Genomic DNA, 130,301 nt, shown 5'->3' with positions numbered 1-130,301 from the left:
ACTCATATCAGAGAACGGGAAACTCAGGAGTGTGGGATCACAAACAGCCAACCGGACTTTCCCAAATAAGGCAACTGCTTATGCTACAGCCAATCACGTAATTTCCTGGGGACATGTCTACATCTTCCCGGTCAAAACCTCTCCCCGACCCCCATTCCAGGGGCACTTCTGACCGCTTGGTTTGGCGCTGCTGATGTGAATGCATGCTCAAAAAACTCTTGGAAATTTTAATGTGCCTCAGTTCGTCTTTTACCATGCCCTGGAGTTCTCACCACGGACCAAGGTGGTAGTAAGTGAGGCACTTAGGTCAGAGGAGAGTTTCAGTGCAAAACCAGGCCCGTCCTGGGCAAGCAAGGCGGCTGGCTGCCTATCACGTTCTCCCCCGAGCAGCTTATATTTTGAGCCATGGCTGCTTTGTGGTGGGAAGGACCCCATTTAGGAAGCCTCCTTGCTGCCGGGGTGCCAAGAAACGTGGGATCAGCCACCCAACCCAGTAGTAATGCTGGATGGGAAGGGAGGGGCGCTCATCCCATCTGTTTCGGGAAAAGCAGCGCTGACTTTAACTTGCGAATCACAGAGCGGAAGCCAGACCGATGGGAGCTGAGGGGAAGGGGAGCCGAGCTTTAAAAAGGGAGAGGGATTTCTCGCTGAATCTCTTAATCGGTTTCCTGAAGAGGCTCATAAACCCTTAATATAGCCCTGGGGCTGTCGTGTTTATAGACATGGCATCGGCAGTGCCTGGAGCGTGACCAGAGAATTTGCAGAAACGCACGAGGCGGGACCTGGATTAAAGCGACAGCGCCTTCTCCAAGCGGGGTGCAGCGGGACCGCTGGGGCGTCTCGGTCTGGCCCCCGCCGTGCGGAGGAGGCCGGGCCACAGTCTCGTCCGAGGCTCCAAGCCGCTCACTTTCGTCTAAGAGCTGGGTCAGCCCAGCCCTGCCCAGGTCCTGGGGAGCAGAATGCGTGTCTAGGCCTGGGTCGTCCCCCACCCACCCCAGCCCCCCATTTCCCCCAGGGGATTGCGCTCGTCTAGAGGAAGGAAAACTGCCATGTCTGTGACAGCTGCATGACACGGACGTTAGCCTTGGTGCAGTGAACACACGGATGGATCCGAGAACGGCCGGCGGCAGCTGAGACGTCCGTGAGGCTGGCTGAGGGGACAGGAAGGTTCCCGCGGCTTCCTGCGATGGACCGCGCCTGGGCTCCAAGGCCTTGGGACGACAGGAGGGGAGGGACTTGCCGGCAGGGGAAGAGGCACGAGGGAGGACGAGGAGGCGGGGCGAGCCTGCTGCCGGGAGGGCAGGGAGCGGCGGGCACCTCCATGAAGCAGAAGCCTTCTGTGCAGGGGGGTGAGAGGTGAGCTTCAGCCTGCTCCCGGCCTTGGAGGCAGGAAGAAGAAAACTGAACCCGAAAACCCATCGTTCGCAAAGAGCTGAGAGGCTGGACTCTGCCTGGAACAGAAGCGCGTGGAAACAAGGGTGCCGGCGCGGTGCCTGCAGGCCCAGGGGCCGGTCTGGGCCCATGAGCCAAATGTCGCACGGCCACGTCCGAGGGCAGACCTGCCGAGCCCGGCCCTCCTCCCTTATCTCCGTGTGGCCCCCTCCACCGCCCAAAGGATCTGGGAATCGGAATGACTCTGTGATAACATAACGGCTTTTTAATTTTTTCCCGTTATGTGCCTTAAAGAAGTGATTTCCAAACATTGGTCTATGTGGAAGAGATAAAGAAAGAAGCAAGTGTTCCCTGGTCTAAGGCAAACGTAACAACAAAAACGTAATGAGTTTTTCATAAAGCTAAGTTTATTCGACTAAGAGAATACCCTTCACACTAAGAGCATGCTGTTTCTCTTTTTTTGCTGGCGTTTTTTCTTTCTTTCTTTCTTTTTTAATGGTGCCATTGGTTAATGAAATTCAATAAGTTTCAAGTGTACAATTGCAAGGCATATAAGGGGTGTGTGTGTGTGTGTGTGTGTGTGTGTGTGTGTGGCATGGCCAAGGGGAGCTATTTGCAAGGTGGGGCTTGGCCATATGTGTTCATGAGAGGGGAGGCCAGGAAGGGGAGGCTATGGTCACACTGTACCTTCCAGTGCGGAACTCCAAGGAGAATTCGTGGAGATTAGAAATGTGAGAAGCATGGGTTTAGGAAATCGACAGATGAGTCAGAAGAAATTAGGAGACAAGAAAAAAGTAAAATAAGAGAGAAAAGATAAGAAAATCAGAAATTCTAACACCTTCAGAAGAAAGCCAGAAAGAGAAAAGGAAAGAAAATGGAAAGAAGAAAATTATCAGAGGAATAATTCTTAAATTCAACCGTGACGGCGACACCTTCTTGAAGCGCAAAGTAAGTGTGACAAGTCAGTGGGCCGAACGGCATCCCGAACCGTCCCGCAGGCCCGCTGTGGCGGCCTCCCCTGCTGTCCCGACTCAGGGACACCCGGCTGGGACCCCGGGACCTGGAGCCAGAGGAGGACGCAGCGGCTGGCTTGCCATTTTGTCCCTGTGGCCACCCTTCCACTCCTCCTGGGCCGCAGATCTGGGGGGAGTCATGGGCCCAAGGAAAAGCTGGGCTCGATTAGATGATTTTTATGACTTTCGCACCTGCCCACCCTATTTTTCTTAGCCAGTAGCCGAGTCCACTTAAACTGAGTGATAAACAGAAAGGAACCAGAGTAAAACCTACACGTAGGTACAGCCTGAAAGCAAACGAAGAGGAAAGGGATCTAAGGAGAAGTCAGATGAACGAGCCGCCTCTAAAAGCAGATTGCTCAGGAAAGGAGAGGGAAAGAGCAGCCGAGCTCCCCAGGATCCAAAGAAACCAGACACAACGGACTGGAAAAGCTGAGCTCAGCCGGCATCCATCTCGGTTTCAAGGAAGAGGCCCTGCGACAACAGAGAGAGATGAAAGGCAAGTCGACAGGGCTCAGGGACGAGCGGAAGAGAAAAATAACAGATCACAGAGGCGGAAACCACATTTGAAGCAACGGAAACCTAAAAACACGAGTTTGACAAAATCGTGCCAAACAAACCTGCACGAACAAAGACGCAGAAAGGCTGCTGAGGAAGATGATTCCCACGCAAGGCGGAGGGGAGGAGCGGTTCCCGAAGACGGGACCGAGGAACGGAACGAAGAGGTCGTTCCAGGAAACGCGAGAAGTAAACTTCCCAGAGAAAGGACTCAAGTCTTCTATCCAACAAAGTACACTGTATCCCAGAAAACAAACAAACCAAACAAAAAGAAAACACAGAGAGCGGTCGGTGCTGAAACATAACCATGTTTAGCTACGGAAACATTGCGGCAATGTTTACAGGTGGAGCCCTGTAAACAACAAGGCCCAACAAGACAAAACGGGACCAGAAGAGCCCACGAGCGTCCCACGCCTGGGGGTGGCGGCCCGGTCTACCGTAAGGAAATGCGACCCAGCGGTCCCCGGGGTATAAAAGTGAACAGATGTCTGCGAGCACGTGGCAGGCAGATCCTACAAGCCCGTTTCGACAGAATGTGGAGGAATCTGACCGCAGACCCCAGAGAGCAGGATGGAGCTGAGAGAGCTGGTGGTGAGCGCAGAGCCCGTTCTCTTCTGGGATCAAGACTCGACCTCTCTTGGTGTGACGATTCGGACCAGCGGGGAGGTACGGTAGACCCGGCCCGTGAGAGTAAGGTGCCAGCAACCAGCTCTGCAGGGGAGGGGAGGGGAGGCGGCGTTTCCCCCACCTTTCATCACAGAGGCAAACTTCACACATGTAGCACAGGCGCATCAAAACAGTAACCTCAAGTTCTCGTTGTTTTTACGCCCTTTTCCTCCTGCAACTTTGAAAGGATCTTCTGTCCTTTTTATATTGCTTTTTTTTTTTTAATGAGCCTGAATTTTTTTTAAACCAAAAAAAGAGTCATTATTTTTCAAACATTTTTTTTTGGGGTTTTCTCTTTTTCATCTGTTTTGTTTCATTAAAAAAAGAACAAGGCATTTCCATGCCTTTGAGAGGCAGCTGTCCTAATTCAACAGCCTCAGGGCAAGAAAGGAGCCTGGGCCTGGGGGTGGGTCTCCCTGCTTACTGCCGAGTGGGGCTCAGGAGCCTGGGCCAGGCCGAGGGGCTCTGTGAGCACCTGGCTTTGGGAGAAAGTGTCGATGGCCAGCGGAGGGCCCTGTCCGGGGCCCATGGCTTGCTTTGTTGGGCAGAACCCTAGGAGGTAGGCAAAGGAGATGATCGCTCAAATCTCTTCTGAAGGGATATTGCTGGGGCCCCCTCCTCCCGCTCCTCCCCAATTTCCACGTCAGTGGTCCACCCCGTGTCCGGGGCCAGGTGTGTGGTTTGGGGGGTCAGACTTTCTCAGAGCAGCCATCCTGCCTGCTGCCCTCCCTTTCTCCAATCTGGACCTCGCCCCTCTCAAACTGGAGCTCGAACAGAGTGGAACTGGGAGGGGGGAGTGTGGCCACTATTTATTTAGTCATTCATCGGTACACTGAGTGGCCCTCGTGTATAGGCTTGTGTAGCCTCTGGGGACACAGAGATGGGTCTGACCCTCAAGCCTCTTTGCATCTCTGCTGGGTGTGAGGGGACCATCAGAAAAAAGCCCTCTGGTCCTTCCAGAAGCCTTCTGTGGGGCGTGGGAGCGAAGTTTATTCCCTATCCTTATAGGTTCTTTAGGTTGGTCTAATTATTCGAATGACATAAGACAGATTAACAGGGGAAATGCAAACGTAATTACATACATATGGGAACCCCGTAAAATATGAGACCCAAAGGCAGTCAGGAAGTTGAGGCTTAGATCCCATCCCAAGCTAAGGAATGGGACAGGGGCCTGGGGCTTCCCAGGCGAGGGGGGAGGTGATTCGAAGGACAGTTGGAAGAGCAGATGTTTGCTCTGCCGCACAGATAGGTCTTTCGGATAAAAGTCACCCGGGAATGGCTCTCTTTCTCAGCCAGGCCCTCTACCTAAATCCTTTCAGGCAGTTAAGGGAGAAAGACAAGTTTTTCTTGAGTCCACTGGGTCTCAATTGCTTTTGGCTCAAAGTAATCGACATGCCAAAGTGTCACACTCTGGGGAGGCTTATTCCGAATCCCTTCACTGCCCACAGGTGAGTAACCAAGGACCAGCAGGGAAGAACCCGTGAGCTCACACGGGAAGGAGAGCAGGCAGGGAGGCGAGGGGCGTGCGGCGAGGCCTCTGCCAGAGCCTTTTCTCTTGCCTGAGAAAGCGTTTGGGAAACGCTCCCCTTCTGCATCATGAAAGACTGTGGGAGCGGCTTATGTTAAGGGACCGCGAGCTAATGCATGTGCGTGCGGCTCTGATGCACACGCTCGTGTTACACGCGGCTCTGATGCACACGCTCGTGTTACGTCGTCTGCCTTTTCATTTGTTTTCTCCGGGTGTGTCTGCGTTTAACCGACATAACAAAATGCCTCCTTCATGGTGTGTTTCTCATTTGTGGGGGAAAAAAAAAACCCACCAAGATTTAGAAATCCGGTATAGAACCAAAAGCTCTTAACTCAGCCATTTCGTTAAAACCATAAAATAAAAATAAAATAGTGCCTGACTTCCTAAGGAAGAGGTTGTTGCTGTTTTGGGGGGCCCTCTCTGCATACCCTCCGCCCCACGCACCCACACCCGGGATGCTGCGACCCGCCCCGCAGGGCCTTCCAGGCCTGACTCTCAAGGTGGGTGCTTGCTGTGTAGACACGGAGAGAAAGAGTTCTCCCTTAGAGAGAATGCAATCACCTGACCTTTTGTTTGTGCGGAAGATCCATTTGGAGGATTTTCATCATTCCAGTGGAAGATTTGGTGGCTCTGGCTGACCTCTGCGACTGCATTTTAACCTCCACGATTATGTGGTTTCATGATCTCTCGTAGGTAAACTAGGACACTCTCTCCCTACGGGTCAGGCACTCCATGGTTTTAGGAGAGATTGTTGTGTCTCCCACTGAGGTGGGGTCCTGCACCTCATTTCAGGGGCGTTAAACTGCATGGGCACCTTGGTTCTTTTGGCCCTGTTAATGTTGCTTTGTATTATAATGGCCTCGCTGGGCGAGATCCCAGGCCTGCAGCGTCTCCCGCTGGCCTCCGCTCCGTCTGCACTGACTTGTCCAGATTCCCCTTTGCCGCCCCGCCCGCCCCTCCCAGGGCACTTTTCCCGGGGTGTGTTGCTGGTCCTGGGTGACCAGGGGTAGGTGGTCGCGCCCTGGAAAGGCTGGGATGGAGAGGAGGACGGGAAGCAGGGAGCGGAAGGGGACGGTGAATATCTTCATCCTTCAGTTTCCCGGTGCTGACCTCGGCTCTCGGTCTGTCTGCCCCAAGGCCCTTGTCCTGGCCTCAGTGTCCTTCTGGCTTTGCTCAGCATTGCCCTCTCCGCCGTCCTCCTGGATGAGGGAGAACCGCCTGTGATTTGGCTTCTGGCTCTGCCAGGACCCCCCGAGCCTCACCTCACATCTCCTGAAGCATCTCACAAGGCGACAGTGCAGGGCAGGCCTGTGCCTTGATATGAATATTGGAGAAACAGCAGCGACGTGGGGTGAGGGAGGAGGGGAGAGGATGGGGCGAGGCGGACGGGGGCCGGGGAATACCTGGGAAGGGAGGGGGAGGGGCGCCGGGCTGAAGGAACAGAAGGCGGAGAGGTCTGGAGGCACATGGTCTCATGACTGGGGGCTCTAAGTGGTTAGACCGAAAGGACCTATCGAAGATGCTGACAGCTGAGGCCAGAGAGCTGGGATTTGAAGACCTTGAGGGTCTCTCCACGTTACTCTTAGGACTGTGGGATGCAGGTGCGTGGGCTGAGTGCGCCCCTAACCTGTGCAGTGTGCAACCCAGACGACCGGACGGAGTGACCCTGCCTCACTAAGGTGAATGAGCTTCATCCTGGTGGCAAGCGTGGTAGGGAGAGCAACGTGGTCGTCAACGTGGTCGTCACGTCGGCTGTGAGGAGCGCGTTGGAGGAGGGGTGAGGGGGCAGGACGAGCCGCCCAGAGGCAGCCGCGGCGATCCAGGGGGGCTGGCGAGGGCGGCTCCACGGCATCCGGGGGGCTGGCGAGGGCAGCTCCACGGCATCCGGGGGGACTGGCGCGGGCGGCTCCACGGCATCCGGGGGGCTGGCGAGGGCGGCTCCACGGCACCAGGGGGGCTGGCGAGGGCGGCTCCACGGCATCCGGGGGGCTGGCGAGGGCGGCTCCACGGCATCCGGGGGGCTGGCGAGGGCGGCTCCATGGCCGCGGGGCGCGCTGTTTGCAGGGGTGGGCTCTGCAGGGTTCGGGGCCTGACCGTGGCAGCGCAACCCACCGAGTAACGGAAGTGCCCAAACCGTTGTGAACACCTGCCGTGAATAACAATGGGACTTGTCAGATCAGCTTCCATTTGTCATCGCTCGTGCCCCGGAAACTTTCCAGGATTTTCCTCCTCCACAGTTTCAGCGATGCCTGAAAAATAATTTTGCTTGTCGTAGGTGATATGCACACTTCAAAACATTTCTTTGTTTTGGTGGCTCTTTCCTGCTAACATTCAATACCTTTTTCCTTTTATGATTCAAAGAATGTTCTTGAGTCCTACTGCCTCGTGGCACCTTGGTTCTAGAAAAGTGGAAAAACTTGGATGCTCGGGATAGAAAAGGCGCGCCCAGGCCCAGTCCGCTCGCATCCCTCCCCCGGGCCGTGCCGGGGGCGGAGTGTCCTCAGCTCCACGTGGACAGCTCCAGCAGAGGCTGATAGAGCCTGACACCAGGACCTTCCCCCCCCCCTTCACCCCACAGCTTAGCACCGCCCCCCCCCCCCCCCCGCAAAGCTCACGATTCCCTCACCTCCTTTCTCGCTCCCATGGCGACCCTGAAAACAACCTGTCCGCGCTTGGTCTCCGCTGACAGCTATGTTATGCATAATAGAGAAGAATCTGGAATTCTTCAGGACAACGCGAAAGGTAGGGGTGAGACAGAGGGAAAGAGGCTGGAGAGGAAAAGAGCACCCGCTCAGGTGCGGGGAGATGAAAGCGCTTCCGGCCAAGGAACACGATCCTCGGGGCGGCGAGGATCCCACTGGCAACTCACGGGGTGGCCCTGGGACGAGCGGCGCCCGTCCGTGGTCCGGTGGCTGTAACGCGGGGCCGATCATTTCTCACTCCTAGAACAGGCCGGAGGCCGGCTCTGCTCCATGCAGTCACTCGGGGGCCCAGGGTCCTTCCGCCGCATCTCCTTCGCCGTTCGCCTCGGTCAGCACGGGGGAAAGCGCCTGGAGGAGTGTGTGTGTGTGGGGGGGGGGGGGAGGGGGGGGTTCACAGAGTGGTCCCGGGAACGGCGCACTCACCTCTTTTTTTTAAACAACTCTGTTAAGACATGTTTCAAATATAAAGTGTATCCATTTCAGGGGCAGGATTCAATGATTTTCATCAACTTGAGAACATTTTCCTCCTCCGAGTAAGAGTCCTTGCGTCCCTTTACTGTTAACTCCTGTTCCTAGCCCCTGGGTAATCACCAATCGATTTTCCACCTCCATAGATTTGCCTGTTTTAGACAGCTCGAGTGAGTGAGATCGTACAGGATGTGCTCTCGTGTGTCTGACTTCTGTCACTGAGCATCACGTTTTTGAGGTTCGCGGTGATGTAACACGGCTCAGTAGTTTGTTCCTTTTCATTGCTGAAGAATATTCTGTTATACGCATAGAATGTGCCAATTTACTCCTGTTCCCCTTCCATTGGCTAGAACTTGTCATGTGGCCACACCCAACCACCGGGGCAGCTGGGAATGTAGTCTGTGTGCCCAGAGGAAGGGAGCCTGTCGTGGCAAACAGGTACAATCTCTGCCTAGGCCTCCCCTGACCCGCCTCCCGTTACCCCATAAAAGCCTACGAACACGCAGATGCCACATGCGAGTAGTATGTGTGTGCGTGTATGTGTGTGCCTGTGTGCCTGTGTGCATGCGTGCGTGTGTGTGTAGAAACCGCAGAGTCTGAGTGTGACTTGGCTCCGTGAGCAAGGGGGCGTGTGTAGGAGGAGGGGGGAGGGGCACAGGAACAGGGTCAGGGGCGACCCCGAGGGCATCAGCATAATCCCCCTGCTCTCCCAGAGCCGTGGACTTCTACCGACCTCAGAGGAAGGTCGGTGCCGATCTTCCCCTGCTCCTCAGAGGCAGGGAGACATGCGGGTTACAGCTGATGAAATGATTTCTAACGTGCTCGAAACGGCTCTGGACAGGGGCCTTCTCGGGAGAAGGCGACTTTACAAACATCCTTTTCGTGCTTCAGGTTGTCACGCCGGGAGCTCACTGACGAGTCCTCCTTGCTGTCGACGCGTGCGCGTCAGCACCGTTCAGTCCGCAGGCGTAAGTTTCTGAACTCTCCTTGCATTCTTGGAATAGTCATCAAGGGGGAAGATGTTTTCCAAGAAAAAGTGTGGTCTTCGTAGGGGAGGAAAAGAAATCCCTCCCCAGGGTCGTTCCCGAAGTTGATGCTGCTACCAGAAGTTCAGGGTGAACGAGTCACTGGAGGTACGGTTATTTAAGGGGTTATTTAAGGACACATTTGCCCCCAGCTCCCCTTGATTCCCAGCCCTGTTTTTCACTAAATAGTTTCATCACTTGGACACGGGGAGGCTGATTCCTTCACGGACACAGTGAGCTCTCCAGGCCAGAGAATTCCATCACCTTGAAGAACAGGCCAGCTGCCCATGCCGACCTGCGACTGGCCAGCCCCTCAGGGACAGCTGAGCCTCTGTTCCTGCTCCGGGGAGCCCAGGCTCTGGCCTCGGATGCCTGAGACTGGCCGAGCATCACAACAAGGAACAGAAGGGTGGTCGCTTCTCCTTTCTCTGGCAGTGTGTTGGAAACGCGGCAGAGATGTCTGGTTTCCAAAGAGCTGTGGGGGTTACAGAAGATTCTGCAAATAACTATGAGGAGCCATCCTTAGATTTGTTCTGTCCCATCCAGAAATTCTTGTCGAGCCGAAAGGCATCTGTCTGGTGCGCGTCAAGGGCAAGAGAGCGGAAGAAGAGTGTTTTGCTGAAATTTTGCAGCCATGTCTTAGGAAAGCAACTCAGTTTTCCCGGGTCCTGAAATGTGGCAGCGCCAAATGCGTGGGCCTCATGCCTGGTTCGCGTTTCCTTATTTTAAAGACCCAGAGAGCAGAAATGAGCGAGTCCGTGTCGGAGCTGGAATCGAATCGTAACATAATCTCGTCCAGTGCAGTGAGAGCCTATGTCAGACCTTCTGCTTCTGCTCTACAGAAGGAGCAGGCGGGGAGCCCATATTTAGGTGATGTCTGTCTGTACTAGGCGCCGTTTCCAGCATGTTTCCTATGTTCCCAGGGACACCCCACCTCCCACCAGGTACACGCTACTGTTATTCCCATTTTACGCTCCATGGACACTGAATCGAGCGCCTGCTTTGAGGTCACATAGCAGGCAAGTAAGAGAGTTGGGATTTGGGCCCAGGTCAGCCTCACACCCAAGCCTGGGTTCTTTGCACACGCTCATGGCCGAAGAGCTCCTGACATTAACCTCACAGGGCTGGCACACCCTGTCCCGAGCTGCGGAGCATTACAAGATGGCCCCAGGAAGAAGTGGCAGCAGGTGACCAAGACGATGGGCTTCTTTCATCAGAATTCTACAAAGGACCTGCCCCAGCCTCTGCTCCAGAGACAGAAACACCTTTTTTCAGCCATCAATGCACAGACTCTCCTACTCTGTGGGGCAGCAGGGGGTCTGTCTCCCCCAACTAGGAAGAGAGGACGAGGGTGGAATCCCTCCAGGCCTGAGGCGGGCTGCTCCTGTCTGTGGAGATGGACGCATCATGCTGGACAGTCTCTGTGCGGACACAGCCCGGGACCTCCACCCACCGGGCTGTCAGCAACATCTCAGCAAAACTGGCTCCAGCCCATGAGCACGCACGTGGCTCGGCCACACGGCCCGTGGTGATGCTTTTATGATCCTGTTTGTTATTTTTCAGACCTAACCTCATCACTCTGTCCTTTTTGGAGCTGAAACGCAGCCCTCTGTCTGGACTTCCTGCAGCCTGCTGGCCACCTGAGGATTCGCCTCTTGCTGATCACGTCCTGAAGAGGCAAATCCCTTCTGAGGCTGCGTTGGAGTGACAAGGATCCCTGGAATGTCACATCATGATATTATCATTATTAATTATTACTACAGTCATTTACGAGCAGACATTTCTCAACTGTGCAGGAATTGCACGTTCGAATGCCCCGTTAATATGATTTCATGAAGGTTAAAACCATGACTCTCAGAAAATATGAAATGAACACATGTCAAGTCTATCTTACTCATCATTTAACGAGGAAACCAATAGTATGTTACCACCAGCTCAAAGGACAATTCGAAGAACACACGTAGAGGCCAACAGGGACGCTGAGAAGAACTCGGAGACAGATGCGAAACTGGCCAATGGCCACAGGGCACAGTCGGTGGCATCCTCCCAACGAAATTCACTTGCACGGCCATGGATGGGCACCATTTGCATTTTTATAAGTTATTTACAACTTACGGACTTGTCAGACAGCTCAAAGACTATGAGAGGTACAGGCCGCTAGGAAATCAGGCGCCCTGGGTGTGCTGGGCTGAACACCCAGGGGTCTTGTCTGCCTATTTCAAATTCTTTCACGTTTTTTTCCAGACACCCTCACGAGGGTCTTAGCACATGTGAGCTTGTGAGCCATCGTGTGTATCGATTCCAGGTTTACACAATCTGCCTGCTTTTATTCTCATCCTGGATAAGGCTCAGAGGCTAAGCCGCCCGCCCAAGATGAGTGACTTACAAGGCGAAGAGAAGAGACCCAGAAACGTAGACACATGGTTGGAGAGGGGCACGTGATGAGGGATGCAGAGACCGAGGCGCCACAGCTGCACGCGCAGGAACCAACGCCAAGGATTACGGCAACCGCCAGACGGCGAGCAGGCCGGGGCGATCCTCCCCCGGGGCCTGCGGGGGAGCGCGGCCCTGCCCGCACCCCGCTTCTGGACTTCCGTCCTGCAGAACTGCGACACAACCCGGTTCTGCTGTTTTAAGTCCCCCGGGGGGTGGTACTTAGGTTTGGCAGAGCTGACAAACAAAGACACCCATCATGGCTCCCCATGGAAGAACCGGGCTCATCCCACGGCTTTGAGGAGACCCCCGCCCCCCATGCTGTGCCCACCAGTGTGGGCACCTCAGTCTGATCCATCACCCTGGAGCCGTGTGTGCGGCTGCTCCCCCGCCCCACCCCCCTCCAAAAATTCGGTGTTGGCTCTAAGTGCTGGAAGTTAAGGAAGAAAAGCTTGTGACGCACAAGGCAGATGTTGAGGTTCCCCCCAAACTTGGAAACGGGGGACTCAGCCTGTCCACTGGGCGCTGCCATTAAAACAGCACCCATAGCATTTAGCTCAGAGACGGGCGAACTTAATGCGAGGTGCTTCTCAGGTGTGGAAGCTCCTTTGCCAGCGACTTCCTGGGGACCCAGGTCTGACTGCAAAGTGGGGCCCTGCCACATTGCCTCACCGGGGGCCTCCATGTGACCCCAAAGGTCCAAACCCCCCCAGGACATCAGTAAGAGAGACCTTCTGAACCCGCCTGTCCGCGTGTAGTGGGGCCCCGCTCCGCGCTCTGCTTTGAGGGCTTGGCTGAAACCGCGGGGTCCTGTTTCTAACCTTACCCGGGAGGCAGACCCAGGTAGAAAATGTCACCATGGTAACCTTTTTTTTTTTTTTTTTTTTTTCTGAAGGGCAGCATATTGCTCCTGGAAAAAGTGATCCCTTGGTCCCCAGCACTTAGCGCTCTGCAGGGCCGTGGACGAGTTTCGCTGGCCCCGCTCACCGCTGGCTCAGCTTTGCGTCCCGGCGTGGTATCCAGGAGACCAAGAAACGCGATGCGTTTGCGCCCGCGCAGGAGGGAGAGGGCAGTCGGGCGTGTCGTTGGCGCTGGCCCCAGGCTGCCTGATGACAGGGCCTGGCAGGGCTGGTGCTTGGGCCGGGCTGCGGGGGCACCTGGGCCGCGACCCACCCGAGTCCCAGACGAGACCCCGGGTGGCCGCCCACTGCCACCACTGTTCCGGCTGGAAAGCCAGCACGATCGCCGTCTCCTTCCACTGGCCCCGGCACACGGGGAATAGGGGGCGGCCTCGAGCGTTTGAACGATGGCCGTGGCAGCCTTTGCCGGCCAGTCGTTCAGCAGCTGTTCCCTTTTCTTGCTTGCCGCGAGCGTCCGCCGTGGTCGCCCCATTCCCTGTGACCAGACGCTCACCTCCCAGGCCCCTTTGCAGCCCGTGTGGCCACGAGACAGAGTGCTGGCCAGCGAGCTATTAGGAGACATCGCGTAGGTGGCTTCTGAGGACATAGTTCCCTTCCTAGTAAAAAGAGCAGGCACGGGGCAAAGCCGCCTTCTGCCTCCCGTCAGGAATCCCTCACGCGAGGAGCAGCTGCTCCCAGGAGAATCGCAGACGCCGATGAGGCACGCGGGCGCAAACCGCCCCGAGTTCGCAAACCGCCCCGAGTCCGCGCGCCTCGGGACACAGGCCGCCGGGTGACGTGGTGAAACGCCCCAGGTCGCCAGAGCCCGTGCCCCTCTCAGCGTGACCCCAGCAGCCCCGGGGTCACCCAGAAGCTTGTTAGAAAACCCTCAGGCCCCGCCCCAAATCTCCTAGCTCAAAATACAGGTGGAAAAAAGATGTCCACGCCATCGGCGTGCACATAAACGGCCAGAAACAGCGACCGCTGTGCGAGGGAGAATGACAAGCCCCCGCAAGAACTGGAGATTCTCCTGGAGATTCATTTTCCGGGTGGTATTTGTGCTTTTGTGCCTCTTCGAGCTGGGAGCAATGGAACCTTAGTTTTATTTAAAAGGGAGGCGAAGCTTTCCACGCCCCACAACCTCCTCCTTCCTTCTCCCCATCCTGCTGCAGACACACATAGTGGGGGTTTTTAACGGGTTCGCGGCTGGGTTCATCGCTGTGGGAACGTGGCTCGTCGTTCTTAGGGTTAGATCTTCCCTGCTCTTCTCTGGGTTCTGGGCTTTAGGTTTGGAAAGATTAAAACCTCCATGTTCAAACAGAGCCCTGAAAAATAAAAAAATGTTGCCTGAGGCTTTTTCTTTCTAAAAACTTGTTTTCTTCTCAGGCAAGATGTCAGGACGCGTGGAGGAGAAAGCTCGTTGTGAATTTTAGCTTCAAGGAACTGTCAGGAGACTGTCTGGAAAAGGAATTCGTTCTTAAGGAAGGGCGTTTGGCTTCTGGATATACACAAGATGCTCAAATCCTGTGCTGTTTTCTTCCCACAGTAGCGGGATTTTAACTTTTTTTTTTTCTTTCTAACAGGGCAGAAAGCAGGAGAAACACATTAGCCACTAGAAGTTTGGGGATAGAGGGACCTCAGAGTTGTAGGACAACAGCATTAGAGCAGGAAGGCACCCCAGCTTCTAGTTAAAGGCTTCTGCCCCAACATCCTCAGGGCAGAAGGGAAGTCCGAGGCTCTGGGGGGAACCCTGGCTCTCCTGAGCTGCCATAGCTGGTGAGCGGTGGGGTCAGGTTCTCGCAAGTCCAGGCGCCTGTCTCCACACGCTAACACCTCCCCCACAGCAAAGGAGCGCTGGGGTCGCCTGGACTCGCCTTTACTTTGTCAGGGGGCTGAGGCCCAGAGAGGGGGAACCGCTCCCTTTGCCTCCTTCTTTCCGGCTGTGGCGGACCTCTCTGAGCCACTGTTCTCTGATCTGATTGAGGTGGAGATATGGGGGATGTGATCCTTACACCCTTCCCACCCCGCCTTTGTCTGTGGCGCCTGAATGCCTGGGCTTCTCCCTGGGGAGCGAGGCGGAGGACCCAGAAGTCACAGGGAAGAAGCCAAGGGAAGAGAGTGGATCACTACCCGCAGAGGAAGAGGGACGATCAGGCGGGCAGGAGGCCACGGACCCGAGAACGGGCGGTGGGAGTATGGAGAGAGGGGGAGGAGGGGAGACCGGAGAACGGGTTCTGCTGTGTGAGTGGTTTGAGGAAAGAATAGAGAATGTTTTAGAGAAATCCCGAGTGTCCTCTGATGGAAGTTCCCCCTTCAGGCAAGACATCCATTCAAGACCTTCATTCCTTTTCCAGGTTTATTGGAGGTGCATTTCTTTTTGTTCGGGTGTATTTTAGTGCTGAGATGGAGCTCAAAATGAATTCATTTTACATGAGAAATATGTAAAATGTGAGTATTATTATCTCTTCCGCATGACTGTTGTTCAGAGACAGGATCCCTGTAGCAGTCTGACCCGCCTATACTGCAGAAAGTCCGCATGTGGCCAAGAAGACCACAGAGACTTCTGGAATCTTCTGGGTAATCACTCAGCTCCTGGCCCATCTGCTCCCATAATTACTGATGGACCTTGAGGAGGCAGTAAGGCATAATGGTTCAGACCATATGCTCTGGAGTCAGGCAAAGCTGGCTTGGAGTCCTGGACTACCCACTGCCTGGTGGCTCTGGGAAGTTGATTTACTATCTTTTTGAGTATTAGTTTCCTCATCTATAAAATGGCAGTGATAATGCTGACCTCACAGGGTAGTTTTGGAGATTAAATTAAACAATGTCGTTAAAGCACGGTGCCTCATTCCTGATAAAAATTCAACGATCATAGATAATGGTGATGGTAATGATAACGATGGATGATGATGGTGATGAGGATGATGATGGTGGTGGTGATAATGGTGATGGTGATGGTGATGGTGATGATTATCTGATGATGCTTATTTCCCTGTTTAGATCTTTGCTCCAAGTCTCTCTCTCTGACTCCATCTTTCATCTTGGCTCTTTTTCTTCTCAACTGCCTTGGGTGGTTCCAGGCATGGGCTCCTACCCTCGCACCAGACTATAAGCGTCTGGAACCAAACATACCAGCCATGGGGTGGGAGGAGCAGTTAGGCCATGGGGTGGGGAGAGGGGACTTCTAGCTCCCTGCTGGAGCTGTTGAGGCCCCCCATGGGCTCTCCCCCCAGGTTCTGGGCCCTCCTGGGGAGGCCAGAGTTTGTACCAGCAGCCTCGCACCTGCAGAAGTGGGGCTTCGAGCTACGGATGCTGTCACGCCCTGCGCTCTGAGTGCCGAGCTGAACCGGGCAGGCACTGCCTGGTCTCTGAGGCCCAGCCTGGCAGTCCCTGCTCAGGATGGCTTCGTTTGGGGACAGCCCCTCAGTTCCCTGTTTCCAACCACAGGGCTGCTGCCTCTGCAACTGGAAATGTCACCAATCCAAGGCCTTCTTCATTTAACATGCAACTCTTCCCGGGGCGGGTTGCGCTTGAAGCCGGGCACTGTCGACCCTGTCGTGAATTATGGCTTCCTTCTGCGCCCCGTCTCCGTGCAGCAGAATGACTAGTTGGCAGTTCCTGGGAGTGAGTTTTTATACGCTAGGCTCTGTAGCAGGCCGTTTACACACCCCTTTCCCTTTATAGAGACAGAGATAGAGGACGCGAAGTTAAGTGACTTACGAATGCTGGAGCCGGGCGGAGACGGGAGACCGTGTACCGAGCAGAACGGCTGAGACCCGCCCGCTGGACTGCGCCCACCGTGCAATTTTGCCTCAAGGTGGCTTCAGCTGCTTCTTCCAATTTTAGGTGGTGAGGGGTTCACCTCACGGCAGCCTGTGGGATGTGCAGGCTGAGCACAAAAACCGGAGCTTGAAACAAGCCCGCCCGACGCGGAGCTGACGGCCCGGTTGCCACCATCACAGAGTCAGGTTAGGCAGTGGGCGAAACCGGAAGCACGGCTCGAAGAAACAGGGAGAGGGGAGAAGGGGTCCTGCACCCCTCGCCGCCGGGTGGCGGGGGTGGGCACGGAGCGGGGCACCCTCGTGGTGTGTTCCCAGATGGGGCCTCGCCCACGAGAACAGGGCCCGGGCCTGCTTTTTGGCTTCCCCGAAACAGCCCTGACTAGAAACCAGGCCTGCTCTCCGTGAGTGGTTCGTAGGGTCTACTTTTTCACTTGAGGTTTGTAGTGGATCAAATAGTGGCTCCCCCACCCCCAAATTCATGTCCACCCAGAACCTGTGACTATGACCTTATTTGGAAATGGGGTCTTTGCAGTTGTAACCAAGTTTGAGATGAGGCCAATCAGGATCAGGGCGGGCCTTAAACCTAGGCTGGCCAGGTCCTCTAAGAGGAGGGACCGTGTGAACACAGAGACGCGGACACACGGAGGAGAAGGCCAGGCGGAGGTGGAGGCAGAGATGGGGGGGCGCAGCTACATGCCCAGCGCCACCCGCCACCCCAGGGGCTGGGGGAGGCGGGAAGGGGGCGTGGCGCCGCCCACACGGCGATTCTGGACTTTCGGCCTCCAGAACCGTGAGAGAATACACTTCGCTTGTTGTAAGCCGCCAGTTTGTGGCCCATTGTTCCCGCCGCCCAGGGAGGCCCCTTTCTTCCTGCATGTTGCTCTCAGGGGCGCAAGGGCCTCGCACGGCCTGGCTGGGCGGCGGGCGGTGGGGCCACGTGGGTGGGATGGGGGGTCCGATTTTGTAGGATGATGACTCAGTATCACGTAAGCCGGTGTGACTTGGGGTTTCTGGTTGTGCAGCCCATTGCGCCCTTTACCGACACCCCGGGACTGGGGGCAGAGGAAGGCAGGCGAGATCAGACCCCACGGCCAAACAGCCGAAAGCATAAGTGGCCGTTGGGCCAGTCGCCCAGACAGCTGCTGCCCAGATTGGGGTGAGCTTCCTTCCTTGATTTCTGAAGTACCAATGTGGTGACATCATTTTTGGTTTTCCCCTCGATCCCGTACTAGCACATCCATCTTGAGGCGGCCCCCGCCCCTCGCAGGATAGGGCACCTGGAACTTATTTAATCCAAAGGCAGCTGGTCCCGGGTCAACGTGGACGAGGGGACCTGGGCGTCAGGTGCGCAGGTGACCACTGCTGCTGCCTCTGGCTGCCACGTCGCTTTTGGAGACCGTCCTGCCCGTTTATCCTTGTGATATCCTTGCTGTCCATGTCCTGCCCAGGTCACAGAGGGGCCCCCTACTGGGTTCCAAGGTCACATCCAAGGGGTTACCTGTGGTCAAGTTGTCCTCGTGGACACCGTTGGACCCTCCGAAGCCTGGGCTGTGAACAGGGGTGTTATGGCAACCTCGGTGTGGGTGAGTGCCCCGCCCGCACTGAGATCGGCCTCATTACCAAGTTCTGGGAGCTCCTGGGGCCACTCTTTTTCTATGGCTGTGAACGGACTGTGATAATCCAACAGTAATCTGTCCCATTAAAGCCGATGCCAGGAAAGGCCACCGTGAACTGTTTGGGTAGCATTTCTTCAGGGATTCATTGATCCATGCTTTGGATGTCTTTTTTTTTCTTTCTTTCTTCCTGTTTTTACCGTAACAGGGAAATTAAAAGCACATGGCAGCTCTCAGGCATGTTTTGAATTTTCAGATCCCAGCCCTGCAAGCGGAGGTCTGAATGGCTCCTCAACCTACTTCTGGGCTCGCTGGCGCCTGTGCGGGTGGGTGCGCCTCGTGGGTCCGATGGCAGCGGAGGGCCAGGGCTGCTCTGAAGGAGCGTCTTCGGCCCGAGTGGGCTCCACACGGCCCGCGAGGGGACCGGCAGGAAGGGCATGCCGGCCAGCGCTGCTCCAGGCCGGTCCCTGGCAAAGTGAGGCCCGCGTTCCTTTGCGATGTTTCAGGCCCAAGATAAACTACGCTGGGGCCACGGGGCTGCTGGAAGCGGCAGGCCCCGGTCTGTTTTCATTCCTCGGCCCCGTGTTCGCATGGTGCTGCAGAGAGCAAACCGAACGCCTTGGGTCGGCAACCGAGAAGCAGGCCTGGGGGTGAGTGAAGGCCTTGGGGGGAGAGTCATGGTGGACTTATGGGCGGTCCCCCGTGTGCCCTTGGGCACGGGGTTTCCCGAGAACGTTGATAAAGCCATTGAGGTGTCTGGTTGCAAGCTGGCCTGTAGGGCTGGTGTGCTGTATCTACCTGGGTGAGAAGGAGCAGATATCAGAAAATAAGAGAGGCGTCGTCCCCTGACTTCTTAGATTCCTGGCCCATAGAATCCGTGAGCTCAAAAAAGTAGGAGGGCGTTTTCACATTACACGATAGTGATAACTAGAGGGTGGGGCCTGGGAAGCCACCCATGGCCCCGTGGCCCGAGTGGAGCGAGGGACATTCCTTCAGGCAGCCTGTAGCTGATCCCTCTACTGGACAGGAGGCTGGGCCAGTGAATCCTCGAGAAGCCAGCAGGCTTGAAGCCACAAACCGTCTTGAGGTCCTTGTCAAAAGAGTTCTGAGAAAGGGGGTTGTTGCCAGCAATGGGGGGGGGGGGGCGGGTAGGCAATGTCAGGACAGTCGGTGGCTCAGAATGCAAGCTGGACTGGCTTTGGGATAGCCCCAGTGAGGGCTGTGAGAAGCCAATGGGCGGGGACGGGGGCAGGGGGAGATGGGCATGTGAGCAGATGGTTTCGGTAAACTCTGATTGGAAGCTAAGGCTCTGGGGGACCCAGTCAGAGGCACCCGGACAGTGAGGGTGCCTCAGAGGGGCGGCATCTGGGTTAAATCTTAGGAACAGCAGGTATAGGACGAGGAAGAAGGGAAGAGGCAGAGGGAACAGCACCCCCACTGCAGGATTGGTCATCGGCGGCTGGGTTTATAGTTCTAGCCTCTCACTTTGGGGACTCCATTTGGGGATTGGCTGGGACTTGCTTTGACCAATGGAACTTAAGAAACATGGCCCAGGCATTGCTGGCCTTGCCCCCTGGCCCTCTCGTGATCCCCCACGAGAAGGACACGTACTGGGTAGTTTCTGGAAAAGGGAGTGGGCCTGGGGCACACGATCTCTGGGGCCCCTCTAGCCCTGAAGTCCTGCTGTGCTTTTAAAGCATTACATGGGTACACAAATCACTGGGGCTTCACTGGGAGCCGATGAAAATAGGACTTGTTTATGCAGATCCTGGAGCCTAGTTCTGACTTTGCTGTTATTGCAATTTGTTATGGTTACATCTCCCAGCACCGCGAGTTTTGTTCATCACTATATCTCTAGTCCCTAGATCAGAGCCTTGACACTTACGGGTTGTCGGTCCGTGTTTGATGCATGCGTGAACAGATGAACGACTCTTACAGTCTAGGGGAAGGGCTGACAGGTAAACCGAGGACGGAAACATGCTGTGGGCAGTGAGGTGGATGGGGAGACGCACGATGTTCATTGCAGGAGCCGCAAGTTCTCGTGAAACACGCAAGAATCCGGGAGATGCCAATTTCGTTGGATGTGTACAACTTACAAATATTTTGGCACAGGCGTTAGATTTCCAAGAGGATGTTTGCAAATTAGAGTGTTTCTTAAAATTTATGCATTTCAACTAAATTCATTCCATTATGTGAAATTTTGTTGAAGCTACTCTCTCTCTCTCTGTATAGCAATTAGCAATCGAAATGCCGACGTGTTTTGCAGATTTAGCAAAGCCTGGCAAAGATGATCTTTGATTCACTGGAAAACAAAATAAGCATGTGAGATTCTTTCTAATAATCTCCACTGCTTAATGAGCTCTGGAGACTTGCCGAAGAACGAGGCAGGCATTCAAGCCTCATGTCTCCAATTCCTTTTCGGTGATGCAGTTTTTATGTTTTAGAGAGTATGCTGAATTGAGAAAAATAGCCCGTGGGTAGCACCGCACAAGTCTCCGCCTGCTAGAAGCGTGTGCGTGAAGCAGTGGAAAAGCATTAGATCGGGGCTTTACTTGGTCACGTCTTTCCCCCGCCCCTCTGCGGGGGGCGGGCTTCCTACTATCAGGGGCCCTGCCTGGCTGGGCTTGAAGTTACCAGCTTAAGTGCAGTGCCGGGTTGTATGCAGCAGGTGCTCATTGTTGTGCGTTGAATGAATATGCTAATGAATTGCTATGGGAACTGGAACCACTAACCTTTAGTATAATCGGTCAAACGTAGAGAAAAGTTGAAAACTTGTACCCTTCGCCAAGACTCAATCTAACATTGTGCCATATTTGATTCCTCTCTCTGTGCGACTGTATCTCTATCTGCCTATCTGCCGTAAACACACACATGTGTCATTCGAAAGTAAGTTTCAACTATTCCGGCATTTCACGAAGTCCCGATTAACAATGACTTTAACTATATAATATCCAGTCTAAGGTCATATTTCCTCGACTGTCCTAAGAAGGTGTTTTACAGCTATTTTTCGGTATCCGGGATCCGATTCAGGTATACACGCTGTGTTGGGTTGTTATGTCTCTAGTTCTCATGACCAGAACAGTCCTTTTCTTTAGAGCTTGTTCTTTCTCTTTTCCATGGCGTTTACTTTTGAAACTTGCAGGCCATTGTCTTGTAGGACGTTCCCCATTCTGGGTTCATCTTACTGGGCCTCTGTGGCATTTATAGGTTCTTCCGCCCGCTATATTTCCTCTGAACTGGAGGCTGGGTCTAGAGGCTTCATTAGAGTTTTTGGCGAAATGCCACTCCGTAGGTTGGAGACTTTGCGTGGCATCAGGAAGGCCGCCGCACTGGGCCGGGCCACCATCGGTCATCTGATCATTTGCTTCAGGTGGTGACTGCAAGGTGACTCCATGCTCAGGCCCCATCTGTTGGGTCGTGCGTTGGCATGGTGTGAACATCTTCTTTTCCAGCAACTAGATGAGTCTAGTTCGAATCCATTATTGGTGCTTGGGTTGCAAAATGGAGCCGTTCCTTTCGTACTGCACCCCAGAGCTGGGGCTATGACGGAGGGACGCACTTTTCCGCCACCAACCCCTACCCACTCAGGAAAGTTCTCCCAACTCTCCGAACCTCCTTTTCTTTGGGGAGATTGTTTTCAGCCTCCAGAGATGTTGCAAGACTCAGTGAGCCAAAGTACGGTTTATAAACTGTAAAGTCCTGTATCTATTTCTGCAAACTTGAGAGACTCGCTTCAGATGCAAGCCGATCGGGCTGGCGGCTCGCCCATAGAGGACCCTGAAAACCCAACATGGAGCAAGAGTTGGTTGAATGAATGAGTGAGCGCCCAAAAGACAGGCGCCCCGAAGGAAGAGTGATGAATCAACATTGGGGGAAACTGTAGTATATACAGACAAAACTTCACCCTCCTCATCAAACAAATTAATAGTTATTTCTTGAAATTCCATCTGTCCACATCGGCTGCACTGTTCCAGGCTTCGGCTGCCCCGACATCGAAGCCAGAGAATGTGGGGGGGACTTCGGGACCCTCACGGCTGCGTCCATGTTTCTTAAAGTTTTGCTATCCTTCTCCACTCTGCTCGTTAGTATTTATGTTTTAGAGTCCTCTGATAGTTATTTTATATATTTTTCCTGGGTTTTTAGTTGTAATCGTTTGGAAAGACAGGGTCAGGTATACCTTCCAGCCAGAATCGAAGCCTATATAATTATTTTTCATGACCGTGTAATATTTGACCAAGCATGTCTGTCATGATTCTTTGAAACCTTTTCCCTTAGACTTCAGACCATTTCTATTTGTTTTCATTATTATAAATAAGCCGCTGTGAATATCTTCTGTGTTGAGAACGACTGTCTTAATAGATATTCAGGAGTGGAAATGTTGAGCTGAGTAATAGAAACATTTTTGGCCCCGCGTGCTTCAGTCTGTCTGAAATGCTCTGTCCCATATTTTCCTGAAAATGGGTCCTCATTGTAATTCAACTTGACACTGAAATGTCACCTCCTCAAGGAGGCCCCCCATTCCTCCGCCGCCTGCCACGTGCTCTCGATCAGTCACCCTGTTTTAGTTTCTTCCTGGCTCATACGTCTAAATTCAGTTGTCTTTGTTCTTTGATTGTTCGATACGTGTTCCTATAAGAACATCATTCCTTCCAGTACAGGGATCCACCTCCCTCAGTCACCGCCGTATCTCCGGCACCAGCATAGTGCCCGGCGCATAGCAGATGCTCAATAAATATTTTTGAACACCTGAGGTAGCATGGCATTTAAGCATATGTGTTCTTAGTCAGAATGCCCAGGTTTGAACCCCAGCACAGACCTCAAAATATTGTTGATAGGTGCAAAGGATAATGCATGAAATGCTCCGTGCCTGGGGTAGGGTGAGCCTTCGCTGGCTCTTAGCTCTTTGTGCTATCGTCAAATTGCTACTTCTGTAAAATAGGGCTAGTAATACTTCCCCGCCTTCGATGTACAAAAAGAGAATATTACCGAGAGCACATTGGGTAGCGAGGTAAGAAGGAGCCATTCAAATCTGAGCCCTTATGTCTGTAATTATGTGTACAAAATAGAGAGACAGTTTCAAAAGGCTTTTGAAGCCCATCGCAGCCCTCTGCCAGGAGCGGCAGTGACAACCAAGGTCTGTCTGTGGGCTCTCTTCAGCTCCCCAATGTCTTTGCGATGTTTCATTTTGGAGGAAAGTGTTGAAAAATAAGTCCAGGCTGTGTATAAGAAATGACTGTGTAACTTAATTATCTTAATGACATTAAAAATGTTAGTCACTGTGACTCTCCTTCCTGTGGCTCAGCACATCAAAGAGGACCCTTAATTAGAAACGGAACAAAGGACCTTTTCCGTGGGCTTCTCTGGGGACGTCTTCCAGGGAGACTCACGAACGGTCTGACTGTTTTGGCATCCGGTGGTCGCATCTACCTAGTTCGCCTCCAACTCTCCCCCTCTCTGCCTCAAGCTCTTTCTGACCATTGGTGCCTCCACCGGCCTCGCTCAATCTCAGGAAAGCCAGGCTCAGCCTCCCCGCCCCTCCCCGCCCCGCCGGCCCTCCCCTCGCCTCCCTGCTGCCTCTGTGTGTCCATCCGCCCTGCCCCCCACCTGCTTCCTTCTTTTCTCCTCCTGCTCCACCTGTCAAACCATAGTCAGAAAGAAGGCGGCGTGGGCAAGAGAGCTGGAAGGGACCCCTGGGAAAATTCAGTCAGATCAAAACGGCAAACATGGACGCCTGCTGTATGTCAGGCTCTGAGCTGAGGAAGGAGGGAGACCAAAGGTCCCCGCCGGAAGGAGCTTCTGAGTTAATGAGATCGGACACACACACACACACACACACACACACACGCACACACGCACACACGCACACATGCATGCACACAAAGTTTAACGGTTAGAGAGAGTTTAAGGCAGTCTGAGGAAAATGGCCAACTAACTGTAGGGAACAGGAACTCCCACTGGACTGTGGGAAGGGGCAGACCCTGTTCCACCTAGCTGGGGCGTGTGTGTGTGTGTGCGTGCGCGTGTGCACGTGCATGTGTGTGTGCACATGCTGAACTGTGTGACTCAGTGGCTTGGCCGTCTCTCAGTCTTACAGACCTAGACGTGGAAGCCGAGAAAAATCCAGAGTCTGGTCTAATTACTAGTTCGTCAGTACAGTGGCCCCTCTACCCAGGACCTCTGCCCTTCTCCCCCGGGTCACACCTCCTCCCCCGCCTGTGCCCAGCCAACCCTGTCGCACAAGTGATGGCGTTTTGCCCCCGCCCCTCGGGTACAATTCAAGCTCGACAGTGGCCAACGCGGTGCGGCCAGGCTGGAAAGGCGGTCTCCCCTGCCGCCGAAATCTGGGTCGGCACGAGAACAGAGCGTGCCAAGTGCCGCGGGACCCACGAGCTCCCAGAGCTGGCGCTGGCTGCCCGGGGAGCGTGGGTGGAAGCTCGGGTCCCTGCGCTTGAGGAGACCCTTGTTTTCCGCAGCAGAAACATGCCCAAGCTCAGGAGGGGGCTTTGCTGGAAGACTCCAGACGTCCGCAGTGGAACTCCAGGGCTGGGGGTGCACGCCAGCGGCCAGCCTCCAGAACCGGAAGTGGGACATTTAGAGGACATTGTCCCTGTCTCTGGCTGTCTTCTTTCTGCTTAGCCTTTAAAATAATTCTTATTGGATGTCTACTGCGGACAGACTCCGAGACCCAGTGACAGTGAGTCGGGCAGTCCCTGTCCTCAGAGAGCTGCAGACCAGCAAGGAAGGGCGGTGTCACACGAGGCGACGAGCCGCTAAAACACGACCGGCACATGAAGGGCCAGGACAGAGGCAGGCAGGTGGCCAGCATGCGGAGCAGCGGGTGGGGCCGACTCTGCATAGAGAGGTCGGGGGCGGGGATGGTCTCTCCAGGAGGATGACGTGCAGCGTGAGATGCAGGAGACAGCCGTGCTTGGCCACGTGGCGTCCACGGCTGACCTTGGCGAGAGCTGCCTTGACGTTGAGTCTCAGCCCAGGGGGCAGCGGAGACCCCTCCCGGCTTGCGTACACCGTGCATACAGCACGAGCCTCCAGTGGACACCGTCGGGCGGGCCGCCCCTCGGGCTGAACTCCAAGTCCCCAAGGGAGGGGGTGTGGCGGTCACCCCAGTTCCATCAGGTGTGGCCTGGGGTGGGGACTTGCATATGTGGCAGGAGCCGAGGCAGCTCCCAGCTCCCATCCCCCTGGGCCAGCCGGACCCCGAGAAGGACGCCCACTGCGCCCCCTGACGCGGTCGGTGTGTGGCATCTTCTGGAGCTTTGTCTGTGTGGACCCAGAGCTGCCGGTCACCATGGAAACGGAAACTTTGCTCCCCGCTTTCCTTCCCCATCTCTCTGTCTTTCCCGTCCTTGCGCCCACTCGCGCGCCCCCCTCTGCGTCCCGTCCCCTGTTTTCGCTCCTCGTTTTCTGCCTCGCCCGCCCCGCCGTCCTCTACGGCTGGGTCTTTATTCCGTCATGCCCGGCTCTGTTCGTCGCCTTCGACTCCTCACGTGGGGCGGGGGAGGTGAACACACGTCTGTGTTCGTGTAGAGAAATGCGCACGCCGCCTGCACCTCCGCGCACAACCGCGTTCCCGATGCGGTAACCTCGCCACTCTTGCCCGCGCCGATCGCTAGGTGGGGACGCGAATGGGGAGCGGGGGAGGTGCGCCCCCGCCTGGAGTCCGGGGTTTTCCTTTGGATGGTCCTGGGACCTCGCCTTCCCGTAAGGCCGCTCTTCTTCGGCGTATGTGCCTGTGATGTAACAGGTCCAGGCTGTGATCGTTCCTATCGTAATAGGCGTAGCCAGCTGTCAGTCATGTGCAGCCTCCAGAACCCCACAGTGCACGCTGTACACACACAACCAATGCAGATTCTTCCAGGAAGCCTCTGCCAAACTCCACGAAGAGAGCCCACAGCCAGCTTGAGTGGGAACTCTGTCGATTTAGAGCTTTCCGTGGCTCAGAGCCTGGGGACCCGCCTCCATCGCTCGGCGGGCTGCCAGCTCCGGACCGCCCGCCGCTGGGTGCTGGGCGGCCGGCCAGTCGGCCTGGGCGTGGCGACAGAGGAGGAGAGGCTGGCCGGGGCGGCAGCTCCTTCGTGACCTGTAGAGCCAGCTGGCAAGTGAAACGGCGGCAATAAAACAATCGCGGTTGCTGTTTGACTTCAGAGAGGCGAAAACAACTAGATGGTCGGCCGGACTGAGGCTATTTAAAAAAATAACGACTCGTGGGAGTCGACATGGCAAGGGCATGCTGCTTGCGAGGGCCCTGCACGGAACGAGTTTCGGGCCGCCTGTCACGGCTGGACGGGGTTGGGGGGGTGGGTGGTTGGAGGTCGTGCTCCTGAGCCCTGGCAGGGCTCCCCAAAGTGCTGAGCCTGGAGGTGAGTGCCCCCAAACAAGTGCTGGCCTTCAGCCCACTCCCTCCTGGTCCCCTTGGGGACTGGGCTCAGGAGCAGAGCCAGAGGTCAGCCTCTGCGACCTTCACGTGGCCTGCGCAGAGGAGCCTTGGTTTCCTCAGCTGGGCAGTGGGGAGAGGGCCTCCCTGGCAGGGCCACGGCGGGGTTACAGGAGACGGCGTGGGCAGAGCCGCCGGCTCGCAGTGGCCGTGCAACGATATCAGAGGCCCGCGATGCTCTGGGGGTGACTTGGCCCTCACGGCGACCTGGTGGGTGGCTCGTGCGACCTTCCAGACTTGCTCCCCGTGTGTCTCTCCAGCCTCCCCTCTCTCCTCCTCTATGATTCAGCTCTCCACTGACGAGACTGAAGGTCTGCGCCTAGTTACTCCTCACGCTGGCCACGTGAGCCATGGCTGTACACACAGATGGCAAGAAGGTTTCCGCAACCCTGGTGGGCCCGAAACATGGAAGTGGTGTACGCCTCTTCTGGAGGCATCTTTATTTTCAGGTGAAGAGCTCCAGGCCAACACCACGGAGGGACCACATCTTGGCGTGTGAGATCGTGGTGGGGAGACCCCGTGGCCCTCTGGGGTGGTACCATTCCTGGACATTGTGGAAGCCCCACATCTTCCCTTCCATTGTAGAGAACGTGACAGGGAAAAGAGCATAGGAGGGTCGTTCACCCATCCCTTGCCGTCTTTGGCTTATTTTAAATGAAATCAGAATGACTTGTCGAAAGCTGTTCCATAGGGAGTTTCTACTGGCTTTCCATTAGAGTCACGCTTTAGACATTGAAGACTGACTGTCGATCTCTGTATTCGGGGATGTGTCTACAGAGCTCGTCATGTGCGATGGAAAGAGAACTATTCTGGGGGTTTCGAATAGCCCAGCAATGAAGCATCATTATGGACCAGCAACCCTGGACAAAGATATTTAGAAGCAAAAGAGTAGAGGGGAAAAGGTGACAAATGACAGGTACACAAACTTCAGTTTGTCACGTACTACTACACAGAACATAAAGCATATAGCCACTTATTCAACTTTATCTAACACAGATTCTTTAAGAAAGAATCTCAAAGAAAGGATGTTCTTTAGAAAAAGTTAAGCCAACTGAGGACTGAAGTCTGACTTTATGTAAACATAGTGTTTGGGATGTGCAAGGACCTTGCCAAGCGCAAGTCTTACCTGCACACGCAGAAGACCTGTCGCAGGTGGGACGTGGGCCAGAGGGATGCTCCGGCGTGTGTTATCCCGCGTGCAGACTGCCTTGCCTGAGGTTGACGGCAGGTGCGCCTGAGCACAGCAGAAACCTCGAAACTGCAACTTCGAGTACAGAACGCCTCTTTAAAGTAATCAATACAGTCGATGATAATAAAATGTTCACTGAAATCTAGTGAGGGTTACAAATGAACTTTGTTGCTTTTTTCGCTGTTATTGTTTTAAATCTCCTTTTTAAAATTAAGGTTATATATACTTTGCGTGGTACTATATTGCTGGGTACATGTCACTACACATGAGTCCAAACCCGTAGAACGTACAACGACCAAAGGTGAACCCTGAGGTGAACTGCGGCCTTTGGGTGGTAACGATGTGTCAGTGCTGGTTCATCGATTGTAACAAAGGGCCGCTCTGGTGGGGGAACTTGATAATGGGGGCGGCTGTGCCTGTGGGGGAAGGGCTCACATGGGAAATCTCTGTGTCTTCTTGATTTTGCTGTGAGCCTAAACTCGCTCTCAAAAGTCTTTAATTTTAAAAAGTTCAGGTACAACGTACATATAGTGAAGTAGATATTATGTGTGTCGTTGACAGAGTTGTAACAAATCTGTGACCAGCACCCAAAGAAGGATACGGAGCACTCCGCCACAGCAGAAGGTTCCCGGGCGCCTTTCGCAGTCAGTGATTTCACGGCTGTTTAAACTCTCAGTCGAGCCTGAACATGTGGACAGGTTCTGCCCACTCCAGCTGTTCCGGGTGATTCCGCTTGGTTGCCGGGTCCCCGTGCAGCTGTCCCTGGTAGCCAAGGCAGAGGGACCAGGTGGCCCTACTCCCCACTCCCGTCCCCTTCCCTGGTCCTCCTCATGAGGGGGTCCTTATTTGCATCTCTGTCTCTCCACTAGGCTTCAGGCTGTCATTACACTCTGGCCTTAGCAGGTATTCAGCCAGTGTTTGTTGATCAAATGAGTGACGGAGTGGAGAAATCAGCAGGAAACCGGGCTCATCGGCGCACGGGATGGTTCCCGCACTTGGCCTTAGCGGGTGTCCCTGGTGGAAGAGCTGCTGCTCAAGCCGCGACCTTGGGAGCGACACCCTCTCGCTTGCCGGCCGTTCTCCATCCCGTGTGCCCCGCCCCAGCCCCAAGCGCATCCCGGCCTCCTCCCTCGCCCTCCTATGGCCCCTGCGGCACATCCTACTGGATCTGCCCCAACAGCCGCTGGACTCCGCCCCTTTTTTCCTTCCCCACGACTCTGTCCTCAGTCCGAACCCCACCACCCTCATGTGGACAGTTAAGTGGCCCCCAGACTGGCTCCCCCACACGTCTGTGCCTTCCATCCGAATCCCTTGTCCTCCCCAGAATGACCTTTTCCATGTCCCTCCACTATTTAAAGTCTCCCAGAGAGCCCCACTGAACTTCACACGAATCCTAGACTGCTTCTGCTGAGCCAGACCCCGACTTCACTCCCGCTGAGCCTCCCGCCGCTCTCAGAGGTCAGGCCTCGCAGGCCTCTCTGTCGCTTGAGCCTGTCCAGCTCTTTCTCACATGAGGGCAGGGCTGGTCGCTTGAGGTGACCTTCGCACTCTCTCTGGATTGCTTTCTCCTCAGCTGAGCATGTGGTCGGCTCCTTCTCAGATGTGGGGTCTCGGCTGAGGCTCCCTCGCGGAGGGCTTCCCGGCCTGCACTAATCCCAGGGGACGCCCCCCCATCGCAGGACCTGTCCCCCCCTCTCCCTCGTCCCTCTCCACCTCATCTCCCCGCTCCCTTTCTTTTCCATCTTAAGGATTTATCAAGCCGTATGTGCTTTGTGGGTGTCCTTATTTGCTTAAACCCTCCCCCACAAGGCAGCAGAGACGCCTCCCATGGACGTCCCTGTGGGCCCCAGGCCCTCTCAGGGGCCGGTCCCTCTCTTGGCAGAAAGCAGAGGCCCACGAACTATTTCCGAGTGCACCGGTGAACCTACGGGAGGGTCTCTGTGATTCTGTGATGAGAACAATGGAAGAAACATTTAAAAAGTCATTCTCCAGGTGTGTCGCCCCTGTTGGGGACCCTTCGCGGATTCCTAAGAAAAAAGTAGACGGCGATGGCTCTGCGTCTGTCACCCGGTGATTTGTGGCAGCGTCAGGGTGGGCTGTGGGGTCGGGGGCTTGCAGGGGCACTGTCCTCTCTCTGCTGCACGGGGCAGGCGAGGACAAGGCAGGTACCCGCTCACCCCTGCCCCTCCCTCCGACTGCAATGCCTGCCCCGTGTGTGGTCCGGCCCGAGCAAATGCGTTTCCACGATAACATTGCATAAAGCACAGATATCTGAGGGAAAAAAATGTCTGACTTGAATAATAGCCTCTCTTCTAATTACAGAAAGCGGTGTGGTTCGAAAGGCGATGGTTTTCCATCAGGAGGCCCCTAAATGTAGTCACGGTGATTTGAGCCGCCTCCTTCAGTGTCAGCCTGAATGTTAATGACATTAGCAAGTCACGCTGGCCTGGCCGTGGGGACAGGCATCTCGACCACTGGGCGCGGCTTCTCAGCACCGCCTCATTGCCTCCTGGAAATGCAGAAAACACGGGGGCGCACACACCTGTCTGGCGCCTCCGCTGGCGCCTCTCAGCAGGGCGTGCACTGCGCCCACCTTGTAGGGCCAGAAACTCGGGACTCCTTCAGGTGGGGAGCAGACGCCCATGGGGCAGCTGCCGGGCAGTTGGAACCTCGGCCAGAGGACAGGGCTGGGTGCTGCGGGGGAGGCGGCCGCATGGAGCACAGGGCAGGCCGACTCCCGGTCCCCCCCACCCCCACCCGGCGCCACGTGGGGGCCGCTTCCCATCATTCCGGCCTTTGGTGGTCTGGGACTCTGCTTCTCTGGTCCTTCTGGAAAACGCATGGGAATCTCGAGGAAATGCAAGATGTTTCCTGCATAGTTTCCTTATCTTTGGACGGCCCCTAGATCTTGCAAAGTCAAGTTGGGGGGGAATTCAGGGCCCATGAGGCAAAATGTAGTATTTCCTTATCATTATTTTCTAGGCTTGGCATTCCACCGTGGGGAATTTGTAGTGTGATTTTTATGACACGTTGCAGCTTCTGGATTTAATTTAAACTTTATTCCGATATCGTGCACACATGCCCAGAGGCTCAGAGGCAGCTGGGCGAGGCCGACATGATTTATAACGGGGCCGTTTGGGGAGTGGCGATCTGGCAGGCCCCTCGAGACCCTGTGTCTGGAGGACCAGGTGCTGCGCGTGCTCGGTGGGGAGGCCGCCGCGGGCAGCCGGAGGGACGAGCCGGGCTGGGCTCAGCATCGGCCCATCCTGTGCATGGCGGTTCCCGTTAGCAAAGCATCTGTGCCATCTCTCTCCGGAGCCGGGAGGCGTTCGGGTCCCATTTTATAGATGAGGAAACTGGGTCTCCGTAACACTGAGCGATGAGGTTAGCACAAGTTCTGCCTACGTCCCCCTCTCCTTCATGTTTCTGCAGAAGCTTCTGGTTTGAAACGCCTCTGGAGTCGTGGGCATTAGAGATGATACAGGTGGAGGTCGCTGGGTAGGGTGTGTGTGTCGGGGGGGGCGCTTCCTGGAGTTGGCGAGGCCGTTCCCGGCAGTGGGATGTGCGTGAGTAAAGGTGTGTGGGGTCACACAGATGGTGTGACCTCATCCCTGTACCTGGACATCATTGGGGAGGGAAGAGGAGGACATCGGGAGGTGAGGCTTGGAGGGCTCATGCGCACCCCGGGCTTCGGGTGCTGTCATCGGGTGGCTGGGGAGCCCTGAGGACTACGAGCTTATCCACAGATGGGGACAGAGAAGGCCTCGTTTCAGGGCAGGGTGGAGGATGGAGTGGTGAGCTTGGGGGGGAGGGAGGGGGGCAGTGAAATGAGGGAAGTCACCGGCGGAGAGGGCCGTGATCCTCCGTGGGGTGTCCTGACAGCGGGTCACAGTCCTGACAGCAGGGTCACAGCGGGGAGAAGGGGGCGGTCGGGTGAGAAGGAGGAGCAGCTGTGAATGGGACAGCAAGGCAGGCGAGAAGCAGTTGGGCCTGGGGGCCTCAGAGGTCTGAAGCTCTATGCGTTGGGTCGGATCATCTCCTGGTCATGGTCACCAGCATCCTCTGCCCTGGACCGAAAGCTTCAGGGGTGCGGTCGCTGTGCATCAGAGGTCCGGGGCTGAAGAAGGAGGGAGCCTCAGGGTCACCTGCCCGGCTGCCCGGTTTGCAGATGGGCGGCTGAGAGAGTCTGAGAGGCCGAGGCACAGAGAGTGGCTCCCGGGAACCAGAGTGACTCTGGTCCAGGGCTCTGTCCCCACACCGCACTCTCTGGAAGCACAGCGGCATCACCAAGTTCACACCATCCTTCCGTCTGCAGACACCGGGCTGCAGACGGCCCAGCTCCCAGCTGCGCTGCGTTCCTCAGGACTTCCTCTCGTTCCCTCGTTGCCTGCGTCGGAAGGTGCATGTCACTGCTTGTGCCCATCAGAAGGAGCCTCGCTGCGGGGAGCACGGTGCCCTTGCAAAGCAGGCGCCTAATCAGGGCGCTGCCAAGCCCTGCTCCACCCTCGTCTCGGGCAGGCGCCTCCTGCCTGGCCCAGAGCGCGGTCGCGGGGTGTGGTCACTGGGACTCCGGCAGGAAGGAAGGAGCAGGGGAGCGGGGGAGGGGGTTAACCCTGGGTGCTCCAGTGGGTGGGTGGGGCAGGGACTTGGGCAGGTGCCACAGTGGAAGGAAGCGTCGGACAGGTGGCTGCAGAGGGCGGCACTCTGGGTGGCCAGGGGAGGGGTTCATGAACAAAGCAAGCGGGGGGAATTTGGAAACGCAGAATAAGGCCAGAGCTGGGGCGCGCCTGAGCCAGGCTTTGCTGACCACTCGCCCCATGGTAGGTACTGTGCCAGGTGTGGTCACACGGTAGTGAGTAAGACACGTGAGGCTAACAGTGGGGTCGATAATACACCTTCGCCCCTCGCATGGCGAGGCCCTGTTCTGAGCACTTTACCTGTCTCCACTCATTTATTCCCTACAAGTCTGTGAGGAAGAAATTATTATCATCCCCGTTTTTCAGATGAAGATGCCGAGGCACCGAGAGGTGAGGTGACCCGCTCCAGGACCCAGCCGCTGAGTGACTGAGCTAGAATCTGAACTCCAACGTCTGATCCAGGACGCCCCCCCCCAACCCCCACCTCCCACACCGAAACCACCCAGCTCTTGCTTACTCGAGCGTCAGAGCAATCGGAAGAGGAATGGCAAAGTGTGACTGGCACCGCGAGGGGACAGGATGGGCTGCAGAGGCAGGAGGTGAGGGCAGAAGGGTGAGTCCTCCTCGAGACGGAACCGTCCAGAAAGGGCTCTCCGAGGAGGCGACATTTCACCTGAGGCCTGAAAGGGTGAAGGGAATTTTTATTTATGGAGCCAATACCCGAGAAGGTTTCCTTCGGCAATGAAAAGATCGCATATTGATTTTTATTGTCGTTATGCTACTTTTACTTATCCTCGTAAGTTTCATTTATTCTTCCCCAAAAAGGGAGCTGAGAGCCCTACGAGCTGAGGTGTGGCAACTCACCCGGGCGGGGACTAACCTGGGAGAAGGGCCTGACCAGGTGACCCACACCACAGGCTGAGAGTTTTCCCCCCAGAAAATCTCCTGTTTTTGTCAGCTGCGGCTACGCCTGGCAAACCTTATTTAATCTGGATCTCTGGGGTGTTTAAAAAATTAATTGGTTTGGCTCTAGCTTTTCTTCCTTTGAGAATGAGATCCACTGCGAAATGCGAAGCGGCTGTGCCCTTTGGGGACCGCTCTCCGCGCACTGCCAAGTCCCCTCCCCGCTGTCCGGGGGGCCCCGTGGCTGGGGTGGGAAGAACGTACCCCAGTCTCACGCGAGCGGCGGGGACTTCTTCCTCACATCGTGCACCCATCCCTGGGACGGCCTCGCCGATGTCGGGGAGGGGCCTGAGGACTGGCCAGTGATAAAGGCAGTGGGTAAGGGGGTGCCCCAGATCCCAGGCTTGCCCAAAGGCCACGAGGGGCCACTTGGAGGAAAATGCAGTCCAGAGCGTGAGGACTTGAAAAGTCATTTTCAGTGTCTGTTTATTGAGCACCTACTGTGTGCCAGGCACTGGGATAGGCCCTGAAGGGGCTACTGAGAGAAATCAGGCTTTGGATTCTGCTCTCGAGGTCTTTTCCTGCAGCCGGTTGGCATTTATTGAGCTCCTTTTGCATACAGGAGAAATGCCGACTGCCCTCCAGGGTTCTTCCTCCTGGAGGAATTGATGGAGCGATGGGGAAATCACTGTCGAGCCAGCACACGTCGTCCTGAGAGTCGCGGGAGCCACGTGCAGGGTGCTGTGGGAGCCCGGGAGGGCGAGGACAGAGGGCCTCTCCTAAGTGCAGTCACAGAGGGCTTCCCCAGGAAGAGGCACAGAGCTAGACCTCAAAGTGCAAGCAGGAGTTTGCCAGGAGAAGGGCTGCAGAGCATCCAGGTGGTGAAAACAGTGTGTGCGTGGCATGCCCTGGGGGCAGGGGGCGGTGACAGAGGAGGAATGAAGGGCCCGGTGTGGAGCTCACCTTTCTCCACCAGGCAGTAATGAGCGTGCACCTGGCCCCGGTAGGACAAGATAATAACAACAACATGCAAACTTGAGTGCTTGCTACGGACCCCGCTCTATACTAAGCAGTTATGTGCGTAACTGTATTCAGTTCTCACTGCACTTCTCTGTTAGGTCAGGATGGGATTCTCCTGTTTCACAGATACGTAAACTGAAACCAGAATGATGCGCTCAGTCTCTGCTCCAGGCCGACAGCTCAATGAGGGGCATAGTAACCAAGAGGAGCCCCGAAGGCCCACATGGTCTGGCTCTGATGGACAACCTGCCGTGTCCCCAGACGGGCCACTCCTGGTTCAGGAACTACCAGGAGGCTGTTTATATATTAAAATATAAAATTGAAACACCTCGATACTTATTAACACACCTCAGCTCCACCTCCAGGATGGAGAATGGAAACAAGGCAAACACGTGCTTTCTGTTTTACCCACTGGAACGTCAAAGCTTAGGTTTACAATCATTTCAGACTTTTCTCCAAGTCGTTACCATGGTTGCCAGTTTGGGTGGGATAGACAAAGCATTGGGATCTTTCTGTCCCTGAAAGTAATTCTCCTTAGAAATAGAGATGGATTCTCAGTGACAGAACTTATACCCGGATGCGACGACGTCTCCTCTTTCGCACGTGGAAGGGAAGACATGCTCGGGTGGAAGGGGAAGGAAGCGTTTGCTGCTCCCCAAAGCTCTCGTCTCTTATACCTGCGCCCCTCAAAGCCGGCTGCGTTGCAGGCTGGGATCAACGACGCGGAGGGAGAAGTCAGGGGAACCCAGGTGTGAAGGAAGGAGGCCCAGACGTTTTCAAACACTGCGTCTCCTGGTCGCGCCCCTGAGGACGTATAGAATTAAATTAAATTTAAGAGACGCCATGCCTCTGCTCGGTGCTGTGATTGTGATCAGGTGACTGTGGTGTGAGGAGGGGGCTCTGCTTTTTTTTTACCGCAAAGGGTGTTTATGTGCTGTGGCCCCTCGGGCGTTGAGTCCTTCATGCAAATAGAGATTCCATCAAGGTGACCTTTCCTTTTTCAGGCGTCATGCTTGTGTGACCATGGGAGCAGCTCCAGAAGGTGTAAATTCAGGGAACTCCGATCCTAACAATCCCATGGGAAGAAAGGGCTAGAGAGTTCCTGGGTGCTAAAGCCACCCCACCCCCCAGATCCCTCTGTGACCATCACTGGAGGCCACGCGGGCCCTTGCCCTGCACCCTAAGTGCGTTGGGGGCCGTGCGGTGAGACGGAACTTCCTGAGCCTGAGATCGTCTCCTACCTGACGGATGCAGATGTTGTGGAAACAATCGATTGGAGGGCCACCTCCCGATGCGGTTGCTTGTTCAGTGGTGACCTTCAGCAAGCGCCTTTACTTCTGGTGCCCTCAGTGGAACCACCCTCCTCTGACAAGGTCTTGAGAGGGTTGTGCTGGTCAGGGGCCCAGCAGGGCCAGAAGCACACGCGGATGAGCAGGCGTGATGAATGACGCCTGGGGGCGTGGGCAGGACAAAGGGATAACGCTGGGACCAGGGACAGCAGGCTGAGGCCTGCAGGAGGGCGTAAGTGCTCACCAGCTGCAGAACTGGACCCGGAGGGTGGGGGGATTGGGGCTTCAGGGCAGCGCAGAGAGGCAGCCACCGCCAGGAACTCTGGGGCAAAGCGGAGGGACGTGGAAGGGTTGGTGGAAGGGAAGAGGTGCCCAGATCTCTCTCTCTCCCACCTTCCTGTCTCCTGCTGGCACCTGTCTTTGACCATTTGCAATCAGAGCAAGTATACTCAGGCCACAAGGGTCAACCTTCAGGACGCAGATGGCCGAGACGGATGGAGATCCTCGGGGTGTGGAAACAGAGAAAAACTAGCATAAAGGTTAGATGCGATCCTCGCTGGGAATTCTGCACATAGTAGGTGAGCAAGAATGCTGGATCTCCAGGGTGCCAAACAGCCTCTGGCCACTCTGAGTTCTCTGTCTCCCCACGTTTCTGTGGGCACGATTTCTTAACGGTTTTCCCGACAGCATCTTATTGTTTACAAATGGAATATCTCAAGCGGAAGCCAGTTCCCCCAGGTCAACTTGAAAATGAAATCACAGCGCGGAGGTGACAGTGAGGAGCTTTGCAGGGGGAGGGGGCATAGACCAAGAATAAGGCTTCTCGAAAAGACGCCAAATCCACCAGCCACAGGAGTAAGAACAAACGTGTTGGAATTAAATGTGAAATGGGTAATTATGTGGTAATGAGATTGAGGACATTACAAAGGACATTGCCATTTAAACCAGCACATCCCCACAGAATAATGAACGGGAAAAACCCTCCAGCCTCGTAGTTATAATCATAGTTGCCATAACAACTTAGTATCTCTCTCCGTGAGCATCTATCTCGAGACTATATTTTTAGCAATGACTGTGCCGGAGCATGTATTTTTCTTTATATAGCAGCTAATTTTTCAAATTACCAACCTTACAAAAAAAATTCCATTTTCATTCTCTCTGAGTGTAAAAGTCTCAGGGATAATTAGGGAAATGAGCAGGTGCGAAAGTCCCTTATGAAAAATGCTATAAAAGTATTAGTGTCTTGACAACATTTGTTTCAACAAAATGTTCTCTGGACCCGTAACCCTGCATTGTTCCTTGTCACCCAGCTCCACATAAATCTCTGTGGGGCTCATAAATATTTGAAAAGTTATTAGCTATGTGAGGTGTTGGAGGATTATTTGACAAGTACGGATTTCGGTCTTGGAATAGAAATTAGCTTAACGGCACCCTGAGTGTCAGGAATGGATGAATGAATAAACATGGGTTAAGCTTGCTTAACAGAAGAGCACGTAGCAGATTCCCAGCAGAAGCGATCAACAGGTTGACTTTAAACAGTACCGTCTGAAGGACTCAGAAACCAGGAGGGATTCGGAACTGCCATTTCGGTTTTCAAATTCGCCCCAGCTGCTAGGCCCTGCTGGAGGGTTTGGTTTTATAGCACGGCTCATGTCCAAGGAAAGTTAGCACCCTACCAAGCCCCGCTTCCGCTCCCGGGAGAGGCTGATAGCCCTTTGTCAGGGTCCCAGATCTAAGTTAAACAAACCAGTTATTAGGTTGAGAACAGAAAGCTCTCAGAAAGAGGCACTCTTTGCAGATGCCACGAAAACTCCTGGCCAAGCTTAGTCATGCATCAAGGATTTATTGAAAATTTTCTGTCTTTCTTGTCCTCAATTGCTTCCGTGAGCAGAGGCAGATTACGATAATCATCATTTTACGAAGAGCTAAAAACACTGGGCCAAGGAAGAGCATGCTTTGCCGTGGTTGCCCATTGGTGAGCCGGGAGAACAAAGCTCGTGTGGGACAGGAGCCGGGGTCCCAGGAGGAGGGGCCGGGCTCGCGTGGGATCGATAAGCACTTTGGGTTCTTCGGTAGAAGAGCAACACCACAATGGATGTTTCAGGGAGAAAGCTGGTCGCTCCCCGTACGGGGCGACGGCAAGTCGTAGAGAGACCCGCTGAGTAAGCGTTCCCATAACCTGGCACGGGGCGCTGAGCCACGGGCCCCGTGCCAAAACCACCCATGGGAACGGGGTACGAGGTGAACTAAAGGGTACAAGCCCAGAGAACCAGGACTTACTCATATGTTATCTACGTGACAGTCAACGAGAGATAGGACAGTCTTCATCCGGGAAGCTGGAGAATGAGGAAATCTCGGGCAGAGAGGCAGGGTTCAGGAGCAGGCTGAGGCTTGCAGAACTGAGAAAGTCGGGCTGGCTCTGCCATCCTGTCTTCTCACACTCCCTGAACTCCGGCCGTGCCCTGCAACTTTGCAGGCGAGAGCCCCAGACAGAGGGACTCGGACGTGGACCAAAGGCAGTCCAGGGACCGCGCAGCAGGCTTCTGTGCGTCGGGAGGATTGGCATCTGTGCAGTCAATTCTTCTATCTGTTCTACTTGCTTTAATCATGCGTCTCTCCATGGAAAACAAAGGAGCAGTAATGGGGAGGACAGGGGTCAGCGGAATTCGTCTCCTGATTCCAGGGATGGGCTCAGAACCACATTGGGGTGGGACAGTCTCTGAACAGTTAGTTACCAGACACAGCAGAGCAGGTGTATGTTAATTTCTATACTAAGCGGTGCGGGGAAACGAGAATGTTTTCAGAACGTGCGGCTGTGGGGCCACCAGATGCATCCTGCCTGGCGGGAGCTTTGGGACAGACGCAGAAGGGCAGGGCGAGGGGCTGCCACCCGTCTGCTTCGTGTCCTTGGGTCTGGGCCTCCGTCTCCTCCTGTATAAAAGGGGAGGGAGAGGTTCGTGTCAAGTGTTCACCGTGTCAGAATTACCGGAGGAGCTTCGTAGATGTGCCAGTGCTCGGACCCAGCCCTTGGGAGAGTCTGTAGGTCTGGGGGGTGTGGGGCTGGTGTCTGAATGCTTCGCAGGCTCTGGGGTCTCCGATGGGGGTGGCGCAGGGCACAGCTCTGGGCTGCACGGTCTCCGAGGCCCTTTCCGGGACGCTGGGGAAGTTCCTCTGGAACTTCCGGGTGTACCAGTGCTGCCAGACCTGCTTTCTGTCTCGCCAGTGAAGCCCTGTGCTGGCCTATTTTGTCGTCTGGGGTGCCTGGCTTCAGACGAGAGCATCGTGTGAGTGAGTCCTGCACACACCGCCAACTGGCTGAGCAACCACCCAGAGCCCAGCCCGGGCCTGCATGGAGAGCGGGAGGAGGGGAAGGGCCGCCCTCCTCTCGTTCTGGGGACCTCGGCTGGCTCTGGGTTCTGGAATGTCCTCAGGGGGTGAGAGCCGGGTCTGAGGCCTGCTGGTCCTCAGACACGAGGCGGGGCCCTGCCTCTGCTCTAGTCATTCTGCTTTGGCCTGCGGCCTGGGGGCCCAGAAGACCTGCCCCAAAGGATGGCCTGGTTAGGTGGCCCGTGTGGGGGCGATGAGGAAAAACGAGGTGGTGAATGGGGGAGGCCGGAGGCGGAGGGTGGCAGCTGTCCTGGCCCACGCCGTGCCCACTGTGTGGGTTCAGAGGGGTGACGCCAGGGTGACCAGGTTCAGCTCACTGACATCCTGGAATGGCAAGGTCCAAAGGGACTGGGGATGTGGTGGCCCAAGCCGGGGTTGAGAGTCAGTCTGTCTGCGAGGCAGAAAGGCCCTCAAAGACATCCCCACCGGAACCCGGGACCTGTGACTCTGTTAGGTTTCATGGCAAAGTGTACTTTGCAACCGGTCGACGTTACCACCTTAAGAGACGGGGTTATCGTGGGTGGTCTCGGGGGGCCCCTCTAACCGCAGGGCCCTTAAAAGTATTTCCCCAGGCGGCGGGGACTTCCGAGAGAGGTGAAGCAGCTGTAGGTTCGCACGCCCATGCTGGCGCTGAGATGTCGAGCCCGCATGCCAGAACCAGAGAGAGGCCGCTAGGAACTCCCCGGAAGGCACTAGAAGGAACTTGGGGGCCTGGCCAGGCCCACAGCCAGCACGAGTGCAACCACTTGGGGAACTGAGTTCAGCCAAAGCCAGGGTGTCCGGCTGCGAGATTCTCCCCCGGAGGCTCTACTAGGAATGCAACCTGCTGATGCCCGAGTTTATTTAGCCTAGCGACACCTGCTCGGCCTTCTAACCTGCAGAGCTGTAAGGTAATAAACACCCGTTGTTTTAAATCACAGAATCAGTAATTTCTTAGAATGACAATAGAAAAGCAAAGCAGAACAGCACCCCCAACATCCCAGCCTGCAGGACCAACACGAAGCTGTCCGAGGGCGGAAGGCACCTTCTCAGAAAGCAGCGAGCTCCCTCCCTGCCGGACAAAGGGCCCTGACTGGAAGCCTGCCCTTCAGATGCACCAAAAGTCGGGGTGACTCCCAAGAAGGCAGCCTTAGGATGCCTCCCCTTTCTCTTCCCAGTGTGAGAGCCATTGAGAGTCATCAATTCGGACCCCAGCAGGTGTCCTCCGCGGGCGCTAGGCCCCGCCCCCACGGACGCTTTACTCCTCAGGAAGCTGACCACCTGGGGCTCGGGAATGCCATTCACAGTTCTTGAAACAGGATCTGGGTCCAGGGGGAGGAAGGTTTGTTTGGCCAGAGGGGAAACGCAGGTCTGGGGCGGAGGCCACGTTGCAGGCTCCGATCTGCTTTAAGACGTTGGGCGAAGTATTTGTCATCGCGGGTCATTTCTTCAACCTGTTAAACGAAAGGACGGGACGAACGAATGGCCTTGAGCTTCCTTCCCCAAGGGAACTCTTTCGCGTCTCTGGGGAAGCAGGCGCCCAGCAGGGCAGCTCCCTGGCCGGTGTCGGGGTGCGGGGAAGGGGGAGGGTTGGAGACCGGTTCCTGGGCTGGAAGGGGCTCCGGTACTTGCTTCCAAGGGCGGGCCGCCGCGGGGTCGCAGGGGGAGGGAGGGAGGGAGGGAGGAAGGGCGGGGCCGGCCCCCCTGCGCCCGCCCCGCGCCTGGCGCGCCCCTGCCCGCCCGCGGCCCGGCCCAGCCCAGCCCAGCCCAGCCAGCCCAGCCAGCCCGGCGGGCGGGTCACGCGAGCCGCCGGCCGCCCTCCTGCAGCGCCCCGCGCCCCTGCCCCGCGACGCCGTCTGTGCCCGCCGCCGCCGGCCGCCTCCACCCTGCCCAGGGCGCGGGGCGGAGCGGGCATGGCTCGCCAAGCGTCCGCCGCGCCGGCGCTGGCCCTCGTGGTCCTGGGGATGGCCCTGGCCGGGGTCGGGGCCCAGGGCGCGGCCCTCGAGGACCCCGACTACTACGTGCAAGAGATGTGGAGCCGGGAGCCCCAGCACGCGCGCCCGGAGCCCGAGCCCTCCTCGCCGCTGCCCGCGGGGGCCAGGGCGGAGGGGCGGGAGCCGCGCCCGCGCGAGCCCCGGCCGCCCCAGAAGGCGACCAAGCCCAAGAAAGCTCCCAGGAGAGGCAAGCTGGCCCCGGAGACGCCGCCGCCAGGTAAGTGACTTCCTGCGCTGGGCGGCCCTGCGCCTCTCCCAGCGGGAGCCCATTGGGTCTAAGGGGACCGCCGGCGTCCCTGTGCCTGTGTCTGGGGCGATGGGGCCCCGCCAGCCTCCCCGTCCCTCCCCCGCACCCGGTTCACCCGCCTCGCTGCAGAGATCGCACTGCGCGCCCTGCTGGCCCCTCCGAGCTCCCCAGGACTTAAACTTGACCTGCGTCCTGCTCAGGTGGAGACAGCTGTGCAGTTGAGAAGCCGCGGGGGGAGCTGGCCCCTTGTGCCCCAAGTTCGAAACTTACTGAGCCAAGGATCCTTCTGCTCGGTATTTCCTTCTGTGCCTACGGGCGGGCGTTTTCCTGAGTGAATTTCTGACTTGGCGTGTGAACAGGCTGGTACTTTTTGGCACAGTGGCCTTCAGGGGAAGCTCGTTAGTGGGCCTGTGCCCAGCCAGCGTCCCCTCTCAGCCACCTCCTCACCTCCCACTTTCTGTGGGCTCCATGACTCCTCTGCCGTCCAGCTGGGGCAGGATGGCAGGGCGTCTGCCCGGGAGCCTTGGGCAGCAGCTGGATCCTGGTGCCCCCTGAGGAAAGGCCAGCTGCATCTGACGGCCCGGGGTGCGGTGTGTACATCCACCTCTCACGCCCTTCTAGAATCCACCTCCGGCTTCCACCGGCCCTGTCTGGGGGAAGTGACTGCCGTTTGGTTTCTTAAGCAACTCGTGAAGGGGGACTTTGTCTTACTCGTTCTGACTGTTCTTTGCTCACGTTGCAAAGGCTGCGGTCCTAATATTTCAAGATTGAGGAGTGAGCGGGACTGTGGCCAAGTGCTCTGGCCTCGTAGTGGCCTTCCTGAAGGGGACCCATGCCGGTGGCACCTTACACAGCTCCTAGCAGGGGAAGAATCGCTGTTGTCTGGTTAGGCCGTCGGCGAAGGTCTGCAGCGAGGCAGTGGGAAGGGAGTGGAGATGGGCTCCCCGAACTCTCCAATGTGTGGGCGCCCATCTGCAGCCCCTGTCCGCGAACTCGGGGGCCCCTGTGCGTGAACGCGGGGGCATCCTGCCGGGTTTCAGTTTGAGGCAGCCCTGGGAGTCAGCAGGCTGTTCTGTGAGTCGCGTAACCCTGAACACAACCATCCAGAATTTCCAATATTTTCTGCAGAATTATAAAAATTCGGATTTGGAAAAGCCACAGTGGAATGAGAGTGGGGAGAGGCACTTGTATCGACATCTAGTGTGACTCTGTTAAGAGTCGTGTGCACGACTGTCACACTTAATTCTTTCAGCGGCCGGTGGTGGTGGTGGTGGTGGGTATTCTTGTTGTTTTACACATAGGAACCTGACAGCTCCGTAACTTGCTGTGGTCACTTGCTGGCTTGGGAGATTGGAAAGCCCTTCTCCGGTGCCTTTCAACTCAAGGCCTTTCTTATTTGTTTGTTTGGTAGTTTGAGCCAAATTTGCATGTGTTTGTTTTTCAGCGTCTGCTCTGTGTTTAGCGCACACTGGGCGAGGGTGGGTGGGTGGGCGGGAGACACGCATGTGAGGTTCTGGCATTTATGGGTGGCGGGGGTGGGAGAGGCGCAGGGGGAGTGTGGAAGAGCCCGGGACTGAGTCTGAAGACCACGCTTCACCCCAGGTCCGGGGCTCAGCACTCAGCCCGCTGGACCTCTCAGCCTCTTTATCTGCAGAGAGAAGCCAGGCGCCTGCCACCTCACTTTGCCACTCGTCCTAGAAGCTTCGCAACAGAAGCTTCCGGTGCATTAACGCATGGCCGTGCTCGTCCTCTGTGAAGCGTTCATGCATCCTGCAGGCTGTCGCGGAGAGCCTGCTCTCGGCTGGGTGTGGGTGAGGGCCTAGGTGTAGAAGAGGAAGACAATATTCCCCCTCTCCCCCTCTGCCCTCATGACACAGCACTTGGGGGACTTGGACAGTAACGCAGGTGTGCTGAGGCCTGGAGCACTGAAACCCAAACTGAAAACAGGTCCTTGGACGTTCCGGATCTGGCTCAGAGGCTCGGCTCCAGGGCTCCCGGGGGAGCAGCCTCCAGGCCTGCCTCGTTTCTAATGGATCGTTTGGGGCTTGTTAGAGCACCCCCAACTATGATGAGCAAAGTGGAACATTTCTCACATACCTTCAACTCCCATCCTTTTTGGGGGGGATAGGGGAGAGGGCCTTTGGCCAGTGGAGTCCTCCACCTTGAACCCCCGAGTGAGGGAGGCCGATTTAAGCATGACCATATTGAGGGAGTGCATGATAGCTTTGTACAGTTAACCTGTTAAGAGACATTATTTTTTCCCACTTTAAGTGGTGGCTTGATATATGTCCTGCTCCTGATTTAATAGAAGCATTCATCTCTGCACTGGACCGTTTCATAGGCAGGTGTCATAATACGTTAGGAAGACATTTATTTATAGAGAAAGAGGAAGCACTGGGAGTCTGCTGGGTGTGTCATGTGAGCTTCGGGCCTCCGCTTTGCTGGGCGGACGGCGCACGCCACGTACCAGGCACTGTCCGGGCACCGAGGTGGGGGCGAGGGGTTAGATCCAGAGATGGATACGAGAGGAAAAGCATATGTAACTCCTTTAAAGGTCTGTCGTTCCTTTGTCTTTGCAGGTGAGAAGGTATTTTCCACACAGTCCCTGTCTTGGGGCAAACGCTCTGCGTCAGGCTCCAGCAGGGAGCCGTGTTTTCGTCTCGCGGGAAGGTTGGCTTACGGAGCCAGGGGCGCTGGGATTTGATTGCCGCGTGAGTTTCGGCTTCGACCCTTGGCTGCGGCCTCACACCACCACAGAAAGGTGCGGTGGGCCTCGTGTGCTTGGACGGCCCGGGGTGGCTTGGATGGCCAAATCCTGTGGTTAATTGAGAGCACTGCAAAAACAGTACATGAGGTCCTGTGTGCCCTTCCCCCAGCTTCCCTAACGATAACGTCTTCGGGAACTACAGTGCAGGATTCCTCTACCTTGGCCGTATTGACATTTAGGGCCGTGTGTGCGTGTGTGTGTGTGTGTGTCTGTGTCCTGTGGCTTGTAAAATGTTTAGCAGCATGCCTAGCCTTGATCTACTAGGTGCCAGTAGCAGCCACCCCCCAGTTGTGACAACGTCTCTAGACATTGCCAAATGTCCCCGGTGGGTTGGGAATCACAGCTATATACAACACCAAGACCAGGAAACTGACGCGGGTCCAGTTCTATCGACTGGATTACATCCTTTGTAGTTCACCAGTTTTGACAAGCACTCGTGTGTGTGTGTGTGTGCACGTGCCCAGGTGCGTGGAACCACCGCCACGATCGGGACCCAGGAGCGTGGAATCCTTTTCTGAGGGCACATGTGCTCAGTGTCACACAGCTTCTGAAGTCCTCACTGTGAACATCGGTTCATTCTAGAATCTTAGAACTTGACAGAGCTGAAGAGGTCACTGCGTCCAGGGAATCTGTTCTCTGCCGGGAGCCGGTGGTGGCTGCTGGTCTCTGCTCACACCTGTCAGGCCCTTTCTTCCTGCCGTGACTGCCTGTTCACTGGGTGGACAGAACCAATGGCTAGAATGTTGTTCCTTAGAGGGACGTGACTGCCTGCTTCCAATTCCAGTTAGTCAGCTGATTCTAGCTGAATCCAGTCGTTTCTAGATGCCTGCAGTTGGACTGCTTTGGGATCCGGAGAGCAAGTCTCCATTCCCCAGGGTGAAAGGTAGATAAGGGACCACATTCTGGGCATGCCAGTGGGTTTCAGATATACTTTGCATGTCATCTCCAAGGTGATGACCTCGGTTCGCGGTCATCCTCGTTTTAGAGAATAAAATGGAACAGAGAATTAGACCACAGTTCTATCCCTCACTTACCTTTTCCCTCCCACGTGACAGTAAGAAACAAACTCAAGTCAATAAACAAGACCTTAAATAGGCAATTGGAAGAATTTTTTCCCTCCCCGTCCACTGTGCCTAGACATAGGCTAAGCCACGTAGCCTTTGCCTTTGGATTCCTGCTTGTTTGTGTGCGGCCTTCTTCGGGGAACAGCGAGAATGCACTACTGTTCGAATGCACGCAGGCCCGCGGCTCTGCCATCGTTCCCAGCCGTCTGTGCCCAGAATCTGCAAGTCTGCATTTCGTACTGCATTGTGCGCCAGCCATGGGGGCAGAGGTGCGGAGGGTGGGGGTGGGGAGGGCAGTAACCGAAGAGTTGTTATTTGAGCGTTTTGGGCTGTACACAAAACCCTTTCTGTGTGCGCTGCGAGCCAGTAGCTGGAAACGGTTCACTCGGGAGCCTTGCTCGTCTCTCAGGGCGTCTCGCTGTGTTCGGCCTTCGGATGGGAATGTCTTCTCTTGGTGAGCGCTGGAGGGCGAGGGTTAGGAGCAAGTGTTTGTAACTATTTCAGTATGTATTTTAAAAGCAGTCACAGCGCTCTCATAACCCTTAAACAAGTGATAAGAAATCTTTGTGTCATGACATTATAAACTCACTTGAACAGTTAAATACCAAGTGTTTCATCCAGATAAACTGCCTACAAAATTCCAAGGGGATGGATTTTTTTTTTTTTACAAAAATGGATTTTTTTCTTTTTTTTTACATTTCATGTAAACCAGCAAGCAGCTTTCTAAGACGCCTCCTCTCTTTCCAAAATGCTTTCCAAAGTCGACCGTCCGTGCGGGCAGGTCCCTGCTGCCTGCGGCCGTGTTCCAGAAGCCGGGGTTTGTGCACGGATAATGAACGGGAGGCACTCCACGTTTGGGGAAGGTGGATTGCGTGTTCTTAAAAACAGCCGCGTGTTTCTCGTGTGCCCAGCATCCCTGGCTGCCAGCTCTCTGGGCGGATGATGCCCTCGGTGCCCGGACTGTGGCAGCCTGGGCCCTGGAGCCTGGAGGTGGAGTCGCCGTTGGCGGTCCCTGAGGGGCCAGGGAGCCGGGGCGATCATCAGGCTCGGTGTCTCCAGCAATGGCTCGGCCTTCTGTAGCCTTCCAGGTCTCCGCCACCATAGCTGCCCCTCTGGTTAAGGAAACACATGAAATTGGGGCGTCTTTGGAGGGTCACGGGAAGGGCTGATGTCCATCACTGGCTGGTCTCCTGGCGGCTACTCCTCCGGGCACAGAGGATGATTGGAGTGGCACAAGACACCTTCAAATGTTGATTTAAGACTCCGATATCACGGGTTTTTATGGAATCCTCAATTCATGCAAGACGTGTAGGTGTTTTGGTAACATTTGTTCAGGATTCAAAGAGCTGGGATCAAAACCTGGCTCTGCCACCTACGGGCACATGCGACTTCTCCGGGCCTCTGACTCCTCACTGTCGCCCGGGAATAGTAATCAGCCACACTTCCTGAGGCGGCGTCAGGTGACGTGGGTCATTGCGCCACCTCCCAGCCTCCAGAGGGCCCGTTCGGAGGCACCATCTCTCCAGTTCCCCCGAGGCCCCAGCCGGGCGGGGTCCCAGCGGGTCCTGCTCAGCCATGCCACCTGGGCTGTGCCTCTGTGTCCCTTCGCTCTTTCACGTGTGCTCCATGAAGTCACCTCCTAGACACACTCCCGCTCAGGCTGTTTCCAGGACAAACCCGGACCGAGACAGGCGGGGGCCATCGGGGGCCTGCACGGTGCTTGGCGCGTGCCCACCCGCTGCCTTCGTGGTGGCGGCTCTTTTTCTAAAGAGCTCCTGGTTTGGTTGCCGTTCAGGAAGGCGGCTGTTGGTGCACCGTGACTGGGCGTGGCTGTCCCTCAAGCCCCAGGGACCCTGACGGAGACCGAGCTTTCTGCGCAGAAGCTGGACCGGAGGACGTCAGAGCCTGACCGGGCAGCCGAGGGTGGGGAAGGGCTTTTGATTGATTGGTGGGTTGGTTGATTTCGGTCCAGCCCTGGTGAGAAGTACTCAGAAAATTGCACTGGTGCCTCTGACTTAACCCCAGACCATCCAGGTCACCGAGTGAAGGAAGCGAGAGCCTCATTCAGCCGCTCAGGCAGCCTTTCAGCATTCACGTGATCCCTGGGGAGCATGGAGGCAGGGGGAGCTGGACATCTCAGGCCTGGCTCAGGGCCCACGCCGTTCCCTCCCCGGTCACCGCCCCTCTGCTCACGTCCGCCGGAGCGCGCGTCGTAGCCACCCTCGCGTCGGAGTTCCGCTCGGTCCTGCAGAGTCCTCCCGGCCGTCATGCGCGAGGCTCTCTGCAGACGTGCACGGGATGCAGTGCTCGAGAAAGCTGTGATCATTGTCTGCCCCGACGCCGCGAGGCTGCATGTCTGGGGTGCTCCTGAGAACCCGCTGGGCGTGTTGGGGAGGGGGAGGCTCCTCTTCACGTGGGTTCCCTAACAAGAGGCGGGTGAGGAGCTCCGGCCCTGGGCTGAGCCCCTCCCAAGCGGGAGTGCAGATGCTGTTGGGCTGGAATTTCCTGAGGAAAATGCAAATATGCAGCAAAGAATTTTTCAGTTTCTGGGGTTTGCTACTGTAGCTCCTTGGACAGAGAGGGGAAAAAATAGTTTCCTATCAACCAAGAAGCATTCTGTTTATCACCACAGACCAGAATAGACCGTGGGGCCGCACGGGCAGTTCGGTTTTGCTACTTTTAAGGAATGCAGTTTTGTCACGCAGCCCAGATAGCGACGTTGGTCTGCTTTCTGGCTCCTTCTCTGTACGCTGCTTCCACTTTCCTCTCTCCTTTCATCTGGACAGACCATATGTTGCCTTTCTTGCTCTAAGAGAGGCGGGGGCTGGGAAGGGCCTAGACTCTGCCGCCTCCTGGCTCCGTCAGTGACCTCGGGTGGGTCTCCATCCCTCTGGGAGCCTCGGGGTCCTCGCCCGTAAGATAATGTTCACAGTAAGCTTCCTGCCCCCGGTGGTACTCGCCGAGATCGAATGTTACAGTCGACGTGAAAATTCCTCGTCACCTGTGAGCCGCAGTCCACACGTCGGCTGTTGCCCTCCCCGCACTGGGATGACGGTGCTCTGTAACGTGCAGGGGGCTCAGTCGTGACATCACTGATGAAAAGATGGCAGCTGTCACTCACCCCCTGGTCCCTGCAGTCGGCATCGCCCTGAGCACCTTGACGTGCATTATATATTGTTTGTTTCCTCCCCACACCTGCCCCCACGCGTTGGTCCCCCGGGGAGTCAGCCTCTCGGGGGTAGTAGCGCATGGACCCCACATCCGGGCCTTTGCTGGGCTCCCAGAGCTGAGCCGGAGTGCTGGCGTTGCGGACATGGACCTGGCGTGTGGGGGTCCAGCTCTGACCCTCACCCCCGCGCTGCCGTGCGTGGAGGTGGCAGACAGGTCGTCCTGGGAGAGAGAAGGCTCGCGACGGGCGGCTGACTTCCGGGGAGGGGTGCGATGGCATGTTCTCGCCCAGAACCCCGGCCTTTTCCTCACATATTTTGTAAAACATTTTCTGCCGGAATACCTCATCTTGCTGACAAGTCTGACTCCACATTCGCCAAAGTGATGGTGCCGGTTTTGCCAACAATCAGGGTCTTCGCAGACCGTCAGTCAGGCTCTTTCGGAAGAGGCCATCTTCGGGGGGTCCCTGGCCATGACGGTCCTACCTGCGGAGATGGCGCAGGTCCCGGGTGACGTCAGCCGGAGGTCAGACGCGCCCAGGTTGGCAGCCTCCTCCCCACCCCCTTCTGGGTGTTTTGCTTCACCAACTTCCCTGACCTGAGGGGGAGACTTAATCTTGTGATTTTTTAAAAAAAATCTTACCTGAAAAATGAAAGACATATCACCCATGAATATGATGGAAAGAGGGTTGCCCTTGGTTGGGCCCCGTACACCCTTTTCAGTTTTTGAAGACGTCAGTGTTTCTTGATAAGTTTCTTTCTCTTTTTCCTTCTTGGTGGCTGTAGAAGAATCCAAAATGATTTCACTAATTGGCACAGTCCATTAGATGCTTTTGGTATTTCCACTCTGCTTTATGAGGTCCAGACTCGGTATCTTTCTCCACAGATCTGCTCCTCCTCTTGGTTTTCGTCTGTTTGTCACTGAGTGACTCATTAGTTCATTCGTTCAGTCCTTAGTCACAGCTGATTATGCACAAGATTCTGGAGATAGGGCAGTGAGAAGAAAATCAAACTGTTTCTGTCCCCACGACCCAACCGACTCGTGTTACACAGTGGGGCTGCTGGTGCCCGGCCCGGGTCCTCTTTTCCCACAGGTGTACCCCGCCGCCAGCTGCCGAGGTCTTGGCTGTGATGACTCACAGCTGCTCCCCCTCGCCCTCCCCCCCGGAGCATCGCCCCTGGAAGGTCACAGCTCCCACTCCTCACTGGTCAGCCTAACTGGCCAGAGGCCAACCAGCACTAAAACCTTGTCTAAATGCGGGGCACACTGTGTGTCTGTCCTTCCTGTTCTAGAGCTTCTGGCGGGATCAGACTGCCAGACTCTGGCTGAGAATGTGGCCTGACTTAGCTCCTTCCTTTGCCCCATCCACCTTCTTCCTCCCCTTTCTCCTTAGAGCCCCCCCCCTCAATACTCCACGTGCATCCAAACCCCTGCATCAGGCTCTGCTTAGAGGCAGCTCGACCTGAGACGGGGTCGTCAGCGCCCGTCAGCGGAGGCACCGGTTCAGGTGGGGAGTTCCGGAAAGGCAGCTCCGGCAGGGCTTGTGAGAGGCGAGATGTGCAGGCTCGGCCGGGGTTAAGGAGCCGGAGAGGGATGGAAGGGCAGTGCAGGAGGAAGAAGGGCACGTGCCAGGTTCGGATGGGGAGGAGTCGAGGCCTGAAGGCTGAAGGGAGGCTGTTTCTGGAGCAGCGAGAGGGGGCGCAGGGCGAGGCAGGGGGTGGGGCCCGGGGGGCCCGAGCAGGCCGGCGTCCTCGGCCCCGATGAGCAGTCTCATCGCCAGCCCCCAGGTACCCAGCCGGGGCCTTGGGGCGCGCTGGCGGGGGATGCCGTGCTCGGTGGCCAGCGCCAGCGCGGGCGTCAGAAGTCCGCAGTTCCGGCTCTTTTTATCAATCGGATGTGGTGTCGCCGTCTGGGCCCCAGTGAGGGTCCAGGTACAAGCGCGGGGCGTTTTGCAGTCCTAGGACAGTCATGGCCTACAAGTGTATGTTGTTTTTTCTTAGGAGGGTTTATTTCTTTTCACAAGAACATGCTCCCCCTCCTTTAACCAGGAGTCCGGGGCACCTCACTGGGAGACAGGGGAGGGTGGAGGTGGCTGCTCCGCACAAGGTGGGTGAGCGCTCAGCATCCTCGGGCAGCTCGGGCACATGGAGAAGTGAAGGCATCTCTCTCTCTCTCTCTCTCGTTTTAGGTAAAAATAGCAACAGAAAAGGCGTGAGAACCAAGAGCTCGGAGAAGGCTGCCAGCGATGATCACAGCGTCCCCGTGACCCGCGGTGATGTCAGAGAGGGTGAGTGAGGCCCTGTGGAGCACCCCCCGCCCTGCCCCAGCACCAGCAGCGGTCCAGGGAAGGCGTCGGGCCCTGGAGCAGGCGTGGGGCTGCCCGGCGTGGTGCTGCCTGGGGCCTGCTGCCTCTTCCGAACCATCCATGTGGGGGCGAAAGGCTTCACAGCTGTCTTCTCTTCTGCAAAGCACAGTAACTCAGCCAGAGTTCCCTGTCACTTCTGAATTTTCTGGAGCTCCTGGTGACCTTGCCTGCCCCTCCCTCTCTCTCCCCAGAGACATTACTTCCTTTCTCGTGGGGCCTCATAGCTGCCTCGAGCCTTGGCTGTGCATTTCTTATCTCCTAACCAGACCCAGGGGCCTCCGCGGTCAGAGGGCAGGTCTACTTACAAAGCATGCGATGCTGATCTTGGAGTCTTACTGCCACGTGAAAACATTGGTCCTTTAATTACTTATCTTAGGATGATTGAAGCCATTAGTTCTAGACTCGTAGGCAAACTCCGGTCCATGAGCAATAGCTATAACTATTATTAACTGTTACCATTATTATTATTTATCTCTGTTACTCTAAACTATGGTATTTAGGATCTGCTAATATTAGTAATAGTAACTGTTTATTAAGCCCTCGAGCTCTCAGTAGTTGCTAGCCTTTGGGCCTCATATTTGGACATCTCCCGGTGCCCCTTTGAGTAACGTGGATGTTATTATTATTGTCATTATCGTTATCAGCATCGTTATCCGTATGTAACAGATAAGGAGAATGGGACTTGGTAATATGAGTCATTCGCCTATGGATATGCAGCTGGTAAGTGCAAACCATGGATGTCAACCCAAGACTTTCTGATTCTAGACTCTCTGCTCAGCAGTGCAGCTGCTTACAATAGAAAGAACATTTCACAAATATGCATTTGCCGAGGCGGCACCAGCTTCAGCTGCCACGTTGGCCCACAAAGCGTATAGCAGAGTCGATTGTCACCGAGGGACTCGCGTATTCCCTTAGGTACAAGGTAATGATCTGGGGCCGTGTTTCCCACCAGGAACTCGCCATCAGAGCTATCCTAGGTGTGACAGCTAACAGCGCACCGCGAAGTAAAAACGGAAGCTCGGCAAAGCTGAACCTCCGCAGTCGCTGAGCGGACGGACGGGAGGCACATCCCGTCTCCGGCTGGCGGGCGCGCGCGGCACCCCTGGGGGACCAGCCCATCAGGGGCGGGTGCCGAGGACACCCGAGAGGCCGGGGCTGTGTTTCTGTGTTTGTAAGTGGGCGGCCATGAGACTCCCATGTTGGGTGGGCCGTGGGCGTGACTTTCTGTCCCCTTCTCTCAGCTGGCTGATGAAAGGCCAGCCGTCCCTCCGGGATCGCAGAGGCCACAGGGCTCACGCGGCTGTCATGGCCGGCCTCTCTGTGTGGGTCTTGCTGCCATCGGGTCTGGGCCTGGGACTTTGTCACTCCCTTGTTACTTGTTAAGTGCTTTGAACACATTGAAACAAATATTTTATCCAGATTTTTTTTAGTGGCTCCAGCAGAAGGGTTGGTTTGAATTATCTTAGTTCTTCATTACCAGAATTGGAAGTTGTTGAAATTTGGGGAGGCATTTTCAGAAATACATTTCAAGGTCCATTTCTCTACACATACGCATGTGCGTGCACACATGCACACGCACGCACACACAGACACACACACGCACACAGAGTCTGACCTGGCCTCCGGAACAAGTACACGCCCCCTCGCCCACACCGGCCACTCAAGATTGTTCCCCTGACCTTGACCTCAGAGCTTTTCCTGAACGGATTGGGATCCCTGGTTTCAAAGGCACTGATTCCTTGAGCACCCTAGAAGTGCCTTTGGCCCGTGAAACTTCTTTACATGGCTCTTCTGTCAAACCAGGGTTGAGGAATTGAGCACGACTCTGGAGGGGAGAAAAGCCATCGAGGTCCCTGATACGCAGATATGGAAGGAAGGGGGCCGATGGGGGCCGCAGAGGTGTTCGTGGAGGCAGGCGGCACTGTGGGGAGCACAGGCCTCGGGTCCGGCAGGGGTGCCCGTGGGGAGCGCTGGGCAGCACGGGGCCTACGACCTACAGCCGGGTGCTCTCTGGACCTGCATTCATTCCCCCCTCAGCCCTTCATGGGCCGCGCCGGGGGCCGTGCCGTGGCAGAGCGAAGGGGAAAGCGAAGGACTCCGTGTGTTTGCTCCACTTTTGACTCCATCTCAAACATGCCGACAGAGTCATCTTTCAGTCTCTAAACTGAAATGCGCTTTTTAAGGCTTTTCCCGCCCTCCTTTACAGTTTGGAGGGATTTCATTTGTTCCTCCGATGGCTTTGTGGCAGGGTCTTCACTGGGTTCGATCAGGGATCCTGGGTTTGCTGTGGCCCAAAGTGGACTGTGAACTGAGTGTTTACGAGCAGTGTGGCAGCCTGGGCCACCGGTGTCAGGAGCCTTGGTCTTGTGGACTTGCTGGCATAGAAATACCTCCTGCCAGACACGGGGTCGAGGGACAGAGCTCTGATGTGCTCGGTAGTACCCATGGGTGGCCCTAAAAGGCCCTGATTATTTCTGTTGCCCCTTTGTCCCCGAGTGTGGTTCTGGTCAACCAAGGTCACACGAGGGGGAACTCTAGTGCTGGAGCTCCTCTAGTCCTCCAGACGGGGGCCGGCACCTGCGCCTCTCCGGCTCCCGGGGCTGCGTTCTCGGCCACTCCGCCTCCCCGTTTCCCATCTCCTCGACGCTCCTGTGGGGAGACCTTCTTCCTGCTACGTCGCTCGCTCCGCGACAGATTGAGCAGAAAACCCAATTCACCATATCACACCCTAAAACATATATAGAAATTTAACCCACTTGAAGTGTAAGTTGTCCTAAAATAAATGTCTTTCGTGAGTTGCTTTATAAGCACTATATTTTAACTATGAAATCAGTGAGTGCACCTTGTAGAAAATTTGGAAGATACAGAAAAAACACAAAGAAGGAAATAAGGTGAATCCACAGTCTTGTCTTCCAGGGGTAACCAGTTACCGTTGTGGAGTCTGTCTCTTCAATCTGTGTGTGTGTGTGTGTGTATGTGTGTGCGCGCACGCATGCGCGTACACAAGAACAGTTTTACAGGTATGCTTGGAGATCACACACACATGCTTTTTGCATATTGAACCAGTCCAGTTTATAACCTTTTGTTCTCACTTAATGTGTTATTGTCATTTTCCTAGGTCACCAATTGTTCTTTCACAGGCTTCTGTAAAATTACTTCCCGTTTTGAGATGGAGTCGTAGCTAACGCCGTATCTTTGAACGACCGCGTGGCTTCCACGCCTGGCCTGGTCGCGGGCGGCTCTGTGCCACATCGCTGTATCTGTGCCTTTGCCCACCTCAAGCCCACGTACCCTAGAGGACGGATTGCACCGCGGGCGTTCACTGTTCCCTAGAGAGTTTGTACCCACTGGCACTTTTACTTGCTTTTATATGTAGTCGTTCACCCATTGTCTGTTGGGTGTGTGTGTGTGTGTGTGTGTGTGTGCGTACTGATTCATAGGAGCTCTTTATATATGAGGGACAGGCACCTCTGTATATGGCTGTAGTTAAGAGCCCTGGAGTCCAGCTGAGTTGAGTTCAGAGGTCAGTCCACTGCTCACTACCCATGGGACCTTCGTCATGTAATTTAACCTTTTCGTGCCTCAATTTTCTCGAATATAAAACAGAGATAATAAGTGGACATACCCAAAGGATTAGGATAAGTCTTAAGTAACTTGAACGAAGAGCTTACGACAACGTGCGACACATAATAATTGCTCAGTAAGGGTTAGCTATGACCCTTCTAAGGTCCCTCCGAATGAGCTTCTTAACAGCCGCCCACCTGAGCGCTTTTTACTAAGTAGTGGTGCCGGTGCTACCTGGATGTGGAAAAATTCACGAAGATAACAAGCAAGTGATTAAGGTTCGAGAACTGCTGTCGCGAAGCAATAATTCTCCTTTTGGGCGTTATAAGCACTGTATAAAGAATGAACTATTAATCTTCCACGATGGCGCAGACATAGCGATGGTCAGTTCTGCTGGATCAGGATACAAATTCCTGAATTCGTCGAGAACCGTTGGCGGGGCTTTGGGAATTCGGTGACAAAGACTCATGTTTCTGTGACATTGGCAATGGGGTTTGGGCCGGGCGGGTCGGATGAGAGGGGGGTCGTGGGAGGAAGACGTCTCGACCTTAGAGGGCTTTTCAAATGAGACAGCCACCGACCAGTGCCCACGGCCGCCGAGACCTCCGCCAGCTGTGGCCACAAGAGGCTTCGGCAGCGTCGGCCGAAACTCAGTTCCCGGAGGCCTTCCCCTGTCTGGTCCGCTGCGGCCTGGGCAAGAGACTGTCTGAGCTCTGTGGCCTTACTGGTAAGAGCCACCACCAGGTTCTGAGGGTCTCAGAAGGTTCACCCTGCGGGCCTTAGACCAGAGCCTGGGCCCCTCTGCAGGCCTGTCAATCAGAGCTTCTGGGGAGGGGCCTGGACATCTTTTTTTATTAAGCTTCCCAAGAGATTCTCTTGTTGGGCAGGGTGAGGATTGCTGCCCAGAGGAGTCCAGCGGTGACCTTTCTCGTCTGGAAGGGGCTTCTCTGATGGGGGTGATAAAGAGCTCCCCAAGGGAGATTAGATAAGGCTGAGATGGGGTCCTTTCCCAGGACCCTGAGGGGGGCGCGCCCCTCTGGGGCACCGGGGCTTCTGAGACAGGCAGCGAGCCATTGCAGATGCATTCTCCAGCACCCCAGGAAGCCGCCTCCACACTCGTCCGATTAAACGGAGCGTCAAGTTCAGGAAGGTGAAGGAAAGAATGTCGTTTGAGTCAGAGCTGTTGGATTTGCAGGCAACAGAGAAAGCTGAAGCTCAGGGTGGCTGTGGGCTTGTCCCCGGCTGCGCTCCGGAGGCCCCGAAGAGCCCTTTCCCCGGCTTCCGGCAGAGGTCTCGCGGGCCGCAGCGCCCCGGCTCTGAGCGCCCCTCTGCCAGCCGGCGACGCCCGCCGCACTCCGCTGCCTTTCTCCGCTGGGACCCCCAACACGCTGTGCAGCTTGCGTTTGTGCCCCACTCTTGAGTTTTCCTGTCGAACCAAGTGGTGTTAAAATTTGTGCCTGGGGCTTTAGGTCACACTGTATTTTCAAACTGTAACGCGGGACACCTGTTTAACTCTGTTTACGCCTCCTTGAGTCTTTGTTTACGTGCAAAATGGAAATCACAGTGTCCACCTCTCATGGTCATCATGGAGATCACATGACAATACCTTTAGAGGGTCTGGCTCAGGGCGGTCGCTTACACGGTAGCCCCGTCGCTCCCCAGATCACTGTCCTTTAAAAATAATTTTTATGACTTGACTCCCGTAACAGCTTCTTCCAGACAGATTTGGGGTATTGTGGGTGGGCTGTGGGATCAACACCCCAGGTTTAGAATTCTGACTTTTATACTGTATTCTGACTTCTCCCTGTAACCCTGGGCCACAAAGGGCTCCATGATCAATGCAGTGGGCACTCTGAGTTATGAGAGAGCCGGTTTGCTCAGATGGGAACTTACAGTGGTGATGAGGACAAGGACCAGTCAATGTGTGCCTCAGAGCTCATTTCCGTTCTGTAGAGTGGCTGTAATACTGAGAACGTCAGCATGGGACAGATTTAATTAAGCCTGTGTGTGCACGTGTGTGTGTGCATGCATATGTGTGTGTGCGTGTGTGTGTGTATGTGCGTGTGTGAGTGTGTTGGAGGGAGGGGTAGCATCCCCCCTCTGCCTGTCTCCTTGGGAATGAGCTCAGGCCTAGGAAATGGTGCCTGCTCAGCACGGGGCATCCTCAGCTGCACCGCCTTTAAGAGAAAAGTAGTCACCTTCGATGACTGTCACTCTCTTGCCTCCAGAGTAGAGCTCTTCGCCAGTCCCTAATTAATATCTTCCTAAAGTGTTCTTCTCACACCTTTTTTCACGTTCTCACCCACATGCTTCTCAGGATCAGTCTTTTTCCTCTTAGAGACAGCAAAACGTAGATTTGATGCTAAGGGTTGTGTTTGGATTTGCAGGCGGGGTGGGTTGTGTTTGGACTTGCAGGCGGGGTGCTGAGCTGTGCTGAGGGCACCGAGGGGCAGGCCCAGCCGCCGTTGGGACAGGCTCGGCCCAGAGCGGAGTCCTGGCTGCGTTCCTGCCTGAGCCGCTTGGGTGGAGCCTGGCCAGGGACTCGGAAAGCAGAGGGCGAGGGCTGGGGAGGAGTGCCTCACAGGATCCAAGCACTCTTTCTGCCTCTTAATTGGTCCTTCGGTTGACATCATGATCTTGCTTATAATGCAGACGTGTTACGGTCCCAGCAAAGAAGCCTCACTCCAGGGTTCTGGCCTTGTTACTTTCTAGCTGCAGATCTCGAAATTTAGCTTTGAACCTCTAGTTTGTCCTCCACTTTGCTTGGGCTCCAAGGCAGCACCCCGTCTTCCTCAGCGGAGTTTCTGAAGGGTGGGAAAAAATCCTCAACGTCGGAAGGTGACAGGTGACGGTAACTTGGGCAGGCGCAGGCAGGATGTAGCTGTGAGAACTCTAACACCTTGAATTCTAACACCTTGAATTCTAACACCTTGAATTCTAACATCTCGCTTCTGGAGTTCTTTGGCTGTAGAGTCCGCCAGGCCTTGTGGGAGGGCGTTAGTATGCGGGTGCTCAACGCTGGGCTGAGGGTGTGTCCGTATGTCCCCGGTGCATGGTTCCAGCCGTGCTTTCTGCTGTCTGTGGTTTGAGCGGGACCCTCTAAAGACATTGCCATTTACTCTTCCTAATGGCCATGAGAGATGGTGCCGCGATTTCCACTGGACACATAAAAGTGGGTTCTAGATGCCCGTTTCTTTCCCCTCGGCCCTTGCTTGTCCGGGCTGCCAGTGAGGACCGCGTGCGTTTGATGGCCGCCGTCCTGGGGATCTGCCGGCAGCCACGGACAAGCAGGGACTGGCGGGGCGGTGGCTCACGTCTCCTCTCTGTCTTCTGTCCTTCTGCGGTTCTGGCATTGAAGATGTGGAGGGGTCCTTTTCCAGTTCGTTCTGTGGATTTTGTCTGGCTGCTCACTGCCTTTGGGGTTCTAATGTTGGCAGCATTCCCCTCTCGTGCCCAAAGACCAGGGTGCACCTGAGTGGCGGAAGTTCTGCAGATGTCCCCTGGGGGACCAGGAGGTGGCCTTGAGCCTTGGCCCGAGGGGCTGGGAGCTGGTGGCTTTGCAGTGTTCTCTTAATTATCCTCTGTGACTTCCTTGCTCATAAAGAGTTGTTCCACTTGGCGGGCAACCCCGAGACTGCAGAGCAGCTCTTTGCTCGTGTCGGATGATGAGTCGACCTGCTGAAAATCCCGAGGAGGAGGTTCCCAGGGGAGAAGAAAGAGGGGGACAATGCATCAGGCTGAAATATGCTGGAATTCCTCAGAGTGAAGCATTTGATGCGGAGAACATCTCCACACTCTGTGTTTCGAATTAACTTAGAACCTTTAAGTCCAAAGATAATTTTCCTGCCTCTATTTTTTCCATCCTTCGGTGTAGGAAAATCCTTCGCTTTTCTAAACGTGGAGATTTCCGTGTCAGACCTGCAGTGTCAGTCTTCACGTGGGCCTGGGAACTTTGGTCAGGAATAGTGTGATTCTGACCCGGGAGCTCTGCCTCGTGCATCTCTGCATAAAGTGGGGTGGAATCGAGAGTTTGTGCTTAAACCAGTTTATATTTAAACTTTTTACTGATTATGAAGTGTTTCCAAGTGCGGTTTTGGGAAGGCAGGTGACGCCCAGCCGGTCTAGCGTGTGGTTTTAGCTGAGCTTAGCGGGATACAGCATTACGGGGCACCGCGCCCCGCAGGAGGCGGGTGCCCCACGGTAGATAGGCATACAGGAAATGTTTGTTGAGCTAAATTGCATCGGTGGTGATGGGAACGGACTGGAAGTCAGCGTGGAGCAGACGTGTGGCGGAGGGAAGGGCGTGCAGGTGTGCCGATTAGACAGCAGCCTCCCAGGGGCTGCCGCGCCTCTGACCCCAGCTGGGCTTCTGCCATCTGACCGTGCGGGGCAGGACTCCGGGGAGGAGGAAGTTGCCACAGCCGCGGACAGCGTCTTCGGCAGTGGACTGTGGGGGACGACTGGGACGTGTGTGTCAGCGGCGGAAGTCACGGGCGCAGCCAAGGGGCCGGTGGGGCGTCTGCTGCCGGGCAGGCTCGTCGTGGGGTGGCTGCTCTCCAGACACCCTCGCCAGCGGGCTCCGTGTCAGACCGTGTGCATGTGTGATCCGATTCCTGCCGGTGTTGGTGGCACCTGTGACGTCTCGTAGATGAGGCGCCGGGTTGAAGGCGGGGGGAGGGAGGGCTCTCCGGGAGTCAGAGGGTTACGAGCCTGTGCTGCGGGCGCCCTTCAAGCAGGGAGGAAGGAAGAAGAGGAACGGGAAAACGTTGTGTTACGGAGGCCACAGGGCCCGGGGAGGCGGCTTCCGCAGACAGGCAACGCCACGCGCCCGTCCCCTGGACGCGTCGGCCATGAACTTGGAGCCCCGGCGCGAATTCCTGCGGCTCACAGGACGGGTTCCCAGTAGGCAGACATGGGACGAAGCGAGTCATGCTGCCTGCGGGAGGTGCGGCGTGAGGGCCGGTGGAGACCCCCGAGAGGCGCGAGGCCGTGGGGATCCCCCCGCCGCACCCCGTTCCCCTGGCAGCGCGCGGTTTGTGGTTCCTGCCGCCCGGACGACGAAGACTCTCGCGGCTCTCCCTGCACCTGTCCCCGCCTCGGTCCCTTCTGCGAGATTCCCGCCATCCCTCCCATGACCCCTCTTCCGGCTCAAGCGAACCGTGGTCGGTTTCTCACCGCCCGGGGAGCCGCGCCACCCGCGTGCGTCGGGAACGTCGCCTTTGCCCGGGAAGGGCACGGCGCGTCCTCGGGGTGAAGCCAGCTCCAGCTCCTTTATAACAGCATGGCTGACGAAGAAGGATTTCAAACAAAACTAACTTCTCTACAGATAGCGTCCTCTAAGAGGAGAAACAAAACCCTCATGAGGCCTCGCTGCCGACTGCGTTTGCGAGCGGGCCGAGGGTGCGTGTTCACCCGGGTGCCCCGCCGAAGGCGTCCCCAGCTGTGCTGTGGGAGGAGGGCGTGGCACGTGCCGTCACGGTGTCTCAAGAGCGACAGGAGTGGCTGTGGCCGGCCACGTGGACGGCTGCTCTCCCCAGGTGTGCATGATGATCTAGCCCCTTGGGAGGGCAGGTGTTGAGGTTTCGAGTTGATGTTAGATGTGCCCCTCACCCCCCTGCCACTTATGGGCACTTTTCACCCCTCGTGTACCCTGGGGAGAGAGGTGGGGAGCGTCCACGTATCAACAGGAGAGCAGTTTTAATGAACATGCAATTTTTATTCATGTCGTTCCTTTTTGCATTACAATGTTCATGCACGTACATGACATTTTCTTTTTCTGGCAGAAACGCTTTGGATGGCAATTGTTGCTTTATTAGCTAGTAAATAGCATTACGCATGTCCGCCCACCTGTCTGCCTTTCTCTGTCTCGCTGATCTTCGTGGAAGGCGTTAGTTAGCTGGACGTTGTTATCCGCTCAGAAGGCAGGACCTGGGGGATGGGAACACGTTCAAATGGCCATGAAATAGGCTCATCGAAATGGTGACAGACCTCGTTTTGTATTTCCGAGGCCCGATTGTGAGGGAACGTGGGGGGTTTGAACGTGGAAGGACAGAACCAGACCCCGTTCCCTGTCGTGGTCTGAAGCCAAAGCTGGCCCACCTGGCTGCCATTCTCAGGACACGGAGTCGTCCGGTAGAACCGCCGCCCCCCAAGCGCGGTGTCAGGGCTCAGGGGATGCCCGTTATTCCTGAGGATGCTGGTGAGCCTGGAGTGAGGCGAGCTGGGGCCAGGTGACGAGGAGGAGAGCAAGTAGGATGGTGGGTAGGAGCTGGGGACCCTGGGGCGGTAACTCTCGCCCCAGAGCTGAGAGCTCAGGGTCAGGGCCAGACTCCGAGTGGCAGATCGAAGGACATCCTTGGGTCCAGCCTCCCAGAGAGAATAAGCGTAAGCAGTGACTTTGACCCTCAGGTTTCACCCCGAATCCTGACCAGGGTCCCTGGGGTGTGCCAGTGCCCACCGGGATCTGGGACCCCAGAGGGACGCGGCCCGGAGAGGCAGGCAGCACTGAGAGAAGGCGCCGCCGTCCTGAGACCCGGGTGGGCAGCTCTGACGCTCGGGCTCCGGCTCTCCGGCGGCTGCCCACCCGAGGGGCAGGTTCCGTGGCTGTCATGGCCGGTAGAGGCAGGCAGCATGGATTTCCGAAAGCTGGGCAAGAAAGAGCCTTGCTCAGCTGTCAGACACTTGACGTCCGTTTCGGGCAGCCAGGATGGAGAATTGCTCAGTGAACGTCTGGAACCGGGAATGTCCTCCGGGTGTCCAGGACATACCCCAGGGAGGGACCCGGTGATGGTGGCTAGATTACCCTCTGTGGACTCAGCCTCGGGCGGCGAGGGGTGCCCGCTGCGGGGACCCCCACTAGCTCCATGACCCCCTTGCTGCACTGCCTTCTCCCAGGCTCACTGCAGGAACCCCCATTCGCTACATAGCCTCCCACTCTCTGCACCCCCTCTCCATGAACTGTGTGGCTTCTACTTACTTCATGTCCCCCCATTCACTGCATGGCCCCCTCTCCGAGAAGCCAGCCATTGCTTGCAGTGCCATGTGAAGCCCTCCGAGTTCTCCAGCAGCGTCACGCAGGTGACAGGGGCACCCTGTACCCCTCACCCCCACCCCGGTCCTCACCACACCGGGTGCTCACGTCTGCCTCCCTGTGCACGGCACAGATAGCTGATGGATAGTCGCCCATCGGGCCGCCTCCTGGCTGTGTGGGCGGGGCTGGGGGACCATGTGGCATCGTTTGAAAGCCTGGAGATGAGAATCTGCAGGCCGGGAGCCGAGGTCCAGCTGTGCCTTGGATGACTCACCTCAAGTCTCGGGATTCAGTTTCCTCCTCTGAGAACTTAAGGCGGGGACCAGATGGTGTCTCAGGTGCCCGCAGAGCACCCCTGGCCGCCATCGCCCCAGGCTCCTCCAGCCTCCTGAGACACCCCCACACCCCCAGGTGCTCCCGGATCCCTGGGGCTCTCCTGTCTCGGCAGTGACCCCGACGGCCCGTTACCTTAGGGGCTTTCTCGTACTTCCAGCGGAAATGGACTTCGTTCACTTCCTCCGCAGGGTTTTTGTTTGATTCCTCCAGGGTTGGACCTGAAGGAGGTGGCATCACTGGGCCTGTCACAGCCGGGTGCCGGGGCGTGCGAACAGCACCCCACAAACAGGGGGCCCGGGTTCCAGCCCCGGGGCTGCTGCTGCAGCTCCCATCTGTGGGGACGAGGGGACGATGGCCGAGGGGCCGCCCCAGCACCGGCATCTTATTCCGGGGGCAGCCGGGACCCAACTGTGTTTAGAAGCCATGCTCACGGTTACCAGTCTCGTCAAGAACCGAAGACAACGGGTTTCTGCCGTTTATACCGGGGCCGGCGCTACCAGAGGGGAAGGGGCGCATTCTGGTTAGTCTGCAGAGCTCAGCCCACGGGGCCGCTCCGAAATCTCTAACCGACAACGCGCCCCGACGAGTCGCCCTGCAGACAGCAGCATGGGCAGCAGCAGGGGGAAGGAAGGTCGCCGCAGAAACACGCAGGGAGGAAACGCGAGCGGGGGCCAGGCCCGGTGCCGACGCCGACGCCGTGTTTGTCCGGAGAGCCCGGCGTGCCGGGGGGCCGGGCCGCGATGCCCGGCGGGGGTTTGGGGCGGGAGTTTGGGGTGGAGAACAGAAAAGCACGCGGGCAGATTTAGAAAACCAGAAACCTGTTTTCTTCCAACATCCATCCTTGTCTTTAACGAGCGTTGTCCTCTCCAGGTTGCCCGCCTCTTGGTCTGGAAACCTTAAAAATCACGGACTTCCAGCTCCACGCGTCCACGGTGAAGCGCTACGGCCTGGGGGCGCATCGAGGGCGGCTCAACATCCAGGTACCGGCGCGGGGGGCGGGGGGGGGCAGGGATCCGACTGCATGGCCGGCCGCGCTGGTCACAGACCTGCGACGGCTCGTTGAGCTCGGGCCGGCACCAGGCAGGGCACTCAATGTGCCTGAGCCTGGTTCTCACGACAGGGAGGGCCTTGCTGCGGAACCGTCATTGTACAGAGGCGGAGAGGGCCCTGGACCCGGGATAGCTGTCTTCTCCTAAGACTCCTTAGTAAAGAGGATGCTGCTGGTCCCTGGGTCCCGGTCAGTCCGCGTCCACGTGATCTGTCTAGAAGGCACAGGGGGAGACGGCCGAACCCCCGGGGGCGTGGGCAGGCCCTGGCCTTTGTCCCCTTGTCCCTCCCCGCCAGGGCTTCTCACCTCCATCGCACTTGCCTCCCGCAGGCTGTTCCGTGGCTGCCCCCAGGTGCGATGCTTAGTGCTTGTTGGGCCTGGCGCTTCACGTCTGCGCCTCCTCCCCGAGGCTCAGGGGCCGCCGTCACCCTGGCCCTCCTCACTGTCAGGGTCCTGCTCCAAGCGGGTGAGCCCCTCCTTGCACACGTCCACCGTGCACTTCCTGCGTGCAGGGCTTTAGTCTCAGCGGGCCCCCTGCCCGCAGCTCCCGCCCTCGCCACCACGCCCAAGCAGCCGAAGGCCCGTCCGTCGTCTGTGGTGAGATTGGGGTCCTCCTGCCGCTCTAAGAACGTATCATAAATGTAACGATGACGTAAGCAGCACACATGTGTCCTGCCGCCGTTCTGGAGGGAAGGGGCCTCCTTAGGCCTGGATCGAGGTGGCGGCGGGGCCACCTTCCGGAGCCGCTGGGGACAGTCCCTTCCCGTGCCCATTCCAGCCTGTCGTGTCTCCTACGTTCCTGGCTCACAGCCCCTTCCTCCTTCAAAGCCGGCCATGGCAGGCCGAGTCCTGCCTCCTCCCTCTTCAAAGCACTTTTAAGGACCCTCATGATCATATCAGGCCCACCAGGATAATTGAGGCTCACCTCCCCACCCCAGACGACCTTAACTGCGCCTGGCGACCTTCACTTCATCCCTTTGTAAGCGCGCCTCTTCCCAGGGGCTGGGATCAGCACGTGGTCATCTCTGTGGGTGGAGGCTGATTTCTGCTGACCCCCTAGCCGTGTGTTAGATCGTGTAGGGTCCTGTGTGGTTCTCTAACAACGTGGTTCTCTAATATTTTAGTTTCCTTTCCCCCAACTGATCCCTAACTGGGTGTGGTCTAGTGTGGTTTCCAAACCCTTTTTGCACCTGCACCAGCTCATGGAGCCTTTGTTTTGGGGGGCGGTGGGGGGCGGTCCCTTCATCCCCTCCATCAAGGCTGCATTCTGAGTGGCAGAGTCGATACCTCCTTCTCCAGGCCCCGGGGGTGTCTGCACAGAGCCCCGGCTCCGAGCTGCTTCTGCAATCTTCTCCTCCCCTGACCCTTGCCTGCGACAGACGGGCTTGCAAACAGCTCGACCATCTCCACATTGCAGTTCAGAATTCAGGTTGAATGTTTCCAGAACTAACTCTAATGGAAGCCAAAGTTGGCTTATAAGTATCCTTTCTTCTTCTTTTTAAATAGTAGCTGTTAAGAAACATTTGGATGTGTACAACTGGACACAGTGTTTTACGAGAGCATGAACTCTTAAAGTCTGAACAGTAGTAACCCTTAAAAATCTGAGAGCCTCCAGCACCTTGAACAGACTCCAGTCCTCCCAGTGAATAAAAACAGACCCGAGCAGGGCTGGACCCAAGTGGGCAGGAGGCCGTGCTGTGCGCTAATTGGAAGAGCTGTCACTCGATGCCTTGAATGCTTTCTCTATAAGTGAAATTATCCTTTATTAAAGAGCAAGTGGTCACAAGTACCACACGGTCAGTCAGAAGTGGAAAGGACCTGTTTGTCCTAAATCGGTGGGGTGGGGTCGCGTGCCCCCAGTGGGGAATCCCGGTGCGGAGTGGGCAGGCAGAATGCTGAGTGCAGACCTTGGCCCCGACACTTTTAGATTTGGGGACCTTTAGAACAATTATCTTACGTCTCTGAGTCTCAGTCACCTCATCAGAAAACGACAGTCCCAAGCATCTGCAGGATTTGTTGAATGGTAAAATTAGGTGATGAATAATTTTAAAACATTTACTGGATCGTCTCATTCGTGTACGCAAGGCTTGCAGTAGCTGCCGGGTGCTCTTGGGATAATCCCCTGCCCAGCCCTGTGTGATCGGCCCTCGTAACTCCTGCGTGGCGCTGTCCCTTCTGAATGATGGTTGGCTTGTTTCCCCGGGTGTTGTCTGTCCTTCCTTGAGTGGAGCCCCTATTTAGAAGGGGCTTTGTCTCCCCTCCTCTCCTGCCCCCCACTGCCACCCCTCCCCCCAAGCCAGAACAGTGCCCGGCACACAGGAAGTGCGCAGAGGGCATCAGGTGGCGGAAGACTCGGCTGACGTGCAGGTGGCTGTGACTAGCTCCCCCGTCTCCTCTGGGTTACCACGGAGGCCCCGGCTAGCCAGCGGGCCGTCCTGCAGGGAGCCGCGGCGGGGCCGTCCTTGCTTCCTGGTCATCGTCACTGGGGAGTAGCCGCAATGCCGCAGGGTGCCGCGGCTGGTGACGCCGTCCCTGGAAGGGGGCGGAGCAGGCTGCCCTGCTGCCCCTTGTGTTTGGCTCACGTGTGACGGGCAAACACAGAGTAACGTCATCACGACCCAGAGGCGGTGTGGGTTCGCGTGTCGTTTTTGCCAATACGTTGATGTTTTGTGGGACCTGGCACCGGCACTTGACCCCGTAGTGCACCAGCACGCTGAGAACAGGAAGGACCCTCCGGAGGATTCCCGTGTCCCGTACATGGTACTTGTCACTCCCCGCTCTTCTGCGAAGGCTCTGGTGGGGGTGGGGAGATGTAGGGGAGGACTGAGGGGGGGGTTGTGCTCTGTTTTAGGATGCTTATCCCTCAGGTTTTTTTTTTTTTTTTGCATTTTTGCATTTTCACATTTTTTTTTGCACTCAGCAGCTTCTACTCTTCCTTCCACCCCCTTCCCTCATACTGCCTTCCTCTTTCTTTAAACGTCACACCCTAGCATGGTAGCTGTATTAAGAAAAGTCGTAAGCAATTTCACATGTCTGCTTCACCGTGCTGGTATATTTTAGGAATGATTTTTTTTAGTTTTCTGATTACAGGGCTCCATAGATCTTAAAGCCTATTTTCCCCATTAACTCCGTCTTTATAATGCAAGATTTTGCAGGCAACGAGGTTTTACCGAGGTGCATTTGCCACATTATAGCAGAAACACCTGTCTCTTTGTCTTAGTTCGTCTGGGCTGCTAGAACGGAATACCATAGACCAGGTGGCTCGTAAACAACACATTCATTCCTCACAGTTCTGGAAGCCGGGATGTCCAAGGTGAAGGAGCCAGCAGGTCCCGCCTGGTGAGGGTCTTCCTCGTTCACACACAGCTGGCGAGGGAGCTCTGCGGGGTCTCCTTTCTTAAGAGCAGTAATCTTATTCGAGAGGGCTCTACCCCTGCCGAAGGCCCCGCCTACTAACACCACCACCTTAAGCATTAGGTTTCAACACTGGAATTTTGAGAGGACATAAAAACATTCTTTTGTCTTCATTTTAAGCATAAGACTTTGAAACAGTCAAAGCACCTCATGACTCAACTTTTAACTTCTCCTTTTTGCAGGTGGAATTTTGCTTATGTCAATTTCATAGCGTAAGCTTAGAGAGAAAACCCAGGCTTACGTTTCTTCAGTGCATTGGGACAAGATAGGTCTTCCAAGAATTCGGGGAAGAGATCCAGTTCAGCAGGATCTCGGCGGTTTGGCCTCTTGCCTAGGGTTATTCTTGCCATGTGCCCGGGACCCTTATGCGTAAGTCACTTGTGAGGCTGTGATCTCATTTAGAAGAAGGAATGATCGCTGGCGGCTTCCGCTTGCAGACAGATTAGAAATTTAAGATCTCAAAGACAGCGAACATTTTGGCGATGACGTCTAAAATCAGGCTCGGATCATCTGCCTGTAGTTGGTCTTAGGAGGTGACCCTGTGTTCAGGTGGGTCATTCAATGGCAGTGCATCACCTGTCTTGTCCCCACATAATCCTCTGAGGACCCCAGGAGGTTTTCCGTGACCCAGAAACTGAGCAAGGAGGGTGGGTGGGGGGTCCTAGACAGCGGCCTCCCCTGACGGCTGTGTCCCACCGCCAGCACCGTCTGGATGCCTCCTTAGCTGCAGAGCCTCGCCATGTCAAAGGGCGGGTTTCGATTTCATTCTTACGACTCTAAAGTTGGGGCAAGTATGAGCCCGACACGTGACCAGCAGACACGAAATGCCGAGAGCAAGGCTGTCACCATGGTTCCAGCCTGAGAACGAGAATGTAAAGGAGTGGATGCTCGGATCAAAGCTCTGGAAGAGCCAATGTTTTGAGGTCACGAGACGAACCTTGGGGTTCTGTGTTAACCCCTCCAGGTGTCTTTGTGAGACCCGCTCATGGTCATGGCTCACGTCTCGCTCACATATATTAGAAATGACTTGGAGTTTGACCCTTGGAGAAGGGAGCTCACCGCCGGTACCTCCTTCACGATCGACTGTCTGGTTTGATAACGACGTGTCCGAGCCATCCCTCGGCACCCGGAACGAACCCCCGCTCCCTCGTCAGTTCCTTCCTCAAAGGTGTTCTCCGGGGCTCCTGAGTGCTGACATTAGGGTCCACTTCCAATGTTCCAGGCATCTTTTTACCTGAAGTAAGGCGTAAGCCCCAAAGGGGCCGGTGCCTGTGGCTTTGGATGGGCCCCACAGGAGGATGCGAGGTTGGCTCTAGAACATGGAACCGAGTTTTATACTGGTGTAAAGTTCAGGTGCACAGGGACATCCCGTACATCAGTCTCACTGTCCCCTGTGGCCCTGAGTCACCTGGCGCCCCACCTTGCCCGAATGTGGAGGCCGCATTCATCCCGGCAGGGGGTCTGTGGGCAGCATTGTTTTCTGAGGCACCGACGAAGCCCACCCACCTCCGCCTGTCACTGGCGCCATCCCACCCGGAGTCTTCTGACGCCGCAGCCCGCCCGTTCCCTTCAGGCCATCCCAGTTCTCTGCTTGGCCCCCCATCTGTTCCCGGCTGCACGGAGCATTGCTGTACCTCAGCGAGCTCCAGGGGGCGGGGCGTCTGCCTGCGAGGTGCTGTGAGGGCAGAAATAATCACAGTGGGTATCGTTCCCAAACCAAGGAATGTCCTGCCCGTTCCGATCGAGAGATTTTGTTTTGCATCTGGCTTCAAGGAACAGTCTGGGAGACAGTGTTTGCATGCCAAAACGCTGGAATTTTGGATATTTGGGTTTTTATGGGAATAACAGGACCAAATATTTTAAATCATGACTCTATTGGAAAATTCAAAATGAGTATTAACCGTAATGTGCTGTTCGGAATCTCGAGAAGCTTGCATGGTAAACACATGGGCTGTTGGAGGACCTAAGGCCAGGAGGACAGGACGGCAAGAGGAGAGGCGAGCGAGGAAGCCGAGACCCCAGCTGTGACCGCCGCTCGTTGGGGGCCCCGGGGCGCTCTGATTCAGATCTGGACTCTGTTCCACTTGCGGTGCGAATTTTTCTTAACTATTTAATTAAAATTTTTTACATCGATATTTCATTTCATCTTCACTGTACTTGGAGGGAAGCTCTGGTTTAGAGAAAAGGAAATGGAAGTCAGAGGCTAAATGGCCTGTCCTAACCCCACAGCGAGTCAGCAGAGCGGAGGCTCGAAGTTCAAGGCTTCTGGCTGCAGGTCTCTGTACCCAGGAGAAGGTCCAGCGCGTTCACCAGCTTGTGACCTTGTGGCCTCCCCCCATGACCCATCTTGCGACTCGCCTCCCTGAGCTGCTTCCTGGCAGGGCCCAGAGCAGGCTGAGGGGCGTAGCAGCCACACCCACGGGGCGTAACCGAGCGGGCCTTCTCAGACGATGCTGTGAGGGCCGGCCGGGCCGGGCAGGCCAGGCCGGCTGTCTCCCGGACCTGTGCAGCTGGGAGTCTGTGTGCAGGCCACTTCGTGCTAGGCTTTCAGTGGACATAACCAACTTTCAGTGCCGAGAAGCCAGTGCGGGGAGAGGCCGAAGGAGAGGAAGGAAGAGAAAGGTCAGAACAGGTCCTTCCTTGATCCACTTCATTTAAAAAAAAGCAAAACCACCTCCTGGAGAACTTTACGTGCCAGGCTCTATTATAAGTTCTGGGAGAACAATGATGAGTAAATATGGAAATAGTCCCCGATGCGTCCGCAAATGTTTATGGAGGACCTACTATGTGCTGGGCCCTATTCAGGTGCTTGTGGTCCCTCCGCGACCAAAAAGACAATGCTTCTTGCCATCTGAAAGCTTACATTCTAGTTGGGGAGGCACATAAGAGCAAGAAATGTCATAAAATACAACTTTTATAATATGCTAAGAGGCGCTATAGAGAGAAGAGGAGAACAAACTTAGAGCCAGCAGTGGGGGTCAGGAGGGCCAGCTCTGGGGAGGGAACGGGTCACAGTTAAAGGTGATCCAGGTCGGCTTCGCAGAGGAGGTGATACTTGGGTTAAGCTGGCTTGAGGATCAGCCGGGGGTCATGGAGCGGTGGGAAGGGCATGCTGGGCAGCGGGAGTGGCTGGTGCGAGGGTCCGCGGTGACGGCATGTCCGCGTCACTAGAAGCAGCAGGAGGCCGGCATGGTCAGGGCACAGTGAGCAAGGCAGAAGGTGCGGGCCTGAAGTAAGGCTGGAAAGGCTTTGCTTGCGGCTTTTATTCTTGAGTCAGTTGGGGGATCGGTGGAAAGTTATGGGCATGAGAATGACATGCCGTGACTGACACTTGCAAAGGACCAACCTAGTCACTGTGTTAGCTTAGCAGAGCAAGCAGCGACGCAGGGAGGCCCCATGGGGACCGCCTCAGCATCTCAGACGGGGTGGGGCTGGCTCCGGCCAGGCCTGGAGTGGCGGAGGTGGCGAGGAGTGATTGCGTTTTGGGTGACTGAGAGCAGGATTCTCTGACGAAGAAGCGTGCGAGGTTTGGATTGAAGGGTGCAAGGGATAAAAAGGGGCACCCAAGGTGCCCCCCTGTTTTTCGGCCTGCGATTCTGATAATCTGATGGGGAAAGGAAATTGTTAAAAGGCCATCTCGCCGGCAAATGCACAATTACAACCTGTAGTTAACACTCAAGAAGGAGAGGACCATGTGTATTAGTCTCCTGGGACGGGACGTCCGTAACAAAGTCCCACCAACGGGCGGCTCGTTTCTTAGAAAATTTAAATCTTTATTTCTGAATAACACGCACATATTGATATGTGTCGATTTATAAATTTTCGACGTTATCTTTTGAATTTTTACATGGAAGATGAGAATTATAGCTTATCTTTCTACACTTGCACTCCTCTGTAACGCTTCCAATAAAATTCTATCTCAGATCTTGGGTACATCTGTATTCAAGGTTTTCACTCTTAGGGCTGTGTAAACATTGCTTACTACGGAGCCAAGAATCTAGATCTGCTTATACTTTTGAAAGCATCTCCCCACATCCCGCAATAATAGGTCTGGGTCTATAAACACCCTTCGTCGTTTCTCTCTATAAAGTCAAGCCTGTTCAATATCTTCAGCCTCGCGTTTGGGTATTATGTTTCCGTAGACGTCCCCAGGACGCTTGATCAGTCACTGTGTTCTGGACGGGTTGCCCTCCCCGTCTTCCACCGAGACCGTTCTGGTCCTTCCTTTACCGTCATTCTGAGAATTCTCTCCTGTGATGATGGGGCCTTTGATTCCTGGACGCGCTGTCTTTCCCTTTTTGGTGTTCTGCCTCATTTTTTGTTTTTGTTTTTGTGGAGCGCCTTCTCTAGTAGCTTCATGGAAATGGTGCATGAGAAATAAATTTTTCGAGGCTCCGTGAACCTGAAAATGTCTTCGTTTCATCATCGCAATCGATTTGAAGTTAGCTGAGTGTAAAATTCTGGGATGAAAAATCTTTTCCTTCGGAATCTTGGTCATTATCGCTTTATCCTTCTAGCTTTTGATGTTGCTCTTTAGAAATCTGATGCCATTCTTACTCCTTTTGCTTTGTTTTATATATTTGTTTATTATTATATATTATTAGTTTCCTCTTTGGAAGCTTTTAGAATTATCTCTTTATTTCTGATGTTTTGAAGTCTCCTAATGGTATGCCTTCGTGTGGGTCTTATTTCATTCATCATACTAAATTCTTAGTGTTTCCGAGACTTAAGCCGTTCAGGGACATTATCTTATAGTATTTCGGTTTTTGTTTTTTTGTGTTTGTTTTTTGTTTTGCAATTTCTTCTATTAAAAATCTCCTGGCTTTCTTCCTCCACGTGCGTTATTTTTCTCGTATTGTCCATTGATACTGGAATTTGCACGTTCTAAGAGCTCCCCGTGCAATTCTTTTTCCTTTCTAAAAATATCCTGTTCTTGTTTCATGCAAACAAGATATCTTCTTTCAAAGGCTATTAATCGTAGTTTCTTTGAGGCTTTTCTGCTGACCTTTATATTTTTAGTTTTGTCGTTGGCGTCGTTCATTCCTGCTAGGCAGCATTGCATTCTAGACTTGGATGGGGGAAGGCTGCTGGGGCACACCTCGCTCCCCAGGATGCCGATGTCCACGGAGTTCCCGTTTTTATCTTACCACGTCACACCTGCCTTCCGCGGTGTCTGAGCCCCCGAAATCTAGAGCCCCTGTGGTCTGTTTTGTTGTTGTTGTTGTTGTTGTTGTTGTTGTTGTTGTTTTTAGAGAAAAATTTCAGGTTTTCTTTGGAGTAGTGGGGATGTGGGAACCTAATTTTTCTAATACGCATTTTGGATTAATTCCCTGTTTTCAGCATTGCCGCCCTCTCGCCTTCCAGGATACTCAGGAATCCAGGCTGCGAGGTTTTTTTAGGTTCTGCCTGGTTCGCTTCGCATTGCTGTGCCTCTCGGAAGAGTTAGCACGGCCTCCTCTTGCCGAGGCATTCGGCATTCTGTCTTCATATAGTTTAATTTGTATTCTCGTTTTGCCCGAGATCAAGGTTGTATTTCTTTATCTCGTTTTCTTTGTTTGGGGAGAATTTTTGAGAGAAGAACACAGAAAAACCAACATATTTACTCTTATCATCTTGAAACAGAAAAATCCTATTTGACTGATCTTAAATGGATAGTATCAGGTTTTCCCTTTGTTCCAGATTTGATAATCCACAAATTTATCTTTTAGTCTGTTAGATGTAATGATTTTTTTTTAAGGTAAAGTAATGGTGTGTATAACCTAATTGCCTCGAGAAAATTACATTAATTCTCAATTTATCTGGTACCGTAGCATAAATAATCATCACGTGTAGTGGAATTTTCAAGACCAGACAACCTTATACTGTAAGGAATCAAGGCTTTTATTCAACAACTTCTCATTGAAATGTCTCCAAAATTTACGAAGTATTTCTCTGCGTTCTTAAACAGAAAGGGACGCATGCACCCCTCTCTTGGTTTCTCAGAGACGTCGTGTGAATATCGTTTATTGTGGTGCGGTGTCATTTGGTGACATCTGTGGGGCTGGTACCTCCTCTCTCTCTCTGAATTCTCCCAAGTGCTCGCTTTACAAATTTATAATTGATTTTGCCGAGGGGGCTGTCATTTCCCAGAGATGGCTGTCATCTCCCTGTGAGTCAGCTTCAGGAAGGGCTTTCCGATCCCATGACACCTTACTATTTATTTGACTGTTCCTTGAGCCCAGGAAGAGCTGAGATTGGCAGCTGAAGCTAAATATCCAGGCTAGCCAACCCAGGAACCTGAAATTGCATTCTAGATCACAGACAGAAGGCTCTGTTCGCGTGCCAGGAGGCTAGTTCCTGCAAGCGTCCATCTCACTGTGTGGCAGCTCCGTTCTTGTCCACTGGGCCCCTGACCAGACGTCCTCAGCCTTGGCACGACTGACACATCAGGTCAAGCATTTCTCTGTGGGGGGACGGCCTGCGTGTTATAGAATGTTTAGCAGCATCCCCGGCCTCTACCCCTTAGTGGCCAACAGCACACATCTCCTCCAGCTGTGACAGCCAAAAACGACTCCCTGGGGGAGGGGGGCACGTGGACTCACGTTGAAGACTTTACATCAGTTTTCTCTTTCTTTAGATTTCGGAACTCTATTCTGGATAGTCGAAGTTATAGAAAATATATAGCAATTAACTGCAATGGTATTGTAATTCCTTAGAATTTTTTACAATGAGAAATAATTTTTTTAAATGTGAAATGGTTTGCCACATATTCATTGTTTTAAATATACTGATAACTGACATTATTGAGTACTATTTTTTTTTTTTTTTTTAGTCCATGCTAACTGTACATGTCAGGCCCAAGCATAATCAACGCCGTAAGGGAGAAACGGTCCTTGTTCCCACTTTAACGGACAGGGGAGATGAGGCACAGAGCGTGTAAGCAAATGGCCTGAGTTTAAACAGCGTGAAAATGGCAAAGCAGGATTCACGCCCAAGCAGGGGGACCTCAGCACACGCTCTTACCCAGCACCCTGTGCAGGGGGGGATGTTAAGATGCCGAGACCCAGACGCCACGTGGAGGCTTCGTCCTGCCTGTGCGTTCTGAGCTCCAAAGGGCAGGGTTGCTCATGTTTCTACCTTTACCTTCCTGTTGCCGAGGCCACCGCTTGGCATGTGGTAGAGACACAGCGAAGGTCAATTGTAATGCGCTAGTGAGACTGTTCTAAACGCCAGTCTCGTGGGCTGTTTCCAAGAAAAGAGGAAGCACAGCAAACCCTAAGTGCAGGTTACGGTTCCTCTAAAGAAGGGGTGCCGTGATGTGTGGGTCGTCAGGGCGTTGCGGGCCTCTGTTATTGGGAGGATCGCTGCCTCGGGTGAAGAAAGGGAGTGATCGGAGACGTACAGCCTCCCGGCTGGTCGTCTGGTTGCCCGGCAGTGCTGGGAAAGGAGAGGTCACGCTCGATGGGGAGAAGACCATGAAATTGTGGTTTTCTGACAGTCGCCCTCAAAGCTCTTTGGAGATTGTTTCGGGAGAGGCTTGGAAATGCGCGTGCTGCGGCTCGGTCCTGATTCGAGGCGTAGGTGAGCCAGTGCTGCGACGGAACCCTTGGGCACCCGGCTCCTCGGCAGTGGCCGGACTCAGCGTGACGTCGCGAAGGCTTCCCGGAATCTGAGCTGAAAAGCGCTCAGAGCTAGAGAAGATGGGCCGGCCATCGCTTTTCTCTCTCGTTTATCATGCGGACCTTTCCTCATCTGATTACGCGCTTGCGAAACAGCCTTGGGACAAGGCGGTCAATGCAGAAAGGGTCTTAGTAAACCGGGAAGCATGGCTGAGTTCGAATAGCCTCTTTTGTTCTTTTAAGGTCAGGAAATTCCCTCTTTAAATGGTGGTAACACAAGGAACATTCCAGAGCAGAAACTTCACCTACCTTATAAATTCGGAGCAAAGAAACCTTTGATGGCGATCGTAGTCAGTGTTCAACACTTCAAGTGACTTAAGTACTAATAAATAACTATTCGCTAGATAAACAGCCTTCAACACTTATGACCTCTGCTTTGGGGCTTTCTGTCCTGGTCTCCCCAGACCAAGTTAGCTGTGCTGTCCTTAAATGCTCCTGTGACAGTTCGCTCTGCTTCCTTAAGTAACACATGCCCATTGTGTTCTAATTAATCTATTTTAATGTCTTTCTTCCTGCCTGGCTGCTGAGCTTCTGGGAGGGAACGATTCACCTTGTATCCCCGGCACCTGGTGTGTGTGGGCTGATACGTAGGAGACGGTCTGTGTCTGTCGGATGAGTGAGTAATGGGAGAACTCATTAAATTTCATCGTTCGTACTGGGCAAGAAGAGAACATAACACATTGTAATGTTTCTAACTTTTAATAATAAGCAGCTCCCTCTTATGATTTAGAATAAGGAGTTCGGGGCACAGTGATTTTTTAAAAATCTCCTTCTTCATTTTCTCCTCCCACCCCTCCACCTCTTCCTCTCAATCTCATGAAAAAAAAAAATCACGTGCATTTTACTTGATTCCGGGTCTTTCTGAAGAACGGGTCTCTTTCTTTGCAGGCGGGCATTAACGAAAACGACTTTTACGACGGGGCGTGGTGCGCGGGGAGGAACGACCTCCACCAGTGGATTGAAGTGGATGCTCGGCGCCTGACCCGGTTCACGGGCCTCATCACCCAAGGAAGGAACTCGCTCTGGCTGTGAGTGCGGCTGGACCCGCGCTTCCGCGGACCCCGGGCCTGGGGTCTAAGGTTCTGGGGTGTGGACAGAGGCTGGCGGCTGCAGGGAGGTATCTGATGAGCGGTGGTAGAAGGGGAGGGAGCCGGCATGCGGACGGGAGGCTGTTTGCTGTAGACACGCATCCCACTGGGAGGGGCATCCCTTGGAGGGACATCCTCCCTCTCACGGGAACAGAGAGAAGGATCCACCTGGTGGGTGAGGCTGAGTCGACAAAGGGGCGGCCGGAGCAGAGCAGCGTAGGCATGAGGCTGCCATCTTGCATCCGTGGTGCGTTATTGGCACCCTGGTTGGTGGACCGAATGCAGCCTGAGGCAGGAACTCTGCACATACAGTGAGCAGCAGGTGACAGGTCCAAGCCACTCTCCTGGGGCAGAAGGTATTAACCGTCCAGACTCCGTGAGAAAGGACTGGAGGCCTAGGCAGCTTCCCAAATACAGGAGTCCTCGAGAAGCAGTGGACATGACGGAGGGGCCCGTGCGAGGCCTGAGAACGAGACGGAAGCCCGTTTCTCACGGTCGAGCTCGTGGTCAGGGCTGGATCAGGAGCAAGGCGACCTGATCGTAATCTCGAGAGAGGTGGGCCGTGGCCCCTGAAAACGCTCCATCACACGGAACGTACACGCAATGGAATAGAATGTAGCTTCGAAGGGAAGGAAATTCTGACATGATGAGGAACGTTACGCCTAGTGCAGTGAGCCAGACGCGAGAGGACAAACACTCTGACTTCGTGAGCACGAGGCGCCCAGCACAGTCAGATTCGCAGAGCAGAAAGCAGCATGGCGGCTGCCAGGGGCCGCGGGAGGGAGCGGGGAGCTAGCGTTTAAGGGGTATAGAGTTTCACTTTGCAGTGAGGAAAAGTCCTGGAGAGGCATGGAGGTGATGGCTGAACGACAATGTGAGTCTTCTTAACACCATCGAATCGCACACTCCAAAATGGTTAAAATGATACATTTTATGTTATGTGTGTTTTTCTATAATAAATCCAAATATATATGTACAAAAAAAACACACACACACACATCAAAATAACCTCTTCATTTCAGCCCGGGGCTGGAGGCATATTACACATGTGCAATCGTATTGTGTATGCAATTATGTTATTTTTAACTTAACACACATCCATAACGTTTTCACGCTGTTGCCCAGACCTCACGATGACCGTTTTTCATGGCCTGTCGTTTGCGCGGCCGCGCCTCCATCGCCATCTCCGTGTTCGATCATCCCCTCTCATTTTGCGAGAAGGCACTTTCGTACTCTTCCCTTCCTTTGAACTGTTTCCTTCCCGTGAATCCCCGGGGCCGGGGTAATGCGTGCCTTTCGGCGACACTCGCTCACGTGTTCGTGGTCCGCGTGCGCCACGTTTTGTTTGCTGTGCCTTTCAGGGGTTCCGCGCGTACGTTCGCAACGCTGATCTTTGCTCCGTGGTTTGTGTTTTTCTCTGATCAGCAGCTTATTTATCATGACGATTGCTTCACTGTGTAGTTTCTGAAGGGCTAGAGCTTTGAAAAAAAATGTTGACTTACTCAAGGAACATGGAAACTTGGAAAGAAAGACGGTTTTGAGATTATCCGTGGGGCGAGAGTGGGGATTTCTCCTTAATGCTTGGGTTTTAAGCGGTCTGACCGCCATCATTAGAAATCCAGGCATCGGCTTATTATTAGATTAGAAAGAAAGAAATAATGCTCACATTCCATTTCAACTGGAAGCACAGACCGTTTGAGTGAAGAAGAAATTGCAGTGGAACAATATTTTTCTTTGACTCAGGACGAGAGCATCAAAGAGGAAAGACAGGGCTAGAATTGCTTTTAAGAGTCGGTTTATGCATTTATTATTTTTTTTAATGTCTAACTATATTTCAAGTCAAATTATTCTTCAAGGACAATCAAAAGAAAGCTACTGAGTTTCAGTTTGTCTTACCTCCTGGGCTAGGACTTTCTGTACTCGGGGCTGAAGAAGGAAGGGGACAAGGATACATTTTGGTATCTGAGCCCTTTCTCCTCAGAGGCACGAATAATGCTGAAGGCATCCGGCCGGATAGCAGTAGGACCAACAAACGTGTCAGCAAGAGACACCATCAAATCCTAAAAGTAAAGAAGACGCGGTTGTCCCTCTTTCTCTCTTCCCATGACCCCCGTGCCCGCGCTGTTCCCAGAACAGGCACCTTTCACACCATTTTTAATATTCCCATTTATCGGTCTCCCTATTTCTCCCCTCTACTCTGTGGGCGCCTCAAGAGAGGCAATACCCTGATTCTTTAATGCGTGAATATTCTTAGGAAGTGAGAAATCAGCAAAGGCTCATTCCCACCAAATAGGGACGAGTTAACTCATCCGTGAGTGTAAAGGACCAAGGGCAAGCCTAAAACACAAGTGGGGAGCGCGGAGGGGTGCGGAGAGAGGGCATGGGACAGCGCCCGAGATTTCTAGCGTTAGCACGGAAAACGGTGGCTTTGGAATGGCGTCGTGGCTCTCGGCCCCTGTCGGCCCCCAGGTTTCCCCTCGCTGAGGCTCAGTTTGCTTGTCTCCAAAATAACCGTTCTCGCTCTCATAACGATGTGGAGAAAGTGAAAGGAAATTGTTATACCGCTTTTTAAATTACGCAGCACGTAGTGAGTGCTCAATAAGTGGCCATTTTTTTTCCCCTCTGCACCTCTTTGGGATTGTTTAGAACAGGGGTTTTCAAGCTTTATTTCCAGCCACAGATCCTCCTTCGGATGAAACCCTTCTGGGAATTATTTAGAGAATTCAGGCAACTCAGGCTGCTCCGTGTGAACCAGGGAGTGGGGGGGCATCGCCTGCCCGGGTTCCCCTTCTCTCGCTCACGGGAGCACCCCCGGAGGACATGCTCATGAACGAGACAGCGCGAGGTCGCCTCTGTGCAGGTGACAATCCTGCCACCTCTTCCAAGTGCCGACTGCTACTTCCCGAATCCTTTGGGGGAACGGGCAGATGTGGGGTGCAAACCGAGATGAGCCACGGCAGAGTTAAAGGTGGGGAACATACCCTCGGCTCGCAGTGCTGCACGTTGGGCGATAATGTTTTAGAAATGGGAAGGGAAGGGGTTGCCAGCCCACTGGGGTCGGCCGAGTGGTCGTTGCTGTTTATAAATGGCTTCTATCTGGTTGGTGGAAGCCCTTGGGGGTTACGAGGCGGGCACGGTGCCTCTCATTGCATTTTGCTTTGTTGCGCCTCACAGATGTTGCATTTTTTCACAATTGGAAGGCAAGACCCGGCCCCCCCCCCCAACCCCCACCACCAGCAAAAACCTTGCGACTCTCTTTATTGCAATACCCTCTTTATGGAGGTGGGCCGGAACCGAACCCTCAGGATCTCCGAGTATGCCCATATGTATTAAAGACTGCTGATCCTTTTCATTTATATGACTTTTTAGTGGGTATTTTTAAGTGAACCTCTGTGTGTAAGCACAGGGGACACAGGTGAGCGAGACGTGGCCTGCCTGCAGGGAGCTCTCAGGCCGGGGGGCGGGGGGGGGTGGACTCTGACATGTCCGCAGAGCCACTAGCACCAGCAAAGTCCATGCCAGCCTGGGGCGGGGCGGGAGGCCTGTCCTCAGACCCAAGACCGAGACAGGAAGAGCGACATGGCAGGTGACGAGGCTGAGCCATGGTCAGCGACTGGTCCTAACCAAGGTGACGAAAACCTCTAGTTTTCATAATTTTTTTTTCAAATAATTTACGCTATTTGAAAGTAACGAAATGTAACTGTTTTCGTGTGCTGAATCATTTATGTTTTTCACCGCTATGAATTATCCTTCCCCACTAATTGCAATTTAGTGAAACGTCGGTATGCAAATAAAAGCCAACCGCTCACTCCCCTCAATTCTGCGAGCGTCGTAGAGATGTGAGGATTACAATTGTAACCAAAACTTAATTATTCTGCCCGAGGTGAAAAGATGCTTCTAATGACTTGGGTGAAATACAGGCAATTTAGAATAACCGAACGTTTTCCATTTTAATTGCTTAATAAACAAAACAATTCTCATTCTCTCTTGAGAGCCTGCGAACGATCAGCAGTCTGATCGACGGGTGTGTGAGGAGAGGCCGGGGGAGGTCTCGAGCAGTCGGCTGGGTGCCTAACGCGCAGTCGGCCCTGCAGAGCGAGGTGAGCGGAGAGAACCCAGAGGTGGCAGGCAGCTCAGCCGTGGCCGGGAGGAGACGGCCTTCGTGGGTCAGGGGAGAGCTTCGCGGAGATTCCGAATGTGGGCTTCCCCTTCGAGGGATCTGATGGCGAAGGAAGGGAGTGTGTGAGGCGCCGACCCAGAAGGAAGACAAGGTCGAGGAAAGGCCCGTTCCCCCCGTTTTTCCCGGAAGACGGCTGTGTTTACGGGATGCGCGGAGCCGATGGGGGTGATGTGGGTGGAGGAGCTCGACCTGGGTGGGGGGGCTCCTCTCCCCTGAGACACCGATGGTGGGGAGCACCCCAGGCGGCTTCTGTTTTCAGCCGAGTAGGAGATGCGTCCTCTGCAGGTAGTGAGCGCGGCCAGTTTTGGGGTTGGAAACAAAGGAAAAGAACAGGGGGTCTCTGTCTAGTTCCAGGGAGGACTGGGCTGGAGTCTGAAACACATAGAACCGTGATGGCCCCACTCGGCAGAGTTGGCGCTTCGTCCACTAGGGGCCGGTGGGGTGCGGCCGGGGGAGGTCCCGTGTCAAGGGCAAGGTGGCAGCTGGAAGGATGTTCAGGATGAAGGCCGGTGAGGTTGAGATCCAGGCCAGGTCGGGAAGGAGTCAGAGCCACAAGGCTGAGTCCCTGGAAGCGAAGGGCGGGTTCACGGGGACCCTGGGGGAGACGAGGCTTCAGGAGCGACGGGCGTGTGGCTGGAGGACAGTGACCACCTGAGGACTCCACGGGGCATCGAGGAGAGGACTGGGCTTGGGGGCGGCGAGCGGCGGGTCGGAGAGGAGCAGGCGTCCGGGAATCTCGAGGCTGCGGGGTTGGCCGCTCAGCGCTGTCCCTGTTGGAAGGACCTCCAGGACACGCCGGACATGCTCAGGACGCGAGCAGGGGGCAGCGGAGGAGATGGTGGGGTCTGAGGGAGCAGAAGAGGCAGAGGCCGAGGACGAAGCCGCTGGAGGACACTGGTCCGGACGCAGGAAGGGGCCGGGGGAGGGACCTTCCCGGCGCCTTCCTCCGCCAGGTTCGCCCGGCGGCTGGACCCGTGCGTCCACGGCGAGGGGCGTGCGACGTGCTCCCAGCAGCATCGGGTGTTTGACCCCGGAAGATGGACCCTGGACTTTGCGGTTCCCTCTCCCTCCTCCGGGTCGGTCTGTCCCTGGCACAGCGGCAGCGGGGGGTCTGGGCGGAGGAAGGGGTGCCAGGCCGGGGCCGGGCCGGGACCGGGAGGGCGCCGGACAGGACAGCACGTGGAAGCCGAGCTCAGGGGGCGGCTGGCGCGTTCATAAACCGTCCGCTGTCCCCTAGGCGGGAGTGTGGACGTGCGTTCAGGCTCGGGCCGCGGCTCCTCTGTCACTGGCAAAACGAGACATGGGCGTCTGTGGGCGCCAGGGAGGCAGAAGGCCCCGAACTCCTCTCTACCCGCTTTGAAAACTGTCAGTTTCAAGCTGCGAGTTTGGCCTGAAGTGGAGATATTTTAATGAAAACATCTCCGAGTTCAAGCGGAAGGCCGGCATACAATCGTTTCTTCATTTTGTTACTTTTCAACAAAGCAGAAAAAGGGATTTGAAATTAAATAAAGCTCTCAGTTACGGCCGAATGGCTCACCTTGGTTTTCTGGGGACGGATGACTCGGGAACGAGCATTTGGGTGGTAAAATCTCCGAAACGGAAACAGCTCTAGATCCCCTCCTGGCGATGAAGCTTCCTGCTGTGGTCAAGGGTCCTTGTCCCCCAGTTCTGACGCCCCGGGAAACTTGCTGGGCTCCCCACCTTTCCTTTCATCTGTTTCCGGTTGGAGGGGACCCCTTGCCGTGGGCACCCTCCCCGCTTAGCTTACGTGATGTTCTATGCCTTGACCCACAAGACCCTGCGTGCACCGGCTCCCTCTGCCTGTCTGACCTCAGCCGTACGTCCGCCTTGCCCAGAAGCCTCCCCTTGGTTCTGCAGATACAGCGAGCGCTCCTGCCCCAGGCCCTTTGCACCTGCCCTTCTCCCGCCTCAAGGCTCCACCCACCCTGCATTCAGGGGCTTCCTCTGACCATCCTTCTGGAACCCACTCCCAGTCGCTGTGTGTCCTCGCCTGGCTTTATGTATTGCCTGTTTGTACTTACACTGATGTCTCCCTGGGGAGCAGGCAGGACCCGGTTCATGTTTGCCACTGGGTCCCAGTGCCGGGTCGGCGCCCTGCATGGGGAAGGTCCCCTGCTCCGTCACTCCGGGGTGGCATCAGCGCAAGTACAAACAGGCAATAAATAAAGCCAAGGACTTCACATACCTCCTTTTTACTTTTAGTTCTTTGTAGTGGAGCTTCTTACCTAGCGGCTGCCTTACCCTTTACCCAAATTTATTGGACTTGGCCCCCAAAGCGGCATTTTTCCCCTTTTCCCTGGTAGACATTTTTACTGGCAGTAACGGAAAACAGATAATATTTCTAAGTTCATAACATTCCCTCCTATGGTCTGCATTCTCAAGAAGCCATGGTAACCAGTCCAAAGTGAAAAATCCAATAAATCACTGGGCTGGGTGTTCGGTGTCCAGCCTTTGGCCGTGCTGAGAACGTGGCAGGACCATTTAATTCTGTGATTGTGGTTCCAGCAGAGAAGGGTTGGGGGGCAGGGGTGGGAAGGAGAGAGGAAGAGAGCGAGAATGAGCGTGTGCTCACGTTCCCGAGTGTCTGGCGTGCCCATGCTCATGGCGGACAAAACGTAAAACTTTTTGGTTCCCTATTGTTTCTGGAAGCTACTAAAGGCAAGATTAGGCCTCTGGCAAGCAGAGGTTTTGCCCCGAGTTATGAATTAGCCACAGCCAGGATGTGGGCCTGCTAAGCTCTGTCAAGGAGGTGCTGGACAGGAAGCGGAAGCTGCCAGCCGCCTCACAGCTCCAACAGAAAATTGGCCTGAAAACGAGGAGCGGGTTTAGACTCCGTCTCCGACTGAGAAGGGATTGGAAAGTGCTTCCCCTGCTTGTGTGAGAAAGCGGGTACCACCCGCCGCTCTTCGCAGCCGAGACTGTGCCGGTTTAACGGTCTGTTTGCTTGACCGACCTCACTCACTTGCCATGTCACATGGTGTTTGCCGAAGCCAATGGTGGTCGTCTGCGGGGCTTTGGGGAGATTCTCTGTCTTGTAGGGTGGTGGGGGCAGTGGGGGCGGAGACTCTGACTGGCAAGACCAACAGCTGTGGAGCTGCGGTGAGGTGGACCCCGGTGGGCACCTCTGGTCTTGCCCCGTGTCCACCCAGAAGGAGTCCTTTGGCCGTGATTCGAGCGACTCACGTTTTTCCTAATTATCCTCTTTCTCGTCACTTTGCTTAAAGTACCTTGTGCTGCACAAAAAATTTTTGGTTTTGTGTGGTTACCATAATCAGTCTCTTAAGGTTTGTGTCGTGCTTAGAAAGGCCTCGCTCCTTCTAAAGGTAGCAGAGAACCCCCCACATTTCCTTCTAGCACTTTCTCGATTTCAGTTTTTACGCTGAAACCTCTGAACCGCGTGGAATGTATTTTGGCGTAGGGTATATGTCATAGATCAAACTCTTTTCACCCTCAAACGGCCACCAGGATGTCCCACCATTCGTATATGATCCGTACCTTCTTCAGCCGCTGTGGTCTGAATGTTGGAGTCCTCCCCATAACCATAAGCGAAATCCTAATACCTGAGTGATGGTATTTGGGGGTGGAACTTTGGGGAGGTGATGAGGTCACGAGGGTGGAGTCCTTATGATCAGGATTAGTGTCCTTGTGAAGGAGCCTCCCCCCCACTCAAGCTCCCTAGTCCCTTCCACCACGCGAGGACTCTAGGAGAGGCTCATGTCCAGCCACACTGGACCCTGACCTCATACCGCCAGCCTCAAGTCCTCTGAGAAATAAAATGTTGTTGTCCACAAGCCGGTTCATGGTGCTCTGTACTAAGACACCAGCGGAAGGGTCCCCCGCGTGGTGTTCCAAGGCCCTTTCTGTCACGGAGTTGACTCCTGGACTTTTAATTCTGCCTCATCGCTCTGTCCTTACGTGCAAGGACCACACTTCCGCAGGGTTAGAGCAGCGGGTACTGTTTTACCATCTCTTAGGTCTAGTTCTTCCCTCTTCATGAATCTTGTCAGAACTTTCCCGGATAGTCTTATCATGTATGTATTTTTTTTTTTTTCATAGGAAATTTTCAGTAAGTCCAAATTCTCTCCAAAAAGAATTTCATATGATGCGTTAGAGGGGATCGACTTAACTTAAGTGGCTAATGGCAGGGAAATTGAGATCCCTGAGGGCAACGTCTTCCTCTGTACAAACATGGGCTCGGCTTGTCCGTGCGTTTACATGTTCCTTTTTACTCTTTGTACTATTTTTTTTTTTGTGGGTGTTTTAAATTGTGTGTGTGTGTTTTAAATGTAAAGTCATATATGTTTCTGTGCTAATTGCACGCTTAGTTTTGCAAGGAGGTGTCTTCCCGAGTGGCTGTATCATGTTGCGTCCCCACAGCAGTGCATGAGTGGTCCAGGTTCCTGTCGTCTTTGCCAGCATTTGGTCTCGTAATGATTTTTATTTTAGCTGTTCTCATAGGCGTGTAGTGGTATCTCATCGTGGTCTTAGCTGGTAATGTGGAGCATCTTTTTATGTGCTTATTTGCTGTATAGCCTTTGTAGGGAAATGTCTTTTCATGTATTTCATTCATATTCTAATTCCTTTTTTGTTTTTTTCTTTACTCGAGTTTCGAGAGTTCCTTATAAATCCTCGATATGTCTTTTGTTAGATATGTGGTCTTCTACAAATATTTTCTACCAATTCATAGCTTATCTTTTTATCCTCTTGACATTGGCTACTGAGAGAGAAAGTTTGAAGTTTCAGTCAAATCCAATTAATTTTTTTTTTTTATGGACTGTGCTTTGGGTGTCATGTCTAAGAACTTCTGACTAAGCTCTAGATCCGAAAAGTATTCTCTTATATTATCTTCTAAATCTTTATAATTTTATGTTTTACATTTAAATCACTGATCTATTTTGAGATAATTTGTATATAAAGTGTTAGGTTTAGTGATATTTATGTGATTTATAATGACAGATCTCATAAAGATAATGATATATAATTGCCTATGGATCTATAATTTTTTTGCCTATAGGTATGTAATTGCTTGGGCACCATTTGTTGAAAGACTATCTTCCGTCATTGAATTGCTTTTGCACCTTTATTAAAAATCAGTTGGCCGTGTTCCTGTGGATTTATTTCTGGGTTCTCTATTTCATTCCACAGAACTATGTGTCTGTTCCCCACCAAAACTACACAGCTTTTATCATTATAGCTGTATAATATCTTGAAACTGGATAGATGAATTTCTCCTGGTTTATTCTTTTTCAAAAAATTTTTAGCTATTCTATATTAATTTTAAAGTAATCTTTATACACACACACACGCACACACATATATCTGTAGTAGAAAATCTTACTGAGATTTAATAGGGATTTCATTAAACAAGTATATCAGTTTGGGGAGAATCGACCATCTGTGAACACAGAATGTTTCCCCATTTATTTAGATCTTCTGCAGTTTCTCTGATCAGCATTTTATCATTTTTAGCATATAGATCCTGTAAATCTTCTATCAGATACAGACCTTGGAGATACTGCAGAGATACTACAGACCACCCCAATAAAGCGAGTATTGCAATAAAGTGAGTTGTGATCTGTTGCTGGTGGGGGGTCTTGCCTTGCATTTGTAAAAAAGGCAACATCTGTGAAACGTAATAAAGCAAAATGCAGTAAAATAAGATGCACCTGCACACATCTAAGAATTATGAGCAATTGCGAATGGCGTTGTTTGTTAATATGTTATGTAAGATTTTTGCATCAGTATTTACATGTGACGTTAGGCTAAAAGTTCCTCTTTGTGAGCAATCTTTGTTGATTTCTGTTATCAAGTTTTCCAAATGAAGGAAGCGTTCCTTCACTTCCTCCGCTTTGAATACATGTAGGCACGAGGCTTTGGGCGTCTGGTTTTGGGGGGCCAGTGGGAGGCTCTTTGCTGACTGCCTCGCTTTCTGCTGTGGTACTCAGGCTGTTCAGAGCTTCTCTCTTCAGTCCGTTTTGATAAATTCTATTGTCCTGGACAATTGATATTTTAGAAAATATATCTGATCCAGCTGAATCATCTCTTAAAGATTTTTTAAAATTTCTACCAATTTATGAGTATTTTCTCCCTATTACTTTCATCTTAAATATTTGTGCTTTTCCCTTTGTTTTCTTCGTCAGATTCCCTCCTGGTTTACCTATTACACATATTTTTTTTCCACTTTTTTAAAGAAGAAGCATTTTTTGGAATTATCGATTAGTTCTGCTGTTTTTCTGTTTTTGAATTTATTACTTTATTTTTTGGATATCGATTCTTTCCCTTTGCCTTTTTTTTTTTAACATTTATTTTATTGTTCTGGTAACTTGAGTTGAATACTTAATTCATTTCTTTTTCTCTCTTATTTAGTGATGTAAGTTTGTAGGATTCTGATACTTCTGCTGGGCACCGCTTTAGGCCTGCCCTGCTGGTTCTGACATGTAGTGGTTTCTAGGCTTTCTGTAGTTCAAGTTTGATTTTTCTCTTTGATCAAAGGTATTGTTGGGGAGACTGATTTAAATTTCCTGGGGCAAGGGGTTTTTAGATTTTTAATTTTATACATTTCTCATTGTATCAGAGAGTATTGCTTCTACTTCCTAATCTCTTGATGTTTTTGAAGTTTGTTCTGAGGTCTGAAAAAGGGACAGTTTCTTGAATGCTCCGTGAGTGCTTGAAAAGAAAGACTGTTTTTGTTTTCAGAACACAGAACTTCATGTGTAGTAATTAGATTTACCCTATGAATTATGGCATTTAGTCTCCTTCATACGAATGATCCGTTATGGCCTAGAGACTCTCTCTCTCCCTCTGTCTCCCAGAGTCCGAATAAAAACATCCGCATAGCCCCAAACACGGCACATCCTGTATTCAAGTAAATAAAGGGCCTGACTTTTAACAAGAAGGTCACGTTAGCATGGAGGGGCTGAGGCTGCTGTGTTCTGCTGTGAGACAAGGGTAGAAGGACTTTCTTATCGGGAGGCCCAGCAGCGTGTGCAGCTGCAGGCTCTGGGGGAAGGTGATGCCGGAGGTGCAGGCGCTGGCCCTTTACCTTTTGTCTGTTTCTTTTGCACAAAGATAGTAAATAACCGTGCCCTGAAGACTTCCAAGTCAGAGCACGTGGCCACCGCGCAGAGGGGCAGCAGGTGGGAGAATGGGCCTCGTGCCCGCCCCAGAACCCTCCATGGCCTGCCGCGGTCAGCTCCATTAAGGTGTCTTCCACCAGCTGCTGTGACCTGGTGGATCGAACATGAACATGCCGGAAAATCATCACGTCTGAACCAAGGTGGCTTCGGCCTTAGGCTGGCATTGTTCCCTTCTCTCTTCTCTGAGGCGTACATACATGCACACACGGACTATCTGTACATATTACGTTGTGCGAGAGCCTGTGTGAAGTCCAGCCAGTGGATACTCTGCATTATGAAGTCCATTCTGAATTGTTTAGGCCCAGTATGTTTCCGCCCCATAAATCTCTCCCCAGAAGCTTCTGGTCTTCCTAGGATTTCTGGTGTGTGTTCAACCATCTCAGCAGAAACTTCCAAACCATGTTTGGTAATTTCAATCTGGGAGCAAAGGAGACTTACTGATAAGAAAGGACAAGACGCCTCTGGGTGTATGTTCTGCCCTGGCCTGACCCCCTGCACTCATGCTGGCCCAATGGCAGTCAGTCCAGTGCCTGAGTCCTCGCTGCCTTGTGTCCTTCAGCACTGGAAGATGTCACCTTTCGTTACGAAACAGTCATGATGAAAATAACTAGCTACCTGAGTGGTACGTGCGTTGTATGTGTTACTGGTTCCCGGGTGTAGCCGCTCAGAGAGCTGCAGGTGCCAGAGGCAGTGCAGTTAGGACGTGGCGGAGCACATCCTTGCCCTCCCAGGAGGCCATCCGGCTCCGGGAATTGTCCCCAGCAACTCTCTCCGCTCCCTCTCGATGCTCCAGCTGGCTCGAGAACGTGCAAGTCTCGTGGTGTGGATTGTGCTCGCTTGAACCTATCTTCCATGCCTGGTAGGAAGCTTCCTTTTTTCTTCCAAGACCCCTCTGTTTCTGGGGGGGGGGGGGGGGACCTTTCATACTATATTCGCTTTGGTCCAGGTTCAGGGAGTAGGTGAACTCTCGAAATGGTTTTTCGAAGCATTTTTAAAAGTTAAAATCTTTGCAGGGTTTTATGGAATCCATTTCCCCCTTCTTTTTAAACAACCTTCCGATCCTTAGTTTTTTTTTTTTTAAGCCTCTTTTAAAAATAACATCGGTGCAGCCAACAGAGCTGTGAGTTGGCAACACATTTAGAGCACAAGGCGGGCACGAGGGAGTGAAAAGCAAAATGCTGTCCAGTTTTTACCCAAATAAAATTCCACCGACGTTCTCTCCAGAGGAACGGAGTAAAATGTGAGCTCTTGAAAAGAAAAAAGAGATGCTGCTTTTTCATCTGCGTTGCATCCGCTCGGTTTTATGACTGAGGTATAAATTGGCCTTCGTCCTTACACGCGTTGGGAGAAGATGACCGTGAATTGGGGTGAAAAGTCGGGGAAGTGTCAGAGGAGGGAAGCAGGCGCGAGAGAGGAGGACGGGGCTCTACTGTCTAACTAGCAAACCGCGGGCAGTGCACAAAGCCGAGTGGCACGGCCTATGATTTAAAATGGCGGCCCCCGCGCCACACAGTTCCTGGAGGCGACTGCTCCGAACCCTTCAGCTGTTTCTTCTGTCTTATTTTTCTTAGTCCCTCTGTTTCTGCACAAAATGCTTTTAGCACTGTGCCTTGATTCTTTTAAATGAGTTATTGTCTGTTGCCTTTCTACTAGGAAAGGTGTCAATTTACCTCTTGTTTTCACCTTCCTCCAACACACACACACACATACACACTCACTCACTCACTCACTCACTCTGCCTCTCTCTCTCTGTGCCTCTGTCTCTCTCCTCCCATCCTCCCCAAAAAGTTATCTTACCAGTTTTAGGAAAACCAGTATTTATTTTTTGCATCACGGTCATCGTTGAACTGTTATTCACACCTAGCTGGGTCACGTGGTGTACTATAATTGCATTTCCTTTCCTGGGCAGTGTTTTTGCTTTTACTGGTGGTCACAATCACTTCTTTTTAATGATTTACTCGGTTTTCTAGGTCCCTCTCCCTAATTCTGTTCCCTAATTTTATTCAGTGAATGGGAAGCTTACGGCTTAGCCCGAAAACCACAGCCACAGAAATCTCAGTCACCCTGCCTGCCCCAACGCACCAGTCTCTCTTCCAAAGTGGACATAAGAGTTCAAATAAACATTAAGGAAATTCCTTCCCATCTGACACATCGGTGTTGGATTTCATGGTCCACTCACCATAGTTGAGGTTTCCTGGTGTTTCTCAAAACACTTGGCTCCTTCTACAGAATGTTAGACACTGAGTTCCAGGAGGAGGTGCACTCTGTTCTTTACCCATCGTGAGTGCAACTGACAAGAATAACTGGGTTGTTGTACTGGCCACTGGAGACTTCTGGAAACCCTTCCAGTTCTGGCCCAAAGCTCAGCGTGCTCTTCTGAGCGCTCGGCTGACCACGTGGTCATTCCAGCAGGCCCTGGGCAGCACTGCCAATTGTGTTGGACTGGGAAGGGATCCCATGTCTATGCGCAACAATGGTTAACCATTAGGGTGGTTCCCCGCCACCCCGGGACCTTTATCAATGTATGGAGACACTTCTGCTTGTTATTACCGGGGGGCAGGGTGCTATGACAATGGGGTACCCAGTGGACAGAGGCCAGAGATGCCGCTAAACATCCTGAAATACACAGGACAGACTCCCACAGCAAAGTTATCCAGACCTAAATCCCAATAGAGCCGAGGTTTGAGAAATCCCACTGTAAACTATTCAAAACAAGATGGTAATTCTCCATTTGATTTGTTCAAAACGACTTTAAGGGAGAGATAAATGTCATCAGGAATTTCTCAGTGAAGGAAGTGAGACAGACTTTTTCAGGGGTTTATGGCATCTAAGTACCCCACAAGGTTGGCGATTGATCTGGGGATACTGAGATTCTATACCTAGAGGCTAGGGGAAAGAGGGATGTAATGAAGATCGAAGCGTAGAAGACCGGAGCCTCCAGGTGTGGAGAGACAAACAGGATCTGATCGTTTTTTCCCACCCACCTAGGTAGCAAGCCACATCCTTAATGCTCTTAAAGTGAGATCATGTGTATGGAAGCATTTTGTAAACTGAAGTGCCATATAAAGTATCATTAGAAAATGTTAGTAGAGTTGCACTTTAAAAGAAAGAACAAATCGTGTATTCATAAGACATTAGAAAGGCAAAGATTTTGTTTTTATTTTTCTTAAAATATGAATGCAGCATCTTCGAGCACAACCCTTCACAAGGAATGATTGTAGCACCTTCCCGTCCGGAAGCCTATTGTACAACGTTCAAATAAATATTTTGTCTTTCTCATTGTGTGGTATTCGATGGCCGCAGAAGAGTGGGTGTGGTGGACGCGGAAGGTGTGGAGCTTTACGGTAAGAGCAGCGCCCACGAACCGACCGTCTACGCAACCGAAGAGCGAGGACATCGCCGGTGCCGTCGATCTCCCTCCTTTGCCCCGATCCCCGCCATGGGGAAGGAGAGCCGTTCTCCTTATGGGAGGCTTATCATCCCCCGGCCTTTTAAAAAGTCTCACCACGTATGCGTCACACGGGCAAAAAGTGATCCTTCGCGCTTCGAGCTTCCTGCAAAGGATTTTGCACTTTAGGCAGCGTTCGAAACCTGTCTGCTCCCGCTCAGTGTCCCGCTGCAAAGCGTCGTTGGCGGCCCGTGCTCGCGGCGCGTTCCCTCGGTGAGCGCTGCCCGTCCGTGCGCCGGCCTCCAGCCGCCTCTCCTTGATGGAGACTGGATCGCCCCCGTCCCAATTTCTTATTATTGTGTTTCATTGTTACTTTTCGCTCCTGAAGACAACACCGCTAGTAAACATTCTTGTATGTCTCTCGAAGCACGCCTACGAGGGAATGTCTCCGATGCATACGATGCATACGTAGGAATAGGATGGCTGGGTCGGAAGGTATGCGGATGTTGCGTTTGATAGGATAATGACAAACCGTTGTCCAGACTGCTGGTCCAAACATCCTCTCCTTCCCCAGGAGTGTTTTAGAGTTCTTCTTGCTCCTCGCACATCCTCACCAACATTTCTTATTGTCATTCTCCTAAATTTTCAGTATAGAGAGTGTAAAGTAGTATCTTCCACTGTAGTTCTAACTTGTATTTCCCCAACCTCTAATCTGGTTGAACTTCTTTTCCTAGGTTTACTTGCCACTCATATTACCTTTACTGTGACATACTTGTCACGTTTCTTCATTTATATACATATATATATTATATATATATTATATATGTGTGTGAGACATTGAGCGGCGAGGTCACATTGACGGAAGGAAGGGATCTAAGCCTGTAGTTCAGAAAAGAGGTCTGCACTTCAGCAACCACCAATTAATTATCCTTCCAACGCAAGTCGTGGATTTGCCTGTATATCCCTTTGAGTTGGTGTGATTGTTACTAGGGTTTCATTTCCTTTTCTCTCTCCCTCTCCTTTTCTTTGGAGAACTTACTTTAATTTTTCTTTCTGGCCCTCTCTTATGGTTCGTGTGCCTCTTTTGACCGAGGGCTTTCCTACTGCCCTCAGCCCCAGCTCTGTAGGGTCTGTCCCTCGCCCCTGCAGACCGACTGCCTCCTGGATCGCCGCGGGGCGTCATCAGCAGAGAGACAGAGGCAGAAGGGACAGCGCTTACGAGTCATTTGGAAATAATTCGGATGTGGGAAACAGGTTGCTATTTTGGGTGAGGACAGATTTCCAGTGCAGAGGGCATGAGCTGTTGCTGAGACGCCCTTAGAACAGCACAATTAACGGCGTGGGCCCAAGACGGACCCCGCCGGGGAGGAATGTGCTGTTGGACAGATTCCGGCTCCCAGCGGGTGTACGGACGAGGCTGGCGGGGAGGAGCGGGGAGGAGGGGAGAAGGTTCGAGGCGAAGGTTTGTTTCCGAGCGTGTGCGAAACACTTAAGAATAATTTTTTGCGACAAGTCGGTCAGACGAACCCGAATGAATGGAACCAGCCTGTCTTTCTAATGAAACTTTACTAGACGGTACTGATTCAGACTAGACGCTCAGAATTTTTTTGGGATATAGCTGGATCTCGAGCCTAAGATTTCACGGTAGGGAAAGGAGTCCAAATACTTCAGCTGGCAGAATAATCTAAAAAATTAGGAAATCGTGCTTAGTTCTAATATTTTAAAAATTAAAAAGAACACTCAGGAAGACTTTTTCTGGATTGCTTAACGATTAATATTATATGTGTGTATATATATATATATATATATATATATATATATATATATATATATAAAAACCCTAGGCAGAGGGAAAAAATGTGTTTTTCACATGAAGGTTGTTTATTTGCCAGGCCTATCAAATTGACCTCCACGCTGGGAAGTCGGATCATGTCTTTTCCCCCCAGTAGTTTCTGTACAGTAGGACGTGATGACAGGGGTCTGGCTTCAGGCCCAGCTATCACTGGATTGTTGCTGGGCGGTCGGGGGGTGACTACATGGTTGCGACAGCCAAGGAGACACCCAGGGCCTCTTAGAGACTTCAGCTGTCATTTTTGTGGTTCGTGGAATCTAGTTTGCCTTGTTCCCGAAATCCGTTCTCCAAATGAAATTTCTAGACCAGCTTGCAACTTTTACCGAGGTTAGTTTTCCACAGGGGACTCCTATTAAGCTACGACTCTGTGCGATACAATGTTCAATATAAATATACACACATATACATATACATATACATATACTTGTGTATCTTCTGGCGTGTGACCACTGTCTAGTGCTTACCGGGGGCCAGGCGTCGTCCTAAGTGTTTAAAGGGAACTAAACCATTTCACGCTCATACTCCTCCCCTAAGCGCGTGCTTTTATGACTCTCATTTTACGGAGGAGTGAACGGTGGCAGCGATGGTCAGTTGCATGGCCACGGCCGCAGGGAGTGGCAGCGGTGGGGCCGGGGAGTGACCCGGTTCTGCCCACCCCTGGGCCTTCCTCGTGTTACTGCTGCGCCTCTACCTGGAAGCGGTAAACATTTTAAAGTGTGTCGTTCCAACGATGTTTTATTTCCTCTTAGGAGCGATTGGGTGACCTCCTATAAGGTCATGGTGAGCAATGACAGCCACACGTGGGTCACCATTAAGAACGGATCTGGAGACATGGTGAGTCTCTCCTCTCCTCTGACCCCGGGCTTCGCTGTGCAGGCAGAGGTGGTGCGTGCCCGGTCCATGTTTGCACCTGGGTCCACGCGAACCAGCTGCCGAGTCTGATGGATAACGACCCGCCCCCCCGCCCCTCCCCAATCCTGAAGCTCATTGCCAAGCGGCCCACATTTAGGGCCCATGTAACATTCAGTCCTTCTGGGGTGCAGTCTCTTCCACAGTTCACAGGTCAGCCGTGGAAAGTCACGTGGCACATGGGTAAACCGGGGCGCCTCCCAGCCGCTCAGTTCTAATAGCTCCCTCGCTCGCTTTAATCACCCTGATCTTTCGCTTCCGTGATCTGCTCCACGTTGGCCAGGTCTGATCACGTCACTGTTTCCCTCAGGTCCTCAAGTGCGTGTTCCCAGCGTGGTACCCGGTGTCCGCCACAATCTCCGTTTTCGACCCCCCGTCTCCTTCTCACCCCCGCCCACTCCCGTGTTCCAGAAGACGTGGGCCAGAGAGCCTCTCCTTCCCGCAGATCCAAATCCTTTTCCTTCAAGGCCGTTCGCATGACGCCTCATCCCCGAAACTTTGCCTGGTTCTGTCCTCCTAAAAACCCGGAGCTCCGTGGCCGCCCCTTTGCTGACGCACTAGGAGGCTTCAGCTGTGACATCTGAGTATTACCCTCTCCACCCACAAGGTGGGAGCTTCCTGAGGCCAGGTCCAGGCCCGGCTCGGCTCTCCTCTCCCCTCGATGCCCAGCGCGCGTGCGACATTCCCCAGCGAGGTCTTGTGGCACAAGCGGGTTCCTGACTCTTTTACCCCTTGATAAGCAAGCTCTAAAAGAGTCTCCTTTCCTTCCCACCTTCGTGCATCAATAGATATTCGAAGGAAACAGTGAAAAGGAGATCCCGGTTCTCAACGAGCTGCCTGTCCCCACGGTGGCCCGGTACATCCGCCTCAACCCGCAGTCCTGGTTCGACAGCGGGAGCATCTGCATGAGGCTGGAGGTCCTCGGCTGCCCGTTGCCAGGTGAGTGCGTCCTCCCGCCCTTCCTGCAGGATGGGGGGCGGGGGGTGGGGGGCTGATGGAGAGCAGGCGCCGAGCCTGGACAAGGAAAAATTAACCTAGCAATCTTTTCCTCGTGTAAAACAAACAAACGAACAAAAGACTCCATACCTATTGCAAAATATTTGAAAAACATTGGCAAGCACAAAGAAAAAAAATAAATAAAAATCACTCAGGAACACCATGAACATTTGCATTCGGCGCCTCAAAGCAGCACGCCAACCGTGGCTCGCCTCCTGGATTTTTAAGATGATGCGTGTTTCGAGGCTGAAAATTCATTCCATACAAGCGAGCGAAAAAGATGCCATAAAACGTGTTCGGTAGCATGTTTAATTGTCCTCGGGTGTTCCTGCCACACTGGGTAGCGGAACCGGTAGAAGTTTTAAACTTGACCGTGTACGTATTCTCTTTCTGTTTAAATAGCATCTCTTGGCTGCCTGTGTCTCTGGGTAAATGCTCGTTTCTTTAGGTCGTATTCCCCTGACCCTCTTTTCACATGATGGTATCAGGCTGTGACCTCACGATGGCAGGAAGGAGGGGGCCTGAGTTCACACCGTCTGGCTCCTTGCTGGTGTGTGCCCTGGACGGGCTTCCCTGGCCAGGCTCGTGGCTGACTCTGGCCTTTTGGAGCTGATGAGTTTGTGCCCATGCGGGGCCTGCAGAAGGCCAGACATCCTGACCAGACATCTCCAGGGAAGGACGCTGGGCCCCAGGGCACCCCTCAGATCCTTCGCTGGGGCCTGTGGGAAATGCCACGTTCTCTTCGGCCCACAGTCAGGTCGCAGGGAACGAGGAGCACGGCCTTGGTCATGACTCCTCTGCGTCCTCTCCCGGAGCGGCTTTCCCCGTCTCGCCTCGTGGGATCGGCCTCGCTTCCTCTGGGTCCCTCCGGCGCTGCCTGGGCGCGGGGCTCCACCAGCTCTGATGTGCTCGGAGGCCACCGTATCCATCATGCTATTTCTACAGCCATCCCGCCCCCGACCGTGAACTTACACCGACTGTGTTTTCAAAGCGTATTCGATGTCACTTCTTGCTTTTCTCTCAATCCCATAATACCCTTGATCTTGCTTTGGCAACTATGAATTTTTAGCACACAGACCGTATTGGTGAGAAACACGAGTTTATCTACCCACCTGCTTCCCCCCTGTTCCAGACAGATTCTTTGTTTTAAATTCGTACTTACTAATTGCAAAACTTTTTCATGTCATTAAAACCATTAGAGACCATCTGTCTCGTGGATGCCTTCATTCTGGTTCACGGACAAAACCCCGTGTTTTTAATCCATGCTTTAGAGTCTCTAAAGAACCTCACAGCGAATCTCTTTGTTTCTCTGTCATTGTGTGTGTCCAGGGTTATCGTGTAAGTTAGAGGACTACAGGATTGTTGCTTAAATTAGATTATGATAAGTGGGATTGCAGGTGCAGAGGGAGCGTGCATTTTCAAGGCAGGCAGACCCACCGGCAAAACCACATCTATTGAAGGCCCGCCTGACTATGGATCTGGGCCTCTTTTGGTGGCTGGTTCGTCCTGGAATTGTGATCCCAGGTCCCACTGGCCGCCATCCAGAGCCTGCGGGGCCTCTCCAAGCACGCCGCGTCTGCGGGCACAGCTGTGGGCGGGTGAGTGTGAGGTCCCCTTTGTGCCAGGCCAGGAGGCTTGCTCCCCGTGGCCCTCAGCACAGCCTCGGCCTTTTCGCTTCAAAGAGTGGGGCCATGGTTTCTCTCTGTGGGCAGGATTCATCTGTCATTGGGAGAGGGCAAAGGGCAGCCTGTGAGAATCTCATGAAATAAATATTTCCCTGTGAAGTTATTCTTGGTGCATGCGTGCGTGTGTGTGTGTGTGTGTGTGTGCACGTGTGCGTTTGAAGTTAGGCCCTGGAGGCAATTTAATCCTCACGAAGACAGTTACAGTGGGAAATCTTAGTGGGTTCCAAGTGTGGACCCAGAATGGCTCAGTTTTCCAACCCCAAATATTTAGGGTCATTTTTCTTCTAGGAGTTACTTAGCAGTCTGCCCAGAGGGGAACTGGCCTTTACTCACACTGCTTGTCATGTCCAAGGGTCGGGGGCGGCCCACGGGGCCCCCAAGTCAAGTCCATGTGAACTCAGCGCTCATTGCCCTGTTGTTGGCACAATCCATCTGTGCAAGTTAAGGAGGCCAAAGCCAGGGGCGACCCAACCCACTGGCCCCCCAAACCCAGGGTGACCTCGTGGTCGTAGTGGGGCCACCTAGACCCCGTTCTTCCCGGAACTCTTATCTGTGAAAAATTCACTTGCTTTGCGTCTGCTTCTCTCGGTCCAGCCTTCCCATCGCCTCCCGTCTTCCCGTGGGCGCCCAGGCGGGGGCCGAGGAAGGTGGTGATTCTTTCTAAGACTTCGTGAATAACGTTTCCAGAGATTTTTGAACTGGAAACTGAGTTACCCTATACCATGGTCTAGCAATAGGCTTTTTAAAGCTCAAAGGTAAAAGAAAATGTCCTTTAACGGTTATAGAGTTTCAGTTTTACAAGATAAAAAAGTGCGAGGGATCCGTTTCACGACGACGTGAATATACTCGGCACTACTCAACGGCACTCTTAAACATGGTTAAGATCAGAATTTTATGTTGTGTGTTTTACCGCACTAAAACTTTAGAAAAATTCAAAAAATAATTTCGTTATTGTTAATTTTTTTTTTAAGTAAAAATTTTCTTCTGTAAATTCTAATGGACTTGTCCATTTTGGACTAAAGAGTCGTACTTACCAGAACCCAGGGAGAGCTTCTTAGGATAAATATTGAATAACGAAGAGTTCAGGTTAAGACGCACATACCAGCTGCCTCCCAGATCACAGCCTGCGGGTTTTCGGGCTTTTCCCTCTTGTAAACAACGCTGCCTGGTTCTGCAAAGTGCCCCACGAGCCTGCTGTGTTCTGTGTCCTCACGATGCGACAGGCCTGTGCCCAGGGTCCAGGAGAAGGCGCTCCGGGCAGTGGGGTGGGGGCGGGGTGATGCCTGAGCCCCAGCGAGTGCTGCTCACACCTGCTTTTATGAACGTGTGACTCTGACCTCTGGGGAGAGTCGTCACTCCTTCCCCCAGTCGTCTTGGCCGCCAGGTCTGAGCGACCATCCTCCCTCTGCACAGTGCCGAAGTGACCGGGGATCTTGTGAAGGACTCGGAGGACCTTGTCGCGAGCCGTGCGGAGGTCTCTGGGAAGGGCCTTTTGCTCCCTCGAGCTCAAAGAGCTGCTGCCGCAGAAGGACCCCAGAAACGCTGTCCATCCTCTCTCCTACCAGGCACCCTGCCAGGCACACGCCTCTGGAGAAGGGGTTCGATCGTGAGGCTGGCCCCCGTCTCGCTGAGCTGTAGTCCTCTCTCAGCCAGCCCACCCCTCTCCTCAGTATGTCCGAGTGAGGGGCGGAGGGGTCGTCACAGCGGCAAAGACTTGTAACCGACATCTGTTTGCTTTGCTGCCTTCCACTTTTCCTCACAGTCAGGCCGCAGTTCGAATACTCTCTCGCCCTGTGGGATTGATCACGAGATTGAGCCCAGGCCCGGGCTGTCGAGTAATCGGGTGGGTGACACGGAATCACTCGCGGCCACGGTCATTCGGGCCTCCTTTTGCTACGGGACCACCGTTTACCAGCCGCAGCCTCTCTCCATCGAAACTGGTGCTCAGGCCGTCTGATCAGAAACGGAGATGATTTCACATTCCTTTCAGGGGGAGCTGGGGCTCAGGTCGGACCTGGGCCCAAAGTCCACTTCTGCCCCTTGGCAACTGTGGCTGCGGGCAGCGGGCGGAAGGACCTGTACTTTGCTTGCTTCACCTGCAAGGTAACGTCAGCACCTTCTCTGCAGACTGGGGACTGAGTCCTCCATCTTTGGGGTCACCTTTTCTTTAAACATCCCTGTTCGAGCAGATCAGGATGTTGAGCAGTTGAATAACAGAAGTTTGGAGTATGATTTTAGGCTCCACGTGCCCCACCTGGAGTTTGCCCGTAACTAAGGGGGTCCCAGAAGGAATCTGTTGGTTTCCAGTACGTGTGATGTATCAAACCAAGCACAAGAAAAGAGGCAGGGGACTGAGTCCCCAAAGCTCCCTCTGTGAGGCCTGGCAGACGGACTCAGTCAGAACTCTGTTTCCGACGTCGGAAGTCCTGCTCGAATCAGCTGAAGGGGGAAAGGAAAATTTTGGCTCACATAAACGGAAAGTCCGGGGCTAGCTCTGGCTCTGGCTTCAGACAAACATGGGCGTTCTCTCCGTGGCCTTCTCCATGTAGCCGAGGCTCCCCCTATCACTGCCCCACAGCCGGGAGGGAGGCTGGTCGCTACCACCCCAGACTGTCCTGCCTCCCGAGTGACTTCAGCAGAAAGACTTTCCTTCTACAGCCCCGGGCGGAACGCCATCTGATCGGCTGCCTCGATCCTGGGATCTTGGGATCACGCTGAGGACAAAGTGTTTAACTGGCCGGACCTGGGTCACATGTCCATACCTGTGATTGGTCGCCAAGGCAATTCCATCAGAATCTTCTGGGATGCATTCCCCACAGGAGAAGGGGAACCTTTTGTCCCCAGAGGGAAGAAGGGGACAGTGGGTTTGGCGGACTCATCGTAGATTCTGAGCCCCAGGAGGGCGGAGCTCTGTTCTCACTTATCTCCTTATCGAGAGCGTTGGTCTCCTAACAGGTTCCCAATAAAACTTTATGCAGTCAGAATAAGTGGACAAGTAAAGGAGGATTTGGTCCGAATGTGGGAGGTTCTGAAAAATACTCAGCTGTGGTTTGGAGGCAGTTCACATCCTTATGCAAATGGATTCAAGCTGAGGCTTAAAGAACTCGCCAAGCAGGGAGCTGTTTGTACTTGGCCTTCCGAGAGAGTTTCTTCAGTCCCTTCTGAGAACCTGGAAGGCATATTCTGAGTTCAAAGACAAAGGGGCTTTAAAGAGTTTGGGAAAGAGGTCCCCAGGGACCTGGGGAGAGGAAGGTTTGAATAGCTCTCAGAAAACGGCTGTGTGTAAGTTAAGTGTAAATTAATGTGAAAAATACGCTGTTCCTTTGCTTTTAAACACAGAGGTTTAGAAATCGCCAGGAGGGCGGCTTGCCTGAGGGCGGGGTCAGCCGCCACTCCAGAAGGAAAGCCCCCGCCCCCCGAAAAGTAAGGGGGCGGTGTCTTTTGGCTAAACCCAAATTGCTTTTGCTTTCTTTTCTGGACAGAATGCCAGTTTGCCCTCCCACGGTATTTCCCTGGCAGTGACAGTCATTTGTTTCTAATAGAATTATTGGCAAACCTTTTGTGACTATAAAAACCGTCTTTTCATTGTTCGCGTCTGTATGTGATTTTCGGCTCGTTGTGAGCCCTGGCGAGTCTCGTGTGGCTTTCACGACCCGCGGCCGTGGGGACGCAGACATGCCGCTGGCGCAGTCAATCGCAGATGTGTGCACCGTGCCCGAGTACCGTGACCCTGCCGGAGGTGTGCTCAGTACTGCTGAACACGGCGCTTCTCAAACTTCTGAGCCCGTGGAGCCGCCTGCGAGTTTTAACAATGTGAGTGTGATTCGGTAGGTTCGGCGGGGTCCGACGAGCAGCCAGAGTACTGGTTTGCGGACCGCGCTGGCGGCACCCTCTGGGACTCGCTGCTCCCGGCACCGCCGGGCGTATCGCCCGCCCGCGCCACCGCCTCTGCCTCCGGCATCGCTCTTCCAGTGCCTGGGGTCAGACCGACACCTGCCGTGGTTCTGGCCTCGCCCGCGCGGTTCCGGGGGTGGTAGAAGGACCTGCAGAGCTCTGCGTTCTTGCAGGGAGACCCAGGCCGGCCAGGACTTCCGGCTGCGTCCTCTGGTGGGGAGATATCGGGGGGCGGGGGGCCTGGCCGAGGTCTGCCAGGAGGAGGACTCAGGGCCCGCTCACTCCTCCTTGTCCTCGCCTTGCATCTGAGTGTGCTTTGTTTCTGTAATTACATGAACAATACGTGCTTATATTACAAGGATAAAGAAAAAAAGTCAGTTTACATGGAAGCGAATCCTGTCAGGAGCGGACATGTCATCCCCAGGCCCCTAAATCCCAGTCCCCGGAGGTGGCCACTGTTTATACATCCTGATTATGCCCCTTGGGGTGCTTCAGACCCAACAACAGACCCCCAGCTCCTATTGGCTTAATGGCTAAGGGACCTTGTCACCTGGTGTGATTGGCAGTCCCGAAGAAGGACAGGCTCCCAGGTTGGTTCGGTTCACTCATCGGCTCCGGAGGTCTCTGGGACTCTGTCTGTCCCCAACCTGGAGAGATTCTCGCTCACTCCTCTTCTGCAACCTCGGCGTACCCCCTTCGATCTGGACCGAAGGGCTGTGCTCTGCTGGGCTTGGCCCAGTCGTGTCGGGCCCTTGGAGCTGGGGACCTGAGGTCTGCTTATGAGAAGTGGGGAAGTGAGAGGGGTCCCTAACAACACAGGCTTCTGTGAGGAAGGACGAAAATGGACTGAATGCTGGTGAGCAACGAATAGGGTCCCCCATACTTCTAAAAATTTCCATGCATGCATGAAGTTATGATACTCATTCATTCACTTGTCATTCATTTATTTATTCATTCAGTGCTGACAGTTTGCCAACACACACGTTATCCTAAAACTAGCAGTAAACCAATAAAGGAGGTGGCAGTATGTTTTCTGTTTATGGTGCAGAAACTAAGGCAAAGTCTGTCCAGTGACATGTCCTGGGCCACGCAGCATGTAAGTGGACAGCAGAGATCTGAACCCAGGCCTCCTGGCTCCAGGACCATGCTTTCCATCACTAGGGAATTCTGACCTCTAAGAGGCATCTTGAAAGTTGTCTCTCTCACCTCTGTGCCTGTGTGAGAAGCTGGAGATCGGGCTGTGTCCCTACACGAATCGGGCACCCAACAGCCACCGCACATAGCAGAATGATGTCTGCGAATTCAAAACCATGTTTCTCTTCCTAGATCCAAATAACTATTATCACCGGCGAAACGAGATGACCACCACCGACGACCTGGACTTTAAGCACCACAGCTACAAGGAAATGCGCCAGGTAGGACCTGGGTTTGTCGAGGGGTGATACACGTGCACCCCGAAACACGTAGGCTTTTGTTTTCAGAAGTTAGGAGGATGATGTGTTAGGGGTTGACTCTGAATGATCAGTTTGGTTTGCTGAAGCCACACTCAATGCTTGTAGTTTCAGGGTTGAGAAAGCCTCTTCGGGGCTTTCTGCTTGATCTCTCCGTCAGGGTAGTTAGTGCAGAGTCTTTAGGAGAAGGGCCTGGGATCTAATTTGTAAAAGCCCCCCCTGTGATTCCAACGCACAGCGAGTCTTCAGATCTCTGGCCCGATGTCCTTACAGCTCCGAGCTCTTCCATACTGTCAGGAGGAAAAGGTGCTCCCAGAGGAGCTTGTCCCCTGATTTAATTCAGAAACCAAGACATTCCGAGCTATTGGTGGCGTTTGTGTGCTGGGTGCAGAGGGAGAAGGAACCCAACATTTACTGGGACCGGCTGAAAGAGCAGTCCCCATGCTGAGGGCTTGGCCTCTGAAATCCTGCTCAGGGTGTCCCCCTAGCGGGGTGCCGGGAGGGGCGGGGACGCGCCGGCAAATGAGAAGTCCTCAGGTGTCAAAGAATCTGCTTGCAGAGACAACCCGGCCGAGAAACGCCCTCGCAAATGCATTTACGGAACCTGAACTCACCAAGGCCAAATTACTGTGGCTCAAAGCGGGGGCTCCTAGGTGCTGAGGAAAGGAAGCAGCCCCCAGCCCCGGCGAGGTCGGGGCAGTTAGACCAAGGCCCACCCCAGGGAATCGGCAAGCCTGGCCTGTCCCCATGTCCTTCCAGTGGACACACACACAGCTTCCAGACAGCTGTCAGCACAGACTTAGAGGCGGGACATGCTAAAGAAATTGTCTCGTGCCTCGCTCCTCAGAAATCACGGTAATGGGTGTGGGTCTGCCACTCTGCGTTCTTGGGGGATTAAGGGGCTCAGCTCACCGCTCCATCTTAGGGAGCATTCGTGTGCTAGCCCAGCTTTGCTTGCTGGACATCTCCAGACATCTCTTCCAGCCCAGAAGTTAGACAAATATCAGCTCAGTTGGGATAATTACTGTCAAGAGCAATACATCTAAATGCATTTCAAACGGACTAACTGCACGGAGGGTCCGGGTAGCTGGCGTCTTTAAATAGTCGTGCTGCGTGGGAAACTGGGGTTCTTCTCTAATAAGGAGAGCTGGGGGGCGGGGGACTGTGTGTCATTATCTGCCAACTCTGGTCACTGTGCTTGGGAGATGCGAGAGCTAAGAGGAACCTTGGCACTGTCAGTGCGGCCCTGCGGGGGGCGCTGGAGGACCCCGCCGAGGTCCCAGGGCCCAGCGCTCGGCTGGCGGGCATCTCTCAGTCCTGAGGAGTGTCCAAGTGGCAAGCGATCGGCCGCTGGGGTCCCTGACCCCTGGGGGTAGGAGAGCAGCCAGCGTTTTGAGCAGTCGCCCATTTGGAGTCTGCTAGGTTACCGTGGAAATCCTTCTACTTCGGGGGAAAAACAATGTTAGTTTATCCTGGTATTGAAAGAGACATTTACAACAAACAAAAAAATGAGAAACAGCAGCCCGAGCAGGAAGAGGGAAGAGAAAATAGGAAAACGGACTGCGTCGGAAGCAGTTCCTGAGAATGCCACGAGCAAGGCCGGCCTGGTGTCTGGCCGAGGCGTCCTTTGAATCAGATCAGGATCGTGCGACAATTCCACCCAGCACAGCACGGGTGTGTCACGGGCCCCTCACAGTCCTTGCTCGGAGAAGGAAGGAAGGCGACCTCTGGGGACAGCGTCTGTGCCCTTCGCCCCCGACCACAGCTTGTGGCCTTGCCACCCCCAGGGCCCCGCTTACCTCCCGGGCCTCTTGCCGCATTCCCGCGGGCGGCGGCTGCCCGTCCGATGAGCTCGACGGTGAAAGCAAAATTCAGAAAACAGCACCTGTCTGTTTCACTTCCTCGACCCTTAACCACACGCCTCCCGACACCATGGCCGCCCTGTGTCCCCTTGCTGAGCACCAGCGGAGTGGGGCGCCGTACGATTCCCGCCTGTCACTGCACCGTGAGCCCCGGGAGGGCAGGAGCCGTGACTGTGTCCTCAGCCGAACGCCATAGATGTTCCTCAAATTGTGAAAGAAAACCGATATTCAGTAATAAATATTTTTTTAGGCAGAGATATAGAGCTTTCGAAAAGGCTCAGGCTGTCTCTTAAAGGACCCATAGTCTAGTGAGGGGACAAAAGAAAACAGGAAACCACAGTGAAAAGATAAAATACCGCAGCCAAGGTCAGGGACAGCCACAGCCACGCAGGTGCTAGCCTCCACCCGGGGGTGCTGGAAGGACAGGAGACCGCTCCGGGCAGAGAGGACAGCCCTGGCGTGTGAGGAGGGGGATCCCCGGGGTGGGGTGGGGGCTGGCGGGGGCGTTAGCAGGTGGCCGTCTCCTGGGGAGCTCTGCCCGCCTTAGCGCCTCGCCCGCATTGCTTAGGTCCTTAGTCATTGCATTCACTGCGTTTTTCAGCTGATGAAGGTTGTGAATGAAATGTGCCCCAATATCACCAGGATTTATAACATCGGCAAGAGCCACCAGGGCCTGAAGCTGTACGCCGTGGAGATCTCCGACCACCCCGGGGAGCACGAAGTTGGTGAGGTCACCCCTCGGGGATGCCTCTGTCCCTCATGTCTGGTGCCCTCCGAAAGGGCAAGGAGACCGTTCCCCGGGGGAGAACGTTCATGGGACAGGGCCGAGCCGTGCACGCACCACCCCACACAGGCGGGTCCTGCAGAACTTGGTTCTGTGAACCTTTCGTCTTGTGATACGGGCTGCTTACTTATTTAAGCTAGAAATTATCCTCCTTTGCTCCCAATGGACCATTTTTTTTTTCTTTTTACTTCTGTTCTCCAGCTCTGGGTCAACCAAAGAGGAAAATGGCCAGAGTCGGTTAGGACAGCAACCTTTTCTGGCAGAAAATTCTGGATTCCCTGTTCATTAATGGCTCAAGTTTGAGGAGGTCCCTAATTTTTAAAAAAATTTCAGTCTTATTTTTCAAGCGTTTCCTGTTTCCAGCCATTTCCCATTAGTCACTCCCGAGAACATATTTTCCCCGAGGTCAGAGGGACTTCTCTGGTCCGTTTTATGGTAAATCTGTGAGCCCTTCAGAAATCCCCCAAGACTTAAATCCAGAGATTTGTCTGATTCATGCAGCTAACATTCGTCGGTATTTCAGAATTTCAGGGGTTTCTTTTAAAGAATAAGGGCTTATCTACGGGTAAAATCACATTTCCTCACAAGCAATAGGTTCACCAATGGAGGACGGAAAAGCGTTGTCAACTCGTGCCCTGTACTGATAATTTCCAACCCTGAAAAGCTGAGCTTTGGGGAAAAAAAATATATAATTACACTCAGACATCCCTTTACAAAATTCTATCACTGCCGACTTGTGCTGCTGGCCTGTTTTCTGCTTGTATTTATTCATCTTTGTGTCCTTATAAAATGGAATCATTTTAAGAAAAATAATTACCTCCCAGAAGAGAAAAGCCATTCCCTTTTTTTTTTTTTTTTTGGAAAAAAATCATTTCTATGGCTTGTGTTTTATTTGTTAATTTAAACTCTAAACACTGTCCTTTTATTTATTCTTATTAAATAAGAATAACCATTATCAGCTTGTGGTGGTTATCATCTAAGATTTTTCTATGCATTTTCTTTTTTATCTCACTCTTTGGGCATAAAAGCATAGAACTGATATAATTTGGGAAGTTTATTTGAAAGACTAGATACCCTATCTAGGGCTAATACTGTAAATCGATGTTTTTCTGAGATCTTTTATCCTAGCGCAGGGTGATAAGGGCTGTTTTGCTGCGGGCGCCTGACACACACGCCCCTGTGTTCCTTCTGTCTCGGAGTCCAGGTGAGCCGGAGTTCCACTACGTGGCCGGTGCCCATGGCAACGAGGTGCTGGGCCGGGAGCTGGTGCTTCTGCTCATGCAGTTCCTGTGCCAGGAGTACCTGGCCCGGAACGCACGCATCGTCCGCCTGGTGGAGGAGACGCGGATTCACATCCTCCCCTCGCTCAACCCCGACGGCTACGAGAAGGCCTACGAAGGGGTAAGGCCACCGCGCTCCGAGCTGCCGCTGGGCCCCGCCCACCCCGCCTGCTCGCCCGCTGCTCCAATGTCCCTCCGCTGAGACAAGGTCTACGAAAGATGTGAAGCAGGAACTGAGAATGATGAGGACCCTGAGAGGTGGACATGCCAACGGACTGGAGAAAATGAATGCGAAACACACACACACACACACACACACACACACACACACACAGTGAGAATAATAAAAAGAATAAGAACACCTGACATCGAGCACTTAACCGAGGCGAGCACCAACCTCGATTCCTGTGACTCGTTTTATTCTGATATATTATTTGTATTTCGTGTTCTAATTATGGTGTAGAATGTGTAGAGGTTGCAGTTATGCGTGGGGCATACATACGTATAGAATTAAGTATAGAATAGAGTTAGTATCATCTGGGACTATTATCTGGGAATGAAAGGGAAAACTGTACTTAAAACGATGGCACCTACCGAACGCGAGCTTCACGATTCAGAATTTTAGATGTATTTGTTGGTGCAGAGAGTTAGGGGTTTGCAATGCCGGCTGGTTAGGGGTTCGTGAGCCAGAACCGTGGGCAGGGCAGGGAGGACGTGTGGATGTGGTGGCCGTTGATTCTGCAATGACGGACTCAGGTTCGTTGGCACCCGGCGTAGACGCTCTCAGAGGAATGACGAAGGGGACGAAGGGACCTAAGACTTCCTGGTGACCGCCTTCGGGCAGGACCCACTCTCTGCCGTCCCTGTTCACAGCGATGTGGCTGTATTACCCATCGCCCACCACATAGTAACAGAAGGTGTTTCGAAATTACCCTTTGGATGCTGTCTTTGGGTCAGCGCGGGTGTAGAGGCTGAGGGACACACCCCGGGTGGCGATGGAGGTGTCCTCGGTGTGACAGAGTCAGCTCCGCTGTGGGACCCTCACATTCTGAATCGCCTCCAGGGCTCGGAGCTGGGAGGCTGGTCCCTGGGACGCTGGACCCACGATGGGATCGACATCAACAACAACTTCCCCGACCTGAACACGCTTCTCTGGGAGGCGGAGGACCGGCAGAGCGTCCCGAGGAAGGTTCCCAACCACCACATCGCCATCCCGGACTGGTTCCTGTCTGAAAATGCCACGGTGAGTGACAGTGCCCCGCAATCCGCAGAGCGGCGGAAGGCCAGAGCCAGCGCCCACTGGCATCTGCAGAGGATGTGACATTTAAGCACAAGACAAAACTGCTTTTTCTGTCATGCTTTCTCCGAGTGTGCCGGATGACAGCTACCTTTGCATTTGATATTTGAGGAGACTCTTTGTAGAAATCATTTAATTATATATCTTTACAACCCTGTAGTGCTTAAACAGCAAAAAAAAAAAAAAAAAAAAAAATTCCCCTGAACTGGGCGTGTTTGTAACTAGCATGGTCACCCCTAGCTTTGGTAGTTATACTGCTACGAGATTGTCCTTAGCCCTCACCGGTTGCTTGAGGTAATTTATTTTTCTCTTAGTAACTCCCTGTGGATTTATTACATGGAGTGCCTCTTCGGAAGGAAGAACACAGTTGGGTGAGCAGGGTTTTCTTGGGTCTCGTTTCACAAAGAACATGTGGTAGAAGAAATCATTTTCGCCTTCACCCCTCATCTCTGACAGAGTGCGTCCCTCGCGGGGTCCGCTCTGATGGCTGTGTACGTGCAGCGTTAGGGTGAGGGTCAGTTGCGACAACAGGAAAAAGCAAATAACGGCGGCTTCATGAGGTAGAAGTTTGTTTCTTTTTTTCACGGAGAAGGACCCTGGAGGTGGATGGTCCCCGGCTGGCAAAAGAGAAGCCCCGTGGTCATCAGGATCCAGGGAGTCATCCATCTATCTGCCTCCACCGTGTTAGCACGGGGCCTTCTTCCTCCAGGCCGTGATCCGAGGTGGCAGTGGGCGGTCCAGCTGTCATGGCTGTGGAGGAAGAAGAGAGAAAGGGTTAAAAAAAAAAAGTCCTCCTCTCAGATAATTGAATTAACTCTAAGAGGCATTCCTAGAACTCCTCCATAATGCTTCTGCTTCAATCCGATTGGCCGGGATTTAATTAAAAGATGATATCAACACACAGGAGGGAAGGATGGGAGGGGGACGCTTTAGGCCCTGCGAGCCCGGCCCCCCCATTCCCAGTGTTTGTTTATCTTTCCTCCTCTGTTTTATTCCGCCGGAATTATCTTCGTAGGGATCAGTCAATCGTGATGAATATTTGACTCACTGGTCAGTATTCGACCATATCGGGCTTTCCGATTTTAGTCTCTAAGGTTATCCGTCTCCTTCCTTCCTTCCTCTTTCTTAAATCGTCACCATAAAAGGAGTCACACAGAGAAAGTGAGCGGAGAGGCCGTAGAGGAGCTGCGCGCCCCCCTCTCAGCTCCGCCCCTCAGCTCGCCTTCCACCGACGTCTTCACCGCTTGCCCCTCCTCCCCGAGACTTTCGAAGCCAATACCAGGCGATGCATTTCACTGGTCGATATTTCAGTAAATATCTCCAGAAGACCGGACTCTGTTTTGAAGCTACACATCACTGCCATGGCCATATCAAAACGAATGATTTCTTCACGTCCTGAAATGTCTTTCCAGGGTCCGCATGTCGATGCCGCCACCCCCCGCCCCCGTCTCCTGGTTTACACCTGGAGCCATTCTGACTGGCACGTAAGGTTCTTGAGTCTCGTCTGAGTGACAGATCGCTCCTCCGTCACTTCCTTTTTTCCTTGCGGTTGTTTCGTTGTTGTTGTTGTCGTTGATTTTGTAACAACCAGGTTATAAACGACTGGATTGTCCTGTCGCACGGTCCACTGCCCAGGGGCGGCGGAGTGTATTCTTCCGATGTCACGGAGCGCATTCTTCTGTGTTTCGTACACATTGGCGGGGAGATTCGGAGGAGACCGGGCTAGTTAGGACAGAGGCTGGCCAACGGCGGCCCAGGCCTGCTTCTGCCAGTGGTGCGTTACCGGGACACGGCCACCGGCATTCACCCGCTATTGTCAGGGGCACCGCCCTGACCAAGGCAGAGAGTCGAGTAGTTAGGACAGACCAGACCGTATGGCCCGCAGAGCCTAAAATGTGTACATGCTGCCTGGTCCTTTTCAGAAAAAGTCTGGACTAAAGTCTTGGTCAATTCAGGACAGATATTTTTGGGGGTGTGTGTTTGTCCATCAGGAGACTCGTTATGTTTGGCTGTATCTCTCTCTCTCTCTGCGCTCTTTGCAGATATCAATAAACACTCCTGACCCGTTAATCCCCTGGAGCGGCAAAATGTTGACACGCCATCATTTCCAATTTGTGCATTAGCTGGAGGATTCCTGCAACAAGAAACTTTCCTGGGTTTCTCGTTTTTAAATCTGTTATTTCCACCAAGTCCAGTTCTCCTGGTACCGATTTTGAAATTCTAAATGTTGCTAAGACTCTATCGCTTTTTCGATTTCATCCCTGTTTGGAAAGCTGGGGAGAGAACGCAGTTTTCTCTCTCGCTTTATTTATCGAAGTGCGTTTCCTTTGGAATGCTCGCAGGTGGCGGTGGAGACCAGGGCGGTCATAGCCTGGATGGAAAAAATCCCGTTCGTGCTGGGCGGCAACCTGCAGGGGGGGGAGCTGGTGGTGGCGTACCCCTACGACATGGTGCGGTCCCTGTGGAAGACGCAGGAGCGCACGCCCACCCCGGACGACCCCGTGTTCCGCTGGCTGGCCTACTCCTACGCCTCCACGCACCGCCTGATGACCGATGCCAGGAGGAGGGTGTGCCACACGGAAGACTTCCAGAAAGAAGACGGGACCGTCAACGGGGCTTCCTGGCACACCGTGGCTGGAAGTAAGTCCTTGATCGTCCTGTTGTCCTCGTGGGGCCAAATGGTAGAGGACTTCTGGGACCAGGAGGGACCCCGCAGGCCATCTCCTCCCAACCCTCCTGCTGCCATTATTATCCGTGTGATAGGCACCGTGGTTAACCATCTACAGGGCGCCAGCACTCTGCATAGACTCCCCTCAGTCCTTGCCTGTCCTTGGGGGGGGGCGTGGCTTATCCCTGTTTTATAAATGAGGTGACTGGGGCTCGGGGACCAGAAGGGCTCTGCCTGGGCAGGAAAGGGGCAGAGCTGGGTCTGTTTGACTTCGCGGCTGCTCTTAGCCCCTGAGCAGTTCAAATTTCACAAGATCAGAGATTGGTAAACATGGACTTCGGGGAAATGTTGGACCAAAAATCAAACCCAGCAGACGGGCAGAGCGCATGCCAGTGCTTAGTCAGGAGCCCGGCTTTTGTCCCGCGGCTGTTCCCACCGTGGGGGACATTCAGGCATTGACCCCACGCTCAGGGTGAGGGAACTCTGAGGTGCAGGTGTGTCCTGAGGCCCGGCACGTGGCGAAGACTGTTTCCCTTCCACCGGAGGACGGCGCTTGTCCCCTAGCCGTACGTGGCATCGGGCGATGCCCAGCGCGTGGGACGTGGCTGCACGTGGCGCTGCCCCCCGCACCCACGCAGAGAACCCCGCGGTCCGGGTTTCAGGATGGGCACCTGCTTCCGGAGTCAGGGCTGCTCCTGGCCCAGGGCTCCCAGGTAGACAGGGACAAGGGTGTCACATTCTCTAAGGTCCCTCCGCGCGGGGGTGGCAAGACCCCAAATGTATCGCTCGTTGCTTATTTTCTTCACTTTGGGGGGGGCGGTCAAGCCTCTGATGAATTCGGAAAGTATCCTCCATCAGATAGGCCTGCACCGAAATTCCGGGCCGTCAGTCGGATGCCGTGTGACCCTTCTTCGAGCCCCTGTGGTTTTCATTTGTAAAGGCGTGATGATAACTGGGACAGCGATGACGGCGTGTGGATGGTCCCTCCCGGGCCGTCGTGAGGACTGCGCGGGTGACACATGGGGCTTTGTCCTCTGTGCGCCTTACCGGAAACACCCCGTTATGACGAGCGTCCGCCCCCTCCTTTCTCTCCTCTCCCAGCAGCGTGGTCCCCACGAGGCCCCTCGCACGGGCCTCTCTGTGTCTGTGTTTGTTCTCCGTTTCTCTGTCTTATTTAACTTGAATATCGTCTTACGCTGCTGGAGATGCAAGCGACAGGTAATGTTCCCACCCTTGGAAAAATCAAAATGAAAACAGTAGTAGACATGTTTGTTTTTATGGCCATCCATCCTGAAACAAGTACTGAAAGCTTGCCATTTTTTCCTGGGTTCTGTATCTAGCAGAGGACTTCAGTTTGTTTCCATCATGGTTTTGCTCTGCACGAAATGAAAAACTAAATGTAAATCCCTGTCTATCGAGAACATTTCCTGATGGCTGAACAGTATTCTTGCTTTTCAATACTAGCCCTAAAAACCTGCAGTAATCTTTACGTGAATTATCTGTTTATTTTTTCACGGCTGCCGAGACTAATTCGGGTTCGGACACAGATGGATTCGTTAGCATCGGGTCAATAGCAACGTTTCGAAGAGTTGGTTGCCACATGATCACGTCGGCAGCGTTTGGGTTTTTTTTATTTTTTTTCCTATCAATTAGATTTTCCGTTGTCTCGGGGACTCTCGTGGCAGAGCCCTGTGGTGGCTCCAGGGTCTTTAATCATTCTTCCTCCTGGCGGTGTGATGAAGTCTGCGGCCTCATTTCTTTGTAGATGAATGAAACGCAATTTCTGATTTCCTTCCCTCCCCCACGCCCTCTGCCGCATCTCCTCACGGACTCGGACTCGTTTGCACGGCCCTGACGGGCGTTCGTTAACAGAGAGCGGGGCAGTCGAGCGCAGAGTTCAAGATGCTTCAAAATGTGCATCGTTTGGAGGGTGTGCATTTTATGCATTTTAACCCCAAAGCGATGTCGGGCCCTCTTTATTGCTGCATCCCCCCTGCGCCCCCCGCCCCGCCCGCGATGAAGGCCGGTGTCGTGGTAGCGTCGGGCACACGGAGCTCCGCATTCCACGGTGACGCTCGTGACAAGCGCAGGGTTCCGGGTGCGGAGCGAGCCCAAAGGGGTGTCCCGCCGTCCCTAGGCAGGATGGAAGGCACTGCGAGGTCTCCCTGGGCCACGCCGCTGCGCCTGGCTCGCACGGTCACTCTTTGCCAGCCGCGCTCGTTCCTGAGACGTTTGCCAAGGCTCTGGGGTCAGCCGCAGAGAGAGCCCGGCCCCGGCGTCTCCACCGCTCTCCCGGTCTCTTGTCGATTCGCCGGTTCTTCTTCCAGTGCTTCGGAGACACAGAGGGCAACGTGGCAGCCCCTCTGCAGAGGGTCTAAATGTCACGTTCATTCATTTCTGTACTGCGAGGCCTAAGAGGTCGGGACTAGGGCGTGTCACGCGCACGGCGGAGCCCAGCCCTCCGGGGACGCCCGCCCGAGCTGACCGGTGACTCGTTGCCGGGCGGCCTCCGCGTGTTCTCGGACGTTCTCTACCTCGGTTCGACGTGAGCAAGCCGACCTGGCGCTTTGCCCCGTCTCCTTCGCCCAGACCAGGCCCCTGCGCAGGCTCCTCCGTGAGCTTGGGACCCTCCCGCCCTCCTGCTCCACTGCTCTCCCTTCCGCGTCGATCGGAGACGTCATGGCCGATGACATGTGGGTCAAACCTGGAATCTGGCGCCGAGCGCGACAGTACTTTTGGTACCGTTCTGCCTGTGACGTTAGCGATCAGGCAGCAGCGGGTTGACAGAGAATCGCTCTCGGCATTGAGAGCCGAGATTCTTTCTTTAATCAGACATTTGCGCCGAGTGACGTGTCACTCAGCCTCGTGGCGAGCTAAAGGAGACGGAAGGGACAGCAGGGCGGGCGAGGGCCACGGCTGCTCAGGTCGCAGGGGACTCGCTCTTTTTCCCAGTCAACACAGAGGACCCGGCCCGCTCGCCTCCGCTGTCTGTAGCCCTGAGGTGCGGGGGCCGGGGGCGGGGGGCCGGGGGCTCGTTGGCGTCACCCTCTGCTGGGCGAGTGCTTCCTGGCGATCGCACGGGATTTGCTGCAGTGTCTTCTTGCTGGTGACTCTATTCTACCAAAACAAAAATGCTGGCAAAAGAAACCCCTGGAACTTTATGCCACCTAACATTCATTTATTTATTTCCCCAATATTGGCTACTCCGCTGGGCTGAATGGTGCCGCCCCCCAAACAAACAAACAAATAAATATATATATATTTGTTTTATACACACACACACACACTTCCTAATCCCCAGAACCTGTGATGTGACCTCATTTGGAACGTGGGCTTTGTAGGTAGAGTTAAGTTAAGGGTCTCAAGATGAGGTCATCTGTTGCCTGGAAGACGTAGAGACAGAGGAGAGGACCGTGTGAAGACAGAGGCGGAGGCTGGAGCAATGTGGCCTGAGCCCAGGAGCGCCGGCGGCCACCGGAAGCTGGGACTGGCAGGAAGGGTCCAGCCCTAGAGTCTGTGGAGGGAGCGCGGCCCAGCCAACACTGAGATCTCAGACTTCCGGCCGCTACCGCTACGGGAGACGAAATTTCTATTAAGTCCCCTAGTTTGGGGTCATTTGTAACAGGAGCCCTCGGAGCCTGATAGAGGGACCGACTCCATGCCACGCTGGCCCTGCACGTCGGCCGAAGCTGTGTCAGGTGCACCAGGCTCGCCTGCTTCCAGGCCGGGTGGGGAGCGTGGGCGCCCTGTGGTCCCCCGAGCGGCGATGCTGCGTTTGGAGATGAGAGCGAGGCCTCGTCACGCGCACCTGGGTTCAAACCCCGACTCGCGCTCTTTCCAGACGCAGGATTCTGGACGCGTTTCTGAACCGTTCTCTGCCCGATTTCCTCATTCGTGAAATCGCGCTATGCCGTCTGCCCCTCTGCTGGGTTCGTAGAGGAGATTTAGTGAGCTATGGGTGCGGAGCGCTGCGTCCTGGTTTCCGTCAGGCTCGTGCGTCGTGGTGGTCTGGCTAGCTGGGTTTATGGATTAGAGTAGAAAACCGTTGTAGAGCTATAGCTGAGAGCAGCGTAACTGTAGAGATAAAGGGAATTAAACTCTAAAATCCATACTGTAATCAACTACGCTCTCATTCTAAAAGTAGTCGTAAGCTGAGTCTGATAGGAGGATTCTACCTAGAAAGCGCTTCTTCCAGTCCTCCTTCTGTCGGAGATGCCCCTCCTCCCCACGCACGTCCAGGCTGCATCCCCGCCCGCCCTCGACTCCCCCCCCCCCCGCAACGCTCGCCCTAATGTTTTATCTGTAGCAGACGCTTGACGCCTCCTTCGAATGAGGTCTCTGAATCCCACTCGCGAACGTCCTTGCATGTCTCCCAGCGCCGCGTGGAGCCTTGGTCGGTTTCACGTTTCCCGGTTGGCTTGGCAGGTCTCAACGATTTCAGCTACCTTCACACCAACTGCTTCGAGCTGTCCATCTACGTGGGCTGCGACAAGTACCCGCACGAGAGCGAGCTGCCTGAGGAGTGGGAGAATAATCGGGAATCTTTGATCGTGTTCATGGAACAGGTAGGCATGGACACGCGGCCGCGTTGGGGCCTCGCTGAGGAGCGCGGTCCTGCGGGTGGCCGAAAGCGAGGGGTCGAGTCAGCGCTCAGGCTGTGTGTGGGCTTCGTCCCGGGCCGCCGCTGTCCCGGGCCGGCCTCCGCCGTCGCCTTGCACTTGATTGGACCCAAGAAAGCGAACTCTAAGGCGATGTCGGTCGTCCCCACCGGTTCGTGGTGCATGAGACAGGTTTGGGGCGGGGGGAGGTTTCAGATGCTCCTCCGTGGGGAGGCGGGTGACGCGTGTCTGAGTCCACGCGCCCAGGCCCCTCATGCAGCCGGCTCGTGCTGCATGACCGCAGATGCAGGCCGGGGGGCCGACACAGCAGACGTCGCCGTCTGGAAGCTGGACGTCCAAGATCAAGGTGTCGGCAGGTCAGCGCCACGCCGTGGCTTGCGGCTGGCCACCGTCTCGCCGTGTCCGCGCGTGGGCTTCCTGCCGTGGCCAGGCACTGCCTGTGTCTCCATGCGTCCCAGTTTACAAGGGCACCAGCCAGACCGGATCGAGGCCCGCTCTGGCGACCTCGTTTTAATTTCACCTCTCTGATTAGAGGCACGTTCTAAGGTCACAGCAGTCACAGCAGGTGACGCGTCACGGCTGCAGGCGGCAGGGTGTCGCGTGGGAGTTCCGACGAGTGCCCACTGAGGCTCCGCTCGCAGCCGGGGAGGAGGGACGCCCTGCCGCACACACCGGGAACCTCGCGGCTTCCCTTCCCCTGTGCGCAAGGTCATGCCCATCTTGCGGCACCGAATAAACCGGTTCAAGCTTAGTGCTAACACGAACCAAACAGCGCCCACGCCCCACTCGGGAGCAGGCCAGCTGGAAGCCGGAGGCGGGGCCCATTGGTGAGCTCACCCTGCGCCTTGTCATGTTCGCCCGGCAGGTCCATCGTGGCATCAAAGGCGTCGTGAGGGATTTACACGGAAAAGGAATTCCCGGTGCCGTGATCTCCGTGGAAGGCGTCAGCCACGACATCCGAACAGGTACCTGTGCTTAGGCGATGTGCGTTTTCCCGAAGCGTTTGACCGGATGAATGGACGTTGCGTGGTGTGTCCACGAGCGGCTGAGCTGGGGGCTGAGCCAGCTCAAATCTCCATGCAGTGCCCCTCTGTGTACCCCGTGCCGCTCTTCCCAAAGGCCAGAAGGGGCCCTTCCCCCCAAAACTGCTGTCACGCTGAGCTAACAGACCCTGTGCTCCAGCAAACAGCTCCAGTCTGACTTGCGAGGAAACAGAGACCCTGAGACACTAGGACAGGGCTAGGCTGGGTTTCAGACGCGGCCACGTGCTCCCCGATGCCAGGCCGCCTGCCCGCGGGCCGGGTCCAGAAGCCAATTACCATTTAAATGGGTGAAATGTCATCTCAAACGCCGGAACTCGGCGGCTGCCGTGTGGCACCTGAGTCACATCCTTTCTGCCCGTGGGCCTACTTCTTCGACGATATTTTCGTGCCGTGTAGCGTGGCATTTGGGGCACGTCAGCCCCTCCTAGGCACCCATTGATTTGTCGTCCATTCGCTCATTCGTTCCTTCCTTAATTCAAAAAACGCAAACTGCAAATCGATAACGGGCCCGAGACGTGTGAGGTGCCGGAGGTCATTGCGGAGGAAAGAGGCTGTTTGATCTGCTTCGCGTAGGACAGTGTTTGAAACATTGGGGATGAGCCCCGTCAAAAGAGTGATTCATAACGGAGCCTGGAACATTCTTTGGACTATTAGTGCCTTGTACACATGGTGAGGAAAGAGGGCTTTAGAAGGGCTGGGAAATAAAAAGGTGCCAGGGCCCCACAAGCCGGCAGAGAGTACTTTGCCTAATGAGCTCTGAATTTCAAGCCCCTGTGAGCAGGGGACCATTTCAATGAGCTAACGGGAAACACATCTCCCTTCGCCTCAGTCCCCCTATAAATAATTTCCCAGCGTGTTTTCACGGCAGGTGAATGCCATGCTTCGCACGTGGCCCTTTATTTGTTTCTGCGTCTCTCGGGGCTGATGTCGGCTCTGAATCTGCCTTGATTCCTGTCTGAGGCGTGTGCGATCTGACACGCTTTATTTCAGGAGAGGTTTTGCGTAAGAAAAACAGGCATTAAGTGGAACTCTACAGGGAGAAGCTAGCGAGAACGCTTTCTACGTGCGTGTAAACGTGTTGGCCGAGCACCTGGCTCGGTACGCCACGTGACTGTCCTGCGTTTGGTGGACACCAACCTGACCTGCTCACAAATGGACATGCACAGGGGCCCGAGTTGTCCCTTCCGTCCACTGGTGCTGAGCGATGCCAGCGGCTGTCGTCCTTCGGCTCCACGGAACACTCACCCCCAAACAGACCCGATCGCCTAGTGGGACAGCACCCCAACAGCAGTTAAGACTTGACGCGTCCAAGGTCTTGGATGAATAAGACATTTTGATTCCCGTCTGCGTACCTGTCTTCGCCCCGCTCAACCTAACCAGCGTTCACTGGGGACATGTCACGTGAAACACCGTTAACTAACTGCTGAAGAGTTAGAGAGAGGCCCCCGCGCCCGGACACAGGCCCGGGGCGGGAGGAGGGGGCGCGCGGTCCGGGAGGACATGCAGAGTTAGAGAGAGGCCCCCGCGCCCGGACACAGGGCCTCCTCCCAGGTCATTGTCCCGTGTCATTCTTCCCTTCTCTTTTTAAAAGTGAGGACCCCCCACCCCTCAATTACTATTCTATATTTATAGCCATGCTAAGGGAAGCCAGGAAGCCATGCTCTGATAGCTTTCCAAGATGGCATTTCGTGGGAAGGGCACACCGTTTGGAAGTTCAAATTCCTACTGAACGGGACGTATTGTCACAGAGGACGGAGTGTTGAGTATTTCTCCATCTCTGCTCGTGTGTATTAACACTGTGGGGAGTCTACACCCCAAACTTCTGTCTGCTAAAACCATTAAGGGGGCTTCCACAGAAGAAAGCATCTTGGCATCCAAAATGCGGGAATTTGCATCTGCAAATTTGCATCTGCAGGAGCTCAGATTTTGCACGGCTGGCCTCGAGCCTCCTTCTGGCCGGGCGGCCGGTGGTCTTGGAATAACAGGGCTGGGAGTGCCTGCATTAGACAAAAACTGCTCTGAACTGCTGTTCTTTCTTTTTCACAGCCAGCGATGGGGATTACTGGCGCCTCCTGAACCCTGGAGAGTATGTGGTCACAGCTAAGGCGGAAGGTTTCACCTCGTCCACCAAGACCTGCATGGTCGGCTACGACATGGGGGCCACGCGGTGCGACTTCACGCTCGGCAAAACCAACCTGGCCAGGATCAGAGAGATCATGGAGAAGTTCGGGAAGCAGCCCGTCAGCCTGCCAGCCAGGCGGCCAAAGCTGCGGGGCCGGAAGAGGCGGCAGCGTGGGTGACCGCCCGGCACGGGAGGCCCGGCCCAGACCCCTGCCAGTCAGACCACTCCCGTTGTAGCTCCATAGAGGACTCACTCCCTGTCGTTTGCTCTGTAATTCGGGAGGCCTGGGAGGATGTGGGGACCGCAAGGCGGGTTCCAAGGGGAGAGCTGCAGGCTGAGGGTATTTTCTTTTGTTCCCACGGAGCCAAGTAACTTGGGCAGAGCAGCAGAGAAAGGCCGGTGGAGGGGAGGGAACTCAGCAAGTCGGTAGAATCAGAGGTGAGCCCTGCCTGCTCAGGGCCTGCAGGCTACATGTGGTGATTCCCCTGCTCGCCTGACGGCAAGAGTTCCCCGTGGGTTTGCCACGTGCACGGCTAGGCTGCAGCATTCCTGGGGCCCAAATGTCACGATTCAAGATGCTCCTGGGTGTTCCAAGGGGATCCACCCTCTCTGGCCCCCTGGGACATTTCGAGCTGCCTCTGATAAATTCTGCGACAATAGAGATGTCACCAGGTGAGCGTCAGTCAGCCTCTTGAGTCGGTTTCGTTTCCCGTTCAACAAAGGCTCCGCGCTCATGAAGGGGGAGAAAGGCTGGAATGATTTAGGCGCTCCCTGGGCAGCTAGGCCTGCACGGGGGGCTGGTCTCATGGATGCCGGATGCACAGCAAACCTCCCTCCGCCAGATTTCCTGCGGGTCTAAGCCGGGGACAGCGGGAGGCGCCAGCCTTCCCAAGGAACCCCACCGTTCAGCTCAGCGCCCCCGTGAGCCGTGAGGACTGGAAGTGAGCCTGCAGAAGGCTGGCCCACAGCCCCGCCCTGCTCCACACGCCCGCCCCTCCCGGACCGGCGCGGGCATCCTCACCCAGCCTCATGGCGCCGTGCGAGCTGCCTTTGACGTATGGAAGGCCAGACCTTCCAGATCACACTGCATCTGATGAAAAGCTCTTAGAATCATCTGTGGGATGTCTGTCTGTTCAGGAGGGGTTATCGAAGTATATTGTACAAGAAAGCAAATCTTTCTCACCTTTTATTAATGTTGCTGCCTCACTGACCTGGGAAGCATAAGGAAAATAAAGAAAGCAAACAGCGAGATGCCTCCGGTGTGTGGTTTTCCTGAGCAGGCTGGCCGCCACACCCAGCAGGACTGGGCAGAGCGTGGCGGGGAAGGACGGGCTCCTCGCGGCCTGTTTCTGCAGCTGAGCTGGCTCTGTGACGTCGTGGAGTCTCTTCCCCCGGCCTGTCTGACCCCTGCCCCATGAACAGAGTCCCAGGCTCACGGCCGAGGCGCAAAAAGTCCAAGGAATATTAGGGAAAAGTCAGAAAGGTCTTTCAGGGCCTTCTAGGGGGTGTGCAGAGGAGCATGGCAGGCCTTTAGGGCCGAGAGGCACCGCCCCGTCAACGCGTCCCAGGATGGCGCCCGGGCGTCCTCGCGCGGGCCGGCTCTGACTTGCCGGTAGTGGGTGCCCGGAGCTCTGTGTTAGGGTCCCGAGGCAGAGTCCCGGCCCCATGGGGAAGGATGCTGCAGCGTGTCGGCTGTGTGCGCTCTGGGGGCAGGAAGGGGCGGCAGCAGGGGTGCCTCGAGTTTCCGTCCTGGAGCTTGTCCCGTCCCCCCGGACTTGGAGGTGGGAACACCGAGGCCCGGGGAGGGACACGACGCGTCCCCAGCGTCCGGGGCGGGACTCGGGGCAGCTCAGGTTCCACAGCCTTCTGGAAGCCGGACCCCGCGCTCGGCCCTGCGGCGGCCCTGGGGCCGTGCCGCCGGGCCTGGCTTCCTTACGGGCAGATCACGTGCCCAGCCTGCGACGGAACCTTCCAGAGCCACGGGAGCGGAGCAGAAATCGGAGGACAGCAGCCGGGGCCCCTCGTTTGATGAATGTGTCTGGGGAAAGCGTCAGCACGGAGCTGACGACGTTGCCTGTGAAACCCCGAAGGAGCTCGCTGGGCCTGACCCTGGCGCTCTTGCCATGAACTCCCCGTCCGCCTGCAACGACCTAGCAGCTGGGTCCCGTCCGGTCGTGCGGCCTTGTTTCGATGTCCGCTTGGTGACGCTCATTGGAAGTTCCGCTTCGTGCGCTCTGCGGCCCGGCCAGCTGTCCGAGCACCGGGAGGTCAGCCTCGCACTGCTGCGTCTCGTTACCTAATCTACCACGAGAGCAACCCTGACAGCGGAAAGGAGACAGCACCTTCACTCACGCTCCCGACGCCTCGGGTAATGGGCTCTGTCCCCGCCTCACGCACTGGTCAACTTCCCGGCGCCGCCTCTGAGCCTCTCTCTGGAGCGAGGCCACCAGTGGAAAAAGAGCCGAGATGTCCATCGGTCACCGGAAGCCGCAGTTCGCGCCGCCTCACTCACCTCCAGGCCGTGTCCTTGGAGCCAGGAGATCTGGGTTGTGGTCCCCGCCCCGCCCCTTACTCCCTGCGCAGCCTTGGGCGCACTGAGTGACGTCTCTGAACCTCAGTGTTCTCATTCGCAGAAGAGGTGGATAAATGAAATCTGGCACATCCATGCAATGGAATATTATTCCACAATGACAGGAAATAAAGCACATGTGACAAACAACACGGATGAACTTAGAAAACATGATGCTAAGTGAAAAAAGTCACGAAAGGCCACATATTGTGTGATTAATATCAACTGTCCAGAATAGGCAAATCCATAGGGGCAGAAAATAGATTAGTGGTTGCCTGGGATTTGGGGGGATAGGGAGTTTGGGGGTGGAGGTAACAGCTAAGAGGTACGCAATTTTGATTTAAGAAAAACACAGCCATGACTGATTAAATAGGCATCATTTTCAGATGCGACATTCCAGACAAGATCATGGTTTCATAACCAATGTTTCCATACAAAGTAGGGAGACTCAGTTAGAGTTTTTGAATTCAGCTACTAAAACCAAGGTAAATAAAATTTACTTTTCAAGTTTTTCCTTCTTGAGCTCCATCATGTCCTGGGATTAACTGACATGTGCAGACAAGTATCCAGGTCTGCAAGGCTACAACTAATTCAATAATAACACTGTTATTAACATGCAACGTATTCATTGTTCTCTTCCATGTATCCTCAAATAAGCATTAAAAAAATTATCAGTTTCAATTTTAACACAGAAACATTGATAGTTAGAACCCCAGACATCAAAAATTCTTTGAGATCCTTTATAAGTTTTTGAGAATAAAGGTGTCTGGAGACCAAAAAAAATCTAAAAAATGTTGCTTTAGCATGAAATACTGTTTTCCTAGGGGAAAAAAAAACTAATGTAACGGTTATATCTCTCTATCACTGTCGCTTCTGATACAGTCCCTACCGCTTACAACATCAATTACAATTTTTAACCAAAGTAAATAACTTCTCTTTTATAGAGCAAACAGTGACATGGTTAATTGAGAACTGCTACCACACAGCAGCATTGTGGCAAACTAGCAGGGCTCATGAATTCATATAACTTTCTGTAGCCACATACCTCCCTTAAAGAAACTCTAAAAGTAGCAAAAATATACATGTTCATTAACATGGCCCAAAGCATATAAAAATGAGAAGCAAATGTCTACAAATTCAAAATTATGCTTAGTAATCGACATTTCAGTATTTATCTTGCTTAGAAATGACCTATGCATCCAACGATTACTTATTAAATAATGCAATGTAGTATCAGTCCAGGGTTTAAATTACTTAAAGAGCTTGGAAATTATCTTCAAGCTGACACATTACAAAATATAATTACTGTTGAAATATAGAGTTTGTCAGAATAATGATTCAACTTAGTTGAACACAAAATCACATTTTTCATAGCCTTAAAAATTAACTAAGAATAATATTAGCTTATTTGATCAGCAAAGTGAATAAGTTTAGGAAAAAACATGCCTAGTAGAATAAAATGTAGCTACCATTATATATAGCACTAATAAATTAGAGAAGACAGATGTTTCTATTCAATCAAAATTACTAAACTAAAAAAAAAAATTATTAAGCTAGTCTCATTTGCCAAAGATTTACCTTAATTATATAGATTCCTAAACTGCTTCTAAGTTAGATTTGGCTAACACGTTTAAAATATTAGAAGTTTAATGTCTTTATTTTCTGATAATTTTAGGAAATAATTTCTTTAAGTGTTTAATTATTTCCGTAAACCAACCAGAACCTGTTTCTTTAAGAGACTTTGTAATTTAATTAATTAACGCCCTCTGGAGAGAGGAAAGCGTCAAGCACACAATGAAAGGCAGAGGTCTTTCTGAATGGCAGACACACGGACATAGGTATCCACAGAAAGCTCATAGCGTCAAGCCCACCCTTTTTGGTCGCTGTTCACGAAAACACGCAGGTCCAAATATCAACTGTCTGCTCCTTTTCCTGGTATGTGCAACATTCTTATTTGATCTGAGCTCCAAATAGATGGACAAACGAAAGACATCTTACGGACGAGCTCTTATTCTCAACAGCCAGCATGGCCTCCCGGCCACAACGCCCCCCTCTAGCTTTGGGGTTCACTACGCAGAGCCCAAGCACCTGGCGACACGCACCCCCCACTACCACCATGAAGGGATGCACGTCAGCGTGTAAATACTCTGACTCCCTGGCTCCCCCTCATCAGGACATTTCTGAGTTGACCCTACCCTGTGCCCAGAACTTGGGACTGGTCCAAGTTGCCCTTGGTGGCACTTGGCTCACATCCCTGCCTTCTTGATCACCGACCCCACGCCAGGTTTTCCTCCAACTTGCTTCCCAATCAACCCCTTTCACACGGACCCTCATCCCGGAAGCCTTGTCCCGGAAGGGGATATCGGGGTGTATATTAGGGTCCCCTTCTTGTTTAATAACTGAACCCAGGGAATAGTCAGGGGTTATTGTCAAGGGTTAGCAGTATGGACAAGGAGAGGCTCCATTTCTGAACCATCCCGCGGGTAAGGGCGGCGCCATGTTTATCAGTCCTGGATAATGAAATGTGGGAGTTCTAGAAAGTGATCGTCGAAGGAGGGTGCTCTTTTGTTCTTTTTCCTTTCTCCTCTGTCAGCTTGGAATGGAGACCAAAGGCTGGTGCTGGAGCGTCCGTCTCTGATGCTGACCTTGAGGGTGGAAACCCGGCACTGAGAACGGCACAGCCTGGGTTCTCGAGACACCAAAGTGCCACCCCGTCAGTCCCAGCTCTTCTCCTCTGGATGTTTCGACCTTGGTTATTCGCGGGGTGGGAGGGGGTTAGGTTATCTGCAGCAGATCTTCATCCCGAGTGACACAAGGCTCAACTTCAGGTCACTCCGCTACAAAAGTTAGCATCTCCAACCCGCAAGCTACACAGAACTCAAGAACATTTTTGCACGTATTTTTCTGAGTCAGTCTCAGAATTTTAGAAACCAAAAGCCAGAATGCCAAACTGTGACTAAAAAGGACAACCACGTTGCTGGGGCCATTTTCGGCTCCCGTTTCCAGACGTCCCGTTGTTCACTGAGGTCCGCCGCGAGCACCCTCGCCGAGTCACCCACTGTCTCTAATGTTTCTCAAGCTGTCACCGGGCACCTGCTCCTAACTCGGCAGCCGCTGGTAAGGATTATGAAGTGAGAATAAAGATGCTCAGGATGCAGATCCTGTTGGAGCTAGGAGCACCACTGGGTTCGCATGCTGGACCCTTCGGCTCGGCGAATCCATAGCCACGACCCTGGTAATTTTGCATTTGCAGAGAACGTAAGCAGGATATTGCACAACATTGCTTCACACTTCCTAGCTGCTTAATAAGTGAAGAACTTTTCAAAATACTTCTTTTGGTTAACAGAAAGGCGATGCACTCCTAAGGGCGTTTGCTGGCTCCTTCAGTTACTTCAATAGGGATTACATTATCTGCGTTCTTTGATAACCTCAGGAAAAACGTGTGTCCTGTTGTGAAAGAAGTAGGTTTGGAGTCAGGAAGCAGAAGAGAGTGAGAAATCGAATACACAATTGGATGGCAGCCAGGCTATGTATAAAAACAGGGTTCTGACCTACAGTCTGCAGCAACCAGCCCAGGAGAACAGCCTGCTATCCATCAGTCAGACTTGGAGGAAGTCGGACTGCTCTTTCTTATAATGATCCAGGGAGCCAAACGATCACCCCTGTAACGATCAACCAAAGTGGACAGGAGCTGATCAGTCAGTGACACCTTCCGTACGTTCTGTCTCTGCTTCCAACTTAGGGCCAACCAGGGAAAGTTCCGTGTGCAACCCTAACCAGCCACATAAACATTCCGCTTCTAGCTGTCCTGGCTCCAGCTTCCCCAGGCCAACAGCCTCTAATGGGGCTCTGCTGAAGCCCTCCCTCGAGAGCTCTCCACTCCTCTACCTGCCTTTGAGTCTCTGCCAAAATGCGAGAGAGCGTGCTGACTCCTTGCTCTGAGTGCATAGTCCTGCCTCTTGCCATTCGAGCGGTGTTCGTTTATTCCACAGGAGAGATCTCAGGCGTTGGAAGGAAAAAGAAGTGGACTCGACTTCAGGCTATGTGACCCGCAGCCCGCGTACCTCCCAGCAATCCCCTGGGCTAGTCCGGAGGTGCTTATTGGCCCCATTATGCAAATGAGGAAGTAAGGTTGGAGCAGGTAATGGTTAACTGGGTGGGATGTCCCACTACTCAGGTGCGTGGGAGGCTCTTACCCACCCTGAGCCATTTTAGTACAAAGAGGCAAACCAAACACGTTTGCTCGGCTCGGGGGAGTGTGTATTCAGGACTTACAGCTTCGGATAATAGGTAACGGCATGTGGACTCTCTGATTGACCTTTCTCCACAGTGCTGCTGACTGAAGGCCTTCCTCTGCGTGCTGCCCTAGGGCCAGTTCTTAGGGCCACGTTCAAGTTTATGCCCCCGGTCCCTTGTGCTGATACTCAGTGTCATCGGTACAATAGGGATCATTCAGGACCAGGATAGGTATTGGTGCTTTTGAGGGTCGTAAGGCCAGAGGTGCAGAAATGGCTGGGCCCCTTCATGTCCACCCCCTCTCCCCCTCCCTGGAGACTCCAAGAGGCTCCGTGCAAAGGGGAATGATAGTGAATCAGGAGTTAAGGCCACTTTAGAAAGAGCCCAGCCAACGAAGCCTCCTCTGGTCACAAACCCAGCCCTCCCCACCCCTGATGGCAGTGCCGGACCCAGTAGTCCCACAAGGGCTCACTACTCTGTGCCCCGTAGAGGGAGCCAGATGGGGGACACACCCCTCGGAAGGGCTGGGCCTGCGGGGCCTGAGGAGGGCCTCGAGACGGAGCAAGAACAGGGCTCCTGCGGGGAAGTGCCGTAACCCCACCCAGCGGGGAAACACAGGCCAGTGATTGCTGTGGGTTCTGGCCAATCGAGGGCCAATTCAGCTCTTGGGAGTGACAGGGGGACCTGGGAAAGGGGATGCTGGGGGCAGGCCTTGAACAGGGTGAGGGTAACGCATCCGCCGTATCTCCTGGGACACCTTCTAGTTGAGATGTAAAAGTGTCTACGCAGAAACGGAAACCAACCGTTCCATGACCGTGGGAAATTAATCCTTGCCTCCTTCCATGAAGGAAGTCCCGTGTCCTGCCCCGAGCAGTGGATTCCCTTGAAATGACTGTTTGTCGTAAGATGAGCTTCGTTGTCAAAGGCCTTTACTGAGTGTTCGCTGTGTCGAGGGACTGTCCCAACAGACACTGGGACTCGGGGTGGAAAAGACCCCCGCCTCTCAGCTGGAACCAGGTGAAAACAGAGGCCTGTGTTCCCTGAGGGCAGTTCTAGAGGCCGGCCTCTCCTCTCTGATGACCGGGGGCGGCGTGGGGCGGGAGAGCGGAGTTCGCCCAGCGGACCGGGGGAGGATGCCTGAGAGCAGGCTTCTCTGGGGACAGTAGACAGTCCACGCAACGGCTCGGAGAGACGCAGGGTGCGTAGTACCTGAGGAGCTAGCTATAAGGGGACCCCACATTGGTGAGGGGGAAAAAATCAGCCGAGGAAAAGCAGATGACGGCAAGGAGGGAGGCAGGGGCGAGATCGTGCCAGGTGCCAGGCCCCGCGGCCGGATTAGGTCGTGATGCTGCGGGAGCTCTGGGCCCACGGAGGACGGCGGAGGCCATCCAAGAAATGCCAAGGAGCACAGGAGGGTGGGAACGCGGCTGCTTGCCGAGAAGTAATGAGACCGTTTCCGTGAGCGGTTTCTTTGATCTAAAAATATGCATGCTGAAAACATTTCTTTTAATAAACGGAGTGGAAAAAAATGTTTAGATCTTTAAAAAAGAGGATAAATAGGCTTTTTTAAAAAAAAATCAATAAACTGCAGGACAGGCTTTAATCGCAAACTGAAATTTGGCACGCCTGCGCCCTTCGTAAGCAGTTCTCGTGCATTAGCTTGGCCGGCGCTCTCCCCCAGGACAGCGGGAAACTGGGGTGGGGAGGGGGAAGCTGTAATTCTTTCCATGTCCCTGACGGGGAAACGGGGCCTGGGAAGAGTTGGTTACCTGCCGAGGCTCCTCTCGGTTTATGGAGAAGCAGAAATTCGGAGGGAATAACACATAGCAAAAGGGTCTGTAGTTGAAAGTTTTGCAAGATGGGACTTCGGAGCAGAAAAACGTCCACAAAGGGATATTCGACCGACCGTGTGCCTCGGTCTGGGGCTCTCCGAAAGTAAAGTCCGAGATGAGCGTGCGTGTGCAGGGAGCGTATTCGGGACGTGATCCCGGGGAGCAGGAGCGAGAGGGCTTGGGCGAGCGCCGTGGGGAAGGTCGCCGCCGCGGGCCACGCTCGCGTTCGGCCCCGGGATCTTCCTCCCGCTCTCATCCTCGCAGGGCCACGGGGCCGCGGCCGATGCGGGGCCCGGCGGACTCCCGGGATCAGAGGAGGGCGGAAGCGTGTAACGTGAGCAGCACAGAATCCCGAGGGGAGATTCTCGCTGCCGGCGAGTCGTGCGTGTGGCGCTCGGAGGACAGGTGGACCCAGCGGCCGCGGTCGCCAAGCCCATCCGTAGCTCCGACAAAGGGATATTTGAAAGGTGGGCCTAGGAGACCGGCTCACGCCTTTTCCAGGAGCTCTCAGCGGCGCCTGGGGTCTCGGCCCCGGTGGGCCGGCTGTGGGCGTGTGGAAGGCAGAACCACGAGCTCACAGGTGCCGGGAGTCCGGCGAGGCAGCTCCTCATTAAAGGCACTGGCGTGCTCAGCTGCTCTGCGGGCCCGAGTCATCCAGGAAGGACGCACGGAGAGAGGTCTGCAGGGCGTAAACAGGCCCATCCCAGAAAGTGGATTCGTGGAGGGAGAGAGGAGGCCGGGGGGAATTTCAAGCTTTCCCGATGGGGTGCGGTCGGGGTGGTGGGATTAGGAGATGGGGCTCCTCTGACTGCAAGGGAATGAACTGTCCTGGGAGAAAACACACACCACCTCTATGAGGTCCGGCCAAGTCGGGAGAATCAGCAGCTCGTGTCCCGGAACATGAGTGGCTGAGTGACCCTGGCGTGCTGTAGAGCCAGGGCTGAGCGCTCGCTCTCTCATTCATCGGCTCCATGTCTCAGAAGAAACGCTCTGACCGCGGCGGGAAGGGCGGAGCTGGCAGGAGCAGGCTGGAAGCGGCTGCGTCAGTCCCGGCGGAGACGTGGTAGGTCCTGAGCAGGGTGACGGCACAGGGGACAGTGACCTCACGCCCCGCACGTCCCGGGGCTGGCTCCAAGGGATTCGTTCCGGTGGACGTGTCAAGTCCTCAAGTCCAACACACCTAATTTGTTCAGTTAGGACTTGAAAGCATCAAAGCCGGTCATGGCCTCCGGGGCTTCCAAGCCAATCCCTCTTCCCCCCTCCCCCTCATCAGACGGGACTAAAGCCAAGGTCGTGGGAGGAGGCGGGCTGCCGTGGACCGCCCCTCTACCCCCACCACTTTCAGGTCGTATTTCTTAGAGGCGAGCTGCTTAAATCCATTAGTTTGAATGCACGTGTGCATGCACACACACACGCACACGCACGCGCGCGCACACACACACACACAGTGCTGTTACACATTTTAAAAGTTTATCTTCAGGCTGGATTCTCTTCCAGGACTGAAAGTCATCTTGGGAAAAAAAAAAAAAACATTCTATCTCCCCTCCGTACTAATTGGAAGAAAACAAGTCATTATTTGCTCAGAGAGGAGCATATGCCACCGTTTGAATTGGTTATACTTTTCGCAGATCAGCGTGGTATATTTATGTATGTCGGAAACGGATCCAGAGGCGTGCCAGTGTGCCCAGGCTTCCGCGCGGCGTGAGCAGCCACAGGACGTAATTAGCTAAGCCTCGCGGTCCTCGTCTGCTCAGGCGTCTTTACAGCCCATGCGCCAGGTCACGTTTCCCACGCGAAGCAGCTAATAAGCCTCCTCTGGGAAGGAAAACATCGCTGACAGCCGCGGCGTCCTACGAAGAAATTATGTGTTCTCCTGGGGATGCGTCAACCTTCTGACAAATTAGCACTATCAGCTTACACGTTTAACTTCCCAACGATCAATCTTCCCACTCAGCACGCATGCCAGAGGCTGATTTACATTCTCGTTGCCAGCATGAGTTCTGGATTTAAGTCTTACCAGGCGACAAGAAGAGTGATTCTAGGTGAGAGCAATGTGGGGGGTTCTTTCTAGGGGCGTCCTTCAGTGGCCCCCACACCATGAGGCATCGCCCTCCTGGAGCCCGAAGCTGCCGGAGACCTGGGGATTATGAGCGCGAGGCCAGGTCGGTGTCATTTCTACGAACCTCCCATGCACTCCCCGAAAGGGGCGTCACCTGCCTGCATCAGCGGGTCCCCCGAGTCTGGCTGGTTCCTGAGGGGAGGTGACATCTTGCGCTCTTTCAAGCTGAGGCCGGGGCCGAGGGCATCATCAGTGTACAGGCCCAGCCCAGATTTACCAGCCACCGCATGGAAAGGGAGCCCAATACTACCGAATCTGCTGACTTCTCAAGAAAAGCCAGAAATCAGGATTCTTATGGGACATAACATGTTGGTCGCCAATTCAAAAATAATGGCTATGACCGGATTCGGTTTGTGGGCCTTAGCTTGTGACTTCTGACTAGAATCAACTCCGTTAATTTTTCTTTTCCTTTCCTTTTTACCTCCCCGCCTACCCCCAAAGAACTGGTGCATGTAACCTGGGCCTCCAAAATCATATCAATAACTCTGGAAAACAAGGGGCATCTTCATTTGAACGTTTAGACTCCATCTTTTCCAAGCATTTAACTCAATTACAGCCTCGGCCAGTCGCCAGGATGTTGTCACCGGGGAATGTGGGCTCTCAGAGGAGGTGAGGTTACCGAGATCCCGATGAGGGTGATTTTTATTAACCTCTGGGAGAACAAGTCACATTTGTCTCCAGGCAATTCAAATAAAGAAACTTTTGTGTTCAGACTTGTTTGTGACAATGCCCACTGTCTACCAACACTCAAAGAGAAAGGCTCCCCGTCTACATTTCTTGGGAATTTCTTTTTTTTTCCTTTTCTGTCCTAGGAGAGCTCAATTAAATGAAGGGAAAAGGGGGGACGGGGGTGGGGGAGAGAGGGTCCCCCGGGGCCAGAGTTGTGGTTCCTGGCCCCAAAAACGATTCTGATGGAAGGGACAGAGGTGGAGATGGCTGCGTAGGATGGGCTGGCAACGTGGAAGGACTCGGGGTACTGGAGGCTGAGGTGAGGTGCAAGCTGGGGGAGGGAAGCAGCGTCGGTTATGGGGTGCAGATAAGAGGCGAGACCATCACCTGGGAGTCTCTGCTGTGAGCGCAAGACGGGCCCAGTAGAGAGAAGAGACTCGATTTGTGCCCCGGCTTCGTCGTCCTGGGCAGCTCCGTCCGGAGGGGTATATAGCGTCATCTCATTGCAGAAGTGACGGCTCTTTCCATGGCGAGTGATAGATAAGCGACTGCGAGGGGCTCGCGTGACAAGGGCATTCACTGACCGACGCAGGTGGGTACGGCGCGTTAGGCGGGGCTGGTCCGGGCACAGGTGGCGCGTCGGGGACCTCTCCAGCCCTGGCCTCTGGTTTCCTCCCACGTGGCTTCGTGGGGGCGGGTTAGAGGCGCGAGTGGGCAGCACCAGGTGTTTCTCCTACTGTCTTAATATCATTCAGGCACCTCCCTCCTGGTAATGCCAAGAAAGCCTTGGGGTTGACCAGGAGTCTCCGCACCTGGGCGGCATCTAGGAAAAACGCAGTTTTCCTTTGCCCTCACGCCGAATCCTTCTGACGCCAGATGCATGGGGTTTTCCCACGCCAGTCCATGCTCTGACGCCAGCCAGCTGCCCAACAACAATTCAGTTCAGGTCCATCAGACCCCACGAGGGAAGAGCACGGCCCCGCAAGACCGCCCCCACTTCGGAAGCCAGTCGCAAGTTTCAAGTCGTCATCTGCACTTCTGACTGACTGGCTGTCAATCACAGCGCTCTTCTTGGGGCTCGTGGAATCCAGGGAAACAATTACATTTATCAGTTTAGTGCATAATAAAGGATACAATAAAAATTACAGATAAACGGCCAGTGGAGTTGGAGTGCACCACCCTCTGGCACGCGGATCTGCTCATCAACCGAGAACTGCTACGAGCCCCATCCTTGAGGCACTTTTATGGAGACTTCGTCACATAGGCATGGCCAGTTAGTAACTCATTTTCCAGCTCCCTACCCCTCCCTAGAGAACGAGCTGGGGCTGCAAGTCCCGAGCTTCTAGTCGTGGCTTGATCTTTCTGGTGACAAGTGCCTATCTGGGAGCCCGCGCAGAGTGACCTCACGAAGACAAAAGATGCTCTTTTCATTCAGGAAATTCCAAGGGATTTAGGAGCCCTGTGTCAGGAACCAGGGTCCAAGGCCAGCTATCTTATTATTTCGCGGGTTGTGTGCCCGCCTCTGACCCTGTATCTCTGCAGGGGCTGCAGTATTCCACGTGGCCAGGCCTGGGTCTCATGTCCCCTTCCAGGGCTGGAGGAAAGGGATCACTCTGCCCCTAAGGGTGGTTCTACGAAGGAAAACTAGGGTGTCATTTCCCAAAAAAAAAGGTGGCTGGGCTGCGGGAGACACGTAGAGCTCCGCGAGGGCAGATTCTTGCTGTCCAGCTGGCCTCCGTGTGGAACGTGGTCCATCTGTCGACAGTGCACTTGACCGGGAGCAGGAGCATCTTGATCTGGCTATTCAGCATCAGGTTCTTGTAAGTGATCTCGATAAAAGCGTCTCATATAACCGGGCCTTTCTGTTTCCTTCAAGCACTAAGATTGTCTTCGAGACAGATTAATAAGATTTCATGAGCCCCACAAGGAAGGTTGTCTCTCTCCCTGATGGGTGTACCCCATGCCTGCACTCTGGATGGGGTGACCATGTGTGTGTGGGGGGGGGTGAATATGGACTAAGCCCCCCGAGTAACTACACTCTCTGACTTAGAATAGCCCCCGTGTTGGGTCTGAGAAACAGTATCTGTGAGCAGATAGGCCCCCTGCTTGTCTCTCTGCAGCCCACTGGTGGTCTGAGGAAGGCCCTCTCCCCTTTGACATTTACCGGCCCGGAAGGACAGGCTGTTTGGGGGAGAGAGGGGAAGGGCAGCAGGGACTCAGGGACGACCAGCTGTGAAGGGAGCAAGCTCGGATGACACATCTCTTTGGTTTCGGTCACGCTTGCAACTTTAATTCGCAGATTTATTCGCGTGTATTTTCCCAACCCCATCAATCTGTTTCTGAGCCTTTGCACTGTGGGCTGTGGGTTTTCTTTTTTAATAATGAATTTTTGTATAAAAGTGAACATTGCAATGTCAAGGTGGCTCTCACTCTGGGCGGGGGTACGGGAGGTGCCTGAACAAGCACTTTGAAGGTCTAGTGCAGGATAAAAGCGCGGTCATGAGCAGCACAGTAGGTCATTCTGTCCTCTGTCCACCTGCCGAATTTTCTCCCCATCTCCTGATTTGGATTTCAGAGCTGGAGACACGTGGGGCTAAGGAATGCCTGGAGTCAGCTAACCTCGCAGGGAGAGCTGGGTACCTTGCTTTGGGACCAGCTGACCTCCAGCTGAGCCCGGGGCTCAGGCCGTTTTTGGTGACTGAAAGACAGTCTGGGTGCCATGTTTACCTTCAACAAAAACGAAGTCCAGGAAGGCCGGAGAGAGGATACCTGTGGTATCAGCCTATTGGCTAGAGTTCCCAGGAGCGAATGAACCTAACTTGGGGTCCCGGGTCAGGAGAGTTGGACTGTCGCTGAGCCCCCAGAGGACATTTACCCACCTGCCGTGCCTGTGGCCGGCTTGAAATGACTACAGGAGAGAGCCAGCCCACAGCTCTGCTGTCCCCTGCCCTGACGCCCAGGCCCGGTGCAGGCCGCATGACCAGACACCTGGAACCCCTTTGCTGTCCCCC

The 130,301-nt window shown here is 54.1% G+C and overlaps 1 protein-coding gene and 1 long non-coding RNA gene across 2 annotated transcripts; one reads left to right on the top strand and one right to left on the bottom strand.

The window, feature by feature from the left end:
* Positions 1-39,767: 39,767 nt before the first annotated feature.
* LOC118603872 lies at positions 39,768-41,896 on the bottom strand. The gene is made up of 2 exons (XR_004951408.1): positions 41,447-41,896; positions 39,768-40,389 (listed from the first exon to the last, which is right to left on the bottom strand). It is a non-coding gene; the product is annotated as an uncharacterized LOC118603872 (long non-coding RNA).
* On the top strand, positions 40,763-117,114 carry CPXM2 (carboxypeptidase X, M14 family member 2). The gene is made up of 14 exons (XM_016155153.2): positions 40,763-41,146; positions 50,364-50,462; positions 62,341-62,450; positions 74,479-74,618; positions 92,005-92,089; positions 92,953-93,103; positions 100,066-100,154; positions 102,654-102,777; positions 104,041-104,237; positions 105,180-105,359; positions 107,756-108,053; positions 112,507-112,646; positions 113,566-113,665; positions 115,790-117,114. Exons 1-14 carry the CDS (start codon positions 40,849-40,851, stop codon positions 116,041-116,043), a joined length of 2,265 nt encoding a protein of 754 aa, XP_016010639.2. The 5' UTR covers positions 40,763-40,848; the 3' UTR covers positions 116,044-117,114.
* The last annotated feature ends 13,187 nt before the right edge of the window (positions 117,115-130,301 follow it).

Source organism: Rousettus aegyptiacus, unplaced genomic scaffold (assembly GCF_014176215.1).
Source record: "Rousettus aegyptiacus isolate mRouAeg1 unplaced genomic scaffold, mRouAeg1.p scaffold_m13_p_6, whole genome shotgun sequence".
In the NCBI taxonomy this organism is placed as follows: domain Eukaryota; kingdom Metazoa; phylum Chordata; class Mammalia; order Chiroptera; family Pteropodidae; genus Rousettus; species Rousettus aegyptiacus.
This window is presented reverse-complemented; position numbering and strand designations above follow the sequence as displayed.

Coding starts and splice junctions, on each gene's coding strand:
- CPXM2 (XM_016155153.2), top strand. CDS start 40,849: ATGGCTCGCCAAGCGTCCGCCGCGCCGGCGCTGGCCCTCGTGGTCCTG. Junction 92,090..92,952: donor AGAACGGATCTGGAGACATG/GTGAGTCTCTCC, acceptor GTGCATCAATAG/ATATTCGAAGGAAACAGTGA. Junction 93,104..100,065: donor CCTCGGCTGCCCGTTGCCAG/GTGAGTGCGTCC, acceptor TTCTCTTCCTAG/ATCCAAATAACTATTATCAC.